Source organism: Musa acuminata, chromosome BXJ3-2 (genome assembly GCF_036884655.1).
Source record: "Musa acuminata AAA Group cultivar baxijiao chromosome BXJ3-2, Cavendish_Baxijiao_AAA, whole genome shotgun sequence".
In the NCBI taxonomy this organism is placed as follows: domain Eukaryota; kingdom Viridiplantae; phylum Streptophyta; class Magnoliopsida; order Zingiberales; family Musaceae; genus Musa; species Musa acuminata.
The window spans coordinates 20,228,458-20,340,159 of NC_088350.1; the positions used below are offsets into that span (position 1 = coordinate 20,228,458).

The 111,702-nt window shown below is 38.1% G+C and overlaps 9 protein-coding genes, 1 long non-coding RNA gene and 1 pseudogene across 15 annotated transcripts; 7 read left to right on the plus strand and 4 right to left on the minus strand.

The window, feature by feature from the left end:
• Positions 1–8,717: 8,717 nt before the first annotated feature.
• LOC103972820 (COP9 signalosome complex subunit 3-like) lies at positions 8,718–25,149 on the plus strand (annotated as a pseudogene).
• Positions 25,150–26,364: 1,215 nt separating this feature from the next.
• On the plus strand, positions 26,365–34,937 carry LOC135631132 (uncharacterized). 4 transcript variants are annotated; one of them, XM_065138561.1, is made up of 4 exons: positions 26,365–26,831; positions 32,127–32,558; positions 32,669–32,969; positions 34,358–34,937. In XM_065138561.1, exons 1-4 carry the CDS (start codon positions 26,418–26,420, stop codon positions 34,498–34,500), a joined length of 1,290 nt encoding a protein of 429 aa, XP_064994633.1. In that variant the 5' UTR covers positions 26,365–26,417; the 3' UTR covers positions 34,501–34,937. The 4 variants fall into 4 exon arrangements, with proteins under 4 accessions (XP_064994633.1, XP_064994636.1, XP_064994637.1 ...); XM_065138564.1 differs by having other exon boundaries at positions 32,508–32,558; XM_065138566.1 differs by having other exon boundaries at positions 26,692–26,831; positions 32,014–32,558.
• A 1,779-nt stretch (positions 34,938–36,716) lies between these two features.
• On the minus strand, positions 36,717–42,936 carry LOC108951857 (uncharacterized). Its single transcript, XR_010494146.1, has 2 exons — positions 42,824–42,936; positions 36,717–37,283 (listed from the first exon to the last, which is right to left on the minus strand). It is a non-coding gene; the product is annotated as an uncharacterized LOC108951857 (long non-coding RNA).
• A 2,113-nt stretch (positions 42,937–45,049) lies between these two features.
• On the plus strand, positions 45,050–46,655 carry LOC103972819 (uncharacterized). The gene has a single exon (XM_009387186.3). The coding sequence runs from the start codon at positions 45,426–45,428 to the stop codon at positions 46,350–46,352; it is 927 nt and encodes a 308-aa protein (XP_009385461.2). The 5' UTR covers positions 45,050–45,425; the 3' UTR covers positions 46,353–46,655.
• A 987-nt stretch (positions 46,656–47,642) lies between these two features.
• Positions 47,643–63,164, minus strand: LOC135630879 (uncharacterized). The gene is made up of 10 exons (XM_065138144.1): positions 62,902–63,164; positions 61,860–62,013; positions 61,597–61,780; positions 60,784–60,854; positions 59,112–59,249; positions 58,927–59,018; positions 52,511–52,782; positions 51,464–51,549; positions 51,278–51,379; positions 47,643–47,998 (listed from the first exon to the last, which is right to left on the minus strand). The coding sequence occupies exons 1-10, from the start codon at positions 62,988–62,990 to the stop codon at positions 47,837–47,839; spliced, it is 1,350 nt and encodes a 449-aa protein (XP_064994216.1). The 5' UTR covers positions 62,991–63,164; the 3' UTR covers positions 47,643–47,836.
• Positions 63,165–68,321: 5,157 nt separating this feature from the next.
• Positions 68,322–70,008, plus strand: LOC103972817 (cytochrome b561 and DOMON domain-containing protein At3g07570-like). The gene is made up of 4 exons (XM_009387184.3): positions 68,322–68,585; positions 68,665–69,079; positions 69,147–69,544; positions 69,616–70,008. The coding sequence occupies exons 1-4, from the start codon at positions 68,400–68,402 to the stop codon at positions 69,862–69,864; spliced, it is 1,248 nt and encodes a 415-aa protein (XP_009385459.2). The 5' UTR covers positions 68,322–68,399; the 3' UTR covers positions 69,865–70,008.
• A 1,930-nt stretch (positions 70,009–71,938) lies between these two features.
• On the plus strand, positions 71,939–73,502 carry LOC135630871 (cytochrome b561 and DOMON domain-containing protein At3g07570-like). The gene is made up of 4 exons (XM_065138135.1): positions 71,939–72,257; positions 72,340–72,739; positions 72,805–73,088; positions 73,157–73,502. Exons 1-4 carry the CDS (start codon positions 72,072–72,074, stop codon positions 73,394–73,396), a joined length of 1,110 nt encoding a protein of 369 aa, XP_064994207.1. The 5' UTR covers positions 71,939–72,071; the 3' UTR covers positions 73,397–73,502.
• A 1,155-nt stretch (positions 73,503–74,657) lies between these two features.
• On the plus strand, positions 74,658–76,410 carry LOC135631014 (RHOMBOID-like protein 13). The gene is made up of 2 exons (XM_065138378.1): positions 74,658–74,816; positions 75,019–76,410. Exon 2 carries the CDS (start codon positions 75,288–75,290, stop codon positions 76,101–76,103), a length of 816 nt encoding a protein of 271 aa, XP_064994450.1. The 5' UTR covers positions 74,658–74,816; positions 75,019–75,287; the 3' UTR covers positions 76,104–76,410.
• A 1,846-nt stretch (positions 76,411–78,256) lies between these two features.
• Positions 78,257–90,931, minus strand: LOC135631199 (probable transcription factor PosF21). 2 transcript variants are annotated; one of them, XM_065138673.1, is made up of 6 exons: positions 90,311–90,931; positions 88,951–89,820; positions 87,501–87,633; positions 79,528–79,612; positions 78,662–79,033; positions 78,257–78,484 (listed from the first exon to the last, which is right to left on the minus strand). In XM_065138673.1, the coding sequence occupies exons 2-5, from the start codon at positions 89,637–89,639 to the stop codon at positions 78,666–78,668; spliced, it is 1,275 nt and encodes a 424-aa protein (XP_064994745.1). In that variant the 5' UTR covers positions 89,640–89,820; positions 90,311–90,931; the 3' UTR covers positions 78,257–78,484; positions 78,662–78,665. The 2 variants fall into 2 exon arrangements, with proteins under 2 accessions (XP_064994745.1, XP_064994744.1); XM_065138672.1 differs by having other exon boundaries at positions 78,257–79,033.
• A 104-nt stretch (positions 90,932–91,035) lies between these two features.
• LOC135631198 (calreticulin-3-like) lies at positions 91,036–97,226 on the minus strand. The gene is made up of 14 exons (XM_065138671.1): positions 97,058–97,226; positions 96,225–96,332; positions 95,832–96,024; positions 93,916–94,174; positions 93,767–93,823; positions 93,648–93,695; positions 93,373–93,459; positions 93,230–93,287; positions 92,384–92,451; positions 92,157–92,252; positions 92,012–92,068; positions 91,619–91,720; positions 91,398–91,433; positions 91,036–91,306 (listed from the first exon to the last, which is right to left on the minus strand). Exons 1-14 carry the CDS (start codon positions 97,209–97,211, stop codon positions 91,295–91,297), a joined length of 1,335 nt encoding a protein of 444 aa, XP_064994743.1. The 5' UTR covers positions 97,212–97,226; the 3' UTR covers positions 91,036–91,294.
• Positions 97,227–97,972: 746 nt separating this feature from the next.
• LOC103972812 (protein NLP2) lies at positions 97,973–104,775 on the plus strand. 2 transcript variants are annotated; one of them, XM_009387172.3, is made up of 5 exons: positions 97,973–100,034; positions 100,453–100,524; positions 100,627–101,373; positions 102,852–102,975; positions 103,384–104,775. In XM_009387172.3, exons 1-5 carry the CDS (start codon positions 99,171–99,173, stop codon positions 104,418–104,420), a joined length of 2,844 nt encoding a protein of 947 aa, XP_009385447.2. In that variant the 5' UTR covers positions 97,973–99,170; the 3' UTR covers positions 104,421–104,775. The 2 variants fall into 2 exon arrangements, with proteins under 2 accessions (XP_009385447.2, XP_009385448.2); XM_009387173.3 differs by having other exon boundaries at positions 97,982–100,034; positions 100,483–100,524.
• The last annotated feature ends 6,927 nt before the right edge of the window (positions 104,776–111,702 follow it).

Sequence of the window (111,702 nt, forward strand, 5' to 3'; positions counted from 1 at the left end):
AACTTGAGAATAACCTTCCAAAGAACAGGAAGGATTTGACACTTCAAACAATAGAAGACCACTCGAACGAAAGCTCAAGTAATGATACATAGAACTTTTGACCAAAAAAATTAAAAAATTCATGAAAAAGACTAATTCTAAAAATGAACTTATAAATGACACAATAACTTGTTATAAATCAAAGAAGCTGCCAAAGAAAAAGAAAGCACACTTAAGGTGACTTGGGATGAATTGAGTGCATCTGAAGATGAGGAGCAAACCGATGAAGACGAAGTAGGGAACTTCGCTTTGATGGCTCTCGACGATGAGGTAAATGACTCAACCAAAATATTTTTACCTTACAATAAATTTCTTGATGCTTTCCATGATTTATTTGATGAATTTAAATTGGTTAGTAAAAATTATAAATTACTAAAAAAGGATCATGCTTCTCTTTCTAATAAATTTAAAAAATTAAAAAATGAGTATGATAATTGTATGTTATGCTCTTGCACTAAATGTGAAGAGTTAGATTCAGACAAAAAGAAAAATTTACTATAACAATAATTTTTTAAAAAATTAAAATTGATAGCAAATCTTTATATATGATTCTTGTCAATAAGAGTCATGTTTATAGAAAGGAAGGAATTGACTTTGTGAGTAACACTCAATAAAAGCCAACTATCTTCATTAAATGACCTACATTACATGTTTCCTTTAAAAACAAATGTAATTTTTATGGTAAACATGATTTTGCATATAAATGTCTATTCAAAAAGTATGGCTCACATAAGTTGGTTTGAGTTCCTAAAGCTAAGAATGACAGATCAAACCATGAGAGACCCAAAGCTAAATGAGTACCTAGAACAAATCCACCATTCTTGTAGACATCTCTAAAATCGAAAGCTAGGAGCAAAAATAAAATTTTGATAGTGGATGCTCAAGGCTTATGACTGAAGATCCAACATACTTCATAAAGCTCACTAGTAGAAACAAAATGATTTTAATTAAATATACTTTATGATTAATGAAATTATGCTAAATGAGTTTATATTTTGAAGTTATGCATGATGATTTTCATGATATATGGTTTATTGATCTTGATGATCTTTATTATGAAATTGGCTTTTTCGGTTTTAAACGATGATGTATGTTTTGATTTGGCATAAAAAAAACTTGGGTTTGCTTGTATGAAATCAAATCACTTAAATGGAAAAAAAAGGAGTGGAGAATGTATTTTTTTGAAAATATCTCTAAAGCTTTTCGATTTTTCAACATGTGATTCTTAGTGTGAAAATATCAAGTATTTTGATAATTTTACAAATTAAATTTGAATAAGTTTTATCCGTATCATCAACTTGATACTTGAGATTTTTTTTATAAATCAAGATCTTTGATCTCCCGAGATTTCATTTCGTTATTTACTAAAGAGAAGTATTATTTAAATGAATGATGATTTTTCTCTTGATTCATTAGAATTATAATTTGAATTTTTTTATGAATCAAGATCTCTTGCTCTTTATTTTTGTATGATTCTTGCATTTTCTTTAATAGAAGATTTTCTATATAAATCATATGATTTCTTATGCATGAATCAAGATATTTTACTGTTCTATTCTCCTATGTTTTTTTTTGCTATTTATGAAAGAAGAGATTTGTCAAAATAAATTATATCTTTTGGTATTCAAATGATCTTTGATATTACATCATTCATGTCATGATTTATTCATAAATTGTATACCTCATGATATTTATTTTAAATTTATCTTTACCAAGATGTGAAAATTGATGTAAAGGGAAAAAGAATTACAAAATTATATTATTCTATTCTTTTTGATAATGACAAAGGGGGAGATAAAATTTGCTAGCTTGCATGCTCTAAAATGACATAAAACTTGCTAAATTTGCTATCTCGTAAATTACAAGAAGAAAGATTGCTAGCTTGCACATCGCAAAGAAAAGCAAAATTGCTAGGTTATGTGTTCTAAAATGATATAAAATTTGTTAACTTGCATGTTCGAAAACGATATAAAACTTACCAAATTTGATAGCTTGCACATTGCAAAAGGAAGTAAAACTTGCTAGCTTGCATATCGTAAAGAAAAGCAAACTTGCTAGCTTACTCATCTCAAAAGAGAAGCAAAGTTGCCTAGCTTGCACATTTCAAAAAGATGCAAAAACATGCAATCTTGTACCAAATTTGATAGCTTGCACATTGCAAAAGGAAGTAAAACTTGCTAGCTTGCATATCGTAAAGAAAAGCAAACTTGCTAGCTTACTCATCTCAAAAGAGAAGCAAAGTTGCCTAGCTTGCACATTTCAAAAAGATGCAAAAACATGCAATCTTTTACATCTCAAAAGATAAAAATTTTGATAACTTTCATATTTAAAAAACTTGCTAGTTTGCATAATGATATAAGTAATGATGTTTCAAAAACTTAAAATTATGTTTATAATACAATGATTTGAAATTATATCTAAAAAATTTGCTAGTTGCATTTCTCCTTTTTGTTGATGACAAAATGAGAGAAGGTACGATGACGATACATGGTAGGATGTAATGCATTTTTATTTTTTGATTCCATGATGATTTGGAATCATGTATGTAATGATGATTTTATATTTAAAAATATATATATAATGATTTGGTATTATGTATATAATACTTTAACTTATGATAATGATGCATGCAATGATGAAATAGTCATGATTTTATGAATTTAAAGTTTCTATCAATATGACATATTGATAGGGGGAGTTTAGTTTATACTCCATCATCAATTGATTGTCATCATAAAAAATGGGAAGATTGTTGAATCTCATATTTTGATGATGAAATCAATTGATGAGTTTATGATCTAATCTGCGTTTTGAGTGATGTAGGACTAGCTTCGATCAAGGAGAGACAAATTGATTGAAGCAAGAGGAATTAGATATTGGTCGGAGTTAAACATGTTAAGAGATTGAACGTCGGGCCAAATGATCAATCGATGTGCTGGCATAAGGACTTCATGCCATAAGTTCGAGCATCAAGCCGAAGGATCGGACATTATGTCAAGGAGATCAGAAGTTATGTGAGTCAACATACTGATTGGGCAATATGCCGAAGAAAAGCACAATGTGCTCAAGGATCAGACGAAGCATTAGAAGAACCAATGATATGACAAATAATATTTGATTCATGCTTTATAATAATTTATCTAGATCAAGTTAGTTTAGGTCTAATTGAGTTGGTATTGGGGTGAAACAATGGCAACTCAATTAGGGGCCAACTAGACCTTTAATTGGGCTAAATCGAGCCGGTTAGATGGCTCATTATGTCACTTGGAGCCACATCAGGCGGTGGCACTGCCCCATCAAGTGGTGGTTAATGCTGAATTAGGCCAAATTGGACCGGTAGTTAATGCTACTAGGTGGTGGTACTGCCCTATCAAGTGGTGGTATCGCTAGAGTCCAATCTCCAAGGCTCTATCAAGCGATAGTACTGTCATATTGGGTAGTGGTATCACTAAATGTCAGTCTACAAGCGGTGATATCGTCTAATAATGGCGGTGGTACCGTTAGTACCCTTGAAACTAGGATGAGATACTTTTTGGCTCCATTTTTGAAGTCATTGGGGCCTATAAATACCCCACTCTTTCCTACATGAAAGGGCACGAAAGTGTAAATAAAAGTCTTGAGATTTTGAGATGTGAAAGTGTTGAAAAAGTGCTAAAAGTCCTCCTCCCTTTCTAGTTCCGTGATCATTCAAGAGAGGTACGAGGCTTATTAGGATTGTCTCCTAAGCCCGTAAAAAGAAAAAAAGTATTATAAAAGGGTGGTTGGTCTTTGCTCATTGAAGGAAGACTATTAGTGGATGTCGGTAGCCTCAACGAGGAGGAATCGAGAGTGGACGTAAATCATGACAATCGAACCACTAATCCAGTGTGATCTCTTCCTTATCATCTCTATTATACTTTTTTTTTTATATATTACCTACTGTCTTGGCTGCTTACTCCACTTCACACCTTTTTTATATTAAACATATTTTCGATACACTTTTAATCGAAACAAAATTTTTTGACTCAACATAATTTTTTTAAAAGTACTAATTCATCCCCCTAGGGACTTAGATCCTAACAGTAACAAATGTGGTTGATGAGACTTCCTTGATATTAATACTTCTTTGCTATAAGGTTTCCATATTGTCTTAGGAAGAAGTGGGGAGAACCCCTATGTCAATTTTAAAAGTGCATCCACCTTTCTATTTTCTTTCTATAGTACTTGCTTAATACGAGAGAATGCAAGGTCAGAGATCAATTGCTTAGCCTTAATCAGGTATTTTTGCCATAATGCAATCTCTGGCCTTGTAATCATCATTAATCTGATTCATGACTAACTAAGACTCACTATAAACCTCTAGGCTGATAACTTTAGGTGTCTGCTAAGCTATAGTCCTAATGAAGACAACCTCATATTCAACTTTAGTGTCATTATCTTTAAAACCGAATTGTAATGTATGTTTGTAGGTTTCTTCTTTCGAAATTTGTGGGACCATGGTTTGGCCTCCTTTCTCGCTATGGTTAACCCATATATATACATGAAGAATCTAGGGTTTGCGTTAGGTTTTTTAGCTTTCGGTGCATGTCATCTTAACAACCAAAGTTTGCAAATGACTAGAACCTCATGAAAGTTTAGGATTGATAAAAAAATGGTACCTGCTATAGGAGATGGTCAAACTTTACAATGGCATTATACACTTGAAAGTATAGACGAAGTTTCATAAAGGTTAGAATTAAGGCGTACATTAATTTCCTAAAGTCGGAGTAGTGTTTCGCGACATCTTTTTTAGAATGTGATTTGAAGTAATAGAGCTCGGATTACAACTCATAATTGAAGGATTTTTTTTTTCAAAAAAAGAGATTTTATTACTAAAATTGATAGGAAACAATCTCATCTATCTCAGGGAATCGAAAGATCCAAATCTGAATGATAAAAATTCCTCCAAGTACTAGAGGAGGTACTGATAAGTAGAGGTATAGTTCCTCGTTAGGTTAAGAACTTAAAACTACGTGAGGTCACCGAACATTATTCAGTCAATTGATGGACCATGAATGCGAAGAATCTTTCTGAGCCAATGCCAAAAGCTAATAGAATGGATCCAGCGAATGCTTCTTAATGATAGTGAAAGTTTTCTCTAAATCAACTTGTTAGCATAAAATCTATAATATACTATATGAAATACAGAAACAATCTTTTATGTTAGGATTGAAATTAAATAATTAGATTTGATTTAACGATACGTATCTTTTGATGTCATTTGAAAAGAGATCTCTGTTTGATCTACAAAGGCATCGTCTTTAATTCAAAATCGCTATGAATCTGTAAAAAGAACTAGATCCTTCTCTTTTCTTCTTATCCTTTCATAGAATCACTTAGATTGATAATTAAGAACTTAAAACTACGTGAGGTGGCCGAACATTATTCCGTCAATCGAAACTCTTTCGGCTACTTCAAGGTCTTAAAGAAAGGAAGACACTTTTTACCTATTTTAAGGAGGAATTGACTCATGGTTGCTATTCTGTTAGTCGATTGCTAGATTTTGTTGACTTGACTTTCTCTAGTTGATTGTTAGGCTAGGGTTTACGTCTAGAATTATCTTTGACTTTCTCTAGTTGAGGTATATTCTGGACCATGAATATGAAGAATCTTTCTGGGCCAATGATCCAGCGAATGCTTCTTAACGACAGTGAAAGTTGTCTCTAAATCAACTAAGTAGGTATTGGAGGTTTGGCTTTTCATGAGCATGTCATATATGCCTTCATGCACCTGCCTTACTTGATGTTTGAGTATTTTATTGACTATATTTTAATAGATTACACCAGCATTCTTGAGTTTAAATGATATGATTTTATATCAATATAGCCCTCACTTTTGATTCTATCTTTCTATGGTTATATCCTAAAAATATATTAATGTAGGTCAATAATTTGTGACCAGATATAGAATTGACCAACTAGTCTGATTTGGGAGTGGAAAGCTATCTTTTGGATAAACTTTGTCATGATTAATGTAATCACACACATGCTCTATTTTTTTAATTTTTTAGTAAAAACTACATTAGTGATATATTAAAGTTAATGAGCCTTGTGGATAAAATCAACATCTAACAGTTTATATGCTTCTTCTATAATTGCTTATTATTGATTGGGAGTAAAATGTTGAGGCTTTTGTCATTGTCGATCTTCTTAATTAGAGCATTGACAATTCGAAGAGACATAACCAATGCGTTGTCATACTTGGGGTCAAGATGTTTGGTTTCCTCATTTGTAAAAATGATTGTTGGATCTCTATTTAGATGATGTCATTTAGCTTAAGCCTCCCTTACATAAGTTTTGTGGCTGGTGTTACTATTTCCACTTGAGGTCGATCCACCAACTATTATGTCCACCCGATATTCAATAGTGCCTGAGAAATCTATCCAAATACTTAACATTCGATAGAGCTCCTTCATTTGTTGCTTTCAGGTCATAACAATCATCGGTAACATATTTATGATCTTGATGGCAACAATAATACTTAGATTTGTCCCTCCTTATAGGTAGAGTACTCAACAATTATGGTGGTTGCAAGAGTTCGTTAGTTCTCATTGATTTACAAGAACACATTATTGTGGGATGTTTTCAAGGGGTTGAACTCTCTATGAACAATTAGAGCGCTCATCCTTTATTAGTTTCTTCTGATGAAAATAATAGAAGATAAGAACAATTATCGAAGAAGTTTTATTGAAGAAGTGAAAATGCTTAAATACATTAACATGTCCCTCTCCTATTTATACAGATTAGAAGGAAGGATTTCCCTTTGTCACACGAAGATTCCCACTACCCCTATCTCTCTCTTCCTTCGCCTCTTCCCTCTCGTCGGTCGATGGGCAAGCCTGCTACTCCAACGTCAACGTCGAAGGCGATGCTGTCGGCAAACTTCCTCAATGTGAAATCCATCGATTCCTGTGCTGGTGACCCTCTCCCGGCCCTCTTCCCCGTTGTTGCTGTCGCTCTGCGAACTCTCAATTGGACTCTCGTCTAGGAAGTTAGATTCTCGGAGGCGATGGCCTCACACAGCTTCCCGCACGCATTGGAAGCTTTTACGATGCTCATGGGAGTGTTCTCGTTGGGGGGAATGCAACGAGAGGTTACGTGCTTGCTTGCGGGCGTTTTGGGCTTCTGTAGGGATGCAGACTACATCTTGATCGGGTTGCTGCCTACATTGGTTGAGCTCTCTCGAGGTGCCCTGAACTTGTTACAAGTGTATGGAGCTGCTGTCCAGGTTCTGGCGGAGCACTTGCTGGTCGAAGATGCATTGGAGACCTATTATGAGGCCAGGAGAATGGGACTTCAAATTGGGGTTCGCTTATCTAATCTCTTGCTCTACTCACGACTCTCGCTCGTAAACCATTCTTTGCATTGATCCAAGATTGGTATCCTTACAGGAGCACCATCTTGCGGGGGCATGATAGAAGATAAGATTTCCCCAACTATATAAGAAAATCTTATTTTCTATCATGCCCCCCCCGCAAGATGGTGCTCCTGTCAAGGATACCAATCTTGGATCAATACAAAGAATGGTTTATGAGTGAGAGTCATGAGTAGAGCAAGAACAGATCGATGCTGCGATTGCTGTTGCTGTGAGGGCACAAGCATTCCTTTCGTTCCTCTTAAGTCCGCCGACTGTTGGCAGATCAACGAAGACTATCATGGTGAGGAAGATGAGGATTGGCTATGGAGCCTCTTAGGAATTTGACTGCAGCGGTATTGGTCGCTGGCCAAAGGCAAGGGTGAAGCTTTTCTGAGCGGCGTTGGTCGCTGGCCGAAGGCAAGAGCAAAGCTTCACTTATTTCACTACTCTGATACCATAATGAACATTAATTTAGGAGGAATGATTTCTCTCAACAAAATGGAGAATTTTCCTCAACAGAATAGAGAGATTTCCTCATATAGTTGGGAAATCTTATCTTCTGACTTATTCTTTTTTGCTGTTAGGGATTTGATCATAATGTGTTTTGATCATAATGTATTGATCCCTTATTAACCCTAACACTCGAGACATTAATCTATTTCAAAAAGATGCTCATGAATCTCCAAGGAAAGTCCTATGAATGGACTCCTAATTCTCTTAGTAACTCTTTGGCCTAGTTTAAGTGTGGGCTATGAATGGACTCCTAAGTCCGATCATACTTTGTTAAGGTGAGAGTGTCCGATATGATTCTTTTGATACATTCTTCTAGCATTCAAGTTATTCGACATGAAGAGTGATTTAGATCTAACCATGATCCTTTCATAAATAGATGTAATATCGAGAATGTTAAATCACATAATAAGATCATACAATAATTATGTTAGCGGTATGTTCAACAAGATCTCTCTAATGTTCAAGTTAACGAGTGATGACCATGGGACTCGATGAAGTAGATAAATATTAGGACAGTTATGCGTATTCCTTAATCATGAATTCTTCGAATCTAAAAATCATATAACTTCAATTACGACTATTCACTTTTCCCAATAATAATTATATATTATTTTATAGAAAAAAAGGGACCAAACCAAATTTGACCGGTTTGTTAGGTCAGTTCGGTTCGCAGTTATGTTTCGAGACCGACTCTGCTTAGTCCGGTCACTAAACACGTGCTACGTTTGGTGATCTCCCCAACTCGAACCGGACCGTCTCATGAATCGGTCGCGTAAGAGTGTAACGCGCGCTCTCTCTCGCGATGGATTTTTTTGTCGATGGGGCAGGTACGGATGGAGTCGGTTGAGGCGGTGGTGGCGCACATCCAGGCGCTGTCGGGAAGCCACGAGGAGGTCGCCGACCTCCATTCCCTCCTCAAGCAATCGGAGGGCGCACTCCGCTCCCGGGCCGCCCGCCTCGGCCCGTTCCTCCATCAACTTGACCCCTCCGCCCACACTCTCGGTTACCTCTTCCTGTTGTAAGCACTGAGAGCCTCACCAATCCTCTCCATCAGTTTCTTGCCTTGCCGTTTGGTTTGGTTTGGTTGTTGCGCTACACGTCTGATTAAGATGTTTTTTGGCTCAGTTTGGTCAAGCGGAAAGCACTGTTGTGTATCTTGAAGCATTGCTGTAAATTCTTACTTGTTTATAAGGGCCTTGCCATTGCGATAATTAATGGGATTATGAGTCGATTGGGCACACAGACTGGATCGAGGAATTTCTCCTTCTATCATTATATTTCATACATGAGTTAATGCATCCTCCCACTTCAAAGAAAAAATAAAGAATGATCTTCTTTATCATAAAAAATTCTTGATTATCATAGTGTATAAGATGTGGGAAGGGCTCAAAGGATGTCAATGCCGCGAGAAAAGGCTGTGATGCGCTCAACAATATAAGTGGAAGATGAAAAAATTTAAAAGGTTGTAGTGATTTTGATGGATGGATGGATAATGCTAGATCATGATGATGTTTCAAAAGGGAGACAAGTGTTGATGGGTTACACTGTATAGTAATTTAGTTGGTTAAGTTTGCTAACTCTTTCAGTTGCTGTCGTGGTTTAGTTTTAAATTGACTAATGTACTACCTTGAGTTTTGTGTTTGAGAGTTTATAAGATGGGTGCTTCAATTTATGACAATTGAATCAAATCATTTGTATCCCATCGTTTTCAGCTTTCCTGAGTTTTCCTAGTGCTGACATCCTCTTTCACTTGATGGAAAAGTTTATATTCACTGTTTGTCATGTTTGGACAGGGAGGCATACTCATCTAGGCCAATTTCAAGGGAGCAAGATGAAAAATTTCTTCTGTTTATAGTAGGATTTATTAACTCATGCTCGGCAGAACAGATACGTTTGGCACCTGAAAAATGTATGATTTGTGATGGTCTCATTGCCAGCCAGCTGATTGTTATATTATTATTAGTTTTGGTGCTTTCTTCATTATAGATGGTTAGATATGTCTAATGCACTATTTATTTTTTGTATGCAGTTATTTCTGTTTGCAAGAGTTTTAAGGATCAGGTTATGCAACTTCAAGTTCCCATACGGGGAATAACTCCCTTGCGAACAGCTATTCGTAAACTTCAGACCTCCTCAGAGCAGTTGACAACTTTACATTCAGATTATCTTCTTCTCTGTCTGCTAGCAAAGTTTTATAAAGCTGGACTAAGTATTTTGGATGATGATATATTTGAGGTTGATCAGCCGAGGGACCACTTCCTCTATTGCTATTATGGGTCAGTGCCATATAATACTTGTGTTTATAGGCTATGTCTTTGTTTCTCAGTAAGTTCTGATAGTAAAATGAATAAAGCTTAACTACTTGTTCTGGTTACTGACAGTTAGTTACATATTGCAGTCTGGATCCATGTTTGACTTACTAATTTCATAAGGAACATGATGGCCTAAAAGTTTAATTTAGAGGAAATGACTTCAGATCTCCATGTCACAATCTAAAATTAATAGATGTTGACAGTTAGTTAGCAGCCTATCTATGGTGTAATGATACAAGTCATGCGAGGATGGTTTCATTGTATAATATATTCTCCTTTTATCATTAACTTGATTCTTCTCATGTTTGCTTTATAATTTAAACCCCAGAATTATACAGAACAACAATGATAAGCAGTAAACCAATTTTTTGGGTTTTAATCTGAGGAATTTGATGAAAAATTTGAGATGATGTCCTCATTATTTATTAATGAATTATTCAATTTTTAACCCCAAAATTAAGCTGTTTGCTATGTATTTTCTTTGTATCATATGTATGTAAATATGGATACAGAACTTAGTAGCATTTTAATATCCATATCCCAATCTGTAACCACTATTAAATGTGGATGTAAATACAGTTTTTCCAATATTTGATCTGTTTCCACTCCTACAAAAGACTGTTAGGTACTACCACAGGTTATTTGTTGACGTGTGTCAGGTTGTTCTATACTTGAAAATTAGTGGTAGATTTGGCTTCTGATTGTTCTAGATGTTTTCTGCCCTCAGATTATTTCTTCAAGTTAACAGTAGTCCATACTGAATTTTCGTTCTCATTATTCTAATTTAGGTGCATGGACATGTCATACAACAATAGTAATGAGTCATTATGTCCCCACTATTTAGGGTCAGCTTCGTAGATGTTCTTTGCCATTTGGTTGTGTAATGCAATAACTTTAGTAATTCAAAGGCCAATTATATCTCTTTTTATTATTTTAATTCTTGTTTGGGCTACACTACCTTTCATTACACTATTGATTCTAATCAACTACAACAACAAGTAGGTTCGTAATTTCGTATCGTACCGGAGTATCGAGTTCAACTCAGTACGATACAGTACGAGTATATCGAGCGGTATGTCCAAGTGTATTGCTCGGTATATATATATATATATATACACAAATATATACACACACACACAAAAAAAAAAAAAAAAAAAAAAAAAAAAAAAAAAAAAATATATATATATATATATATATATATATATACACACACACACACACATATATATATACACATATATAATAAAAAAATTCAAAAATAAAAGGAGAGGCGACGTTGCCTTGTTTCTTCTGCTCGGTTTCTTCTCTCCACGAAGCCTCGGCGGTTTCTTCTCCCCACGAGAAGTCGCCGTCGATGCTTCGGCGACATTGCCTCATTTCTTTTGCCCGCATGGGGAAAAGAAACAGTTTCTTCTACTTGGTTTCTTCTCCCCACGAAGTCTCAATGGTTTCTTCTCGGTTTCCTCTGCTCGGTCTCTTCTCCCTGTGAAGCCTCGGCGACGTCGCTGAGGTTTCTTCTCCCCATGCGGGTGAGGAAAAGTCACTGACGATGCCTCGCAGACGAGGAGGAGACGACATATCATCTGTGGCGTCCTGCAATGGAGGATGGCAACGGATCGGGATCGTCGAGGGAGAGTAGCGTCGGATCTCCAAGTTCTCCCTTTTCTTCTCCCTCTTCTTTCTTCGATCGTCACCGACCGATTTCGGGTGGTAATGGGGTGGAAACAGCCCCAATCAACGGTATCGTCCGATAGCGAGTGGTCCGCATACCGGTTTGCTTGCAAACTGGTACGTACTGCTCGGTACGAGTGGTATCATTCGAAATTAAAAACCTTGACAACAACAACAAAGTTGTAAGTCCTAATTATTTGGGGTTGGCTACATGTATCTTTTGCTACCATTAAGATATATAAAAATCCATATGTTTATTTAAGTTTAGAGTACTTAAATACGTATTTATAATTTTTATTAAAGTATTTTTATATCTTTTTCTACCTCTCCTCGTATATTGGTATTAATCATTTTACCTCTTTTGACTATCGTATTCGAAGGTCATCAAGCATATGCTTATATCTTGTTAAATGATTTTCTCTTATCATATCCTCTATCGAAGTGATACCTGGTTGTTCACGAATAAAAATATTTTTTTTTTTATATTTCCTAGTAACACCATATATTCATCTCGACATTCTCATTTCAGCAACATAAAATTTTTGTATATGTTGTTTCTTAACTTCCCAACACTCATATTCATAAAACATTATTGATTTCACAATTATCTTATTATTTTTTTAATCTCAAAGTTATTCAATGATCATATAAGACTCATGATGTCCTTTGCCATTTTAACCTTCTTGTTTTTACTCTATGAATAATATCTTCGTCGATCTCTTCATCTTGTTGAATAATTAATCCAAGACACCTAATGCTTTTACTTAAAGAGACTTCTTGTCCATCTAATTTAACTATATTCTCCTGGCTATTTCAAGAATCACTAAAATTATATTTTATATATTTTGTTTTAGTTCTACTTAATCTAAAACCTTTAGTTTCTAAGGCTTGTCTCTATAGTTTAAGTTTATAATTAATTTTATTTAGACTCTCATCAACTAAGACAATATCATTAACAAATAACATACACCAGGAAGATCTTTCATGTTAGTGACTAGATCATAATATTTGCAGCTTTTTTATAAATAACATAGCTATCATGTAAGCAAGGTTCGCAATACCATACCGTACCGGTATTTCGACCTGGGCTCGGTACCAGTACGGTACGGTATACCGAGCGGTACACCCAGGTGTGCCGAGTACAGTGCACTGCTACAGTGCTACAGTGCACTCGGACTGGTAACAGACGGTCCGCGTACCGACAACCTGTCGGACCGGTACGTACCACCCGTACCGGATGGTACAGTTCGATACGGCAGACCCTGCATGTAAGTAACATAGCTCAAGTTGTAATTATGTAAGGGAGGTCTATCATGTAAGTAATATAGCTCAAGTTTGTAATTAATTCCACATATACTCTTATCAACTAAGACAACTTTACCAGCAAATAACATACACTACTTAGGGAGGTCTATCATGTGAGTAACTAGATCACAATATTCCAAAATAAGGTTTATCATGTAACATGTACCTTTAGTTGATCCTAATTAACCAACAATGCTTAATCACAATGTTTGTAGCTTCTCTTTGAACTTGTCCTTGTCCTCTTAGATGATTTTCTATTTTACTTTTATTGAGGCAACACCTAATTGTTCTTGAATTAAAAAACAATGATCGCACAAATCCCTGATGACTCTCTCTAGGTTAACAACCCAATGTTTACTCTGGATAATGTCCTTATTAATCTATTCTTTTTTTTGGAATAATAGATAAAGAATTTCTAGTCCATTTGTCATAACGGCAACCTCATTTCTTAGTATTTATAAAAGTGATTTTTTGACTATTTTAATTAATATTGTAATAGGGGAATGATAAATATTGGATTAAAGCGTTTTCGGAAAGCTTTGGGGTGTCTTCATAATGTATGTAGATGGTACACATAACTTGATATTAAATTTTCTTTTCCACAAGTTTTGCTGAGTGATGTTCTTTTACCAGGTTGTTACTGCACCAATGGATGCTTTGAGTGTAATAGCTGTTGAAGCATATAAAAAGTACATTCTGGTTTCACTTATCCTTAATGGACAGGTGTGCTTGTAGTATTTCATGATTTTCCTGAGCCAGTGGTAGAAAGTTTCAGTGAGTTTGTCGAAATATTTTTATATTAGATTAAACATGGGATTTCTAGATGGCTTTGATCTTTAGCAGATCTTTTACGTTTATACTAGGATACTGTTGAATATGTTTTGTACATGGTGGCCATCACTTGGTTTGTCTTTCAACTGTTATAGTATCTGGAAGCAACTGAAACCACTACATGTGGTTGAAGTGAATATTAAAGCATGATGATTTTTGTTCTGCAACTGTGTACATGAAACTGATATATAAAAAGTTTTTTTTCCTGTTTCTACATCATTCTCTTTGCTTTATGTCATATAGAGTTCTCATCCGTGGAAGAACATTTCTAAAACAAATACTATCACAAATGAAAGCTAAACTTGTATAACTGGAATGAAAAGAAATTTGCTTCTATAAAAAGAAAAATTATTTTACTGATGTATGCATGGTTAAAGCAGATATACTAAGGTATTTTGGGTGTTTGCAAAATTGATCAACATAAATTAACTATGGTTTTTTTGTTCTCTTAGAGGAAGTCCTAGCTGGTTTTAGCAGATGAGATGAAAACTTTATTTTCAGTGATTTGATTCATCCATTGGAGAATTTGATTATTTTGTAAATATAGAATGCGGACATGTGATTTGTAATCGAATTTGCAGTTCTGTTACCTTTTTAATACAAGAGGTCTACTATAGCTATTTCTAAATTTATATACACAGTTGTTATGTCAGCCATGCTTTTTGAGTGTTGGGTGTTTATAACGCAACATGTATAAAGAGTTTGTATAATGTTGACGTTGATGTATGGAGTTGATAGAAAATATTAAAAATAAAATGTTTTAATTCATAAATAATTAGGCCTAGTTCATTCCGCTTTCTGATAGTTATTTTAGTGATTAAAATAATCACATCATCATGTGAGACACATAGAATTGGTTGTGTGAGGAGACTAAAAGAGGCTTAAGAGGGCTTTATTTAAAACTACAGATAGAGATTTGAATGCTTGAGTTATCCGATGACATTGCGATGTATAAAGTCTAATGACAGGAAAAGATATATATTATTCCAGATGGTTGGAGCATTATGGTTTGGTGGTCTTGTTTCCGTTTGTGTCTAAATTTACATCATTTTAGTTTTTTATTATTTTCTTCATAAAAAGGTTTTAGGTTGTAACAGTCAATATTTGTGTTACATGAAGTAATAGGAGATCTGGATTCTCTTCAATATTTATTTGTTTTAAGATTGTTATTAGGCTATGATATATCTATTTTATTTTTTCATTAGGTCAGTGCAAACTGTTACGAATATGCTACATATATGGACCATAACTTTCTGATAGAACATATACTCAACTGGTTTTTTTATCAAGATATGACAACCCATGAAGAAATATTGAGACACAGAATTCTTTAGAATTTTCATAGTTGACAAGCAACAGTGCTAGGGCCCTAAAAATTAGAAGGGATGTGAGAGGGAAGAGGCTTACTAAAGTCCTGTGAGTTCTTGTAGTCCTCATAGTCTGATTAATTGTTCATATTACAAATATCAATGTTTTGCTTCATTTTGCCTATGGTGGCAAAAGGCACTGCTGAATTTAAACTAGTCTTAAGGTTACTCTGACAATTTAGAGTCAGAACTTAATAGATGTGGCTATATATAGTTACTTTTGTATGTGATTTTGAAGCATGAAAGGCGAGGAACTGATCTTTGAAGGTTCTTTTGTTACCATCCAAGAAATCAGCTACCAGGTTGAAGGTTAAGTTATGCTGGATTTTGAAATTTTATTTGCTATATTGTAAGTTACGCAGGATTTTAAAATTTTATTTGCTATATTGTTAAATCATTCAGCATATCTGGCTTCTACCAGTATGTTATGGAAGTATTGTTTTGCGCACTATGGTTCATCTGGCTTCCAGCTGTGACAGATGTCATTGGTTTCTAGACCTTCATTGTGTTCATTATAAGATGTTTCTTTAGAAAATGATTTTCTTTTACATTGTTTTGTTTTATGTTTCTCCAAAAGATTTCTAGCTTCTATGATGCTACAGTGTCCAATAATGTTAGTGCTTCACTTAACAACAATTAGTGTGTGATGATATCTATTAATTGTTTGATGTGATTTTTTTTTTCCAGTTTTTCGACCATTTGTTTTCCTTAAGTAGTATTTTGATCAACTCACAAGTCTAAATGTTGATTCATTTATCATTTTTCTTGATGTGTCAAACTGTAACCACCCCTTTCTGAGGCCAAGATTCCTAACACTTCTACTGCAACATATTGTTTATTGCTAGTTTGTCACTTAATTTTATTTGGCTTGGTTCCTTGTACGCTTATGTTTCCCATGGCATTTTAGTTTTAGTTATTGACATTTGTCAAAATATAACTGCTTCAATTTGTAAAGAAATATATTTCATTTTTGAATGTATGCAACTTGAAATAATGAGCTGGTCAATGCAATTCAACTTGCAATTCTTATATTTATTGTGCTTGGCTTTGTGCTTGCCCACATGTAGCAACTGAATGTCTTACCAACTTGTAGCTTTGTATTCATAGTGATGTTTAATCCCTAAATATTTGTGAATTATTTTGAATTAATTACAGAGTTAGGTTTTCTACTTTTGATGTACATTAAATTGTGGAATGTTTGGACTTTGGACCTCGATATACGTAAAATTTCCTGTCATATAATCTTGGAGATACTAGGTTGTAGATCCTGTATACTTGGTTATGACTTTATGGAAACCTTCATAGTTCATACCATGAATATGACACTTTATTACTGTGTATATCAATAGTATATATTAAATTTTATGATACATGATGTGTTTCTTAACTACTAGGAGTTTTTGGAAGGGCATCCTGTACTTTTCATACTAAAAAGTAAAAATTAAAGAATGCAATTTTGGATATTGGACCCATATCAGTCCATGACTGGATCAATACAGGCTTGATCCATGCCGGTGTACTAAGGACACAGTACACTCACATGTGCCATGGTACCATTTTACTGGTGGGGGTGGAAGGGAGGGAAGAAGGATGTAGGAGAATACGAGGCAGAGGAGGAGATGGAGGAAGGGGAGGGGAGGAACAGGAAGAAAAATACTGGTCTGACGACAGTGGGCTGAGGTGGTCTGGCGATGGAGAGAGGAGCTAAGAGGGTGACGTAGGTGGTAACAGCAGGGCTGGGGGCTGCTCGTGAGCCCTAAAAGCTCCGTTGCTGCTTTGATAAAACACAAAAACTGAGCAGCTGTTGCTTAAAAGAAAAGGATTGGACCGTTCAAATGAAGGTGGACCACATCCTAGTTGATGCCCGACTGGTAAATACCTATCGGTATAGACCAGGTTAGGTGAAATTGAAGTCCTTGCTAAAAATGTCCTAGTTAAAGTTTGCTTATTGATTAGTAATTCTAGGGGTATGGTCCCACAAAATAGTCAAGTGGGTGTATAAACAACAGCGATTTAAAAAGCGTTAGGCGCTAAAAGGCGCCATGGTCCAAAAACGCTCGAGGCACTAGGCGCTCGTTCGAGCGAAGTGAGGCGCTAAAATATAAAAATATATAATATAATTAATAAATATAATTATTTAAAATTTTAAATAAAAATATGCTATTAAATTAAGAAAATCTAAGATACAAAATCATAATGTACACTTGCTATACTGTATACAGTTAACAATAATTTCAAATAAATAAAAATCAATAGTATTAAAATCAAAATAATAGTGTTATACTGTATACAGTTAACAGTATACTGTATACTATTAACAGTATATAATATAATAGTATATTGTATACTACAGTATACAGTATATTGTTAATAGTATATAGTATACTGTTAATAGTATACTTTCGATTTCAAAAAAGGAGAAGCGAAAGAGAGAAGAAGAGTGTAAGGGAAGACCGAGGGTGCTGAAAAAAGCGGGAGCGACAGCGGTAGCGGCAACAACAAGTGACGACAGTGGCAGTGGCAACGGTAGCAACGAGCAGCGGGAGCGGGAGCGGCGACAGAGGCAGCGACAGCAGCGAGCAGCGGCTGCGGGAGCGGGAGCGGGAGCGACGAGCGGCAGTGGCAGCGAGAGTGGCGAGCGGCAACAGTGGCAGCGGCAGAAGCGAGCAGCGGGAGCAGCGAGCGGCGACAGTGATAGCGAGCAGCGTGAACGGCGAGTAGGGTTATGGTTGGGAAAGTCGCGCTGATATCGGTGCTTTAGTTTGTTCGATTGAACCAACTAAAGCACTGAAGACCGAACCAGACCTAAACCGCTGGTTCGGTCGCCTGGTTTAACCCAGGCGCTCGCCCGAAGCGCTCGGTGCCTGGGCTCGGGCGAGCGCCTAGGCGATGCCTCTTTGAAGCGCGTCGCCTGGAAATGAAGCGAGGCGCTTGGGCCTCGCCTCGCCTCGCCTCGCCCGAGCGCCTTTTTAAATCACTGATAAACAAAGAGTAAGTTTACTAGCCATATGCTTCTTAAAGACAACTTTGTATCAATATATGTGCAAGGAACCTTGGAAGAACATATATAACAAAATAACTGCCTTTGGTACACATGAACTCAATGAACATAAAGAATAAGATCAATGATGTGTATAATATTTGTTTGATAAAGTCAATTTGTTTTCCATTGGCTGTAGCAATCATAAGGACACCATAAGTTGATAAATTATCTTCACTAGAAAGCAAAGTGCTCTGATTTTTGTTGTTTTTGAAGTTGTTCAAGAATACACAATATGAAGTTTTGTATCTTTCAAAAAGAGACTCTTAAAATGATAATAATTTGTGTAATTGTTTGCTCAATTTTGTAATTGTATTAAAGTATTTTTCCTCACAAATGTGCTTTTGCACTGTCAATTCTGACACATTAAAAAAGATGCTGAAATGCGTACAGATGTCATGCCTGATATCTGTTTGTTCCTAATCAAAGCTGTCAACATGTTGATCTTGAGTTGAATTCAAATTACCTTTGTCAGGTTCCACCATTCCCAAAATATACATCTTCAACTGCTCAAAGGAATTTGAAGAGACATACTCAGGTATTTATAAATTATGGTACCTAGAAAATTAAACCTTTTGTTTCACTATACTCCGACAGTTTTTTTTTTGCTTGCTTACAACTTCAATTTCTTGGATTTCATTGTCTTACATCTTTAATGTGTAAACAAATTTGGATTCTTAAAGTTACCTAGTAAGTTTCTATTGGAACCTATAACTTTCTGAGCTTGCTGATCAAGTAGGGTACTGAAAAAACAGATTATTGAGTTTGGAAAGTATGAATAAAGGTTCTAAGTGGTAGAAACTCAGAAGCTTTTTTACACAGAATATAAGTGTTTGAATGATCAGATATCATTATGTTAACTAGTAAAAGGAAAAAAGCCTTACAATTATGTCTACTTATATAGTAAAATTCTCATCTCTTATCTTGAACCAAGTAAACAAACATATGATCATAAGATGGAAACATATGAAAACATATCTCCAACTTTGTTCTTTTCCTAGTAATCATTACCCCATGCACTGTTTTATCGTTCATATCTTTTTCTGTATGTGCCATTTATATTGCCTGTAATGAAAAGTTTTACATTCATTGATATTCTTTGAATAGTTCCATCTAATCTTTTTCAGATTTCATTTTGATTAAATCATCTAATCCTATTTGTGGAGCATAAGAATTTATGACAGTCAACATTTCTTCTCCTTGCACAAATTTTAATAATAAAATTCTATCGTTCATGTATTTACCTGTACCTATTTTTAAAAATCATTACTACAATAATAGTATAATACTTAATGCTTGCCAAGCTTCATCTTTGCTTATAGTATCAACTCCCTAGATTTTTCACTCACCCACTCAGTTTCCTCTAAGCAAACTATATTAGTTCTCCTTATCCATAACTTAAACCTCTTTCTTTTAAGTCTTCCTTATTCTGTATAGTTTATCTAATCCGATGGTTCTGAACTAATTACTTCTTTTGTAGTAGCCCAAAATAGTTTGAGAACCCTTATTTCACACCAAATCTAGTTGCTGATGTAATGAGTCATTTTTAGATGGTTTTTAGTCCACACTTTGTTCTTTTGGGTGATACCAGAAATGCATTTAGCCCCATACTGAAATCAGTTTAGATCTATGTTTATTAGATCTGATAACAATTATCGCTCACAGACAGTTCAAATCTATTCAAAAATAGATATGTGGACTTAGAATTCAATTAACTGCTGCTTTCCTTTTCATCTTTGAATGTTATGTGGTAATATATGTGCATATTTGCATCGGTTGTTATAGTAGCTGATTCGCATTTGTGAAATAGTGTTGTTTAGGTACATTCCTATAGAACATGTTAGCCAACTCTTATTCAGCATTTTGTTTCGGGTGTTTTGCTGTTAGTGTAGCTGGTTATATCTCGATGGAATTGCTTGGTTGCTGCTGTTTTTGCAGCTTCACGAGGACCTTCTTGGCTGATCATCTTTATTAAGTTACGGATGTCTCCAGTTTCCATTTGTTTTGTTTCCAATTGACTACTTTCTAGCACAAAGATCATTTTCAAACTGGAATTTAGTGGTGAAATATGAAGCATAACTGCTGTTACAATCCTGTCAAGCTCTTTGGCAAAACCTGAAGTTGCTTGATTGTGATTTCCTTTTTGCAGATAATATTTATGATTATGTTCTTGCCTACTTGGATACTAGTTTCTCCATACCTTCTGCAGACCCATTAGTTACATTATATGCATCTTGGCTGTGAAGAATACTTGAAATGTTGCATGGTCAATGAACGCCACTTTAGTTTTCTTCAGAGTTGAGTACTTCACACTTCATGCTCTAAAGGGATCTTTCATTCTTGAGTCTGATTTTATTGGTTCCAATATGTTTTACTTTAAAGCAAGGATTTTAATTTCGAATGATACCACCCATATCGGGCGGTACATACCAGTCCACCAGCAGATCGCGCCTCGTTATCGTCCGAAATCGATCGATAACGGTCGATTTTGACTGTCACCACCCGCTACTAGGCGGTATTAATTGTGGGAGAATGAAGAAGAGGACGAAGAAAAGGGAGAACCTGGAGATCCGGCGTCGCTCTCCCTCGACAATCCCAATCCATCGCCGCCCTCCCTCGCGGCAGATGAGATGTCACCTCCTCCTTGTTTGAGGCGATGAGGCCTCGGTGTTGTCGGCGACTTCTCATCCGTGTAGGGATAAGAAGCCTCGATGGGGAGAAGAAACGAGATGACTCGACAACGCTGCCTCTCTTTTATATATATATATATATATATATATATATATATATATATATATATATATATATATATATATATATATATATATATATATATATATATATATATCGAGCAGTATGCTAAAGCGTACTATTTGGTATACCCGTATCGTACCGTATTGAGCTGAGATCGAATCTTTGGTATGGTACAAAATTACAATCCTTGCTTTAAAATACATGTTTGATTATTATGTCCATATGCATGCACTAATATTCTGATATTGTCTATAATTATGTTCGGCGATGCTCGTGGATGATGCTGAAATGCATTTTGTGAGCTCGTTGCTATGGCTATAGTGCATCTAAGTTCAGCAACATTTTGTAAATCCTAAGTACTTGTGGATTTTCTTTTGGCAGCCATATATTGATCTGGCTGATTGCTATGCTACTGGGACATTTTCTGAATTAGAGGCTTGCATCCAGACAAACCTAGAAAAATTTCAATCTGTAAGTATCTTATTTATTTCTATGTTGTCTACCATTAGCTAATAGAGTTAGACAATCCTTCTACCTTGACCATCTCAAGTCTCAGTATATAATTTAGTAATCTAGTTATACACTATGCTGATCATGAAGCTTTCTTGTTATAATTCAGTTTTTCTTTTGCTGTGTTTTACATATGTGATTTAAGATTTATTGGTTTTTTTTATTTTGTTACCAGCATCAACATGCACTGTTATGGGCCACTTACACTGGCAATGCTTTCATAATAAGATGAATTCTCCCATTGTGATCTCTGCTGCAATTTGACGTATATATCTTATTTTGCAGGACAGCAATGTTGGATTAGTGAAACAAGTTCTATCTTCTCTTTACAAGCACAATATTCAAAGACTGACACAGACCTACTTGACTTTGTCACTGCAAGACATAGCAAATGCTTCCCAACTGAAGACCCCAAATGATGCTGAGATGCATGTACTTCAGATGGTATGTTTGGGCATTAATTGATTCTGTAACAAATAATAAGCATATTGGTGACTGCTCAGCAATGTTGTGTTTTTTTTCAGATTCAGGATGCAGAGATATCTGCTTCAATAAACCAAAAGGATGGAATGGTCAGTTTCCATGAGGATCCTGAGCAATATAAAATTTGTGGTATGATAGAGCCTATCGATTCTTTAATCCAAAGGTATTTGATGAACTCTTGACTTTTTTGTTTGAACTCTTTCCGTTGCCATGTTTACGATCATTACTTATTTGTTCATGGCCTTCGTACGTAGCAAACATGTTCCAAGACCTTAAACTGTGATGATTATAAATCTTTGATCTGAGATACAGATGATGGTTTTCAATATGTACCTTAATTCCTCTTTTGCTCCTTTTTTACTTTGGGTCCAAATACTCTGATGCTCATCATTCCCTCTACTCTTCTCTCTATTATTTTGATTTCAATTTTGGTCTTACTTCAAGCTTACTTTTGCCATGAGAAACCAAAGAGAAATCTTTTTAGTTTCCAAGATCTACATGAACAGGGCAAAATGCCTGCATGGATTGCATATGCAAATGAATCAACTTACAGGCTCATTGTAATATAACTCACCACTTTATTGTACCTCAAGTTTTGATTGTTCCAAATAGTGTGATGCTCATCAGTCCCTCTACTCTTCTCTCTGTTATTTTGATCACAGGTTTGGTCTTACTTCAAGCTTACTTTTTCCATGAGAAACCATATTCCTAAGACCTACATGAATAGGTTAAATCATCTTAGCTCACCAGTTGGTGCCTGCATGGATTGGATATGCGGGTGAAACAACTCTGTTGACAGGCTCATTATCCATTATTACACCTCAAGTTTAAAATTTTTGGAGTTGGCTGCATCATTACTTTTGTCAGTTCTGGTTAGCCTTTGATATTCATGACATCATTTGAGAGGATTAAGCACTCACTCATCAGTGAGATTGTTGATCTATCTGGAATGCAACATGTTGGTAGCTGTTATTAGTTTCCAGTGTCTGCTTAGGACTTCAGTTCATGTTCATAGCATTTGAACTATAGCACACATCTCGCAATCAACAATTTGGTGGGAGTTTGGGTAAAATAAGCTACATTTTTCCTGCTAATGGAAAACATATTAGGAGAAATTATTATGGTATTTCTCTCATCTGCCTATGAGAAGTCAACAAATGACACATTTATCTGTTTAATCTGTAAATTGCTTTTGGTAATCCTGAAGCTTATAATATATATTGTAAGAAAATAAAATATTCTTTTATATGATGACCACTTTATGTGGTTGATATTGACACTATCAGAATGTATTTGAGTTGACATGCAGTATCTCACTGTTAAACCTAATGTAGCTATATTTGGGTAAGGTTAGGTCAAATCATTTGAAGGCTTAGGATTAAGCCATTAGCATCAGCTTGCTTGTACTTTCGTAGCTTTTCTTGTGATTTTCTTCAATTTCAGTTGAAATTGGTCTTTGGAAAAGAAATGTCCTACAAATTAATGATCACCTGACATTAGAATACGGGAGAAGAAACCACTCATCAAGTATTTAAATAAGAGTCTGACACTTGTTTCAGTAATCTGAGTGATTTTCAGACCTATATCGTTTAGTATCATTGAGTAAAATAATGGAAAAGATAAAAAATGAATGGTATTTGTACCGATACTAAGCCATATGTTGGTATTGGTGGACTTGGTCGGACTGGTTAGTACCACTCGTATTCCATGCCACTGATTACAACTATTTTGCAGCATGCAGTGGATACATCTTCCATAGCCAAAAGTGTAAATAAACATGGTCTCACAGTAATTTTTGTGCTTCCTCTGTTCCACATTCCATATATAACTGATCTGGTCTTCTGATTTTTAGTTGCCTGTATGTGTTAGAAATTCTCTCATGTGTGATTTTGTGGTAGTTCAGTATCTCATATGCTGTGAATGGAACATATGCAGAAGAATACTGTGATGACTTGATTTTATCAAACCAAATTTTTTCTTGTGACAACGGTAAGTGCTTGCTTGACCTAGCCCGTGTCTCAACTAAATTTGTAAACTCTAGCAAGTGGAGTGCTTGGCTAATGAACCAGTTTTTCTATAGTCAGTAGGAAGAAAAGGTGAAAATCCATAGCTATCCTTGTTAGGCATCAACCCTTGTGCATCTTTCTATTGAATACGACATGTAGCAGTGCTTCACAGGTTGACAATGTAAGTGAGATTTAACATGGTTGCCATGTTTTATAGTTATATATGCCTTTAACACCTTGCACAGAGCTATTTAGGAGATAGAGAGGGTCCATGATGGTATCGATTCCCTTCGGTGCTTCATAATCTGTGGTGTTGATATTTCACGAGCTGAAACTAAAACAGATTATGTTGCTGTGTTACACAATCAGCACCAACTTTTTATACCTGAAGCACACAAGTTAAATCTAGTGTTTCATTGCTCACCTTTTCCTGGATGCAGGTTGATGGAGTTGTCAAAGAAGCTGAGTTCATTAGATGAGCAAATTTCATGTGATCTTGCACATTTGACAAGGGTGAGTTTTATAATTCGATTCCCTTTTTAACTCTCTGGTTGCTGATCGGATTTTTAATGATATACAGATTGGAAAAGAACGACCAAGATTAGACTGATGAGTTTTATTCAGTTCCTCATAAATTCCTGTGAAAGGGGATTGCAGCACATCATTCTCGGGAAAACATAGTTAGCCTAGCTAACTAGCGAGCTCTCCACTGGAACAGGAAGGTCTCCTTTGCTGTATTAGCGAGTAAATCATTCTAGCTACAGGGGAAAAGAATGCTTTGAGATTGCCATCTCATCAGTCTAACCTGCATCAAATATGGGCCATTTTTTGTGTTTCTTCTCAGTCCACAAAAATCTCCTTTTTTTTTCCCACAAGTTGGAAGAACCTGCGTTACTTTGTCATGCATTTTTCTGAAAAAGAGAAAAAAATATATGTTCATTTCATACATCACCAAACAGATGCTGCTTGTTGATTCTTAATGCCCACAGGCTTTTGTATGTTAATATTTATCGTTCCAATTTTATAGGACGTCTCCCAAGAGATTGGTTTACAAATGATTAACAGAAGTACGATCTGATGCAAAGAGCTTCAAGATTTGAAAAAGGGTCAACAGAAGCTTAGCTTATGTCCTAAATAAGATATGGGCGAATTTCTGAAAGAAAAAACTTATTTTTGAAAAAAGTTTCAATTAGCATCTCAATTTTTAAAAAAATTTATAGTGTTTTTTTAAATAATAATATATTCTTTGTCGGTTATTATCTTTGCTAAGTATTGTCACCCTTGTTAGATCTCATTGGATCTATACATTTTGTCTTCACAATTCTCACTCATGGCATAGATGATCATTGGTTCTTGTTATCCTAATTCTTCTCTCCTTTACTCGTCATACTTGTCTTTTATCTTTCTGATTGTAACCTCCTCTACTTATGTTTTTATCTTTGGTCGCTTGTGTTGTAAGTAAAGATGACAAAGGTAAAACATGCAAAGATAAGTCTAATGGGATAAAGGGGAGGGGAGTTAGGGTAGCGGAGGCTAATGATCACCTGTGCCATAGGTGAGAGAAAGGTGGGTGAGATGCACAAGGGAGTGATTGCAATGACAAGATGGTGCAAGAAGGCAAGGGTGATGATGTAGGATAGAGACAAACTATGACGAGTTTGATGGAAACAAAAGTGAAATGATCTTTTCCACGCAAGAAGAGGAGTTCCGTGAGAATTTTTTTTAATTAAAAGTTTTATTTGGGGAGTTTGCCAATAAGATATCATAGTTTTATATTTTATTTGAGAAAGTTAAACTTCCTACATATCCACATTAATAAAAAAAATAGAAATAATTGATTTTTACGTCTTGCTAAGATGTCAAGGCGTCCAACTATTTCGTTACGTCAATAAGTGGATAATTTTTGCTGCTAATGTTATATATATATATATATATATATATATATATGTTATTTATTTTTATTATATAAAAATATATTCTCTATAACGACCTTTGTCTGATCACGGACAACTGTGTGCGACACCTCATCACGTTTGCCCCAGCTAGCTGTCCAATCTGGCCGGTGGCCCCGCACCGGGCCCACAGGAGGACCCACCAATTGGGTCGACACGGCGACCTCGAAACAATGGCCATAGAAGGCCACAATCCCCGCACCTCCGTTGGCGGTTTTCGCTGTTGATTAGCTTCTCCCTCACTCGCGATCCCGCCATCCATGGAGGCCGAGACCAAGGCGCCGCTGGTGGCGAACGATGAGGGCGATTCTGGCGGCGAGAAGAACCTGGACGTCGCCCTCAACCGCCTCGAGCGCTTCCTCGCCCTGCTCGGCTTCCCCGACTCCCCCTCCCTAGCCCGCCTCGCCGCCTCCTGCGCCGCCTTCCTTCTCCTCGGGGTCGCTGTCCCCTCCGCCGCCATCTGCCTCTCCCGGTGTTCTCAGTCCCGCGGCGACGAGTACGAGGTACAGCAGTTCGAGCTCTGCGTGCTCGTGTCCGAGGCGTCGCTGGCGGCCGTGTCGCTCGCTGCCGTGTCGCGGAACCTCCTCAAGTACGGGGTCCGGAGGTTCCTGTTCGTGGATCAGCACCATGGCCAAGTCGACAGGCTGCAGCAAGAGTATGTCTGCAAGATCCAGGTCTGTTGGGAGTACAAAAATATCCCGTTTGCTCTTGAATTAGTCATCTCGTCTCTTCTTTCTATTTTGGCTATGACATTTATCGATTGTGCAATGCTCATGGTCCTATATGGCTATATTTATCATCGATTGGACGGAATCTGTCACTAAATCATGCGGTTATAATTTTCTATTTGAAGGCATTAGCAGGAGTTACTCCCTTCATAATAAGTTTTATAACGTATATTAGGTTGAGAAATAAAGATCCATTAATTCTCCAGATAAAGCCAACTTCATGTGCCTGATATATCATAAAAGCTTCTATAATTTATGGAAAAGCATTCTGATGCTTCTTTCTGCATATTTCTACCGGCTTAGAAGTTTTTCTATGTACAACAAAATATTTTTACTTCAACAGATAGGATATATGTTTATTTTAACCTCCAAATAAATAACAACCTTGGAAAGACGTAATTCGAGAAGTTGTGGGCTGTACACGTATCTCTTCCTTTTGTGCTTATAAAGATGGAGTGATTTCTAAATTAGATAATCATTTGTGAGATAATGTATGTCTTCTGGAACAGAGCTCTTTCCTATTACTTGTACTCAGTGTCACGGACTTAGCTGGAATTACCTAAGTCGTGAGGCACCCTTGCGGCAAAGACGCGAACTTAGCTTGTATTGCCTAAGTCGTGAGGCACCCTTGCGGCAAAGGCGCGAACTTAGCTTGCGTTGCCTAAGTCGTGCTTCGCCCTTGTGATATGTGTTCGCAAAGATCAACCCACTTGCAACCTCTCGCAGGTCCCGAAGGACTTGTAAAAGAGAAAGTTGATTAGTTCGAAGAACGAGCGACGGACAAGTCCCGACGTCTCGCGAAAAGGGGATGCTTTACAAGAAATTTAGTGAGCACCTTGCGTGCACAAGATAAAAGAGGGAGAGGAGGAAAACAAGGACTTTAGAAGGTTGAACGAACAGCTGCAAGTCCACAAACAACTGCTCACCAGGTGTCGGGTGCGACAACAAGTTCCCATCAAGGTAACGTGCGAACTTGCGAAAGATTGTTCAACACCTGACACTATACCGAAGCCCCATCCCCCATGGTGCCACCCGGGTGGTTCCAAGGGGCTGAGATGGCTGACGTTTTGGCTGCAGCAGCGAGCTATAGAAAACAGCCTATGGCACGCGAAAACGGAGCCATTTTGCGTTGTTTTGCTCGGTTCGGTGAGTGGTCGCACTGTAGCGCTGTAACTTGTTCGAACTTACATTTTTACAAGCAAAAGAATATAAAACCAAGCCAAAACATGCTGCCAAGCAGCTATACATGTAGACGAGAGCGATGAACGGTTCGTTGAACGGAGTTGTTGTGGGTGCGCGACGACCGTTCGTGACATTCTCCCCCACTTAAATTGTCGACGTCCTCGTCGACGCTTGTTGATAGTTGTTGATAATTGTTTCTTTATGTCGTAGGGCGTCTTCGGGCTCTCAACTAGCTTCGGTTCGGGGAAGCTTTCGTCACTTCACCAAGTGCTCGGTTTGATCGACTCTAGTGGGTAGCTTTATCTTGCGATCCACTAAAATAGTTTTAACTCGCTTCTCGTAGGAGACTCTAGTGGGTGATAACCGAGTTGGAACACTTCGGGAAGCATATTGCGGATCCAAGTGGTAGGCTTTTAGGTTGCTGGCGTGAAGAACATTGTGAATTTTGAACCACGCTAGTAGTTGCAACTTGTAGGAGACGTTGCGCACCAATCCTTTGTGTACTTTGTTTATAAAGAATTGAAGTGATGTTGATTGGAGCTTTACCAACACCAAATCGCCGACCTTGAACTCTTGCGGTCGCCTTCCCAAGTCTGCCCACTTCTTCATCCTTTTTGCCGCCTTCTCCAAGTAAGCCCGCCCAATATTTGTATTTCGGTGCCACTCCTTTGTGAAGTGGTAGGCTGATGGACTACTCCCAGTATACCCGATTGCCATGGTGTGAGGAGTTGATAGTTGTTGTCCTGTAATGATCTCAAAGGGGCTCTTGTTGGACATAGAGCTCCACTGCAAGTTGTAGGAGAATTGGGTAATGTCCAACAACTTCACCTAATCTCGTTGGTTGGCACTTATGTAGTGTCGAAGATATTGCTCTAGGAGTGAGTTTATCCTTTCGGTTTGGCCATCCGTCTGGGGGTGGATGCTTGTGGAGAAGTATAACTTGGACCCCAACAATTTGAATAGCTCGGTCCAGAATCGTCTCAGGAACCGAGCGTCTCGATCATTGATGATATTGTGCGTTACTCCCCAATACTTCACCACATCATTCATCATCAGCTTGGCCGCCTCCTCTGCTGAACAGTGTAGGGGAGCAGCAATAAAAGTTGCATACTTTGAAAATCGATCAACCACCACGAGTATCGATCCGAGTCTCCCTACTGCGGGCAAGCTTGATATGAAGTCCAAGGAAATGCTCTCCCACGACCTTTCTGGTACGGGCAATGGCTCCAAAAGTCCTACAAGCTTCCGTTGCTCCACCTTGTCTTGCTGGCAAGTGATGCACGTTCGAACATATTCCTCAATATTAGTCCCCATCTTCGGCCAATAGAAGGCCCCCTCCACGAGAGCCAAGGTTTTGTGAATGCCTAGGTGTCCAGCCCAAAGGGAATCGTGACACTCTCTTAAGAGTTCACGCCTCAGATTGTCCACTCGAGAAACATAAACCCTATTCCCTTTTGTCTCGGACTTAGCTGGAATTGCCTAAGTCATGAGGCACCCTTGCGGCAAAGACGCGAACTTAGCTTGCGTTGCCTAAGTCGCGCTTCACCCTTACGATTTGCATCCGCAAAGATCAGCCCACTTGCAACCTTGCGCAAATCGTAAGGGCGAAGCGCGACTTAGGCAATGCAAGCTAAGTTCGCGTCTTTGCCGCAATGGTGCCTCGCGACTTAGGCAACACAAGCTAAGTTCGCGTCTTTGCCGCAAGGGTGCTTCACGACTTAGGCAATTCCAGCTAAGTCCGTGACACTTTGGTGTAAACGAGTCCCTCCTGAACCCAAAACCGTCGTGCCTTGCCTTCTTTAAGGAGCTGCATCAGGGTTACTGCTTGGGGATCACTGTACAGACCATCCTTGATCCTGGAAAGGAAGTTGGAGTGCAACTGACTTGCTTGGCCTCTGCCCTCCAATTGTACGACATTCACCCGCTCCACTTTCCGACTCAATACATCGGCCACGACATTTGCCTTTCCGGGCTTATACTCCACTGTCATATCAAACTCGGCCAGGAAGTCCTGCCATCGTGCTTGCTTTGGGGAGAGTTTCTTCTGAGTTTGGAAATAGCTCAAAGCGATGTTGTATGTCACTAAAACAAATCGCAATCCAAGAAAGTAGTGTCGCCAAACTCGTAGATAGTGGATCACCGCTGTCATCTCTTTCTCGTGCATCGGATACTGCCACTCGGTCTCGTTGAATTTGCGGCTCTCGTAGGCCACCGGATGACCCTCCTACACGAGCACTCCCCCAATAACGAAGTCTGAAGCATCTATATAGACTTCGAAGGGCTCCCCATAGTTCGGCAATTTGAGCACTGGTTCTTCCAACATAGTAGCCTTTAGATCTTGAAATGCAATTTACTTTATCAGACCACCTCCAAGGCTGCTCCTTCTTCAGCAACTCCGTCAATGGAGTTGCACGCTTTGAATACCCCGTTATGAAGCGTCGATAGTAGTTAATGAAGCCAAGGAAGGATCTCAACTCTAGCACCTTCTTTGGAGTTCGCCATTCCGCAACCGCTTGCACCTTCGATTTGTCCATCCGAATGGAGTCATCATCGATTCAATGCCCCAAGAATAAGATCTCCGTTTGGGCAAAGTAGCATTTCTCCCTTTTCACGAACAAAGTGTTCTCCCTAAGAACCTTGAAAATTGTCCGAAGGTGCTTGACATGCTCCTCAAGCATTTGACTATAGATGACGATATTTTTCAAGTAGACGATCACGGACTTATCCAAATACTCCTTGAATAGTTGGTTCATGAGGGTGTAGAACGTGGCCGGAGCGTTAGTTAAGCCGAAAGGCATCACCAAGAACTCAAACGTTCCATACTTGGTCACACAGGTCGTCTTCGCTTCATCGCCTTCAGTAATGCACACCTGCCAATACCTTGACCGAAGGTCGAGTTTTGAGAAAGACTTGGCTTTGCCCAACTGGTTGAATAAGTCCGCGATGAGCGGGATGGGATACTTGTTCTTCACCGTCACTTTATTGAGGGCTCGGTAATCGACACATAGTCGGAGGCCCCCATCTTGTTTCTTCTGGAAGAGAACGGGAGCTCCGAATGGTGCTTTAGAGCTACGGATGAGACCACGCTTAGCAGTTCGCCTAACTGCTTTCTGAGCTCAGGCAACTCGGGAGAGGGCATGCGGTAGGGTGGTCTCACTAGAGGCTTCACTCCTGGCTCCAGCTCGATGTGATGATCCACGCCTCTGCATGGCGGCAGAGTCTTCGGCAACTCGGGTGGCATAACATCCGTGAACTCCTTTAGGATGTTCGCCACCACAGTAGGTTCATAAGTGGCCTTCTCGTCGAGTGGCTCTAGCTTCATAGCAGCCACGAATGTTAGTTTGCCTTTTCGTACCTCTTTCTTTAGTTGTAATGTCGATATATGTTGGGGTTCCCTGGTTCCTCTTTGAGAGACGGGAACCACACAGGGGTCGTCACCTCCCATCACACATAGGGAGTTAAGGAACGACATTGGCACCAACTTCGCCGCGTGCATAAATTCCATTCTAAGAACATAAAACCAAGCCAAAACATGCTGCCAAGCAGCTATACATGTAGACGAGAGCGACGAATGGTTCGTTGAACGGAGTTATTGCGGGTGCGCGACGACCGTTTGTAACATAAGTGCCAACATTCCATTCATCTATCTGGAGACAGTGTTGATCTAATTGATATTTTAATGTTGCTTTTTGTACCTGTTTTTATTGACACAATAATTTACTTATTATAATTTTTTAAACTAAAAATAATTTAGAAGCCATTAGTAGGGAAAGTTGAAGTAAATGTTAAAAGTACATTCACCGTTTTGGATGTTACCAACAGATTCTAGTTAATTGTTTTATTTTGAGATCATTAATTATCAGATGTATCTAATATCTTTATGGCACATTGTCTCTCATGTTTCTTTGATTAGAATAAGCATTTAACTGATCGTGTTACAACTCAGGCTCGATCTTATGTTCAAGCTGTGCAGTAATACTTTATTAGGCTTACACCAGTACAGAATTTATGACCTCCCCGATGATGTACACTGAGAATTTATTGCGCATCAAATGACAGGAGTTCTTCCGTTTGCTTCTTTGGTGGATATTGCCTTGCTTTATTGTGAAGACTGCTCGTGAAATTGTTCGCTTTATATACATCTTCCATGAGTCAAGATGGAGATCCATAGTGGTTTTCTTAGCTTCAACCATGTCATGGGTTTACTTGACAATAATTCTTTTATCAGCTTGTATGTTGTTCAATCTAGTGTGTAATTTGCAAGTTATTCACTTTGAAGACTATGGTAAACTTTTGGAAAGGGATGTGGATGCTTTGATATGTTTGGAGGAACATGTACGCTTGCGTTATTATCTTTCCAAAATCAGCCATAGGTTTCGCATATTTCTCCTTTTGCTTTTCTTGTTTGTCACAGCGAGTCAGTTTGTCACCCTTTTTCAGACCACTGGATACAATGGAAAGATCAATTTCGCTAATGCTGGTGATATAGCTGTAAGTGTTGATGTGATCTCTGTCCCTTCTGTTAAATATACGAGTTCTAGATGTTTTCTGTAAAATATCTGTAGGATACAAAATTTCATTCTCATATGTCATGCATGCAGGTGTCATCGGTTGTCCAAGTTATTGCTGTAGTTCTTTGTTTAAATGCTGCTTCCAAAATTTCTCATAGGGCTCAAGGTGTTGCATCATTAGCCAGTAGACGGCATGCATATGTAGCATGCTGTCCTGCCGACCCTCAAATGCAATCTACAAATAGCTCGTGGAATTTGGAAGCTATTCCAGCAAGTTCATCGTTGATGGATTATTCAGAAAGTGATTCGGAGTCATTGGAGAATATGGCATTGCACAATAATGCTCAGTTATCTTCCTTTGTGTCCTCATATCACAAGCGGCAAGCCCTTGGTGAGTAAAGTTGACCTTTGTCGATCCTGTGCTTTATGAGGTTTCTTCTGGATTAAGTTGGTCTTGTTTCACATGTACTGGTTGGAAGCTCATGTTCTATAACTAACATATAAAGTTTAAGCAGTAATGATCTAACATAATAAGGTTTAGTTAAGAGTATAAGCATGCTTTTAGCCCTCTTTATGTTTGTTGCAGATTATTGTAAACCTTTTAAGTGAAGTAGCCAAACATGAATACGGGAAAACAACTTGGTCCTGGGTACGACATAGCTGTTTCAATGTTCAAATTGTTCATGTCAGTTGCAGATATTTCAATCTTGCAGAGATTATGTAAATGAAAATACATTAAATCATATGTACATCTGGTTTGAATAATAAAGCATTATATCTTCATCCTTTCAGTGATGAAATTGGAAGAACTCAAGTGAACTTGTTGTGTATTTGCATAAGTGTAGCATTCTCAAATAAGATTGCTGTGGATTTTACAGGATATTTTTACCACAATATACAACCTAGTTGATATCTTCCTTTGATACTTATTTAAAGATCTTATAATGCTGGAATAAGCCACCAGAATCAGTGGAAATAATTGTATGGTGCTTGAAAATTAAACCAATTTTAGGTAAGAGGGGATGCATTGCAAGAGGAAGATGCATTAGATGATTAATGCTCAGGGAATGAATTTTTCTCAAAAATGGAATTAGCTTATCTGTCAGTTATAAGAAGTGAGGCATCAAGATTTGGTCTGTGGCTGTTGACATGCATATATTAGAACTTGACAAGTGCTTCATATTCCTCAGTTTTGCTTTAGGAACACCATTGGAATTTTGTTGTACCTGCTCAAATAAGATGTATTCAGATTATGTGCACAATCTCACTGGTTAGAATTTCCAGACATATACCCTGATGTTTCCAAACATAAAAGATTTTCTTTTCTGTCTTCCGTCTCTCTGCAAGTGAGTTTTTCATATACTTCATCAGGTCTTTTGGTTTATCCATTAAGTATTTTATTTGAAAAAAACGATTTACGATCAGGGTCATCTATGGTTGGATGCTGATAAGTATTCACATCAATAATGTCTATCATATTGTTTCAACTAGCTAATGCAATTGAGATTGTTGAATATTCAGCCACAATTCAGTATGGCAAGTGAAGAATATACCAAGGAGCTCTTTTTTTATTTTTTGGCAGAACCATTTTTATCACCTTTGAGATATAATTTGTTTCCGTGTGCGTGTCTCAGCTACCTCAAAGGTCTCCCCCATGCATAGATATTTTTTTTCCCCCATAACATGTCATCATATGCCTGTTGATTATGTCACTTTTACAAATTGAATTTCCCTCTCTCTTTTGTTGCATCCTTATGTTCTTTGTTACTGTTTGTGCAGTCATGTATCTACAATCAAACCCCGGAGGCATTACAATTTTTGGATGGACAGTTGATCGAGCATTGCTCAATACACTCTTCTCCTTTGAGCTGACTCTTGTGCTTTTTGTGCTTGGTGAAACTATAGTCTTTCCTTCCGGTTGACCTTTCGTCGACAGCTTCTCCAGATTTTCCCCCTATTTATGGATACCCTGAATTAGTGCTTGAGTCATGATCTTGCATGAATAAACCTTGTGATTCATGTTAATTCATATAAACTTCCTAGATTTTGTGAGCCTACATTTCAAGGAAGTACATGCCATACCGTCGATACAAAACATCTGGAACCGTGTATTGATCCAGAGTGCATTAATTCTGCATATCGATATCTTCTTTTGGAGAGCTAAGCCCTTTGTAAGATTTCCTGCCCTTGTGTACATGCACACTGAAGTGCTCATAATACTTCTGCTACCATGTAACAAACACTTTGGTTTTGGCCTATATTTCTTTTCCATTGTATTTATTTACTTTCCCCATGTAATAACTTTACATTCTGTGCAAACTTCCTCAATAAATAACATGTTGGATTGGTTTTCTGTTCATCTATTGTTGGTGCTTGCCATTTGATGTCAGAACAGTATCAAATCCTGGTCTTGCTTGTTCTTGTCAATGCCTCGTATCTACTCTCAACCTATGGATTATATCTGTGCTGTGATGCATTTTGGTAACATCTTGGGGCCTTGATTTGCATGAGTCATGGAAACAAAACACACCACATATGCATAAACAATAATAAAAATAAATTTTATAATATAGAGAATAAGAGAAAGATAGGGAGAGAGCATGATAGATTTCCTTTCTCTTCCATATTTATAATAAGAAATACTTGAATAATTTTAGAAAAACCCAAATGTTTTGATAATAAATAAAATTTCAAGGTTATTTTAAGATTCAAATAGTCCATAATTGATTGGGTTTTCTACTCTGATCGACCGATTAATCTTAATTTAGGTGTTGAATTGGATTTGATGACCAACTAGCTTAGTTATAGTACCAAACATGATGAGTTTTCTTCTCTTATATCCTTATAAAAGAAACATGAAAAATCTGAACATCTTTGTTAATAAAGAAAAGCTTGATATTATTTCCATATTTTTAAGACTCAAACCTCTATGCATATATCGAAATGAATGATAATAGAAGGTAGCTAGCTTGAATCGCAAGCATCATGTGTTGTTGAAGCTTTTAGCTTTTTGGAAGCCAAGCCTATGAGCGAGCATGGTGGCATGGTCAACCCAAAAGGACCTTTCCGAGGGGTGGGGGTGTCATATCTTTTCTTTGATCCCATTCACCTCCTCTTCTTCTTCTTCTTCTTCCTCTTCTTTTATCTTTTCAGCACACATGACTGTGTTGTACCGCAAAGCCACGACTCTGCATGCCATGCGGAGTTAGAGAAGAGCGGAATCTCCATCGCCCACTGTGCATGCGAGTGCTTCCGACACACCCTATCAAAAAACCACACAGCAACATCGCCTGCTGCTATAAAGAGAGCTTCCGATATCTCCTATCCTCCCTAACTGGCCGCCATGGGTCCCTCTCTCTTCGCTCGAGCAGCATGTCGAGGAGGCTACTACATGGAGCTGCTGCAGCATTTCCCGGGCGCCATGGAGCCTTAGGAATCGCCTCAGCACTGAGGTGCTCTTGTGGGGAATCAAGCATCGCGGTCCGAGAGAGTCCATATGTTTTGTAGCTGTCGTCGTCTTCTTATTCGCTCTTCACTCTGTATGTCGGTGTGTGTCATGTCATGTTGGCGCAGCGTGTCATCGTGACTGCTGCTGTTTGTGAAACTGAAGCTAAAGTGTTCGCTCAAGATTCACGGAAGGAGATGCAGGAAACGGAGGGCTTTTAACTCCGCCATGAATGTGTTGCATCAACCGAATGAATCCCTCCTGTTAGAGGCCATGGAAACTAGCAAGGATGGGTGCAATCTGATGGATTCCAATTACGTGTAGATATCGGTAGGTGGATCGCGTTCCATGGGAACACGGAGTTCTTCCATTAAAACATCTGATTCCTGCAACACACGCCTTTCGGATCCATCTCCACTAACAATAACACAACCAAAAGAAGGTGAGTTTGATCCCGCTGACCACAGTGGTTTTCCACACAGAATTGTCTCCTCTCCCCTCACAATCTTCGAACCATAATTACCCTCAAAAGTCTGAGAATCTTTTTGGGTTTTGGGATTCACAGGTATTTTTATATTCATACCTGAAAAATTAGTTGGAGAATTATGAATTCAAGAGATCTATATGTATGCTCGAAGAAGAAGAAAATAAATTTGATTATAAATAATTTATATATCTCGAGACTTTTGAATATAGACAAATGGTTAACTAAATATTTTTAGATTTTGTTCTTAATACAAAGGTCCTCTTCCCCCCCTCCGCCCCACAAACACAATCCTGCATCCCCATATCTACGAATATTCCAAGCTTCGCATAGTAATAACGTTCACAGATGGAAGCATGGTGATCGGGGTAGGATTAAGCTTCTTCCACGAACACATGAATAAGAATGATAGAGATGAGTTGTGGAATGACCAACGAGAGCGGAGTCGTCATTTCAGCGACGCCCAACGCATAGGCAACTGCGATGTTTGCCGAGAAGATGGCAGGCATCGGTTGGAAAGCAAAAAAGGGCCGACCACCTGTCGACGCTGCTGCAGCGTAGTAAGTCCAGCCACTGTGAAAAGGAGCCGAAGACGAAGAAGCTACTTTTGACATGTGCAGTGGGCTCGCGTGAGCTCCTCCCCCTTTTTGCGAGTGTTGGTAGGTGGGGGACTGCATCGCTCTCTCTCTCTTTCTCTCTCTCTGTGCTTGGATCACTTTTCCTCGGTGCAATCCCACAGACTGGCGAGAGGAACAGCCATTTTCATTTGTTTGAATCTGCACGTAAAAGTCCATGATTTTTAGTGCACCACATGATTATGATGTAAGCGCAGGCATATATATATATATATATATATATATATAAAATAAGATGTCCATACCAAAAGAGTAATATAAAGATAAACAATAAGATATAAGCCTGAGAAATCAATAATCATTTCTGGGTGAAAAAAAAACTAAATTCTTAATTATATAAAATAATCAAATAAAAGAAAGATATAAATCAAAACTTTAAGGTATGTAGGATATTTTTCTTTATCTCCATCACCAAAATCTTAATACTAATATTATTTCTTATTTTCATCCAATATATTCTCAAAATATTTTTTCTTATCTCCATCATCAAGATTTTAAAGTAATCTTATCAGTAAACTATTGCTTACTCTCTTAAGGACAATTGTTTTGTAGACAAACCTTCTTGTTATCTTTACACCTCTATTTTCTTTTATCACTAAATGATCATTTAGGGGTCTTAGCCAGTGATCTAGATTATTTTCCTCTCTACGATGAAACTTAACTCCCATCGTCTCACTAACTGACCTGTATATTTATAAAACAAATAAATTCTAATTCATAGATGTCCGATCCTTTATATACTTTGAATTCATAATCATGACACAAAAAACAAAAACTTGCCATCCTAACAAACCTCAAGTTGCAAAGTACTCATAAAACCTTAATCTAATAAGAATAATTAGGATTTAATGAGATAGAAAATTTTAATCAAAGAGATTGATGAAAATATTGTGGTAAAATATGAAGAGGATGGTGTAGTGTTTTGTGTGATTATCAATTAAAATAATATAAAATAATTACTAGATCAATAGAATATATATACAACTCATGCAAGCAAATGAGCACTAACAAACCAATCTAAGATTTGTGCTTGATCGTAAAGTTATAAGATTGCAAAAACTCCACCCAAGCTGTATGCCTCTTATTTAGCTTGTGCTGGTGATTAATGAACTTTAATACCTCATGATCAGAATATAGGACAAATGACTTGACAAGAAGATATTGACTCCAATGAGATAAAGCTCGATAAATGGTATAAAACTCCTTATCATATGTAGAATATTTCTTTCTCGTATCAGTTAGTTTTTCACTAAAAAATGCAATGGGCTTTCCGTCTTGACTCAAAACTGCACAAATTCCCACATTAGAGGTGTCACATTCAACCTTGAACACATTGTCAAAATTTGGTAGAACTAAGATAGGAGCTTCGGTCACCTTTCTTTTTAAAATATCAAAAGCATCATTAGCCTCACTAGTCCATTTGAGTTTATCACATTTCAAGCATTCGGTGATTGGAGTGACAATAGAGCTGAAACCCTTGATGAATCTTCTATAAAAGGAAGTTAAGCTATGGAAACTTCACACATCATGCAATGAAAAGTGTTGGCCAGTTGAGAATAGCTTCTACCTTATTTTGATCCATCATGATTCCATTTTTGAAACAATATATCCCAAAAACATAACACTAGAAGTAAAGAAATCATACTTCTTTAGATTAGCATATAGCTTTTGCTATCTCAAAATAAGAAAGATTTCTTTCAGATGATTCATATACCCCTCTTCGCTCTTGTTGTACACTAATATATCGTCAAAGTAAACTACAATAAATATTCTAATGCATGGCTTAAGTATGTGATTTATAAATCTCGTGAAAGTGCTAGGAGCATTAGATAGCCCAAATGGCATAACCAACCATTCATACAAGTATTCTCTAGTTTTAAATATTATTTTTCACTCATCTCCGGGCATTCTTATTTGGTGAAAGCCACTCCTCAAATTAATTTTAGAGAAAATAGAAGCACCACATAATTGATCAAGTAAATCATCTAACCTTGGAATAAGGAAACGATAGTCTATCCCTTGGAACAGTAAATGATAGTGTACTGTGATTTTGTTGATGGTGCGACTATCCACACATATTTTTCAAGATCTATCCTTCTTAGGCACCAATAAGGCTGGGACTGCATAAGGACTCATACTCTCCCAAATCAATCCCTTTTTCACCAATTCATCAACTTGCCTTTGAAGTTCTTCATGCTCCTTGGGACTTATTTTGTATGATGCCTTATTAGGTAGAATAGCTCTTGGAATTGGTTTCATGATTGCTAGTGTTTCCTTATGTTGTTCATTTGTCTCTACTACTACTAGAGTCATAACGGGACCACCCTTGTCTAATTCACCCTTGAATTCACCATAAGACATAAAAGCGCTAACCTCCTTCTTTGGTGCACAAATTTCAAAAGGTTGTAAAGGAGCTAAGATCATCTTCTTTTCATTTACCTTAAAAGAATAAATATGTATGTAGCCGTTATACAACACCCTTCTATCATATTGCCAAGATCTTCCCAACAGCAAATGACAAGCGTCCATTGGAGCAACATCACACCATTCTTCGTCTTTATAATACATGCCAATAGAAAATGAAACTAAACATCTTTTAGTTACCTTAATGTCATTTCCCTTTTACAATGAACATAATTGGTATGAATGTGGATGAGGGATTGTGTCCTACTTTAGCTTCTGCACCATCTCCAAAGATACTACGTTCTCAAAGCTGCCACTGTCGATGATCACCAAGCACACCTTGCCAAGAGAAGTGCATTTAGTGTGAAACACGTTTTTTCACACCCAACTTTTATCATCGGCCACATAAGACACTTGTAAGCTATGTTGCAATACAATAGACAAACCTTGCATAAGTAACATCTTCCTCAGCATCATCATATTTTGGTTCATCGTCGTCTTCATCTTCTCCTCCATCACTATGATCTTCAACCAAAGTTACAATCCTCCTATTTGGACAATCTGAAGCAGTATACCCAAAACCATGACATTTGAAGTGTTTTCGACCACTTGGGGTAGAAGAATTAGATGTTTTTTTGCTGTCGGTAGATTCTTCACCTTTTTCTTATACTTTCGATATCACCTTGCTTTGGACAATAGGCTTGGAACTTTCTCCTTTTGTATAGCCTTCTTTTGAACCGTATCGAGAACTCTTTTCAAACTTCTGTTGCTTTTTAACTTTTAAAGCCAACTTGCTTACATCATTTCAAGACCAATATGGCTGCAGTTAAACCACTTTAGCAATCTCATATTTCAAACCTCCTAAGTATCTTGCAATGGTTTACTCTTCCGGTTCCACAAGCTCTCCTTTTAACATCAGATTATCGAATTCTACAGTGTACTCCTCCACACTGAGATCTTTTTGCTTGAAATCATGAATTTTAAGAAAGATATCTTGTCTATAATTGTAAGGCAAATATTTTTTCTTCAGCTCCCCTTTCATTTTTTCCTATGTCACGATTTTACTTTTCCCCTCACGTTCTCTTTGTTTCTTCATATTTTCCCACCAAAAAGATGTATTCCATTTGAGTTTGAGTGCCACAAATTTGACATTCTTTTGTTCCGATGGTTCATGAAAATTATTTATACTATATTAAGCCAATCGATAAAATCATCGACATTTATTTTACCTTCAAACTCTGAAATCTCTAATCTTGGGTTATATTTATTCTGCCACTCGTCTTGGACTGTATTTGCTGGAATGAGTATTTCGGATTTAAAAGTCACAATAGACAAGGAACAAACTCTCGAAGAAAAGTCACAGTACAGTTGTATTTGTTTTAATGAGTGTTTTGAATAGAAAATACATGAACTTACAATAAAACTTAAATAAGATCAAAAAATATCCCACCACCAAGTTAAAATAACAAAGGGATACAGAAAGTTCACCACCTAAAGGATTATAAACGATGATACAGAACTAAAAATAAAAGACTCACCACTCAAGGGCGCATCCAAGAGATACAGAGTTGGAGTACTCCAAAAAAGCTTCTGTCAAAATATCATCAATTTCTAAAGTCCTTTCTAAGCCCTAAACACCAAATAAGTACTAATACATAAAACAATCTTTTAAGAAATTACGAAATTAAGTGTTTACGGTTACTAACCAACTCCTTTAATGCATTCTTTAGTCATGAAAAAAAGTACCTTAAAATAGTTTTGACTTTGTGCAGAGAATATAATATGATAGTGGGTTGAGTTTAAGATTACAAGATAATATTGTTGGCTAAAAAAAATATCATATTATCAGTAAAATTTATATAAATAAATTATAGTAAATTAAACACTTACTGTGTCAAAGTCAATAAAGTTTCTACTAAAAGAAGCCAACATTACACTTTGCATCAAAATGCTCAACTCCAAGTCCCCATCAAAATACTCATATGTTTTTTGTTTATGTACTAAAAAGAAACATTCTTTGTCTGCAAGAGCACAAGTTGTTATTTAGTGAATAATATGTTACATTTGCATTTCTACTAGTTGCTAAATTCATTAGCATGGCTTCCATAAATATGGTATTCAGATATTGCTTCAAGAACTATTACATTGTATATCAATTGATCACACTTGGATTCTCATATTTAATTCAAAGTAATTCTTTCTTCAAGATTGCTTATTTTGCAATGAGTATATAAACATTTTTAGTCGACAACCTGTGTATCCAATGTTCTGTCAATGAATTTAGCCACTGTGTAAACAATCCCTTAGGTTCATCTTCATCTATATGATTAATTGAAATTCTAAATGACATTAATATCCTATAAAACTTATAATGATTGTAAGGGCTACTATATCTATTTGCCTATTTCTAAACGCAAACCACCTAATGTAACCATAGTTAATTGTAATTAACTTGAGTTTTATAAATATTTGTTAATTGAAGGATATATGTGAATGATATTCTTATATATATAACTTCAAAATTTGTAAGGAGAAAGAAGCTATTTCCAAACTTTGAGAGGATAGATATGTAAACCAAAAAAAACCTATTATATAGAATTAGCTGTATGAAAACTTAGCCTTTTATGCCAACATATGTCTTTTTTGGTGGCTTGGCTTCTCGTTTTGATAATAGTAGAATCCATACGTAATACAGTCAAAGATGAATTAAAGATCTTGTTGATATCAGTCACATTTAACTCACTCCAGAAGTCTGACTCTTCAAAGATACTGGGTTCAAAATATGCCCTGAATGAGATGGTGTGCTTCCACCATTACAAGATCATTACAAGAATTAACTTAACCTACCACCAGTTATACTCACTGGAAATAGAGAACAGCAATTAGATCCCCTCAATTTACGAAAACTTAGGGGGGTTCAAGAAACACAAAAAGGGTACAACTTTGGCAAAAGGGATTTGTCTGCCATCTCTATCGTACAGATTAAGGGCGTTACGATGTCCTACCCAACAAAAAACTAATTTTGAACCACTAACTATTGCTTGCAATCACAATATGAACGGAAGATTAGAAACAAGAAACAGAGATCCGAACAACGACAGAGGAAAAAATGCCGGAAAGAGATTACAATACCAAGACAAGATCCGACAGAACCCCCCTTCCGCCTCTCTGCCACCGTGTATCGAGAGATGCGCGGAAGAAAGAATGGGGGCGGATCACCCAGAACCAAAACAGGGAAAGACGAAGAATAGGGACGAGTGTTGGATTACAAGGATCACCTGGACGGGTCCACACGATGTAGATCTCAAACCCCAGAATCGATCCAATGGAACAGTAGCGGCTGCTCAATCTCTTCGGGGGCGGGGGGACGTCCGGAGAGAGAGTGGTAGATGTGTCAATTAAACCTGTATTTGTAAACATATTTTTTATTACCATGAATCTACCCATCGGTCAATATGACGTTAATAATAATGTTGGGGTGGGTTGACCACAGATTCAAATCAGATTAGATTTAGTCTTGATTAAGTCAAATATGATTTATTTGATTCAATTAAATCAAATAAAATAATATTAACAAATATTATTATTATTTATATTATTTAGATATATTTATATTTAAATATTATTATTTTTCTTTTTATTTATAAAATTCAGTAATTATTAATTAATTTTAATAATTTTTATTTTAAAAAATAAAATTAATTAATTAAAAATATATAAAGTCTGTTGGTTCTCTTATCCTATACACAGCTTCTTCATCTAAATTAAAAATAAAGTGAGAATTATAGTATATATATATATATATATATATAAAATTAAGATACTAACTGGAATCAAATCATCCATTTCTTGGATGAAGGAACTCTTTTACATTAAATGTAAAAAAGTAAAGTAAAGAGTAAGATAATGCATGCAAGTGCCAAAAAAATAATGTTATTTTTTTTATTGATTGATTAATTGACTATTTCTACAATAAAGAATTTTCATAATCAAGAGATTGAAGAAGCACAAAATGATGATTCATTTTTGGCAGAATCTGAAAAAAGCTGGACTTCCAGAATCGCACAGCACCCAAAAGTTGCTCTCAGATATTGCCAGAAAAAAGAAAAAAAAAAGTTTGATGGGTTAAGCTGTGCATTCCAAAAAATAAAAGAAAAAATCCCTACAAAATCTCTTTATATGGAGATAAATATGGACATAGAAAAAAAACCTCTATCTTATCCATAACTCACATGCATAGATTCCATCATCTGCTTCTCCAATGGCAATGCAGAAACCTCATCTCTCAGCAGCTGAGAGGGGGCTTTCAAGCCAGTTCATCACCCATGCCAACACAACAATGACATCTCCACTAGCCAAGTTGTCAGCTTGAATTATACATGAAACTATTAGATGACCCTACTGATCTGTGTCCTGTAGAACTCACAGTTTTCTGTCTCTGAACTGGAATTGTGACACTGTTCTATGCCATTCAAGCATGATTCTTGTTCATTGATCAGGAAAGCAGCATTTCTTTAGTTTCACGTCTAATTACATTCAACTCATAAGCTGATCAAGGATAATTTTCTTTCATGCAAAACACTTTCTCTACACCACTAGCAGCTCTGATGATAATACTCTTGATCATGAAGTAGAGAGTGATAAAAAGCTTTATACAATTTTAGTGAGTTGTTCGAAGATGCCCGGAAATCATTCTTCTCTTTGTCCTCCACTCATTACTGCTATACATTCCATCTTACAGGACCACTGTTTTGCCTACTTGTGCTTCCATTTGGAGCTCCATGTATAGAAAGAAAGGAAAGCACTGCAAATAGCCACAGTTTGAGGCAGATGGGACTGTTCTCTCGTGTGGTCTGTTCTTGTGTGGATCTGCAACCCCATGCGAAGTAGATAACATGATGTGGAATCATCTTAGTTTGGCCAGAAGCTAATTATGGAAAACAGCTTCCAGAAAAAGAGAAATTATATGCCATGCAATGCCAAAACATAGCTAGTTATAGCTCATAATTCATAGTTTTTATGAATGTCAACTATGCACCTTTATAAGTCAATTGATCCTGAATATTCAATTATTTGATAAACATGGGCCTAAGTGAAGATTAAATATTTAATTTTTGTAAGTATAGGAATACTAATAAAATTTTTAAAGTATAAAGATCGAGATGTTAAATATAGTTAACTATAGATAATAATATGTAATTAGCCCATATAATTGAGATATCTTATATTTTTCAGAAAAAGTGATTTGATATCAAATTCAATTAGATTGATATTCAAATATTTCTTCTCAGGAATATGTTGTTCCGGTTTGAAAATAAATTCTGCCTAAGGATGTTCTCTCTCTCTCTCTCTATTCTGATCTTTCTGTGAGTCTAATATGCTAAGTTGTAGGAATACCGTTCCGTTCCTCACCTACAAGTCCATCTTTTTAAGACCCACTTGCCTTTCACGTTAATCTTGCATAAGGATGTTCTTCTCACATGTCAAAGTCCAAGACTCCAAAGTCCAAGTCTTGATACTGGAAAAGAAGAGTTCATCTCTGTCTACCATGCACAAGAATCAGATTTTTTATTGAGTTCTTTGTTGGTGAGATGGAAAATAGATGTCTAGAAATCCTAAACAACATTGGGTGTGGAAAAGCATTTTCTAAAGTAGCTGGAAAAAGGCAGCTCCAATCCCAGAGGCCCCATCTGAGCCTCCTCCACTCCCCTACATGAATAGCTCACATCCATTATCATGTCTGCTTCCAGCTTCAAAGCACAGATCATTCGACTTTTTCCCACCCGGTTGAGGATTAAGCATCGGTTCTTGATGCTGAGGTCCTGTGGATGAGTAAGGATTTGTGATCTCTCTTCAGTCCAATTCAGGTTTGGGAAGAACATGCAAGACCTGTTTCCTGTTCCCTCATGCTTCTCTTCTGGCGAGAAGCTCTCTCAGGATGTACTCCCTGCTGCTACCGCTGCTGCTGCAACCAGGTCGCGGCAGAGCATGGTGGTGTCGGTGTACCGCAGCAGGGTCGCAGGTCACTGCCGCTTGGTCACCGTCACTTGGTGCAAGAATCTGCTCGCGCATGGCCTCTCGGTCTCCGTAGATGGACCGGACACCGACAGCAGCAGCAGCAGCAGCAGTCGAAGGAATAGTGCCGATGCCGCCAACAAGCAGCAGCAGCAGCAGCACAGCTGCAAGGTGCAGATCTCGCCATGGCAGCCATGGCGGAAGCAGGGCTCGAACAGGTTTCAGATCGGAGGGGAGACGGTGGAGGTGTTCTGGGACCTCCACAGCGCAAAGTTCTGCAACGAGCCCGAGCCGCAGTCGGACTACTACGTCGCCGTGGTGTCCGAAGGCGAGGTCGTCCTCCTCCTCGGCGACCTGCGGAAAGAAGCCTACCGCAGGACGAGCTCGCGGCCGTCCTTGACCGAGGCCGTCTTGGTGGCGAGGAAGGAGCACGTCTTCGGCAAGAAGAGGTTCGCCTCCAGAAGCCGGTTCCACGACAAGGGAAGCCGCCATGAGATCTCTGTGGAGTGCAGCAATGGCGGCGGCGGCGGCAACATGGATCTGGACATGGAGATAAAGATCGACGGCAATGTTGTCATCCATGTGAAGCATCTGCAGTGGAAGTTCAGAGGGAACGACTCCATCTCAATCGACAAACGCAGGGTTGAAGTGTATTGGGATGTCCATGGCTGGCTCTTCGCCTCTGGGCTGAGGCATGCGCTCTTCATATTTAAGCCAGAGTCACTCAGTAGCGCAGGAGGAGGAGGAGGTGATTCCTGTTGCTTGTTTCTCCATGCTTGGAAGCTTGATTGAAGAGCTTCCCAAGGGAGATATCTTGCGGAAGTTGTTTTGGTGGAAGATGAAGATGGTGATGGAGAATCTAATACGTTGTTAAGAACATGAGATAAAGGATTGAGGAGGCGGTCAACACAATTCTGATGAAACCAGCAATTCTGGAGTTTGATTCTACTGCTACTTGATGAAAGCTTGTGATCATTTTCATACTGACTTACATGGCATAAATAAAAAAAAAGTCTTGTAGAACAAAAATGCAACTTCACCATGACTCCTACACTCATCCTCAGTCATGAATATGCTTCATGAAATTGGTATCAACCTGGAAAACATTTTTCGACATAATCCGGTTTGGATTGACTTGAAAGATCGATATCACAAACTGAAATAACCCACAAATAAACCAGATCGTGTGGTTTCTTGAAATCTGCTGGAGATGAAGATGATGAAGGAGAATCTAATGAGTTGCTAAGAACATGAAATTAAGGAACGAGGAGGTGATCAACGCAATTCTGATGAAACCAGCAATTCTGGAGTTTGATTCTACTACTAATTGATGAAAGCTTGTGATCATTTTCATACTGACTCATATGATACATTTGGCAAAAACAATTCCTTGTAGAACAAAAATGCAAAGGAATAAGCTTCATGAAATTGGTATCAAAATCCAAAACAATTTTCGACCAGATTGGTTTGATTCAAAAGATAGAAAATTGAACCAAAATAACCCACAAATCAACCAGATTGTGTGGTTTCTTGAAAATTGTTGGACTGCAAGATATTTATGAGTTTTGAGACCGAGACAAAGGAAGATTGTTCCCTCAGAAACATGTGCTTGAACTTGTTTTGACAGTTTTATGTTGATCGAATTAACAGGCAATCTTTTAGAACTGCTTAAATCAATCTCCAAACTGAAACTGTTTAATCAAATGCAACAAACAGATTCAAGAAATGGGAATTAAGCTTTACACAACCTAACAATTTCAGCTGCTAAATATTCAGATCTCAACAGTGCCCATCAAGATAACTATCTTTCTTTGTACTTCTGATTCTAAGTAGTTATGATTGGGGCCATTGCAACAAGCAGCACCTTCAAATTGAGATTAGAATGGACTAATTCTATCCACATATTTTAATTTATTTTAGGTACTTACAGAGTGTTTTTCTATCAACAAATGGTCTTTCGTTCTACAGTCATCCCACAATTTTGCATAACCAATAAAGAGATGTTACCAGCCATAGTTAGTACATGTTATTTTCCATGGAAGAGGATAATTTGGTGACAACATAGAACCTGGTTACTTGCACTTAAGAAATCAGAATGTCATCAAATTTTACATACATATGATGGAGAATATACAACTTTAGAACATGAAAGTTACAAGCAACGATGCGATTAAAACTCTGGCCTTCAACAATCACTCGAAACATAAAACAGATGGAAAGATTAAAAAGAAATAAATGGAGCGGAACTTACATGGTTGGCAAAGGAACAAAAAATTCTAGCTGGCTAGATGATTTGGAGAGCTGCTGAACATGGTGTGCCACATGAATGCTCTGGAAAGGACCATCTCAAGCTCATGGTGAGTCCAGTCCAGTGTGGGAAGGTGTTGAAGGAACATTACCATCTCTTGGAAATCAAGCTTTAGGAGTTTATCAGACCACTGAAACATGTAAAACTGTGAATTTAGAAATTTGCAACTTTCTGTGCTAATCAAAAGAGGTAAAAAAAAAAAAACAACTGATGCAGGCTAATAATGTAATGTGTATATTGATTAAAATTGCAGTGATGCTTCTAAGAATGAGCAACCATTTGCATTAACCATAAATTTGGAAAGCAAACACATGCATATGTTGACTAAATCAGAGCATAAATTTTCTTATTTGAATAACATGCTAAGTTCTAAGGAAAGCTTTGTTATTGTAGATTTCCACCATGCCACATTTTTATATTTCTTGTATCCTGATCAGACATGATTATCAGTAGGCAATCAACTGGAATGACTTAAAAAGAGGCAGCCAGAGGATCATATTGATCTCAGATCAAAAGAATAAGTTAGTTTGCATAGAAGTCAAGACAGAAGGTCGCTTCATCACAGGATACAAGTCCCTTGGTCAACTATTAACATCAATATAACAACCTTATAGATTCCTAGAACCTTGGCCAAAATTAAACGACACATTAACTGTTGCTTCCACAAGAATTGATAAATCTCACAGTGGATATTTGTTGGATCATACTCAAACAGAAGGATAGGTATACCTCTGCTGAAACTATTATAAAACTCCTGCCTTGTGTTAGCAACTTCAACGACAACAGAAAGCAAACAACAAACGGAACTAAAAGGTGACAGTATCCAGAAGTCAATGGTAATCCGCCAGTTTTGTTAAAGTTTTAATCTAATAGTTCTAATGGTATCATTAAAACCTAAAAGCCCAAAAGAATGGTCTTATTTTTCAACCAATAATAACAAAGCTGACAAATTGGTATCCAAAAAGGGAAAATTTTCGCTTAGCTTATCAAGTCATATATTAATGAATTTCATTTTCATCAAAGAAGTAAATAATGATTCTGACATGGTTCCAGCAAGATATTATGATTCTGACAGCAAGGTGATACAACATAGCAGCAAAGCAACATGACTGAATAAGTAACGGTAACCTCCCCCATCAAAGAGACTCTGACAATTCAGCGACATCTGCCTCAGAGTTTTTTTATCATAAGCTCAGTGTCAACTTATTGGAAATAGGAGCCTTCTGTTCCCTGCATGTGACACTTAGGTGATTGTTGAGCCTGTTCCATCAAATGCATTGATAACAAGCACCACATCAATGATAGCTTCCATGAAGCTTATGTAGTTGTTTGGCTTACTCTCCAACAAAATAGCATCAATAATGGCATCCCAGCAATCTCTGTGGTTGTCTGAGGCAACAACAATGATATCATTTCTGGCAACTTGTGATTGCTAATTTATTTCAAATTTACTCAATGTTTATTTTCATCATCTCCACTGCTCTCGTTAATTTTGATGGCACCTTTCGTGCACCCTTTATGTCACAGGCAATTTAATGTGTTTGAAAAAATTTGATTGATGTTCCTGAATAAACTTTAGAATAGTGGTCTTAACCATCAAAAGGCTCTTCAATGAAGTGACAGCAGAGACACATCCCACTATAGCTCATGAAACCAATTTCCAGGCATACTGATTCCGGCTTTATTCATCTAGAGAATCACTCAGTCTTTTTGAATGAATTTCTATCTCAAAGGAGTTTTCCAATTGCAGGCATTGATCATATCCCCTTCCAACATAAAAGAAAAAAAGGGTATTTGGCTGTTACATTAATTTGATTAGTTCAAAAAGTATCTTTCTAAAAACACACACGAAATCAAAGTGTAAAAAGATAAAAACTATACATAGTATAACAAGAAAAACGATAAAGAATGATTCATTCTTGTACATTTTATTATAAAAAGTAATTGTTATACATACATATATACATAAATATATATATATATATATATATATGTGTGTGTGTGTATATATGTATATACATATATATACAAATATATATATATATATATAAATATATATACATACATACATATATAGATACTGATGAACCTACTACAACTTTGATGGTTAACTAATCACCATGATGGTGAAGTGTTAATGAAAAGATAAAAAAGGAAAGACTTTACTCAAGAAGAGTGCTCATAAAATTTGAAATTAATTGCTAATCCCATGATATCTTCCAGAACTATTATGAAATATCTAGTTCCTTAAATTTTCCAGGGCTACTCTCTTCCTCATTCCATGGCTACTCTCATCTGTTTTACATTTATAGTCATATGTTTATTTTTTGCCTTTTACCACCTTGAATTCCCTCATCCTTCTCCACTCCTCTCTTCTTTTTCTTCTTTTAAAGACTATTGAGGTGTAGACTTAGCCAAACAGTATGAAAAACCAATTTTAAGTGAGCTTGATTGATTCCATATAATTGTGATTCATATCATGTTATTAAGGTTGAAAAATCAAACAAACAGAATCAGCCTTAGACCATATCGAGACCAATCACTTAGATCATATTGAAATTGGCTGATACCACTACAATGTTGCTCGCCAGTGTACTATTTTGAAACTGATGCCTGAAATATCATTTGTAGGTAGAAACTAGTCTGGTCTTATTAACTAATGGATCCCAATTGATCAACTTGAAGAAATTCAAAGTTCTTTAGAACCTATCTTATGGTTGTTTCAAATCGTGAGCACTTATGTTGAAATTGGCAAAACACAAATATAGGATCTTCTTGTCTTGATGAAACACAAATATAGAACCTATCTCAATTGTCCAAAAAGGGTTTAAGGTAGGATCTCATATTGAATTACCAAAAGAAAAAAAAAGAGAAAAATACTGTTTATCAGTAGTTTATTATACTTTGTATTATTGAAAAATCAATGAAATCATTTTATTCTCACTCAAAAATTTGTTGATTGATTCTTTATTTGTTTTTTGACCAACTTAATCAGAAGTGACTTTGTATGAGTCTAATTGACTAGGCTGCTAAATGATGTCTAGGACACAGCTTACTCATGTTCATTCATTTAGACTGATCCCAACGGTCTACAGCTAGCTGTCAACTTTGTTGATGATCATAAAAGTTAGAAAGGAAAAAGATTCTTGCACACAGATCATAATCAAAGCAAGAATAGAATCATTGTCATAGGCAATTTTCAAAGGATTATGCTGTCAGTTTTGTGGATGATCATAAAAGTTAAGCAAGGAAACAGGGGTTCTCCCACATATATCATAATAAAAGCAAGAATAGAATCATCGCCATAGGTGATTTTCAAAGGATTATGCAAGACACATTACATCTAGTAATCAAATGTAGATAATATTCAGATGAACACAACATAATTAACTGACAAACTACAACTTACTGTTAATAGCAAACTCGCAGATATATACACAAGAAAATCTGGCAATGAATCTCCTTCAGCAAGATAAGTATCCCACAAACGGGTAACCAAATGGAACGGGATCTAGAAAGTTATAAACCATAAATTAGCAACTTAAATGGCAATCACATAATCTCCAAGGAAACATTCTTTAAGTATCAAAACAACCTCACGTATTAGAAGGCAATTGAACCATCTAAAAGCAAATTGAAGAAACTCCAGGCCGTGCTTCTCCATGTGTCTTGATACAGGTTCTTATGTCAAAACATGAAAGATTAATCAGAATGAAAGTATCTCGAACTCAAAAGATATTATGAAAGAAATACATAAGAAGTGAAGGGCAGAATATTCTCACAGAGATAGATTGAAGCAAGCAACTATAGGTACTACTTGAAAGATCATGTTTACTGTTTATAAGGTTATATGTTAAAGGGTTAAAAATCAAAGATTTAAACTTGTCATGTAAAGGGAGTTGCTTATTGCTTTATCACAAAGCTGTGATATCAAATTTCTATCTTATTACTTGATTGAGAGAATGTCTTTTAGTTGTCATATCTAATATGAATGATGACATCAAACAATTGACATATGTGTCTTAAAATGGAGAGGTGCATGCATGTTTTTGTGTCAAGAATTTTGATCATTGGTTAACCCAATAGCTAGGTGGGTTTTCATAAATTGGCTAACAAGAAAACATAATGATTTGAGAATCAGATTCGATGCAGAGGATACAACACATCCAAAATGTTAGAGGGAACCAGGACTGCATTTTTTTTCACATCACAAGGCACATCAGTTCTGTACTGGCTGAAAAAGCAACCCTTGAGTTGAGCCATAGATAAATTTATCATAAGTCAGTGGTAGCACCATTTTAGGATAAGGAAAACCAGTTATAGTAATTCAAACATGTCCAGAGGGGGAGGTGAGCAATTAAAATTAGAGGGACCAAGAGAAGTCCAAAGAAAACTTTAACCAGAAAGAACAAAATGTGCATGATGGCCCAAGAAATACAGGAGGATGATTCTCTCAATGGAAAAATGGTGACGAGAAAGAACTTATCTATAACTGTTCCTATATAGCCAACTGTAGATTGTTAGGACTACAGGCGTAATACTTGGGTAAAAGAACATCATTTTTGCAAACTTAATACTTGGATTAAAGCTGTGTTACAGGTACATTAAAAAGTAAAGGAATAATGACAAAAACTGAAGGTACCATCTATGCGGCGAACCAGCTCTCGCAGTCTGAAAACAAGGCGCTGAATTCCTGGTTGAGCAAATGTGTAATGATCTTGCATGCCATCAAGCAGCTTTGAGAGACACCAATAGCAATCAGCTTCAATATTAGAGATCATCTGTGGAGAAAGATCTGAAATTGACCAGTTCTCCATGCTGCCATTTAGATGTTCAGATAAGAACACCATCAGAAATGGTGTGACAAGATCATTTATTCCTTGAACATATCCACTTGCTGGATGACGAATAGCCCTGAGGATAGGAAAGATTATTTACATTCATTTTCCAGGCAGCTTATATTTTCAAAATAGAGAAACATAATAAAAAGAAAATCATGGAACAAAAAAAATTATGTGCAACATTTTTCTTTTGCTCCTAGAATTAGAAGAACAATGACAAAGGAATACAGAAAGAAATTTTATGTGATAAGTTCTAGGATTTGCAAAATGTACATCTAGGTGAAAGCTGGATCAACTAAGTCTCACCAGTGTTCCATGTAAATGGTCTCAAAACCAAGGCTTTTAATTTCAAATAATATCATCCGTACCGGGCGGTACATATCAGTCCGCCAGTAGACCGATACACAGATCACCCACTACTGGGCGGTACCATCAATTAGGGCTATTTCCGCCCCATTACCGTCCTAAATCGATCGTCACCGCCCGCTACCGGGTGGTATTAACCGAGGGAAAAGAAAAAAGAGGAGAACTTGGAGATCAGCGCTGCTCTCTCTCCTCGTCTATTGGCGACTTCTCCTCATCTGCGCGTGGAGAAAAATCCTCGGCATCGCGGGGAGAAGAAACCAAGCGTCGAGGAGGCGTTTCTTCTCCTCACGCAAGTAGAAGAAACGAGGCGACGAGGGGGCCACGCCGCCTCGTCGCCCTTTTTGCGTGGGGAGAAGAAACGGTTTCTTCTCCCTACCTTCTTTTCGTGGCCACCTCGTTGCCCTTTTTGCGCGGGGAGAAGAAACAGTTTCTTCTCCCCACCTTCTTTTCCACGCGAGTAGAAAAGAGACGATGTCGCAAAAAACAATTTTTTTTACTTATATATATATATATATATATATATATTATATATATATATAAAAAGAGCCTTGTTTTTCTGCCCGCGTGGTTTCTTCTCCCCATGCTATCACGGTCTTTCTGGTACGGGCAACGGCTCCAAAAGTCCTACCGGCTTCTGTTGCTCCACCTTGTCTTGTTGGCAAGTGAGGCATGTTCAAATATATTCCTCCACATCAGTCTCATCTTAGACCAATATAAGGCCCTCTCCACGAGAGCCAAGGTTCTATGAATGCCTGGATGTCCAGCCCAAAGGGAATCGTGACACTCTCTTAAGAGTTCACGTCTCAGATTGTTCACTCGAGGAACATAGACCTTATTCCCTTTAGTGTAAACGAGTCCCTCCTGGACCCAAAACCGTCGTGTCTTGCCTTCTTTAATGAGCTGTATTAGGGCTTCTGCCTGGGGATCACTGTACAGTCCATCCCTGATCCTGGAAAGGAAGTTGGAATGCAACTGACTTGCTTGGCCTTTGCCCTCCAATTGTACGGCATTCACACGCTCTACTTTCCGACTCAATGCATCGACCACGACATTCGCCTTTCCGGGCTTATACTCCATTGCCATATCAAACTCAACCAGGAAGTCCTGCCATCGTGCCTGCTTTAGGGAGAGTTTCTTTTAAGTTTGGAAATAGCACAAAGCGATGTTGTCTATCCTTAGTACAAAATCACGATCCAAGAAGGTAGTATCGCTAAACTCGTAGACAGTGGATCACCGTTGTCATCTCCTTTTCATGCACCGGATACTGCCGCTCGGTCTCGTTGAGTTTGCGGCTCTCGTAGACCACCGGATGACCCTCCTGCATGAGTACTCCCCTAATAGTGAAGTCTGAAGCATCTGTATGGACTTCGAAGGGCTCCCCATAGTCTGGCAATTTGAGCACTGGTTCTTCCAACACAGCAGTCTTCAGATCTTGGAAGGCAATTTCACATTTATCAGACCACCTCCAAGGCTGCTCCTTCAGCAACTCCGTCAGTGGAGTTGCACACTTCGAATACCCCGCTATGAAGCGTCAATAGTAGTTGACAAAGCCAAGGAAGGATCTCAACTCTGGCACCTTCTTTGGAGTTCGCCATTCCGCAACCGCTTGCACCTTCAATTTGTCCATCCGAATGGAGCCATTACCGATTCGATGCCCCAAGAATAAGATCTCTGTTTGAGCAAAGTAGCATTTCTCCCTTTTCACGAACAAAGTGTTCTCCCTAAGAACCTTGAAGATTGTCCGAAGGTGCTTGACATGCTCCTCGAGCGTTTGACTGTAGACGACGATATCGTCTAAGTAGACGACCACGAACTTATCCAAATACTCCTTGAATAGTAGGTTCATGAGAGTGCAGAACGTGGCCAGAGCGTTGGTTAAGCCGAAAGGCATCACCAAGAACTCAAACGCTCCATACGTGGTCACGCAGGTAGTCTTCGCTTCGTCGCCTTCAGCAATGTGCACCTGCCAATACCCCGACCGAAGGTCGAGTTTTGAGAAATACTTGGCTTTGCCCAATTGGTCGAACAAGTCCGCGATGAGTGGGATGGGATACTTGTTCTTCACCGTCACTTTGTTGAGGGCTCGATAATCGACGCATAATCGAAGGCACCCATCTTGTTTCTTCTGGAAGAGAACTGGAGCTCCGAATGGTGCTTTAGAGTTGCGAATGAGACCACCACTTAGCAGTTCACCTAACTGCTTTCTGAGTTCTGCCAACTCTGGCGGGGGCATGCGGTAGGGTGGTCTCGCTGGAGGCTTCACTCCTGGCTCCAGCTCGATGTTGTGATCCACGCCTCTGCGTGGCGGAAGAGTCTTCGGCAACTCGGGTGGCATAATGTCATTGAACTCTTTCAGGACGTTCGCCTCCACAGCAGGTTCATGAGTCGCCTTCTCATCGAGTGGCTCTAGCTTCATAGCAGCCACGAATGTCAGTTCGCCTTTTCGTACCCCTTTCGTCAGTTGTAATGCCGATATATGTAGGGGTTCCTTGGTTCCCCTCTGAGAGACAGGAACCACACAGGGGTCATCACCTCCCATCACACATAGGGAGTTAAGGAACGATATTGGCACCAACTTCGCCGCGTGCATAAACTCCATTCCAAGAATCACTTGGAAGTCATCTAGTGGCACCGCCATCATGTTTGTACTCCCGCTCCATGTTCCGATCTTGATGGGAACTCCCTTTGCCAACTCGGAGATTCGCCTAGCCTCCGAGTTCACCGCCTTCATTCGACTCGAGCTCTTCTCCAAGATCAGCCCAAGTCGTTTTGCTTCTCGGTCGGCAATAAAATTATGGGTAGCGCCCGTGTCCACCATTGCACGGGTCATTTGGTCATTGAGCTTAATGTCTCGTACATCAGCTAGCCACTTCATGCTTTTTGTAGCCTTGTCTTCGTGTTCTCCCCCACTTGACCCCGCATGACGTTCAACAAACGCATTGCTCCCATCCGGGGTCCTTGCGACTCCTCATCGTCACTGCTAGATTCAGAACTACTCAAACTAAGAGCGACAGCTTTGCCCTTGTCCGATTTGGGGGGATGGATGGAAGCTGTTAAAGCATTGAGTGCTTGTTTTTTTAGGTACTCCCTCACCATGTGCGACCCTCCGCACAAGAAGCATCCGTCAGGTTTCGGGGCCTTGCCTTTCGGGCTTGGCTCTTTGTGGGAACTTTTCTTCTTTTATTCACCCCCGAGCTCCTTCCCTCAAGAATATTTTGGAGGGCGATTGTTTGAAGGTTGTTTCCTTCTTCCCGAGTCTTCAGAGGAAACAAAGTCGGTGAGCCTTTCTGCGGCAGCAATTGCCTCGATCAAATCGGCGACACTCCTTCGATGTAGTTCTTGTTGCGCCCATGGCTTTAAACCATCGAGAAAGCTGAACAGCTTATCCTTCTCGGACATGTCCTGGATGTCCAGCATTAGCGCAGAAAATTACTTCACGTAATCTCGGATGGAAGCATTTTGGCGGAGTTGTCTCAATTTCCTTCTTGCGACGAACTTGGTGTTCTCCGGTAGGAACTGAGTTCTCAACTCTCGCTTCAAGTCCTCCCATATGTCAACTCAACACCGACCTTGTTGGATCTCCTCCCAACGGGTTCGCCACCAAAGTTTTGCATCTCCGTTCAGATACATGGTCGCTATAAAAACTTTGGTTTCTTCAGAATCAAGCCTCGTAGCTCGGAAGTATTGTTCCATATCGAACAAGAAATTCTCGAGCTCTTTGGCATCTCTGGCCCCTCCATAACCATAAGGCTCGGGTGCCCTCAAGTTCTGTGGCTGCACAACGTGGGTGTTGCTTCCTCCCGCATTTAGTGCTCTTGTGAGCATAGTCACCCTCGAAGTGAGTTCTGCCACAACTTCCTGCAGGTGTTGCACAGAGTCTTTGGTGTCATCTGACAGTCGATCGACTAGGGCTTCGACCTTGTCGATCCTGGACTCTGCTTCTTCTTGCGAGCTCTCTACCCCAACAAGTCTTCGTTGGCCATGGTAGAGTTCGTCCAAGCTCGCTTCAAGAACATCTAAGCGGGTTTCCGCCATTGTGAGTCTCTCCTTATGACTCTTTTTCCCGGTCGACGCTCCAGATTGCGCCTCCTCCGCTCGTGGAGAATAGCCAATTTCTCGATCATCATGTTCGCTGCCGTGCTCCTCATGAGCGGCTCCAACAGCATGAGAGCAAGTGTGCACTTGCAGCCCACCTACGGCTGCTTGGAGCAAGGGTCCAGCTTGCCCCGTCTTGTTTGATTCGCCACGATGCTTTGCCATGGCGAAATTGCGAAGTTCCTTTGCTGCTCACTCGAAGTGCTTGCCCGCTCTGATACCACACTGTCACGGCCTTAGGTGGAATTGCCTAAGGCGTGAGGCACCCTTGTGGCAAAGACGCGAACTTAGCTTACGTTGCCTAAGTCGCGAGGCACCCTTGCAGCAAAGACATGAACTTAGCTTGCGTTGCCTAAGTCGCGCTTCGCCCTTGCAATTTGCGTCCGCAAAGATCAGCCCACTTGCAACCTCTTGCAGGTCCCGAAGGACCTATAAAAAGAGAAAGTTGATTAGTTCGAATTACGAGCGACAGACAAGTCCCGACGTCTGGCGAAAAGGGGAAGCTTTACAAGCAATTCAGCGAGCACCTTGCGTGCACAAGAGAAAAGAGAGAGGGGGAAAACAAGGATTTTAGAAGGTTGAACGAATAGCTGCAAGTCCACAAACAACTGCTCACTGGGTGCCGGGCGCAACAACAAATTCCCGTCAAGGTAACGTGCGAACTTGCAAAAGGTTGTTCAATGCCCGACACTATACCGAAACCTCATCCAGCCCTGTGCCACCTGGGGGTTTCTAGGGTGCTGAGATGGCTGACGTTTTGCGTGCAGCAGCGGGCTGCAGAAATCAGCACATGGCATGCGAAAACGGAGCTGTTTTGGGGCTGTTTTGCTCGGTTCGGTGATCGATCGCATTGTAGCGCTGCAACTTGTTCGAACTTACATTTTTACAAGTAAAAAGACTTAAAACCAAGCCAAAACATGCTGCCAAGCAACTGTACATGTAAATTAGAGCGACGAACGGTTCGTTGAACAGAGTTGTTGCAGGTGCGCGACAACCGTTCGTGACAATGCACCAAAAAGGGTGACGAGGCAGTTGCCATTTTTTTTTTTACTTATATATATATATAGTAGCATATTGTACCGAGCGAATCTCGAAACTCCAGTACGGTACGAAATTTCAATCCTTGCTCAAAACATACAGCTAAGCTATTGATCTATTAGAAAGGATGAAAACAAAATTATCTTTTCAAGGAAATTAAATCTGATATAGCATAATAAGTATATGTCTTGGTCATGTTTACAACAATAGAAAGGTAAGGCATGTTTACCAATGACAACGGCCACAAAACTGATCTTTTAAAGAGAAATAAACTAGAATAAAGCTAACATGGTTGACATGATTAAAACTATCAAATAAAAGATATAGAATGACATTACCACTACTTCAGTGAGTTCAATTGGATAACCGATAATGATTACTCATGCCTAACATAAGGATAGCTTAATACGAAGATTGGACCCAACAGATTTTACGTTTGCCAGAAAACTAAAAATTGAAAATGATCCTTTTTGCAAATATACTTATAATAATTGCTTTTTTGGAGTTACTACTGAAGTAAAATTAAAAAATGACAATTATATTGAATTAATATATCATTTTGCAAAAATATGCCCCTTAATAGGTAACTTAATCTGTTTAAAGCAATATTTACATCAAGACAATAAAGAAAGTCCAAATGATTAATACTGGTAATTCAACTAATAAGGTAAGAAATCTTTTCCTTTTCTAGATGACAGAATTTGCCATGAAATCTAACCATGTATAGAGAATGCGTTCCAATGATTTCTGAATTTGAGCATGCTGGAAGAAAGTGACATCAGGTACTGTTCTTGGGCAGTCAACAGCAATCTGACACAAAAAAGAATAAGGCAGAAATAAAACATACACCCAGCATTTTAAGTCCATATTTTAAAAGCATCAGGCCTAGGTGAATGAATAAACCTGGCGAAGCATGTTAATCTCATCATCTGAACGTTCAGAGTCAGGAATGTCATAATACTGAGAGACACAATCAACATACTCGAGTCGTTTTCTAGCCAAAATTCCCTCACGTCTATCTGTATTAGGTGATGCATATCCCTGTTTTCACTAATACTTAAATTATGAATGTGTAATAGAACAATATGTACAAGATAAGTGCAACAACAGAGAAATTTCACAGAAAAAAAGGATTCCAGGACTATTAAGTGCGACCACTTTCAGTTAAGACATAATTATATCACCTTCAAATGCATTCTAGTATATGCTAAATGGAACCAAATCTATTGTCAGAACAGAGAATTAAATTAAGGTAAACAATTATGAAAAAGAGTGAATCTAGATTATGAGACAGTTCACAAAAGAGTGTTAGTTCAAGATAAGAATGATAGTTCATCAGTTTCAACTAGTTTTATAAAATGCAAAAAAATAAAATTGCACTTAAGTTTATTCTCTGCAGCCTAGTGTTGATTAATCTTTTTGTGGCATCAATATTGCCACTCCTTTTGACAAATGAAAAATCCTTTCATAATGCACCAGAAAAAGACAACAATGTATCATGCGTTTAAGTAACTTTTCCTTTCCCAATAAGGAATACGACTCTATACTGAAGATGAAAAGTGATAGCAATAGAGGAAGCCATATATTGAATTGGCTCATGCACATCAATATGAACTATAGATACCTTTTACTTCTTTTCACAGAAATGTGCTATGCATTTATATCACAAATGCATTAAACCTTGTTGACAGTCTTATGTCGATAATGTTCAACATAATTGATGACTTTAAAGTTTAAACTAATGTGTTCATCAAGATGTTAACAATAGGGTCCAAGATGAATGGTGATCATGTACAGACCATCTTAACAAATAACTGAATCACCTAATGCAGGGCAGAGGAACAAAAATCTTCCACAATAAATCAAAAAATCAAGATAAGTAAGAGCTCAACCTGGATCAATGGTGAATTTGGGGCTGTCATGACCAAGATCGATTGAGCCGGCTTGGAGAGTTAATTTTTTTCTTGTTTATGTTGACTTATATAATTGTTTCCAAATGTTACATTGTCATAAAAAAATACAATGTGTATGTTTTAATAAAATATATTAAAATAAACAAATTATATAAGACTGAAAATATATTTAAAAAGATATATTCAATTCCTGATAATAGGTCTATTGGAGAAAGCGGAGGCCCTGCCAGGAGCTTTACTTGAGCTTTTGGTCTCTAACAGAGGCACCATAAAGTTCAGTGGTTGTTCTATCAGAAAGTTGTATCTCAAGGACTTCAAATATACTAATGCAAGAATAATTGGCCTTTGATGGAGGCCCTGCTAGCTTCTTTTGGAGAGTCAGAAAACAGAAAATGCATGGAATATGCAGGGAACCATAGCTGCTTTCCCTTTTCTTTCAACAGTTTAATCAACAAAAAATGTCTGACCTGCCTATGTCCCACATCTTTTTCAATGAGATGCATGTACAGTAGCATCATTTTATGGATATGCAGACATTGTGCAAACTCCAGAAAACAAATTGGGAAATAGCAACTATAAAATTCACGTTAGTGAACAATGGTTTATATTTTGATCTATTAAGCCAAAGCTACCACCGAACTTACAAAAATTTAAATAGTTACCAGAAGAAGCCTCCATATATTAGGCCGCATATATGGGGGTATGCCACTCCAAGATAATTCACGCAGTTTCTCTGCATGAATGCAAACACGTTTATTGACTTTTACAGTTACTATATATGACACAGGAGTAATGATAAACAAATAGACCAGAGAAAAGCTTTAATAATATTAGTAACTAATACTTAGAATTTTCAGAAGTGATAAGAGAAAATAGAGAAAACCAACTAAAAATGTAAATGTTTAAGGCAAACTGCAGTTGAAAGAAAATGCTCTTTTGCAACAAAGACATGAGAGTTGAGATTATCTAAGATAATTGATTCCTAAGTAGAGCAAGCATGTACATATGCTAAACTGTAAGCGTACAAGAATTTCCAACTTAGCTACGAGGTGAAAAATCCCTGGAAAAGACTAAGAGTCCTGAATTGTATATAACTAGAGGAAAAAATGAGTTCAAACTTCTCGAAGGAAAATATAGAGAATGAAAGATGCTATAGAGTCTTCAACCTTTACCAAGAAAATCAACAGTTCAAAACTTTGTATCATGCCACTAGAAAGTTACTATCTTTCCATCTGAAATGATATTATATATAAACACTTGGCTACATACATCATAACTCTAAACCAACGTCAAGAAAACCAAAACAGGGTCAAACTGAACAAGCAAAAAGGAAGCCTGAGCAAGGAGGGAAGCGAGACACAATAATTTTTATACACAAAAAAAAGCACTAAAAACATAGCAGTTTCTTAATTCTTAAAAGATTGAAAAAAGAAAGTTAAAAGAAACACATAGAAGTATGATGAAACTTTATGTACCTAATATAACAGCTGGTCTAGAAAGCTCCTTTGTAAATTTTTCAACTCTTGCAGAATCTGTGGCTCTAGCTCCAGAAACAGAACCCTTAGCATCTGGAGGTGTATTTGCATTGTTTGAGGTTGATATATTTGTCTTCTGAAGGATCATGTTGCTTGCTGTTCTTCCAGAACTTTGAACTTCTGCCTGTGGAGAAAAAGACATTTTTAGTAGATAAGTTCATTGTAAAAGTACTGAAACAGTCATAGGCAATGTTCATCATTACCTCATGGGAACTGCATGCGTGTTGATCTCCACGATCATTTTCAGAGTAGCTTCTTGTAATTTCTTTAGAGCGTACAGGAGAATCATGAACATTTAGAGGCTCAGATTTGCGAGTCAGCAGAACTTTGCCAGGAAAGCTGCGACCTCGTAGTAACCTGGATGAAGTGTAGGTTAGAAGACATGCTTATATTTATTTAGGAACCCTGTCCATCAAACATGGATAGAAGAAGAATTTGATCATAAGATTAGAAAAATGGAATTTTCATGATGGAGGTAGGTTTTCCATCTTAAGAAATGTCTGAACCTTTCCTCTATCATCTCTGATTCTCTTTGACTTAACCTTCTTAAAGAAGCTAAAGCTATTTTGTTTTCCACTTCAAAGTTTTAGCTCAAAGAAAGCCCATGCTTCATCCCTATGCCTTTTCAAAGTGAATAACTTAAACACCAGTATTAAATGATGAAGCAGCAGTAGCACAAGAACGTGCAATGTTATGTTGGACTATCTTGATTAAGCATACAGAATGCACCATTTAAATAATACAAGAAAATGAACAAAACATCCTGATCAAACACATTAGGTGAACAAACCCAGCAAACAATAATAACTGAAAAAAAAAAAATTTTGGCTGAATTAGGCAACCTAGAGTTACATACGAATTCGTACATCCATTTAGGACGTGAAACAATCCTGTGACTCACTCTGGTAACCCCTGGGTCACTAAATGAACAGATCCGAAAGCCAATCATATTGGTATTTCACTTTCTAGCAATGAAGAATCCATTTTTCCACGAACCCAGATCAATTCTCCCATTACCCCATCAAAATCGAGAGACAAACCCACAGTAAACCATCAAGACCCAAACTTTTCATGCAATTCCTCTCGTACAAAGACTAACCTACCAAAATTCCGCTCTTTTCCCCCCGATCCTACACTAACATTGGCACCAAAGATCTAGATTTGGTTTCACGGAAGCAACTAAGCATCCGACACAAAGCCAAAAGGATCCAATAAATCGGGATCAGGAGGAATGATCACACTAACCCTTGAACATTTCGGAGGGTTTGGTTGAACCTCCATTCAAGATTGGGACTGGGGTTCCCACGGCCAGTGCCGCCTTCGCCGCCGCTCATCTCCTACCTCGCGCGGTCGTCTCCTCGGCCGCTCTTCGTGGCTTCGTGCCTCTCGTTCTACTCCTCCCCGTATATAGAGGCTATCGCGCAGCCTTCCCCTTCGATTTCCTTGCAGCTATTCAATCCCCCTTCGGCGGACATCCAAAAGTAACGAAGACGGGGGTGGTTGCGGTTGGCGATCTTGAGGTGAGCCCAACGCACGATCACATGAAGCTTGTGAACACGAAATTTGATGCTCGATCTGAACCGACTGATCAAAATTGGACGGCTGTCGATAACCAACTAATGGAATGTCGATCAAGCCATCTGAAATGTCCAGGGGGTGCTCCCCGTAAATCTAAGTTGCGTGGATGAAACACCCCTTGGAAAGTTCATGGGTGATTGTGCTCTCACACACTTGCTGGACCCACAAATTTGTAGGCCCGTACCCCTGAAATATTTCAAGGGTGACCTGGGTGGATATATATAGCAGTACTTATACGACAATGATATAATATATTTGTGCTATTCCTCTCTAATGGACACCAAATACATATGAAACCAAAATGAACATATAGTATTGAAGTTTTATAAATAATTAATAATATGTAAATCTATTATTTATATTTTCCATGAGTGTTATGCTCAAAATATGTAAATGTCATAATTTAAAAAGCTGTGCATTCCAAATAACATAAACATAAGAAACATATGTAGGTTAGCATAAACATTTTAATGTAAAAAGCAGTATTAAGCCTAAACAAAAGTTTTTATTCCTAAAAGAATTAAATATTTTTGAAGAATTTGACTCTTTTTGGCATATTTTAATGCAAATAGCACTAGAATTTTTAAAGATAAGATTATATTCTAAAAGTACTATTACATATTTAATTAATTTTAAAGTAAGTTATTTTTGTAAAGATGGAATCAGCCAAATTCAAGATCGATTAAAACACTAAATTGACCAAATTCAAAAGCACAATAAACAAAAATGAGAATATTGCCATCTGAGGGATGGTAGTGCAATAAAACATCTTGATCCACCTTGATAGGCTCAATTCCATCCACCATGATATGAAGTCTAAATCTAAGTAGCTTTGTGCAATTTGGCTTTGAAATTGTTGGAACACATAAAAATCCAAAGATAATTAATATTTCAAGCCATCTGGTAAAAACATGGTTTGAACCATTTGATAATTTTTAGCAATGATGTAGGATAAGTAATAGCAAATTCATTTGATAATAGAAAATTAAAATAATAATAATAATAATAATAGAAAAAAATAAAAGTATAACTATCATATTTGCAATGACTATGGATAATACTTCCATGAAGGTGTGCACATTCGCATGTCTTACACACAAAAGATGAAATTATTTTATGACCTTGTACCACTCACATACAAGGTGAGAAAAAAAACTCAAGCTTGATTGTTCTGATTGATCTAAATTATAATGTTTTTATCTCTTTCTATAGATCCAAATATAAGAATAAAAAATATAGAAATAAGAAAAATCATAATTATATCGAACCAAATATATGATCTCAATATTCCTGATTTGAAGATAATCTTCCTTATTGATGATATTTTTGATAGATTGACTTTGTTTTCCATAGAACTAAATCTTTAAGATCTTCAATTAAGATTTATAATATTTGATCAAGATCGAATCTGATTTTCTTCTTTTTTTCTACACTTGTTTTCTTTTTCTGTTATTGAATAGATATTGTAATGTGACAAATCTCTAAATCAATTAAATGTATTTTAATAAAAGATAATTAAATTCCTCCTGCATCTCTATGTATATCTTTAAATTCCTACTTATATTTCCTATGCTACACTTATTGCAATAGTATATGCATATACCTATTAGTGCATGATACAAATTTTCAATAATCTTTCGATTTGGATAATCAAAGAAAATTATAAATTTAAGAAATTTTTATATAATGTCCCGATTTTAAAAAATTCTCAAATGGCACTCCTAGCCACATGAAATGATTATTTTATCTTTAGCTTCATAAGAATCACTGTTGTCTCCTTCTCCTTACGTTACCTTTGCTAGGGGCATCACGAGCATGGAGAGGGGTGATTAGCAAGATTAACATGTGCGCATATATATGAGTCCAAGGGATAAGAGGGGAGTGGCTCGCAAGGCTAAACCACAAGCAAAGGAGAGAGGTGATTAGTGGGGCCAACTTGCATGTGGAGACATAAGTGGCCAAGGGAGGGGAAGGGGTTGTAAGTGAGGCTAAACCCTACGCACACAGAGGGAGTTGATCAATGGGCCAACATGCGTACAAAGGTACAAGCGACTAGGGGAGGACAATCGACGGGATGGAGGGAGGCGATCGGTGAGCGAAAGACGATGATCGATAAGGGTATGATAACTATATTAAAAAAATAAGGACAGCATTGAGAAATTTTTAAGTGTATGGTACTTTATGAAATATTCCTAAACTTAGAGGTTTTTTCTTAGAATTGACCTTTTTTTTCTTTTATTATTATCTATAAAAAATTTATATGAATATGCTTTAGGACTAAAAACATAAGATTTGTGTATACTTGAATCGATCATTATTATGTTCAATTGTAAAAGAAGATTTGAAGTTGCATATCTTGATTCTGCCCTTGATTTTTGATCATTTGTCTTTGGTGGATTATTTATCTTTGATAAAAAGATTTAAAGTTGCATAAGGTCACTTTTCACTCATCCCCTACCAAAGCAAGCCTACAAGGCTCCTCCATTTCAAGTATTCGTCCTTTATCAATGTGGCATCCCTAAGCTCTTCCCTTCTACTTTTGATGTCTCCTTCTCCATAACTCCTTTCTATCAATTGTTTGTATCCTCCACACCACCCATAGTCCTACAGGATGATCAATCTTCCCAAACTTTATCTTTATAATACCTTCTTGCAAAACCCTCCTAGCCTTTTCTAGGGAACACATGGTGTTTAAGCCTGGAAGCTGGACTCTTCACTATAGGCTAAGTTATAAAAGACCCAATCACGATCTTCCTTATGCATTGAGCTTAACCTGAGAAACTTCTCCTTGACTATTGTAGAATCGAAGAACACACTCTATAGTAAGTTCCTTAGTAAAACCCCTCTTCTTGAATACCTTAGATTATTCCTCCATAGGCTTGGTAAATCCCTTTAAGTGTCAGATCATCGATTAGCCACCGGTTATTTTTGTTTTCAATTTAACTCTGAAACTAAAATGCTTCACACTAACCCTAATTCCTTAAAAGCCAAACTTTCAACCTTTTCTTTAAAATTATATTTGATTCCACCTAAGCTTCTAAGGGTAATGTTGAGGTGTTAGATGAAGGTCCAAGGATTCAAGTAAGATATGACTTATATGTAGACTTGGATGGCTCATTTGTGGCATTTGAATAACCCATAAGTATGAGATTCATTATTAAGATTGCAATAAATACTTTTTTATGAGAGAAGAAGATAATGTCAAACTTTCAATTTTATTATAGCTGAAGCCTTAGCTTTGTTTGAAGGCCTCGAAACCATAACTACTCTATAGAAAGTTTTTGGATCAAATCAAACCCCTTCAACTTCTAGTCTTTGTCGAGGGATTGTTCATCATTCTTTAAGTCTATATTTTATAATTATTTTTATTTTTTCGATAATTTTAGTTCAGTAAAGTTTATTCACTTACCCAAAATCTCTTAACAATGTAAGCCATTTGTTAGCTTTTTTTTTTTTTTTGTCAAATCTCTTGATTTTCAATTTTTCACTTTGTGGATGACCAACAAGCTTTATGTTTCTATACTTAGCTTCTCAATAATATAATTTTTATTTTTCTTAAAAAATAAAGTGAAGCCTGATATGTTATAAATAAGTATTTATCTTGAATATATCAATCATATATTTTTTTTCATTAGACAAGATCAAATATTTAATAATTCCATCGTGCATGATTTGAGTTATGAAAATTTTATTTTATATAGATTTTGTTTTACTTCAGTTTCAATAATTTTTCCATCAATTTTATAAAATCAAGTTTAAATATATGGAATATCAAAATATCCTCCCAGTGGCTATATAACATTTATTTATAAATATTTTCATTTGAGACATCTAAGATATAAGATAGAAAAAAAAGATGTTCAGATAATTTTTTATCCTACATCTAAGTCTGTGGCAAACTAAAATATCATCTTTAAATTTCAAGATATTGATTGTGTTTGTTGCAATCTAATTAAATTCTACATATTTAATCAAATTTTCAAAAAGAAGATCCCAATGCAATTAAAATTTTCCACATTTATACATATTGTTCCTAATAACCTTTACCTAAATCTTTTAATTTTTTGTGTCAAAACAATCAAACATGAGCTTAATTCTTTGAAATAGATCAGTTATTCAATAACTTAATGGATATCTGATGAAAGAAAAGATTACTACAAGAGTGGATTTTCCCTTTTATGTTATACTCACAAAAGAGGAACTTGTAGCTTCTCTGTGTTCATTCTCTGGACAATTACAAGTTGTGATGCATTAAAGCTTAGTAACCAAATGATGGAAATTGCAAGATATTATAGTAGTCAAAGTCTCCACAAATTTGAAGAGAAATGAAGTAGAAGAAAAAGAAGAAGAAGGAGAAGAAACAGCCTCTAGTGTGCACTTGGTCTTTTCATAGTACTGAAGATTGTATACTTGGTGTTAAAGCTATCTAATGGCTTAAATATATTATAAAGGTTGAGAGATTCATGCATGAAGCTAGCTAACCTTCCACTTATTGTATTCTGGCTTCAGTTCTACAAGTCTAAGGACCTACAGAGATATATAGATTAGTATACTTATCTAAAGTGAAACATTGACTAATTGATAGCTACTGTTAGTCCTCTATCATTTATCTTTTTCTTTCTCTAAAACAATTGACAAATATTCTTTGTCATTCATCATAAAATAGACTTCAACACCATTAATGTTTCTTTGTCCAATTCCTGATATTTCAGACATCTTTGTTCATGATGGACATGTAGAATTGAACCTTGACCATCTACATCTGTCTACCAGATATAGATTGGTCCATCATAAGAAGATCATGCACCTACAGAATGCAAGAAATCTACGTCTATCCATTTAATTCTTTTGCACTGCTGTCTGTCTTATGGATGAATCATTGCTTGGCTACAGGTCAGTTTTCATTAGTATAAGTTAGATGAAGTGGAAATCCACTTTCCTTTGTGTATCCATTTAATCCAAAAGAAATCACCCACTTCAGCTTTAATAACTTGTGCAAATCCTTGAAGGAAGAACAATGAATAATTTATTTCTTCCTCCAACTGCTCTCATCTACTGTGCTGTTCCATCTTGAAAGATCATTCTCTCTTTCCCTCTGAAAAGAAAACTACCCTTACGCATATATATAGCAGATAAGTATCAGCCAAGATCAGAACCAGGAAGTGATGGAGATGAAGAAGGTCTCTTCTTGCTTCTCCACCTTCATCCTCCTACTCTTGAGCTTCACTTCCGTTGTCAGCTCTCAGTCAGACTCTTGCTCCTCTAAGCTAACTGTTAGCAACCTCATTCCTTTCAACACCTCTTCCCTCACCTGCATGTCTGCATGGAGCTCCGAAGGATTCATCCTAAGGGTACACGACATGGTCATGGTAAACCCTTACTTATTTGTCATATAGAATCTAACGCTGCAAGGATTGCATGCATATTCAGTATGAGAACGCAGGGCCAAGTCTGTGGAACTTTGTGCTCTCAGCACCTGATAAAGGGGCGTACATCGCAATTGGCTTCTCTGGCAACGGCAGGATGGTCGGGAGCAGCGCCGTGGTCGGGTGGAAGTCTAGCAGCGGCGTGGGCATCGTGAGGCAGTACTATCTCGGTGGGTATAGCTCGAACCAGTGCCCGCCGGACAAAGGGAGCCTTTCATTAGTGCAGGGGAGCTCGTTGATAGTGTCGCAGAGTTCACGGTTGTACCTCGCCTTCCAGCTCAGTACTGCGCAGCCTCAGTCGAGTCTGGTCTATGCCGTCGGGCCGTCGAACAGTTTGCCGTCGTCCGGTGGCTATTTGTCTACGCACAGAGACATGGCTTCCGGCACCTTGAGTTCTCCTGCTGGCGGCGGAGGTGGCGGTGAGTGTTTCGTGGTTCATCCATTAGACCAGAAAAGGATATCGAAACTTGAGCTTGTGATGTGCAGGGGATGATGATGGTGATGACGATGAGCATGGACGAAAAGGAGACGGGGAAGGAGAATCGTCGAGCGGACGAAAGAGGGGCGGCGACGACGACAGCGACGGAGAAGACGCAGTGGCAAGGAGATCAGGCGGAGGCTTGAGCTTAGCCAAGAAACATGCGCTGCTGACCATCTTGGGGTGGGGGATTCTGTTGCCCATCGGAGCAGCCACGGCTCGATTCCTGAAGCACCACGACCCGCTCTGGTTCTACTCACACGTTCTCGTTCAGGGGGTCGCTTTCGTCGTCGGGGTCAGCGGCGTGCTCGCCGGCTTCAAACTTGAGCACAACCTGGGAGACGGCCGCGACGTCGACGCACACAAGACCCTTGGCATCTTCGTCTTAGCGTTCGGCGGCCTGCAAGTAAGATCGTCATGGCACAAACACTCACCAAATACACAAACAAGATACTCGATGCTACCCAAAATTTGCAGGTCATGGCGGTTCTCATGAGGCCAAAGAAGGAAGCCAAGGCGAGGAAGTACTGGAACTGGTACCACCACAACGTGGGACGGGCGGCGATCGTTTGTGCAGTGGCTAACATCTTCTATGGATTGTGGTTGGCGAAGGAGGCCCGAGACTGGAGCTACGGCTACGGCATCTTCGTGGGGGTTTGGGTGGTCGGCTGCTTCGTTCTGGAGGAGTGGAGGAGGAAGCATGTAGCGGAGTGTGCCTTGTGTTAGGATTGCGTTGCATGGCTCTGCATGCATTACTTTGATTCTTGTGGCTGTGCGTAGAATCTTATTTTGACTGTTCCTCTTTCTTCTTCTCGAGGGTGTATACTTGTTCTTTGATGGTGAAATCATTGTTGGTGTTTTTATCCTTCATGCATCCATGTCTTAGGCAACGTGATGTGCATCAAACTGTGCACGAAGGATCATCCAGTGCTCACATTCATCCAAACTTGGATCTTCTACTGCTGATGCATGAGAAAGATCAGTCCATGAGTTCTTCAAACTAAACTAATGCCTATCGGAAGAAGATTTAGATCTGGAATGCATATAGTGCAGGTGACATGGATCGAATTGATTACTAGCAGCAGGCACAAAACAGGCGGCGCTGCACATCCACAGCACACTGTTTCAGGAGATTATTAATCTGATTCTTGGTCATGGTGACATACACTTGGATTATACAATGTTTCTCAGATAAAATAGCTTCATTTGTTCTCTCTCTCTCTCTCTCTCTCTCTCTCTCTCTCTCTTACTGTTGTTCTTCTCCTTTATGAGTGCAAGAAAAAGACAGTCCTTCTGTAATGTTGACTACGCTTGTGGTGGACACAGACAGCTCTTCAATACAAAATCTGCAGCAACATTATCAATCGTCAACCACCCTTTGACAACCGACAAATGAAGACGTATCGACGTGACATTAGGTAGCCAAAGAGAATCGATTACAAGGAGGTTGAAGACGAACAAACGCGTGGAAGTCGGCGTAAATGGCGTGTGCCAAGCACACGGAAACGGACCAGAAATAGCACCAGAATCCAACCAAGGGAATCCAACAAGTCAACGGTGAGAAACGGTGGGCGCATATATACTGCTTGTGTGTGGATTGGGTAGACTGAGAAGACCAACACACCAAACCTTGAATTATATGAGGTGTTGAATTTTTAAGACCTAACGTAGAAGAATTTAACAAAATAAAAACAAGAATATGATGCGGTAAATTTGGTTATCAAACCCAACGTAACAAAATTGATCCAATATAATCTATTTTTCTAGAACAGATGAAAAGGAGTTCATTTTACTTGATGACAAAGAATGTTAATATCAGATAAAATCCCTTTGACAATCGAGTTAATTTAAATTTATTGTAAGTGAAAAGAAACTCTTGAAAAGTTTCAACATTTGAATTTTATTTAATTAGTATGGAACAAAAATATGCTTTGTATAAGGTTTGCTTGTAATATTGTTGGTAATATAATTTTAAATGACTGACTTTGTGAAAGAATATTCTCTTTACATATCATTTTGATAATATTTTATCATTTTCAAGAAATATGATATCTTATTATTCGGGATGAACTCTACATGTTGAGTCATTATCGACAAAAAATAATTGTTATATTAGAATCCTAAATTAATTTATCATAAAATTTTCTATTTACATATTTGATTCATCATTATGGTTATCATATTTTTCTTTAGTACCCTCTTAACTTATATATCAAATACATAGTTTGATGTCACAATGGTGTTCCATTCTAAAGATTCTGGTTCTCTCTCTCTCTCTCTCTCTCTCTCTCTCTCTCTGTAAATTCTTCTCTTCCCTCTGAAAACATCTTCATCTTTCATCTGACAGATGAACCAAGACACAATTAAATTCCATTAGTTCAAGGTCATCCTTAAGACTTGAAAGCAGACAAACCATTACCTGGCCAGGTTGCACAACACTGCTACTCCACCTAATGCTAACCCACCTTTAGATCAAATTGGTAGTGTTCTGCAGCATGACCATGGCGTGTGGAATCCACACTCGATGAGGATTATATTAATCCAAACAAAGGTATAGATGTTCTATGCCCATGTGATGTGGAGAAGGTTCAGGCAACCTTTCCCCGTCCTCCACCTTAAGCCATCGTAAACAAATGCCCACTTGAGGATTCCTCCACATCCATGACGGCAGCAGTGACAACGAATGCCTCTCAGGGAAGCAAAAGGAAGCAGCCATGTCTTTTCCTTAGACAAAGATGGATCCTTCTTGTCTACTCATCAAGCATTTGTAGATTGCCAAATGACTTGGTTTCAGAAATGCACGTCAAAGCCATAAGAGCTGCTTGATGACACCTTTCTATAAGAACATGAAAGCAAGAGCTTCTGCCTTCACCTCCTCCGTCTTCTTCATCTAAGAACACCTCACCAAGGAAGGCCACAGTAAAAGAGAGGAGATGGAGAGGAATAACACCACCATCTGGCTTGCCATCTTCCTTCTTTCGCTCGTTGACTTCTCCTCCCCTGCCAACTCCCAGTCAGACTCCTGCTCCTCACAGCTCAGTGTCAGCAACCTCATCCCTTTCGACACCGCTTCTTTCCACTGCTTCTCTGCCTGGAACTCCGAAGGCTTCATCCTCAGGGTACTCTTTTGATTCCTTCACCTTCATGCATCAGTATGTTCTGTAGCAGAACGCAGATCTAACATGCAGCATCGCCTCACAGTACGCACAGAGTGGACAAAACCTTTGGAACTTCGTCCTCTCCGCTCCCGACGCCGGCTCGTACATCTCGATCGGCTTCTCGAGCGATGGGAGGATGGACGGGAGCAGCGCGGTGGCGGGGTGGATCACCTCCAACGGTCCTGGGATCGTGAAGCGGTATTACCTTGGGGGGAAGAGCTCGAGGCAGTGCCCGCCCGACCAAGGCAGCCTGCAGCTGGTGGCCAACAACTCGCTGATCGTGTCGCAGTCGTCCCGCCTCTACCTCGCCTTCCAGCTGAGCACCTCGCAGCCCGCGCCATACCTCATCTACGCCGTCGGTCCATCGAACAGCATCCCTTCGTCGGATTACTACCTTTCTACTCACCAAAACCAAGCATCTGCTTCCATCAATTACGCCACAGGTGAGCGAGCACCAGCGATACCTTCCTAACCGGATGAGTGATTCTCACAGTGCTGCATGGATCAGGGGTGGCGTCTGATGGTGGAAGCAGGGGATTCCCAGCCAGAAGATGGCATGGGCTGCTCACCATGTTGGGGTGGGGAGTTCTGATGCCTGTAGGAGTGATCATGGCGCGATACTTCAAGCATCTGGATCCTCTCTGGTTCTACTCCCACATCTCCATCCAAGGCATCGGATTCGTGCTCGGTCTGGTCGGCATCATCGCTGGGTTCAACCTTGACGATAACCTGCCTAATGCTGACACCCACCAGGCCATTGGAATCTGCATCTTGATCTGCGGCAGCCTTCAGGTACCACCAGTTCATCATCTGCTGTCCTCAGGAACCAAAGGAATGCCATTAACATTCTTGTTCTGCAGGTCATGGCATTCCTCATACGACCTGACAAATCATCCAAGATCCGAAGATACTGGAACTGGTACCACCATTATGTGGGCAGGGCTGCGATCGCCTTGGCGGTGGCAAACATCTTCCTGGGGTTGTCCGTAGCACATGAGGACCGTTCATGGACTGTTGGGTATGTCATCTTCCTTGTCGTCTGGGTGATTGCCAGTCTTCTCCTCGAGTTGAAGAGGCGCATGAAGAAGGATGATCTGTAGCACGAGTTTTGATTCCCTGTCCTCGTTTTTTGTTCATCCCGATGTTGCAGAGAGTTGATTTCTCGCTACCGTCTTACCATTGTATTCATTTTACACCTAGTTATATATATTATTCTTCTTGGTAAGAGTTGATGAATTGCCATGAGCAAGAGGAGGTTAAAGCAGCAAACATACTGAACATTGAAACATTATCCTTCACATAACATGGCATGGCCACTCCGAAACAATGTTAGTCATTTGTGTGAACAAAGTTTGGCTATTTTGGACTGGCTTTTCTGAAGTCAAGTTCTGAAACTTTGTATTTGGATTAGAGCTTCCTTTGGATCCTTAATTCTAATGATAGAAGAAACATTGAGACAAGAAAGGAAATTAGAGGTCCAGCTTGCAGTAATTGAACAGATTAATGATGATGGGAGGTGAAGAAACACAATCAAACATCTTTTGATTGCAAATGGTCAGATGGTGGAGAATGGATCAGATTAAACAGGAATGGTAGGAATACTACAGCTAAAAATGAATATAATATTTATGGATTTTTTAAAAGTATTATTATCTTAAATGATAGATGTAATCTTAACAAAGATAATATTTCTATCTATTATTGCCAGGTTTTATCTCTCTTAAGCAAGCCCTATATCTTATATATTTTTTATCAAAATTATTAATTACACTAAAAACAAGAAAAATCAATCTCGTGTAAATTAAAAAAAACACATTTTCTATGAATTTTTTTTTTCACATATTCATAGTATATGTGAGAAGTGATTTTGGTCTAAAAATTATATATATATATATATATATATATATATATATATATATATATGGAAAATGGTAAACCTCTTGGAAGCAAGATTATATTATTTTGTGGCAACATATTGGAATCTCAAAATATTTCAAAAAATTATTTGAGCTATTATTATCACTTTAGGTTTTAGAAATATAAAACTTCTAAAAAAAATACTATATTTAAACAAATTGATAAAAATAAAAAAATATATATATATTCATTTCATTAAATTAATACATAACATTAGACCAAGATGTATCAAGAAAGGAAGATGTATTTTCCAAACAAATTGCTCAAAATATTGTTTTCCTACAAAAATTATCCTACCCACTTAACATTCACAACAGGATGCGTTCAAGAGGGCTCGAACTCTGACTTCTCGATCGCGTACGGAGCGCCTTAATAAACGTGCCCGCACTGATCCTTGATGGATGATATCCCAATCTTAGACCGGCCGGTTCATCTGAAGCCGCAGCCACGGCCCAATTCCGACGGCATCGACCACAGGCGCCTAGAAATCCCTAGAATATAAGAGATCGACCATGTTAATTGAAGCCTCCCCAAAACGATCCCGAGATCGGACTGCGCGCATCGTGTGGATCTCCAGCGGCAATCCCCCTTCCCGACCAGTAGGTGCGAACAATCGTTAATCTCCCTCCTTGCTTTTTCCCCGGAAACAAAACCCTTCTCTTCATTTGTCGTGTGATTCTCACTACTTATCGACTGCTAGATCTGTTAATTTTTTGATTGGCTATTTAACAGCGGGATATAAATTGAAATTGACAGATGGTTGGTGTGACTCTTGATCATTAATTTTTTTGTTTTTGGGGCACAGGGTTTGGCACTGTGAATCCAATTTCTTGTTTGGGGTCAGAATAAAAGATCCGTGGATGATATTGGGCACCGTGATCATTGTCTCGGGCTACTTTTAAGTATACAGACACTATCTCTTGCATTTCAAGTGTAGATATTGGGCACCGTGATCATTGTCTCAGGCTACTTTTGAGTATACAGATACTATCTCTTGCATTTCAAGTGTAGGCTCTGAGCTGTTTAGGGATTGTTTTAACCGTGATTCGTTGATCTTAAGCTGGTTGTAGAGAGATGGGGAAGCCACTGATCTATGAAATATGGGAAAAACCTGCGAGTAGTTGTGTCATAGGGATATGCTCTGCGATTTGGTTCTACATTCAGAAGAAAAACATTGGCTACTCGAATGTGGGATTGAGTTACGAGACGGCGATCGCAGGACAGTATTGGAGAATCATTACATCTGCGTTCTCCCATATCAGTGTCGTGCATTTGGTTTTTAACATGAGTGCGCTTTGGAGCCTTGGAGTCGTAGAGCAGCTGGGCCACCTGGGCCTCGGGATCGAGTTCTATCTCCAGTATACTCTTGTTCTGGTAGTCTTATCGGGAGTGTTAGTTCTATTAGCATATCATATTCTGATTCAGAAATTTAAGCTGGAATACTTTAGAAGAGTGACGGCCGTGGGCTACTCATGTGTGGTCTTCGGGTGGATGACGATTCTTGCAGTGAAGCAGCCATCTTCGAAGCTGAATCTGTTTGGGGTTCTCTCTTTGCCAATCAGCTTTGCGCCCTTTGAATCGTTAATCTTCACTTCCATAATTGTACCCCAAGCAAGTTTCATCGGCCACTTGTCTGGTATTATTGTTGGCTATTCAATAGCCTGGGGTTTGATTCATGGCATGAGCAATTACTGGGCAATTTCAATGCTTGGATGGCTTATACTCATGTTTATACTAAGCCTGAAGCGCACTGGGGCAGTTGACCTCCCCTTCATCGAGATTGAGCCTGTTACAGATCCTTCACTTCCTGCTGTCGGCTTTATTCCTTCTGGTAATGGACGAACTTTGCAGATGAATATTTTACATGGCAGAGGTGCGGAACTTGTGTAACTTTTGGAGCAAAATACATCGCCAATAGCGGGCACATAACATTGCTTGCTTGGAACACCCAAGAGGAAATATAATATTGTTTTTTATTATTATTCTCATGGTAAAAGATTGTGCTGTTTCTAGATGTCAGAGAATTCCAATTGTAAGCATTCTCATGGTCATGACACAAAATTGTTATGCAAAGTGTTGTATATGTTTCAGTCAATTCATGTCTTTGAAAAAATCAGTTTTGGAGCTTTACATAACTGAATATGTGGACTGTAGATGTCATATTTTAATGGTTTCAGTCTCAGATCTTGGAACTTGAGTTTTATGTGTCATATGTTCTAGTCAAAATAGAAACATCTGGTTTTGTATTTTCTATTCTTCACTGCCACTAGCCAAAACTGGTTTTGTACTTTCTTTCATCGTGAGATATTTTACAGTTATCTACAGTTGAGGAGGATCTCTTGTGGGCTAACTTGTTAAGGCATGCATTTACAAGCCAATGAATTGTGATTATTTGGCATATTGTGCAATACATGATGAATGACTTTTCGCATCTTTTTAAGTGAATTTTCGAGAGTTGTTGAAAGTTATTTTTAACTGCTTCAAGTAATCAGAACCAGATTTCATAGATAGTGAATCATCATTGCATTTTATTTTACGTGATATATCATTTGTTGATGTGAAATTTCCTTTTGTTGTATTTGTAAAAGTGAATTGGTCATTCATTCCTTTATCTATGTAGTTTACCTCTGCTTATGGATTTTGATGATGGAAGTTGACAGGATGTTCCTCCGCATTCTCTTCTCTTCCCCCTGTAGTTGTGTGATGATTAATCATGGAGCCCATCTTGATTTCATATGGAATTGGTTTGCTTTGCATTCAAAGGAGACAATGATTCAACTGTGATAGTCATGTATGTATTTGTTCTGTTTCAACCTTCCTGCAATACAGAAATCAGCTCACTGGTAAATTAAGATTTGATCTGCAATGATATCTCCTCATGTGGGAAAATTTGTGTTGCCGTCGATCATTTGATTACAGAGGTGTAAAACAGTTATAGATCATCCAACTCTTCGACTGTGTGCCAACAGACATGCAGGTTATTTGTTGTCGATAAAGAATCTCTAATCAATACATATGTACAAATGATACTAATGTTTTCATGAATAATCTTAATTTTCTATCCATTCTTAATCTGTGTTTTATGTTGTGAATTTAAGATTTTAAATTATGTATTGAAAGAATTATTTAGTGCTTATTAGTGAAAAAGAAAGCCTATGCTACTTTGTATTAATGTTAAGTGGAATTTTGAAAAATGTAATACATTATAAAATAGGTTAATTTTTTTTCCAAAGAATTTGACTTTAATTTTGGCACATTTTATTAAGCATATATAGACCAAAGACTTTGAAAATAATATTATAAGTTAAAACTCTGTTAAATATTCATAAGAACATTAGTGGAAGCTATGTATCTCTTGCTAACATCTAGAGACTAATGAAAAATATTAACACTATCCAAATATGTTATAATTTTAAGACTAATTAATTAATAAATTACAAGATTTAAATATCTTTCAGCACAGTATTGTGCATTTGTGCACATTTTACAGTAAGTTATATGTATTGTTAATGTAAGCATTAGTACAAATTAGTAAGTTATATATATTGGTAATGTAAGTATTATACCATTTTCAGGAATTCCTTCAACATTATGTAAAAATAATACAACTACTATAAGAAAGAATCAATTCACAAAATTTCTAGTCCAAATTACCTATGAATGATATACATTATATTTTGTATACCTTAAAAAACGACAATTACTTGTAAAGGATTTAAGTCCCTTCAGTATGTTTTTATATTAGAAATATCGACTAAAAATTAAACACGATGTAATATTTTTTAATTAAAAACTCATGAGAACGTTATGGTAAATCCATTGCTATGTAAGAATCTAATATATATCAGCCATAAAAACACAAACCTTGAAGCTTTTCCTAACCATGCCAAGGTTGGCAATAGCATCATCTTGTGGATCATCTGGTTCGCATGTAACCTTGAATGTGAGTGCATGAGCTGCATTGAGATCACAACCTGCATTTTTCTCAAGGAACAAATCAACCAGAAGAACACAAGCAGGCATGGAATTTGTATAAACCTAAACCTCTTTTATATTGGTACCGTCAGAACAATGATAGAGGGAGGGGCTTAAAAATGATGCAACATCATCAACTTGTTTCGACCCAAATGTATCCCGACACACCAAAGATCCAATATGTGAAATGGAATAGCTGAGGCTCCAAGCTCCAATCTGCAAGTTACCCGGTTGTACCACCATGGGAAATAGCTCAGCAAGAGCATTAATTTTCATTCAGATGCCAAGCATGAATTCTGCAAGTTACCAACCATGATAGCTTACATACTAACCAAGAGGACCGACTACAAATAGATAATCACATTCATCGTCGGCAAATCTGAGTTGCTTTGGATGGTTCAGATACTATAACCAACGAGAAACAAGCAGGCGATACTTCATGGATAGGATTTAGATAGCTATGGAGCACAAACCATTTTACTCTTGAGCACTGTTGTTGTCCGATGTGGCCTCCCCACGTTGGTTCTGAGAAGTCGATGATCCCTTCATTCTTAGGTCTGCGGGTGGTTGCTGCTGTGGCTGCAGGGTGTGTAAATGCTGCAGCGATGACGGCGGCTGAATCTGATGTGATGGCTGCAGCTGTTGTGGATGCTGAGAATGGATCTGGAGTTGCTGAAATTGGTGGGCTGCCAGGAGAGAGTGCATCGCTTGATTCTGATGGTAAAATTGATGATTTGCCCCAAGGGAAGGTGGAATGGTGTTTGTTGACTGTCCACCATTTGGTAGCATCTGGCCTGTAGCCAGCTTCAGGTGCTGAACCTCTTCTCTTAGAGCCTCATTCAGTGCTACACCAATCAATAAGAGATTCAAAGTACATAATTGAGTTGTTGAACAGAATAAGAAAGCCCCTTGATAAGTAAAAAATTAGTATTGCATAAAAATGAGGAGATTTCATTTTAAATTCCAACTAGACAAAGGCATTATTTATAACGGTCACAATTGGCTTAGGATGTTCAATGGAATACTAATATCAAACCAAACAACCAGCTACACGAAGGTACATATATATCAGCAGATCTTGTAACAAACACCATCAGAGAACCTTATGTTGTGCCCATGAATCAAGAACCAACTAATCAGGCCACTAGCACCATTAATTTCATTACTCTTGAATGAGGAAGTTCATAAGTTAACATGGTTAAAAGATGAATGACCGAAAGATGTCTGAACCTGAACAAATCTTGTAAAGGAACAAATGCAAATGCCAGAAAATCATTCTTACATAAACGAATTTTAGCTATGAAATTAACAGATGCACAATACACGATGAGAACCATACCATCCTGTAAGTGAACCTGCTGTTCCATGGTCTGCAATCGCAGTTTTAACTCGTTATTTTCAGCCGTTAGGCCATTGGTGTCTCTCTGTGAATGACAAAATTATTTTTGGTGAATCTTTTGCACATCTCACAGAATTTGTCATATTCATATGTCAACTAGGAAAAGATATACAGGAGTACAAGATGATGAACTATACCACAATTGGCCAAAAAATTTAAAACATTGTCCTAATCATTTGATTTGTTATATATTTGAAAAATGGCAACAGAAAATTAAGTTATCGTTCTATGCATCATCGCATAAACATGGTATTGTTTAATAAAACTTACATCCATCAATAAAAAGAATCCAAGAGAGCTTTACAAGGATCCAATATGGTCCACTGTCTGTGTTTCATCACGTAGATAACAAGAGTCTTTGATTTTTCAGGCATTCACAAAAACCTCAAATACAAAATAAATGGAGATGGCATGCCTTAACATGTTTACATATATGAGCATGAGCAAAAATGTTTATAGCAAAATTCTGGATGAGGCTACAGCCCTCTTGGCTTTTGTGGGTAGGAATTTTTGTCAGGGTGGATATGGATCTATCCATTCAAGAACTAATTCCATATCCATTAAGTGGTTACAGAATAAAAAAATGAATCTGAAACTGATAATAAGAGCATACAAAATCAATAACCAAATCCATACCCGGTACTGTTTGGATATCAGCTTCGATTTAAGTTCTAAGTTGGCTTACAAGCAAAATGCATATCAGCTGTAGATATTGATACTATCACTATCATTAATTTACAATTAATTACAATATACCCACATGTAACTTAGCATGATTTCGACTTTTCTACCCATGATTTCATGAGTATCACTCAATCCAAGGTTTCATCTTTTAAACAATTAATCCTTGTCATCACCAATATCAAATTAAAAGTTAGTAATGTGGAATTGACATCATGGCATAGCTAACATTGTGGTAATATTCATGTGAACCCCACAGAATTTTATATACGTTGTGCTTTAATGGCATTAAGATGGTGTGTGTACCATCCATGAGAACCAATGGAAATCTTACATCAGTTGTGCTCACATGTTACCAGCATGGCTCCTATGTGATCTAACATTAAACCACACAGTTCATGTGCATCCCAAAAGCATATGTGGATTAGGCATTGCATAAATATAGAGCACATATATGCCTACTCGGACAATATTGTATCCTTGACCATGCATGTCATGTCAACACCATATTAACATTATTTTAAAGTTACAAAAGTGCTAATGCATAAATAATTCTTAATTTTGTCTACTAATATGTCAAGCTTTTGGTATTAGCTTTAAATTTAAAATTAGCCTACTCACAATACAACCAAACACAAAGGATAAATGTTACAATCATATCTTTAAGTGTCTGATGAATAATGTCAAAGAATAACTTTCTGATGAAGTACAACATATAACAAAATGTGTCTGGTTCCCAACTATTTTAGGGTCGATCTTTTGTTGCCATTGTGGTCCCAGTGGAACCATATCCTTAATTAAGAATATTTAAATCTTCATTATAGTTTTTATTAAAACCATTTTAAATATTCATTTACCTTTCCTCGGACCACTAGCAGTAATCATTACTCCTATTTACTGCATCTGTAGATCAACTTAACATATGCTTATACTATCTTATTTTATCCTCTACCGAAGTGACACTAGTTCCTATTTCCTATCAACTCCATTTATCCATCTCAATATTCTCATCTTGATCAATACAAACATTTTATATATGTTACCTATTAACTGTCCAACATCTAAAAACTTTCTTATAATTTTTTTCTTTTAATCTCAGAGGTACCTGATGATTACATAAAATTCTTGACATCCTTCATCATTTTAATAATCTTTTTTTTCTATGAATAATATTCTTATCAATCTCTTCATCTTATTGAATAACTAATTCATGATATCTAAAATTTTTATTTAATAGATATTTTTACCCATCCAACTTAACTATATGGTTTGTTCCTAATATTACTAAAACAATAGCTGACATACTCAATCTTAATCCTACTCAATATAAAATGTTTATTTTCTAGGTATTGTCCCCATAACTCAAGTTTAATATTATTCTATTTAGACTCTCATCAACTAAAAACGATATCCAAGGGATATTGTAAAACATAAGTGGAGATAATTATAAGCCAAGGGTGTAAACTAGACAAAACTTTGAGTAAATAACAATATACCCTCAAATTTTGGTATGACGGAATATTAAATACACATCCTATACTATATCAAACAATAGAACCAAACAATTACCAATTAACATGTTTTGAATATAAGCATATAAGATATATGGATACACTTATCATACAAGCATTAAGTATATAGAATTGACAATATGTATGTAAAATTGACAATGTGTCTTATTGGATATTTTAATGAATCACATAGTATTGTGAAAAATCACATAGTACTTGAAAAATCAGATTGGATTTGAATCTGATGCTATGTTTATTGGGGGTTGGAATCAAATGAACATGTTTAAAAAATCTATGGATTGTCACGAACTTGGCTGGATTTGCCTAAGTCATACGGCACATTTGTGTGTCCGTTTGCAAAAGGTCAACCTCTCGTAACCTCTTAGGGTCCCATAAGGACCTAGCAAAGAGAAGACATGTTAGAAGAAGCATTATACTTAAGATCACACAGATAGATATTTCAGCAAACACTTGATAGACAATGCAAATTACAAACATATACTTCACAAGATCCGAATGGTCGAACGACAAAGGGTCTAAAAAGGTTCGTCACGGCCAAAAGATCCCATGAGTGCCCACATCACACTATTGTGAAACAAGATAACGAACCAGCTCAACACAATACCCCAAAGGCCCATCCAACTATGTGCCACCTAGGGAGCTCCATGGTGTTGTACTGGCTAACACTTCGCGCCACTCTGCGCAGCCAGAAAACACCCAAAATGGTTGCCTAGATGGTATATTTTTAGGCAATTTTGCCTCTGGGTGATGACTGCACACAACCTTCATGTACATAACTGAAACGACCACAAAAACCAACTAAAATTGGGCTATCAAGCCAATTATAAGCCCTCTATATATTGTGTAAAGCATGAACAAAACTGAACAACACGAACATACAGAAACATTACATTAAACACCTTGCCAACAAGGATGTCTGTGATATTCTCCCCCACTTATTCTTTCGATGTCCTCATCAAAGCCTTTATAAACGCTACAACGTCTCACCTTCGTTGAATCTTCAATCTTTTACTTTAGCTGCAATGCACCTCCCTGGGCTTTCAACTACTCTATGTCGTTGTTGTTGAGTAGTTGAACTTTGATCTGCCAAAATTATTTTAACTCGCCACTAACTCTAACTCTGGTGTGGGGTTGGTCGAGTTGTGCTGATCTTCGCTGGTCCCTACAAATCCTTTGGATGAAGGAAAAGACCTTTCCTATTGTACACTAGTCTCTCAAACATCTCGCGTCGCTTAAATTGGATGGATGGTTGTTGGAGCTTTAATATCACCTTGTAAATTTTGAAGTTTTTGAGATCTTTCCTTCGTAAAATTTGCCCATTGATTTCTCTTTTGCTCGGTTGTCACCTCCAAGTAAGTTTGCATCATCTCTGTTTTCGATTGGTATTTTGTTGGGAAATAAAACAGATAATCTACTCTCGATAGAACCAATAGCCATTTGTGAGGATTTGACAAATATTATTTGTTATTACATCTCTTCGAAGGGTCTTTGAACAATTGCAAAGCTCGTCTGCCAAATAACTAAGAGAACTAGGGTACTTCGTTTCGCCCATTCTCTTAAGAGTTGAGAAGGCTCCACCTCGAGAGTTGTACTTCATACATTAAGCTGGTTACTAGCCTTAACCTACTCTTTACTCACACTTATGAAGCACCTTAAGTGTTTGCACTCCTTGCGCTGAGTTAACTATTGTGATTCACCTTCTCATTGCCATCAAACTTCTGGAATGCCAGAAGTTTTGCTTGGAAAGAGCAAAATTTTGCCGTAACTAGAGCAAGTCTCTATTGGTTTTGGTGATGAGAAGTTTGTCAACACTAATCTTACATAGTTTCCTGGTCTCTACCCTTCTGCCTTATCATGATACTTGGAGTTTGCCTTTACATTCTCCACCTCCTCGACCTCTTTTACAACCATACGCTCTCCCTCCATGAGAGCAAAGAATCGATAACTCCACGGAAGTCCCACCTCTACAGTACTATAGCGCTTTTAAGCCCATGGCCCTACTATTTGTTATCTCGTATCTACGTTCCCTTTCGAGATTAGTAGATTTGCATCAATGGCACTATGGTACTATTTTGAATCTACCTCCATGTCGATTGATACTTGGCTTTGGGAAGCTAAGTCTCTCTAGACTCATCGTCGCTTCTTTGCCCCTTTCAACCACCTGCTTCAACACCTTTGTGTTCTCCAAGTAGTTCACCTTAGTCGATAGAAACATAAACTACAACTCTTATGCATGGCCTCCATTATCATGTTGCAAACTCATATCGATTTTGTTCTCCTTTGCATTCTTAACAGTAATGTTCGCTCGCTCGACCTTGTCCTTTGACTTGTTGGGATCCCTCGAGTGAATATGAGCTTTAGAATAGGCTAACTCTCTAGTCACTCCGAGATTATACCTTTGTATGATCAAGATTCCCTATAGGACTCAATGATACTTGCATTCGGAATTCCTCCTCGGTGGTACGTAACCCCCATATGCTGATGACCAAAACTTTCATCCAATGCAAAATTTGATACACGCACCAAAGCCTCACCTCTGTGGTACCATGACATTCACTCCTTAATTTCATAGCTCTTCTTGTTATCATGTTGCCCATCGAAGTGGGGCTCCTAATAGCTCATGATCATACCTTTGTATGACCAAGTCCCTCACTGGACTTCTATATGTGTCACATTGCCTTAAATTGTTCCACCATGATTCGCTACACCATGTCGCCTCTTGGTGACATCTCTTTATTGTATTTTGATCTTTTTGCGTGATGAACTCGGACTATGATCTCTCCATATGTGGCCTCCGTCAGCTCATCGTAGGGTCTTCACTACCTCCGATTGTGTTTTCTCCTTCGACAATAGACCTTCGTCCACCCACTCTTGGGTCACACACGGATGAAGTGTAGCTTTCGGACAGCCTATCGCCCAACAACTCTCAAGATCCACCGACTTAACTAGTGGTTTGATGCATCATTGTCTGGATCCTACGCCTCTACCCCCAACACAGTCTCCGCTGCACCCAACTCTCATTGTGGTAACTCGAATGGTAGCACTATGACATATTCTTCAAAGGTGCCCGCCTTCGTGCCCTCTTACCCTATGCCAATGCCTTCTGACTCCAGCTTCACTTCTGTAAGTTGAGTCACCTTAGCCCCTCTGTCAATTGTTTCACTGAGACAAGATACATGTGTCTCGAAGCTAACTTTAGCACCATACAAGATGAGTCGGCTCCATCATAATGAAGAACCAACATGATCTCACTCTTGCCTCTATAAGAGTTCATGTCCTTAACCTCTGTCTAAGAAAAGCTCTTATGCCTCTACTTTATGTTCCGTCTTCTATATCGACTCTCTTCATGCAACTTACGCACTTCACCAAATTCCACCCAAGTTGCTCCACTTCTCGATTCATATTGAGATTATGGTGGCTCTTGTATCCACCATTCCATGGGTCAACCCTTTGTTGAGCCCGATCTTCACTTTGACTCTAAGTGTTTCTTCGTTTGGTGTTGCTTGGAGTCGCTCCCCAACTTGATCTCACAATGCATCAACCAATACATTACCTCATGCGAGATCATGTGATGCCTCCTTGTCACAAGCTCGGTTCGTTGAGCTTTATAGAGCTTTTATCTTGAGGTACCTCCCTCAACATATGTGATCTGCTATACATGAATCTCCCTTTGGCCATCCCAAGACTTTCCTCTTTGCATCCTTCCCTTTGGAAGTTACGGAAATCATCATCTCCTTGACTACTCCGCCTTGTTGAGTCAACTATGCAATGTTTCGCCACCACAAACGTACTTTCTAGATTGCGACTCTTCACCAATACAGTCTCCATTGCAGCTTGCAAGGCCTAGTAATATGTTGAACCTGCTGCATAATTTAAACTTTTACAGATATATCATTCTCATGCCAAAAAGAAAGTTTATATGCTTCATGGCGCTAAATTTCAATTGCCTTAGGATAGCCACGGATAGTCCGTCGTCCATATACAATCCCTTACATGAGTACAAAACTCTTCGAGTCAACAATTTCCCTCGCCTCTGCGAGCTTTGCACAAACTCTTTCGGTTATCAAGCAACCCCTCCCTCCTTACACGATCTCATCCGTTGCCAAGTGACCCCACTTGCATAGAGCACCGTCAAGTTTGTTTGAGTTGCCTTTTGATAGCCATGGACAATTCACTTGGGATGGCCACATATAGTCCATCGTTTGCATACAAGCCCTTACATGAGAAACAAATTCTTCGAATCAACAATTCCCCCTCACCTCTGCGAGCTTTGCAAAAACTCTTTTGGTCGCCGAGCAACCCCTCCCTCCTTGCATGGTCTCATCCGTCACTAAGCGAGCCTACTTGCATAGAGCACTATCAAGTTTGGTTGCCTACATTGAGTTATAGCTTAAACTTGACCATCTCAACCTTTGTGCACTATGCGTTCTTCCCAACTCATTTATCTTTGTGGTGTCTCTTGCGCGAAGGGTTAGCCACTCCTCTGAATGCCAAACTCGGATACCCGCTCCTCTAAGCAACTCCTTTCCCCACATCTCTATGCATGTTTCCCTCAAGCACATGCATGTTAGTTGCCCTCAACACATTCCAACTAGGTTCCTCATGTTTGCATGTCAAGTGTTTCTAAGTGTGTTCGTCCTACTCTGATACCATTTATCACAGACTCTAATACACGATAACATGTTTAAAAAAAATCTATGGATTGTCACGAACTTAACTGGATTTGCCTAAGTCATGCGACACATTTGCGGGTCTATCCATAAAGGATCAATAGCCCCATAACCTATTAGGGTCCCCTAAGGACCTACAAAAGAAAAGAAGTGTTAGAATATACATTATACTCCGGATCGCAGAAGCAGACATTTCAGAAAAATACTTAATAGACAATGCAAATTACAAACATAGACTTTGCAAGCTCTGAATAGTCGCACGACAAAGAATCCAAAGGCATCTACTATAACCAAAAGTCCTCACAAGTGCCCACATGGCACAGTTGCAAAACAAAGCAGTGAACCAACCCTAGGCAATACTCTAAAGGTCCATCCAACCATGTGCCACCCAGGTAGCTCCAAGTTATTGTATTGGATAACACTTCACACTAATCTATGTAGCCAGAAAACACACAAGATGATTTCTTGGATGACTTATTTTTACGCAATTTTGCCTCTACATGACGATCGTACATAACTTGCATGTACAGAATTGAAATGGTCACAAAAGCCAACCAAAATAAGGATGTCAAGCCTACCATAAGTCTTCTACATGATGTGCAAAGTATGAACAAAACTGAACGACATAGACATATAAAAACATTACATCGAATACCTTGCCTACAAGGCTATCCATGATAGGATGTTGAAATAGACAATGCGAGTCTATTGGCATCAGTAGTGTGAGGAAAGGGGGAGAGAGAGAGATCTAAGAAACTATACTAATTATTATAAAAATCGAATTGAATTCTCTTAATTTAACTGCAAATATTACCTTATACAAAACTCTATGGTAAGATAAGAATCAAGTAGTCAAATCTCAAATAGTTGAAAGCCATGTTAGCGCAACTAAATGGAATCGTAAGATGATTAAGATATTAGTTAGATGTGATGTTAGTTACTACCTTATCTTAACCTAATTATTCCATCTAATAATTTTCTGCCCATGTTTAAGAGTATGATCTATGGAATGATAAAAAAGATGAAATACCTGTAGCATTGTCAGTTGAGCCGACAATGTTGTTGCTTCAGTTTGTAGAGTCTGCACCTTCCGCTCAAGCTCAGCAATGTATCGCATCTTCCTTTCTTTTGATCTTGCAGCTGACTGTCTGTTGGCCAAGATCCTATAACAAATACCAACTCTAATCAAGAAAGAAAATCCTGCATAGGGTGTCAAGGGTAAAACTTATAGCAAAAGAATATCTTCTAGCAAGAAAAGTCAGTTTAGATATAGAAATTAATTACTGGAGTCGTGAACTTATGAGCTTGTGCATAAATACCTCATTGAAATAAGTACATCCATAGTCAGGAGGCATAGCAAGACATGCAAGTGAAGAACTTATTGCATAAGAATGCCTAATATCTAGTTAACCTAAGGAATGGAGAGTGTTCAACAACAAATGAGCATAAAAAATTATCTCAATGGCTGATTGGCATGCTCTTATAAAGCTGAAATAATCTTAAAGGATATTACCCTCAAGTGAATCTGACAACTGAAGTAAATAACACATAACTATCTCAAAGACAGGCATCTAATTTATGTTTTATTATGGAAACAAGTCCTGCAGGTACCATCACAAATTCATTTTGTTAATTAAAAACAAGCCACAACAACATTACAGATTTAACATTCATGGTAAAGTTGACTGAAAGTTAACCCATTAGTAAATTAAAATATGCATATGAGCTACTATAAGGAGAGAACAATCATGGAAATCACAATTGTGGCACAACACATCACCTGATGGCTATAAACAACAAATTGAAGTAGCTGCCACCGTATGTAACTTTGTCCTTAGTTACATCAGAAGGAACTGGATTTTAAAACAAGATGAATGAAAATTTCTATGACAAATAACATGGAACTTTTCAACCATTATCACCAATAAATATAGGTGCCGAGAAAATTTGATGATGACCACATCAGCAGGTGTTTATCATGGCAGATGCATCTTGAAGATGCTAATATGGAATCCCACATTAAAGAGGAGGAGCCATAACTTGGTTCATTCTCATAGTTATCTGAATGTTTAATCTGGATGAGCTAAATGGTTCTCTAATTAGTTGACATAAATTAACTGGGAATGATGTGACAAGCAACATCATTTTTATGTTAAAATAATGATAAACAACAAAAAAAATTGACAGTATAAAAGATCATAAATGACAATAATAACAAATGTTAGCTGACAGCAGTCTTTCAAGTTATATGTATGGACTAGGGTGATATTCTTTTATCACTCAAGAATTAGTAATAACCAAACAAGGACCTGGTGTGTCTCAATATGAGATGATGAACCTATAACGCATCAGTAAAAGCCTTATATAGCATGCATTTGGTTTCGGTGTCAATAAATACTTCCAAACTAACAATTAATTTGACAAATAGTTCTACTGAATAACTTAAAGGAAAATAAATAACTTTATTTGGTAAGGAAGACCTCTTTGTGCGCTTTGGATCAACAAGAGCCAGTTCTGCAAGTTTTGCAGCTGACATGGCTTTCTTCGCCTCTGCAGATAATGGTCCTTCCCCACCAGACAGCAGGAACTCTGACTTGATTGCAGTAGATCCATCCAAAGATTGGCTATGCTGATGCCTTATCCTTGGCTTCTCACTCGAACTCGATGCCACATTCTCACCCTGAAGAGGAGCCTGAACGGGAGGCAAAGCAGACTGTGAAACCTCACCAATCGACAGAGCAGCAGAGGTAGCACCAGAGCTGAACTTTTCCACATCGATGTACATGGAAACGAGGTCCTCCTCAGTCTCATCAGACAGCGATGGTCCACCATGCGACCCCACCACACCAAGGTCACTATCAAAGCTGATATCATCTGGGAGGCCGAGTATTTCTGAGTGTGCTCTACGGTGACCAGCATTCCTTTGCGGGAAATCAGGCATCCGGCTGACATCATAGCTGAACCGCCGAGCATCAGATGGTGTCTCGTAAGCAAAATGACCAGAATTCGAAGATGGCTGAGAAGAAGAAGAGGCTGAGAGATCACCCATAAAGCTGAAACTGCTCGAAGGGGAACCAAAGGGGGAGTATCGTGGCAAATGGGGCGGCAAACCACGACCACTACCTCCACCTCCGCCTCCGCCAGGTGCTGGCGACTTATCCTTGTCCATGACTATGGATGGATCCACAGAACTCAACAATCACAAAGGTACCACCTTTCTTAGAGAAACCAGTACGGAATCCAGAAACAAACTTAGAGACGAGGTCACAGATGGAACCCCAACGATCAAAGATCCGTAACTCTTCAGGATCAACGAAATGTCCTTACTTTTTGGACAATCGCCTAAACATCTGGTGGACGTGAAGGAAACACAAAGTCAAACACAAAACATCTATAGATTATGTTTATGTCAGCAAACGATAGAGCTTTCTTAAGATCTCAAACCCAACAAAATCAACTACGAAAAGAGAAGCGATCGAACCAAAAATAGAAACGTTTTTCCGCTAATACGAGTCCTAGAAACGGGTCGCAGCGACAGGGCCCTGAACCCTAGAAATGCCGAGATCTGGGTTTCCAAAAGCGAGAAAAGATGGCCGCTTTTTAGGAAGCGAACTATCTGGACCCAAAAAACACTCGAACGCAGCAAAGAACAGATATTCTGAGCCGGCAGACACTGACTTCCATCTACTAATCAGATGACATTGACGGAGGGGCGTAGGAATGCTTTACGGGGCCGGGAGGATTGAGGAGATAAGCATCACACGGTTTCAGATAGGAAACCCGTAGGATAAAGAGATTGCTAAATAAACATTTCGTACCACGTTGCAACGGATTACAAACCTTCGCTGCGAACTCTCCCCTGCAAGTAATCGATCGATGAGTCGGAAGAACTCGTTGAGGCAGAGCGACGCTGAACCCTCAACCCCCGTCGCTGAATGCATTCCCAAAAGAACAGCGACACTTCCGGTGAGACCCGGTCGACAAGAAACAGCGGCCGGCTCGTCGTACGGTAGTCCGACGGCTGGTAGGTAAGTGGGCGCCACGATCTTCGTGCGCGACCGCGAAACGAAAGATCCGACGGCCATCTTGAGACCGTGTTGACGGCGTGTGATGGTCACGTGCGTTCGAGTCCGTGGATTGGGCTGGCCCACAACCTCATTTGGTTCGGGAGACAGGAAACAGCCTCCTGCTCGTAAGGCAGTTCGACACTTGGCATTTGATGAGCGAGAGCAGCAGAATTCATGCATGATCGTCGAACGGAAGATCTAACGGCCGCCTCTAGACACTGATGACGGCGTGGTCACGTGGGTTTGAGTCAGTGGATTGGGCTGGCCCAGTACTCAATAGGCTGCTTCGATCCCGCCATGTCGCGACAGAAAACAGCTCCCTATACCTATGAGAATCCGAGACCTGGCCGGCAAGGGAGAGGGGATTCCTTCGAGATTCGCGCATGATCGTGGAACGTTCAACGGTTGCCTTGAGCCCTTGATGATGGCATGCTATTGTCACGTGAGTACGAGTCGGCCCACTGGGAAGGCAGTTGGTCCAAATTAACACAGACAATATCTAATAAGTATGTAGTTGATGAACTCAGTGTTTGCCATCCATAACATTGACATCGATCTGACATAGATAAAATGACATAAACATAGGTCCAAATTAACTCCCATCACTTTCACGGACAATAAGTTATTTGAGTAGAAAACTGCCAACAAAGTTTTATATAGAGAACATTCATCATCATTTGAAGCATTCCCCTCTGCCCAGTAACAATGCCAGAAGTCAATGGTCAGTCAACTCCTTGACATGAATTCATGCTAGGTTTTATAGTTCATCCTGCAATTAAGACAGTGCAGTATTATTAGGTGAATCATCAAGATAGCGCTAGTGAGTATGAAAGTAATGACAGAAGGAGCTCAGTACTTACATGGTAATCATCATCTAGGTAATCCCTATGATGGCGCTGCACACAAGATGTTTCTAGTTAGGAAACCATTTTAATTGAGCTACAAACTACAAAAGTATTTAACTCGGATAACAAATCTCGGCAAGGCAACATGGGGTAAAAGGAATAAACTGAACAATCTCCATTATGAATGTTCTAATGAATTCTGGGTTAATCAGAAAAAAGAGGAAATATGGACATACTTTTTTGTATCTATCCCTGTATCTCTCCCTGTCACGGTGACGTCGATCATGTCCCCGTTCTCTTCTTCTACGCTCACCTTCCTCTCTTGCCCTTTGAGCTTCCTGTACAAAAAACAATAACAGAATGAATTGTTAGCGTGTTAGCGGAGTAAGCATTTAATGAAGCCCTAAACAGAGCTCAATCTCGGAAAAAAAAATAAAAGAAAAAGGATCCATGTAGCCACCCTGGGGCATTTAATGGAGAAGTTTCAAACAGAGCCATACGTAAGAAAAGATCCATATAGCCACCCCATAGATAGGACACCATGGCTAGTCACCATCATTGGTGATTTGTTTAATGGAGAAGGCATTTATAGTGACGAGAATGTATTCAGAAGAGAAGAAATGTCACACCTCTTCTTCTTTAGCTTTCCTTACTTTCTCTGCTTCCTCGAAGGCCTCCTTTTCGACCTGACAGTGGAAAAAAACACCAATTGTATTCAGTAGATGAAGTACATTGAAAGTTATCAACTATGAACCAGAAAAAAGGCAAATGCACCTCTCTATTCTTAAGAACAGTCTCCTGGACAACCTCTTTTGCATAATCTGGATCATCACATATCAGGATGTTGTCATAGACTGAACCAGCCTTTACCTGCAGTGTCATTTGCCTTGCAAGTTATGCATCATTCAACTTCACATCAAGCAGAAGCCACATATATATAGATGAAAGTGATCAATCAAACACAAACTTCATCAAAAGTAATGCCAAGCATGCAACATTACCTGCCAAACTTCAATACCAACGTATTGCAAAGGCTTCAGCACATAGAGATCAGGGTCATCTTCAAACTCTGATAAAAGGTAAAGGATTAGTCTAGCCATATAAAATTAAAATATTTTCCAAAAGAATTTAATTTACTGAGATGATCTTCAAAAAGAATTTAATTTAATTATTTTGAAGAGTGAAGAGAAGAGAAAGATGAATGAAACAAAGAGAAAAAATTGACTAAATGTTTAATTCTTGGCACTCAAAAGATATCTGGTACAACAAAACATTACAAAATTTCTAGTGGATTTCTAGAAACTGAACTTGTTTATTCTCTTTTAGAACTTTATGGTGCAGTTGGAGAATCTATAACTCGAATTATAGCTTCTGAGGCTTTGAGAAATGTTCAATTGCTTCATTGGGATTTCCAAAGCATTATACAGACATTTTTGCAATGTAGAGAATGTAGAAGTAGTGGTTGAAGTTTTTCATATTGCTCTTACAACCCAAAAAACATGAAATTGAACCCAAGAAAAAAATTAGACAAATTAATGTTTCCTTACAGTTCACAATACTGCAAGAAGATATAAATGGAAATGTTTAGACATTAAAACTCTTTTGTCGTCAAAAAATATTTACCTTCAAATTTTGAAAGGCTTAGACCATCCATGGTTGGTTGTAGTCCATTAAATGTTAAAGATATTATATTTCATGCAATTAAGACAGTCTTTGTCCAGTAGTACCACTTTCAAATTATTCACAATATCAAGAAGATAGAACATACTAGTATACTACTACTCTAAAACTGTGTTTCTCCATTGGACTATAAATAAGTTGGTAATTTGATATGATGCTTATCTTACCAGGATTATCAATCCATGGGGTCTTCCATTTTCCTTTGTAGTTGGGGTTCTTGATCTTCTGTAAACTCACAATAAAGGATGAAGAACAGTATTTGTGCAGTCTACATGACACTAAAATCACAAATTCTTCTGAAATAACAAACCTTGCGTTTCCATGGTCCCTTGTAAGCTGGATTTGGTATCTTTGGTGGTTTCCATAGTCCATCTTCATCATCATCCCATGTGTCAGGCTGATAACAAAAGAGTCAAGATAATTGAACCCCATAACGAAAAGCAAACAAATACTTTGGCCAGAAGAACATGTCACCAATTAAGCTACAATCTCCTGATATATCACAATCAATGCATGAAGAACATGATGATTCCAAGAGTGCAACTTGTGCATTATAACAGGAGTTCCAAACTTCCAGAGGCATACCTTTTTTGCCTTTGGATCAGGAATTTCCTTTGGAATTGAATCATATCCCTGAAACATGCAGAAAAAAGTTAGAAACTCACATACACTCAAAGAGTGTTACTATGCAGGATGTGGCAAACCTCTGGTTTAACATCATCAGGATCTTCAATGTATTCCCTGTCATCCCAATCTTTGGGCTGAAACAGTGAAGAGCACGTCTTAGAAGATTTCCAATGGAGAGAATCAAATTACAAGTTTCTTTTATCATGATCGTTGATCAAGGTCCAACCTTTTTAGCATTGGTATCTTTAATTTTTCGAGGTGGAAGTATATCCCAGTCGGTATACATGCTCCCAGATTCTCTTTCTCGGTTGTCAACGAGAAGACTATAAGAGGCATCGGACCTAAGAATAAATGTGTATACATGTGCTAGCTTGTCAGTCTCGCATTGTAGATCCTTTTTGATAGGATAATTCTGTCCCTGGTAGGAAAGGATCAGATGGAGCTTCTTCGTTTGTGTGCCACATAAATCAGGCCCAAACATTAAACTGCATAAAAAAGGCAAAAGATTATTGGGCAGATTATATTTCCAAGTGACTACTTTAACCAGCAAATGTCATCCCAAGAAATATCACCGAGGAACAAGCTATAATATTTTAGTGAATTTAAGAGCAAGGTTGGGCAAAAAAAAGTAAATCTCATCTTGATGCAAGGAAAATTTCATTACCACAAGGCATTAATACAAACCTACAGGAGTCCTCATTCCTACATGACTAAAAATCATAATAAATGCAAAGAAAAAGAGTTTGCATAGAAAATGACCAAGGAGATTAGGCTGATATTAACCTTCCCCATTAGGTATGAACTTTATCAAAATTTTGACAGATCACCAACATATGATTTATGTTGCATGAACATAACAACAAGATCCAAAATACCATAGCCCAAGTTATTAATAATAGGCTAGTATTTGAGTACCAATCAGGTACCAATGTCCATAATGTGTTGTTCCGGTATTTCTACTGAATGGTACACCGAGTTGTACTGCACAGAATCACTAAAAGGTAATTAAAATACAAGTGATATACTGAGAGGTACCAAGTTGTACGATCCACCACCAGTTCTTGGTCACCAATATATGCCATCAAGTATCAGTCCATATGGTATTATAAATCATGATGTTATTAACCCTTAAATCATGTACATTGGTCCATCCTTCAGTATCTCTGAGAGTCGGGGCATAGGATGTCACAAACTCACCTACTCAAGTATATGCCCTTGTCATGGGGGACCCAGAGTCTGATATATCTGTGGCCATGAGGTAACTTATGTAGATCTATAGACATGATGATAATATTAGGTCTACAGACAATATTATCTCACAAATCTAGTAGCCTAGTGGCTGAATAAGTTGCAATGAATGGGCCTAACATGAATAACCATGTGACCCAATAGGACTAAAACCAAGTTAACAATAAAAATCATCTGAGAAATACATACTAATTCATCCTGTATTATCTGCCAATGTAAAGCCATAGAGTTGCCAAAACCAAGGAGTCCCCCTACCAATGGTAAACCTATATCAGTTCCTTGCTGAACTAATACGGTACATGACAGGATGATATTCATGCCAGTACTAACATATTGTCCTGCCCCTGCCACAGACTTAGACTCTCTTCGAGAAGTGTCAAGTAATCAGGAAGTTTAGAAGAATCACAGACCAAGATTTGCTAATTAGATGACAAATTGTCAGAATCAGTTGGTTTTAACCAAAACAGATTTGCTTTTGCAATCTTTAAACAAGTGCATGAAACTGGATTCTACAAACATGGTCATCAGTAGGACCGATAAATACCACCCCAAGAATTGCTGTACCATGATGCAGTGTCAACTAGTTTGCATGTATGACACAACATGTTGCTGCAAGTTAGTTGTCAAAAGACATTTCCTAATAGATTCCTGATATAGAAGTTCCTGAACTAGAAGAAATCATATCCCACCATCCCATTCTTATACAAAGCAATGTGTTTGTTATTACCACAGCCAATCAATCAAAGAAAAGTACTGCAAAAGTCCAGTTATGAGTCCTCCAGAAAATTCTTGACAATGGTAGAAAGGTCTACTTTTTGTTGGATTAAGGTTATCTATATTTGTACAACAAGATAAGTCAACAAATAAATTTGTTGATGAAAAAAAATACCATACCTGTATGGAGTATCACCACCAAATTTCTTCTGATTGACATATCCAGAAAGAAGTTTGATGTAACCGCCACCACACTCGATGTCCTGCTCAAACCTAATAGAATATTGGACCACTAGTGTCCTGTTCTTGTTACTAAATTCTGGAAATTTTGCCGATATTGCAAAATGCCTGGCATCCGTGTGTGTTTGTATTCCTGAATAGGTCAGTGTTGTCACATAAACAACGAAAGTGCATTTGGATTAACATTTCAGTAATGAAAGCTACTGAACATCATATCCCATGCAGTTAACAAGGTTTACCAAATATGAAGCAATAACTGTCTTTTCTTTCAAAAGCAATTAGACTTACATTAGAACTCTACTTGTGAAGCTAGAAATAAGTTATTATTCAGACCTTTGTCATCTGGATCGCCCGGCCATTTCCCTGATGTATGTTTGAAGTAACCAGCTTTTCCTTCACTCCTTTTCCAATCTGATTTTACCCAACGGCTCTCCCAATCATCTTTTCAGAAATATACAAAAAAAATTGCATATATCAAAGTTAGTCAAACACAAAGAAACGATATAATATTTGTGAATTATTAATCAAAGGTTAAGAAAAGTCAAAAACCTTCAGGGTTGCAAGAAACCAAAAAAGATAAACTTCTAGATCATTCGAAGCCTCAGCACATAAGCTCACTCAGAGGCAGAAGCATGAAACAACAAGTTGTAGAAGCCACAGTTCAAGTAATATAACAGCTTTCATATGTCTTCTCAAAAGTATTTGTACAATCTTGGAATGCACATATGATTTAGAAATTTCAGAGTTATAACATACCAATCCACCAACTCTTCCAAATTTTTTATCATCATTCTCAAGATTTGGACTTCTCTAGAACTCTGATCAGATCAAAACCAACGATCTGCTCTGCTAGCAGGCATCCGATGTCTTATCATTTGACATAAACAGCATAGTTGAGCTACCAAACACAGAAAAAAGATGCTAGTTTTCTACTATTGGTACTGATCTGGTTCTCCTGTGGCCCCTTCCTAACTCAAAACTCATCGATCCCAGGTTTAGAAACGAAAAAGGGGCAACTAACTACGTGATTTCAGAAGAGGCAACTCAAAGAAAATGTATCTTTTATATTGCGCAGAAATGAAAAGATCAATCTCTACACCAAAAAAGAACAACTCGAGAAAAGGGAGAAAAGGGGGAAAAGGGGGAACATGGGAAGACGCGTATACCGTCAAATCGCTCCTCAAAGAAGATCTCCGACGCGGAGAGCTGAAGAAAGAGTGCGAAGGAGAGCAGCAGCAGCTTAAACTTTGGGAGTAGATTATGAGCTAAGAACGGTGGTTGCGCCATAGCCGGCCGCCGCCGTGAAACTAGCGGAGCCATGAGTGCGCTAATTATAGAAGGAGGTCTCTGATAAAAGTCCCTGTCGAAGCACCCAAATTGCAGCTATACCCCTCCCAAATAAAACAAAAAATATAGAAAAACATAATAAATAAACCCTTAAAACTATAAAAAAAGATAATTAAACCAGAATTCGGATTTGAATGTGACTTAATTTTTCTACACGTTATCTTTTTCCTCCTTACATATCGCTTTCGTGTTATTAAAGAAAATGATTTGAAAAAAATATATCCCGGTAAGTGGCATTCCTGTGATTTCTAGAATCTGAATGGGCATTTTCGTGATCTTGAAGCAGAAGTGCTGACCAACTGACCGCGTGCGGGAACTCGCAAGTCTCCGTGCTCGGAGACCTCAAATGACATCAAAGCTTTACTTCCGTCGATCACCACCTTCGGAAAACATAAACGGGAGTGTGGTATTGCACCTATAAGCTAACGGGTATTCGATTGGGTATGCCACGAGATGTGCCTATTATTACCTATTATTTGTAAACAGTATGTCGTTGTACTCGTTGGCGTTCCAAATGGTTTTAAGGCTGTTCGAACCTCTTACAAGCTAATGGGAAGGTAACACGTGTAATATCGACGTGTTCGCCGCCGTTTAATTCTTATTATATGAGAAAAAAGAGGTCAACGGTCTTCGTGTGAGACGACCGAGTCGGATCCGTTACAACTATTGTGACTGACACGTTGTACGTGTAACGGGTCCTCGTTCCTGTGTCTCAGGGTAGCGGCTTGCCAGCTGCTACAAAGTAATATAGAAGGTGTTCGTGCGCAATAAGACATCGACACGTATACCATGAAATCCCCAAAACTTGGTCCCGCGCTCGCCTGCTTTGCAATTCGTGCAAAAGCGGCGGTGGGGAACAGATTCGCCGGCCCTTCCGATCAGACCGCCCTACTCTCGCCTGCGATGGCACCGCCACCGAGATCGACGGCGGTGGAGTCGTCGAGAGTGAGGAGGTACCATTGATCTTTTTTCCTCAGCGGTTCGACGGTCTTCGCCGGCACGCGGCCTCCCGCTTCTGCCTCCCCTTCCCTCCGTCGGCGGCCGATGGGCCTCCACCCAGTCTTCGCCTTTATTCAGCTGCGACAGCATCGCAGATGCCTGCTTACGATTCGGACGGACGGCCCCCAAGCAGCCGCGTTGGCCCCGGGCGCTCCATGGCTTGCGGTCGGTCGTCGGCCACGCGATCAGGGCCAATGGCAGATGGTCACCGTAGTTCTGGTATGAGGTTGTACGCCGTAATTTGATGCCTAATCCTTGGCCAAACTCCAGAATGCGTTGCCGAGTTGCCGCTTCCCCTGTCCGCTTCATTTCGGTTCAAGAAAAGCCACACTCGAGCAAATTCGTGCAAGGGGCCCCTTTGCTTTATGACGTAAGGGCCCTGTGTAACGCGTCCCTTGAGCTCCCTTGGGGGCCAAAAGTTTCGGAGAGGAATCTCCAACCTAGGTTATTCGATTTAGTATCCGTCCCTGGGAATCTCGAGTCCATCCATTGCTTTCTGTGCCAATCCGTGGAGTTTGTGAAGTCACAGGACTTGTACGACCGATGAGGCTCGATCCTCATCTTTTCAGCCTGGAGGCCTGCGATCTTGAAGCAGGGAATTATCTGAAAATTCGGGTTTGTTTCGATGTCCCAGGGGTCAACCAAGCTCCAGGTGTGCTAATTGGTATCTAATGTTCTAAGGTTTGATTCAGGTTTTATGGGTCATTCTTGGTCTTTGTTGTTTGAAACTCGGTTGAAAGTTTGGATCTTTGCCGGTCAAATGGGCAGGAGAGAATGGATCTTTGCTATTCAAGCTGATCTCATATAGACATTTGGAGGATGGTATTTGTGGCTCAAGGGACTGGACCGTGTGGTTAGAGATTCGATCTCAAGATGCACTTTTAGATTACAAGGAGATTTTGAAACATTGACAGACAGCCTGGTTGAACCAACATGGATGGATTTACACCATTCCAGGGTGGAGACAAGAGTCCAGAGTCAGACGATCTCATTGGCCACTCGGCCTTGATGAATATTGATACTTTTACTGAGTTGTGCAACCCTTCAATCGCTGATCAGTTATTTGTGCAATTCAGTTACTCCAGTCGGTCAAATTCTCAACCACAAACCATGGAAGTGGCAGTTGGAATGAGCAAAGCTTCAAATAGCACGGTCGGTGTTCATTCTAGCATTGGAGGCAATTCAGCAGCCCAAAGGAATATTTTGCAGTCCCAGGTTATCTCAGATCCTCTGCACGTTGACATGACTGGAAAAATTGCATCCAGCAGCTCTTTCCCTCCATGTGATGTCCCTGAGGCTGATGAGACTGAGAATGTGATCCCTAGACCAACTGTAGGTGCTTCTCTTGCTGAAAAGTTACTGAAGGCGCTGTCCTTGTTTAAGGAATCTGCTGGAGGTGGTATACTTGCCCAAGCATGGTTGCCTCTCAAACAAGGCAATGAATATGTACTAAGCACCTCTTATCAGCCCTATCTACTTGACCAAGTTCTTGCAGGATATCGGGAAGCCTCAAGGCTGTTCACTTTCTCTGTAAGAGAAGCACCTGGGTCAGTCCTTGGGCTTCCTGGTCGTGTATTCCTATCTAAGATGCCAGAGTGGACATCAAACATTTTATACTATAATCGGCTAGAGTACTTGCGAGTGGATCATGCACTCAACTATAAAGTCCAAGGAACCCTTGCATTGCCAATTTTTTGTCCCAATGAGCATTCATGTTGTGCAGTCCTTGAGCTTGTCACAAAGAAGGAGAAGCCCGATTTTGACATAGAAGTTGCCAGTGTTTGCAATGCCTTGCAGGTCAGTAATGGTTGATATATCCTCATATCTAGTGCTTTCTTCATGTGTCCTCAATACTTGAATGCATGGTCTCAAAAGATCTGCCAATCATGATATGAGTTCACTTCTATGGACCAATTTTAGCATCTTACTGAACAGTCTCAAAAGATCTGCTTTCTGTCTTCTTGTCTATAGCATCATGATTCATTGAATCAAAGTGTCAAGGAATGCCTTGTAGTATACTCAAATGTCCTAGTTTCTGAGTGCTCATACTGAAGAATCCTGAAATTAAGTTTGAGGATCACACTGCTTCACACATTGTGCAATAGAAGTATAGATTGTTGAGGAATTATTTCCCACAAAAATATGACTGCATTTGTAGGTTTATAAGTCAAAATCTTATAATATATCACATACTTTGAGTAGATGATGTTCACAGGTAAAAGTTCTACTTATTGTTAATCTGCAGGCTGTGAATCTGAAGACCATCAAAGCACATCCTACACAACAGGTCTTGGTAACATCTTTGTCATCATTTGCTATTTTTGTGTTGGGTTCACTGCTTTACGATTGATGGTGCTGTTACTAAGTATTCCATAATGTGAATTTGCAGTCTCTTCAAACTAGTCAGGAGTCTGCCTTCACAGAAATTTTAAATGTCTTGAGAGCTGTCTGTCATGCACACATGTTGCCTTTGGCACTTACATGGATACCTTTTAGCTATTTTGATCAGGTTATGGATGAAAATACAAAAAATGGTAATAAGGAGGAAAGTTTTATTTTAAAGAAGGAAACCATGCTCTGTATCCGCGAGTCAGCTTGTTATGTCAATGATCAACAAATGCTGGGCTTTTTACATGCTTGTTCAGAGAACTACCTTCAAAAAGAGCAGGGTATTGTAGGAAAAGCAATTCTATCATATCAACCTATTTTCTTTTCTGACATAAAAGCATTTGATGTCCACCATTATCCACTCGCACATCATGCCCGCAAGTTTGGGCTGCATGCTGCTGTTGCAATCAGGCTGAGGAGTACTTACACTGGAAATGATGATTACATACTAGAGTTCTTTCTTCCAGTCAATTGCAGAGGTAGTGACGAACAACAGCTTTTGTTAAACAACCTCTCAGTTACATTGCAGAGGATCTGTAGAAGCTTGAGAACCATTTCAGACGCTGACGTAGCTGGCTATGATGCCTCTGGAATCAGGATAGATAGATCAGGAATAGATCTCAGTTCAACAAATTCCTCTGAGAAAAATAGTCAAGCAAGACATGGTGAACAAAATTCTGCCAGCTCACTCTCTGATGTCCAAAATATGGGGCCTGATAACCAAAGAGAGGGTTGTCATCTTGGTCAGGTTATATTTGTTATTGTCATCGCTTTACACTTTGAAAACCTTATGTTATGCACAAACATTTACCAACACAAATGGGTTCTCACTTCCAGCCCGAAGAATTGACAACAGAAACATATTGAATAGCTGAACTTGTTTCATGCTTTTGATTCGCTTTTTATTGTTAATGTTGGTAAAGAGGTAAAATGTTTGGTCCATGAGTACCAACATTCCAATAAGGCAATAACCACAATTTACTTTGAGTGTTAAGCTCTTACAAAAGTTCATGGAGTTATCCATCTTGTTTCTTTGATCAAGTGTTGTCATCAAATTGGGGCTACAAAGATGAATCTTTTGATAACACTGCTCTTTAAGAGATATCAGACCTTCCTTCTAGTTATTTGTGGTCAGATAAGATGCAACCACCTCATTATTTTCTCTGTTGGACTTCACCAAACTTGGCGCTAAGCACTCTTTACATTTTTTTGACTTCTACATGTGACTGCATTTGGTGATGCAGGAGAGCCTCTTAACTTGCATTACACCTATTGATGCTCCTAGAAGAAAATGGAAATCACTAAAGTATTTGAGATAAAGATTGGCATGAATCAATCATGGTCAATTAGTAACCAAAATATACTTCACCTACTGATACTCCTAGATGAAAATGGCAACCATTACAAAAGCATTTGGAATAAAGATTGATATCGATTAGCAAACATAACATACTTTGTGAATGTTTGCATGTTACGGAGCACGTTGCCTTGTTCTTTTTCTTTTCTTGATAATCTTTTTTTCTGTTTACAAGTTAATTTTTCTAACTTTATTGTGCTTTGTTGGATTTACCCCTTTTGCTGTTTCATTCACTTAGAATGCGTCCATAATGTAATTTTCACTTGTGTTATCCTCATGGGCTGGCCACATGCCAATTGTATTCCACATGTTGAGAAAATTGAATATCAACCTTATGTTGTTACTAGAAAGGCATATTGGTAACTATGGAATTGTTGTAGCGGTGTGTTTGGGATGTGGTATTGATAGTATGTTTAATATATTATTGGCATAGATAACGTTTACCATTTGTGAGGCAGCCTTTGTTGCTACTTAGAGGCTTCCAATATCTCATGTAATAGGTAACAAGAATAAGTTCTTAGAGATCAGAGTACAGCCTGTTGTTCTGACTTTGTCTTTTGACTAACAACCAGAAATGCAACTGATTGGCTTAAAACGTAAAACTACTTGACTTAGTTGCTAAATTATTTATTTTATGTACTATAGAATGACTTGTTGACTCTTGGTAGCTCATTGGATTCTCCCATTTAAGCTCTACTTTGATTTGATGCTGAAGTTGTTGATTTATCTAGGAACTATATAAACTTCCAGCTAGGAAATGCATGGCGAAGATTTAGTTAATCATTCATCGGTTAAGATATAAATGACAGTTTTTGAAAGTTAAAAATACTGGAATAGTGTGCTTACACCATTTTAGTTCTATGATGCAGATAAATTGTGGTTCAAAAAGGCAGCCAAGGAAATCAAGCAGGAAACTGCAAAAGAATGTTAGCTTGAGTGATCTTCAGCAATACTATTCTGGAACACTAAAGGATGCTGCAAAAAGCATTGGTGGTGTGTTTCATTTCTTTGATGACCTGTTTCTTGTTCTACCATTGTGTTGAAGTACTTGAATCATAAAGAAATAATCATAACATCAGAAATAATTAGCTAATGATTTCATCATTGGACTGATGAGGCTTTTGCCCATAAAAGAAACTAACATAGAGATCATATGATATTTCATGAAAACATTTTGAATGAAGATGGTCAAAAGTTGAAAACAATTATAGACCCCCTTCCACATTATTTATCTGAGAAAATCACTATCTATATTGCCAACCTTCATAGATTCAGTGGCAACTCGAACACGTTACTATTATCTTATGTAGCACGTGTCGTAGTAGACTTGATACTTGATACTTATTAATCATTTCATGCATTTTGTCCAACAACACTAAAAAGGATAATCATTCCATGCAGTTTGTCCAACAACACTGAAAAGGATATGCAGGGAGAATGGAATTTCAAGGTGGCCATCTCGTAAGATAAAGAAAGTCAATCATTCAGTGCAGAAGATCCAGAGTGTGATAAATTCTGCACCAGGATTACTGGAAAAGTTAAGGTATGATCCCACCACCGGGAGTCTTGTTACAGAAGTCTCCTCACCAGAAATAGAAATATCTTCAGCATCAGCAGGTCAGGGAGTATTGCCCATGTATTCCATTAAAAGATTTGAAAACAAGCAGTTTGAAGGGACATCAGAAGTGGCGAAATGCTTGATTGGTGATAGCCAGCATATGGAGAGTTCAGGTCAACTGAAATTTCTTCGTGGTGAACAAGAGAAAGCCCATGTTGCTTCACTTGATCGCTACAATGAATATAAGCATACTTTGGTTGGAGGAGTGTCCGATCTTGCTGAAGCGAGATGTCATCGAGATGGTTCTATCAAAGGTGATATACATTCAGAGAGTCTTGAGTGTCACATGGTGTCAAGGTGCCTATTCTCAAAACTAGCAATGGAAGAGATGCAGACAGAAACTGGTGCATGTGATCAGAACGCAAAAGATAATAGTAGCTTCGGATATAGAAATCCTTGTTCCAACAGGCCAGTCTCATCCAGTGGTAGCTCATCCAGTGAACAAACTGCCAAAAAGAGTGTAGAAACTGATTTGATGCCTGTTGAGACCAGTAAGTTGCCGGTTAATGGTGGCTCTGCCATTTGTGTGAAGGCTACATATAAAGAGGATTTGGTGCGGTTCAAGTTCTATCCGTTCATGGGTTGCAATCAATTGTTTGAGGAAATAGGAAAGCGATTCAACTTGTCAATTGGGACATTCCAGCTCAAGTACAAAGATGACGAAGAAGAGTGGGTCATGTTGGTGACCGACTCTGATCTGCAAGAGTGCATTGAAATGCTGGAGTCATTAGAATCCCAAAGTGTGAGGCTTCTAGTTCAAGATATTCCTAGTGCTGTTGGCAGCTCAGGCAGTAGCAACAGTTTGTTTCTGAAGTCTTGAAAGATGCCACTGGCATTTGATAAAACCATCTGCAATAGCCAATTGCAAATGCCCATACTAGTCTTTAGAGCAAAAGAAATCTGGTGTCTTATGGGCAGTGGTCAAAATTGTCGTTCCCAATTATCGAGGAAGTCTCTCGATTCCCTCTGCACTTTTGATTAATCTTTACATAGCTCTCTCTCTCTCTCTCTCTCTCTCTCTCTCGCAATTGGTTGTTTTCACAAAGAACTTCCTAGCCGCCTTGTACTTCAGCATTATCTTCTAATATGTTATTTAAGATGTGCCTTCTACTTCAGATACATTTAATGTCAATGTTGTTATTGGATATACAGGACTACCAATATCCATTGTTTTCCTTCAGATGTTTGGTGATTGCTGCATTCCTAATCTACTAAAATGTTGGTTTCAGCTCAAGCTGGTGGATCATGGATGCATTAAATGTTCACTGAAAACCACAAGGTTTGGATTGATATATTTCAGAGCCATCTGAATCACTTGACATGAGTAAACAAAAGCGCGTTCTCATCATTCCATCATTGAAGCATAGCATTACTGCATCAGATTTTGCTCTATTTCTCCTCATATCACAATAATTAATCATGATGTCTCACTTAACCATTTATTCTTTAATGTATGTTCACATCATTCAATGATTATTTCTTATTGAAACCACACCTAATCATTCATAAACATATATTATTATTTCTTATTTTGCTAGTCATATCTCAATTATGCAAATTTTTTTATATGTTATTTTTTAGCCATCTAACACCTAAGATTCTTGACTTTATTTACAATTATTATATAAAAAATTCTTTTAATCTAAGAGGCACCCAATTGTTACACAAAACTCCTGATCTTCTCTATGTTTAATCAAATAATATATTCAGCTTAAAGCTACATTAAATTAGAACTACACCTGATAGCACATTAGATTAAAGGGTTTTGTCACAAACAAATTGGAAGAAGAACAAGAGTGCATTATCAACATATTCTAGAGCATAGTCATTGTTTACTTCATCTTTACCAGCTGCCATCATTGAATCCTGAAGATAAAGTGACACAAAGCTTGGTTCAACTCTGTTCTTCACCTCCAATCCTCCATCTCTTCACTTAATCCAATCCATGACCATCATGGACCTCTACCATTCAGATCATTTTACACCTGACTATGGAAGTTCCTTTTGGTTTGGGTGATAGATCAATTCAAAGCATTAAATGTAATATAATTTTAGTGGAAATAGAAGTCACATAGACAAGACATCCTCAACAACATCTCCACATGGAGCAAAACAAGAAAAGAGAAAAGGATTTATATTATGTCACAATCTACTTGAGAAAAATTCTTAGTGATAGCAATCTAATCCAATGAAAATGTGATTGTACTGATTGTAAATAAAAAAAATTATAATATAATATAGTACTATTATGCGAAAAAATTTTAATGTTAGGATTGAGATTAAATAACAATCAATCATATTTATGATACATACTTTTAATGTCATATGAAAATATCTTTATTTGATCTACAACAGCATCATCCTTAGATATGAAAATCACAATGATATCGATTTGTAAGAAAAACTAGATTCACATTTTCCTCTTTTTTATAAGACGTATGATCAATGAATTAATGACAAAGGAAAATAAGAGAAAAACTATAATTTATCAATAACTATCATGTATAATATCTTATGGTCTAGTGTTTTTATGTTTGATCCATAGGAGGTCTTGCTTATTTATAGATAGAGCAGAGAGTATAAAATAAATAATTATATGAGTTCCTTTCATTAATATCATCTCTTAAGAAATTTTATGAAATTTCATTTCTATTCACCGATAACTATAATAAAATCACCTCTTTTAAATTATCAATCACCACTTTTAACATTGATCGCCTCTTTTAAATGATCAATCACTACGATCACTAAACATATTTTTTATAAAAATAATTTTAAAAATATCACATAATAAATTAAATATTAAAAAAGTTATGTAAACTAATTCTGCTTAGATGATTTTATAGTATTATCAATCTATATAAGATGCTTGATAAGAAATTACATTCTTATGACATATTACGTCGTTGAACAATTAAAGAAAAAAAATCTATTAACCACAAATATGTTTCAAAATATTAAGAATATTTTATAAATTTTGAAAAGACATCTTGATGGTTAGTTAATTATTTGTGTGAGTTAAGAGTCCCACGATTAGCATCCATAAAACTCAAGTTAATCAATGGTTTTAAATTACTAGTTTATACATAAAGTATATTAAAAATAACGATATAAAATACACATAATTTTTCTGACTCTTGATATATATATATATATATATATATTTATTTATGTGTGTGTGCGAATAAATGAAAAAACCCCGGTCCAGATATAATCAGGTCAAACCGGCCTTTATTGCGGTCGGGTTCGACTTAACTCGAACCGGAAGGTCTGAACCGCCACCTAGTTCGCTCGGAGCAGTAACAATACCGGTATCGTTATGGGGTATAAAATTGAAGCAAAACCCTAACCTCTCTTTCCCTTCGCTCGGCCTCCCTTCGCCTCCTCTCTCGTCAGCAGAGTGAGAAATACGGGTGAGAAAGGGTGCGATAACAGCCCTCCCCCCCCCCCGCCCCTTCCCCCTCCTCCTCGTCTCTCGTTCTCGCTGCGACGAACCCTAAATCCCTTCCCTCTTCCAACTCTGCTCCTCGATCGAGGAAGAGTCGATCGCAGAAGACCAGGAACGCTTGCCCCTTCGCGCTCTTTTGCTCTGATCCGAGGTTCTGTTTCTTCGCTCCCCCTTTTTCCACGGCTTTTAGGCTTCGGAATTCGATTTTGACGCATGATCTTGTTAGCTGGCGCAATTCTCCAGTATTTAGTCTCGATCTCTCACCTGTTCCTTGAATTTTAGGTGATAAAAATAATTTCTTGTGTTATTTTCTGTAAGCAGAGATGTTCTAGGGTTAGCTTGAGACCAAATGCCACGGCTTTGGTATTTGTGGTAATTATATAGTCGTAAGCGATTTCCTTGTTTAAGCAAAGATTGTAACCAATATATTGGGTTTGGGTCTTTTTGCTGCGTTAGTGGTAGATGCCAACAGCATGGTCATTATGATTGAGAGGAGGCTACTTTCATGAAAAGTTGTAGTTCATTGCCTTCTTCATATTCAACATAAATATAACTAAAGATATAGATACAGCTCCAAACTAAATCTTCAGGTTATTCAGTTATAAAATGTTCATATAATTGTGAGGTGGTTCTTCCTTTTTTTGATTGCTAAGAAGTTTTAAATTATTTTTTTTCAAATGATGGCAATGATGATGATGATGGTATTACTCAAACCTATCTTGCAAATATTGTCGTGGTACCATCGAGTTTGATGTAAAACTTATCCGTCCTTTTCCCTTTCTTCATGCTGCTTCATGGTTAATGTATTTGATGTTTTAGCTGCTTCATTTAAGATAGCTTAAGTAAGGCCGAGCGAAGGAAAGAGAGGTTAGGGTTTTGCTTCACGTTTTATACCCCATAACGATACCGGTATCGTTATTTGTCCAGATATAATCAGGTCAAACCGGCCTTTCTTGCGGTCGGGTTCGACTTAACTCGAACCGGACGGTCTGAACCGCCACCGAGTTCCTTCGGAGCAGTAACAATACCGGTATCGTTATGGGGTATAAAACGTGAAGCAAAACCCTAACCTCTCGTTCCTTCGCTCGGCCTCCCTTCGCCTCCTCTCTCGTCAGCAGAGTGGTGAAACACCAACAAAGGTAATCGTCCTTCTCCTCCTCCTGATATTGATCAATCTCGTTTTCAGACGTATCGAAGCTCCTCGATCTATAGCATTTGTTTGATTTCCTCTCTTCTTCCTGTAATATTCGGTATGTTTTTGGTTTGAGATGCTTGTTCCTTTGTATCCTTTACATTTACTCGTGCGAAGTATCAGCCCCGTTTTCAAGCGAATCGAGGCTTCTCAATCTCTAGTTTTTGTTAGATTTCCTCTGTTGCTCTCGTAAGAACCTGTAATTTTTAGCTTTAGATAGTTGTTTCTTTGTTTCATTGGTTTCTTCTTTAGTAATTCTTCCAGTTGTATGTGGTTCTTTTTTTTTCTTTTGTGGTAGTCCGTTATCATCCGCCTGTGCTTGCTTAAATATGTGCGCTTTTTCTTCAAAACCACTCATGGATTTATTTGCTTTAGTGTCTCCGGCGATCTCTGAATTCGTTGGTGGGGCTTTGTCTTTATTTATGTAACAGTATTTAGGTTCACTTCATTCCCTTCTTTTGGGTTTTCACTTAATATTCCGCTTTTTGTAATCCATAGTGGTGCTTATAGTGTTCTCTTCCTTGGTTTGCTTGACATGTTGCAACGTCAAATGCATAGGGGGAGTTGTTCTCAGGATAGGCTGTCATGGCTGACGACGAGCCGCAGCCCCTTAACTATGTCCAAGAGACAGTGTTGAAGAAAAGAAAAAACAATGAGGAATGGGTTATCAAGAAAAGGGAGCGATTAGCAGAGCGAAAGAAAAGTAAAGAAAGCTTGAAGCCTGCCATTAAAAGGCCTGAAGAGTTTGTCAAAGAATATCGTGACAAAGTAAGTCTTCGTACTTGGAAAGCTAAACTACAATGGTTTTACATCTTTGTCTTGTCAGTTTTAGTTTACCAACTTGATTGTCTCATTTAAGAACTGCTCTATTATCGTGGACTCTTCTTATATGCATGACATAATTCCTTTTCTGAAACGTTAAAACTGCCTAACTGCAAATTAACAAAACTCTGTTGGATTACCTACCTCTATGATCTTCAGGACAATGGCCCATAAAATATTTCACCATCCTCAAGTGCTAAAAATTTTTAAGCTAGCAGGAACTGGCTTGTTCTAATCCATTATCTTGTATTCTTTATGATGTCATATACATAGTTGAAGCACACAGAGAGAGAGAGAGAGAGAGAGAGAGAGAGAGAGAGAGAGAGAGAGAGAGGAGCAGCAGCATCAAACAGGAGGAAAGGCGAGGTGATGTATTGAGGCATTGTTATGCCAACAAATCAAATCAGCTTAGGTTTGTCCAATGCAGAAACATTGGGCTGGGTGGGCCAAATTGTCATTGGCTGAGTTTGGAAAGAAGTTATTCGATGAATATAGGATCAGAACTTTTAAAAAGGACAAACTTTTCTCCAATATTACTTTTGCTGCAACTTATCATCATTTAGAAATTGAGAATCTGTTTCAGCTGTTCTCTAAAAGGCAGTCAAAAGGGCTAAAATGATGGTACATGGCCATGTAAGAATGCCAAAATTGGATTGTAATTTAGATTGAGTAGAAGCCATACTCCTTTTACACATTTCCAGTACGCTTACCCTTAATTTACGTTTAGATGGGAGCTAGACTTAATTGAATTGTGTACCTAACCAATATTGGTTTGGCTTAACCCTAGCCCATACACATAAATTGCATCTGCTGCACTCAATCATGCCTTTAGACATCAAATGCTGTATATATCTTGCAATTACCCACTGGAAATTACGATTCAGTAGTGAACTTTATTGCATTGTTCAACATGAATTTCAAGTCAAATGATGGTATGTTCCAATTTGTTCTTTTGGCATGTGGAAATGTTGGTTTAGATGCTTCATCATCTATTAGAATGTGCTAACATAGGGGATCTTTAGTTAATCCTGCTAATGGATTCTCATTTGATGCAATTTATACAATGCACATGATCCCACGTTTAACAATTAAAATTTCAAAGTAGGAGCATATTCTTGATGTAGGTCAAGCACATGACGAGCAAAGAAACGATATGTATATATTTAAATTTGGGAATAGAGCAAGAGAGACAGTGAGAGTCAGGAATTGATACTAATTCAGATAAAAAAAAAGAAACTCACTCTAGTTTAAGGAAAAATACGATGAAGGTCTCATACCTCACATTAATTACATATAATGTGGTAAAAGAATGGCGGTTTATTCAATCATTCTATTGTCCTTAGTTACGAGCACTTTCACTTTTTTTATATTTCTCAAGTAAAGAACACATACAAAAAACGAGGAAAGATTACAAATCCATCAAAGTGAATCAATCATATACTCTTTCTCATGGTTGTTTTTTGAGAAAGATGGAATTTCAGATGTGATTTGAAGAATAACCATTCTTTTTTATGATTTATCTGATTGATTGACTTCTGATGATCAATTTCTTCCATCATTTTGTGTTGACTTTTTTTATTCTTCTTGGATAATCTAGAACACTAAAGTAGAGAGATGTTGTCATGTGGCAACTCATGACATTGTAAAGTATCCCTAAACTAACCAAATTTATTCAAATGAGATATAAATTTAAATGGCTCCTCATTTCTTAAGATATCAGAAGGTATATCATATGAAATGAATTGGTTTATGCCAATGTTGAAGTATCATTTCAGATCATTCATTTTTTCCCTATTTATGTTGTATGATAACCCTTGCATGCAATAGGTCGCTCCTCTTGACATGGGTAACAAAGGTTCAAGTCACAGAAATATTTTCCATACTTGCAACAGTCAGACTGCATATGTTGACATTCTCTAGTCTCCACATTGGTGACAGCATCATGCACTGAGCCAATCCTAGACTTTCTTTAATTTTGAATTTCTTTCTGTTACAAAATTAAAGAAGAAATCTGTTTCTTTTACAATGTGTCACTAGTCTTAAGTAATCAAAATTTCCAGCTGAACACAAACTTTTATGATGAGGGATATGAACCAACCATTAGGTTGGTTCTCTAGTCATGTATTGGTTCTCTAGTCATAGCTGAACAGGGTCTTGAGCAGGCCACCTGACCTCTTAAAAGTAACTCCAATAGGTTGCTACTTTGTCTAAAATTGGTAAACTCCTTAAGCACCTGAGACAACTCGAACTCAACCAAAATCCTGACCTAAGTGACCTGTTAAACATTGATCAACATTACAACTGAGACTTTGTTGAGATGACCAAAAAATGACCGTGTGTTCTAACTAAGACTTGGAATAATCTAAAATAAACTTGACATAGTGAAAAGCAAACTCATGGGAATTGGAGATGTAGATAGTACATATAAGGTAGTTCTGTTTGTGATGCCTTCTGTTCAAATATTTTATGTTTGTCTCAGTCTCTTGCTTTCACTGGAAAAACTATTGTGCTCTCTATTTTCTTGAGGAAAATTTGATGCTAGTGTGTTATGTTTGAGTTTGTGGGCAGATAAAGAAATTCACAAAAGTTTGGATTTGTGTGTAAATTGCAAAATATGGATATGTATTTAGTCCCGAATTC

Coding starts and splice junctions, on each gene's coding strand:
- LOC135631014 (XM_065138378.1), top strand. CDS start 75,288: ATGGGGAAGCCACTGATCTATGAAATATGGGAAAAACCTGCGAGTAGT.
- LOC135631199 (XM_065138673.1), bottom strand. CDS start 89,639: ATGGACAAGGATAAGTCGCCAGCACCTGGCGGAGGCGGAGGTGGAGGT. Junction 79,613..87,500: donor CTCAACTGACAATGCTACAG/GTATTTCATCTT, acceptor TGTCATTCACAG/AGAGACACCAATGGCCTAAC. Junction 79,034..79,527: donor GCAGGTTCACTTACAGGATG/GTATGGTTCTCA, acceptor TGATTGGTGTAG/CACTGAATGAGGCTCTAAGA.
- LOC103972812 (XM_009387172.3), top strand. CDS start 99,171: ATGGATGGATTTACACCATTCCAGGGTGGAGACAAGAGTCCAGAGTCA. Junction 100,035..100,452: donor GTGTTTGCAATGCCTTGCAG/GTCAGTAATGGT, acceptor TGATGTTCACAG/GTAAAAGTTCTACTTATTGT. Junction 100,525..100,626: donor AAGCACATCCTACACAACAG/GTCTTGGTAACA, acceptor GTGAATTTGCAG/TCTCTTCAAACTAGTCAGGA.
- LOC135630879 (XM_065138144.1), bottom strand. CDS start 62,990: ATGAGCGGCGGCGAAGGCGGCACTGGCCGTGGGAACCCCAGTCCCAAT. Junction 52,783..58,926: donor GAACGCATTCTCTATACATG/GTTAGATTTCAT, acceptor TCCTATCCTCAG/GGCTATTCGTCATCCAGCAA. Junction 51,380..51,463: donor ATTGCCTTCTAATACGTGAG/GTTGTTTTGATA, acceptor ATAACTTTCTAG/ATCCCGTTCCATTTGGTTAC.
- LOC135630871 (XM_065138135.1), top strand. CDS start 72,072: ATGGAGAGGAATAACACCACCATCTGGCTTGCCATCTTCCTTCTTTCG. Junction 72,258..72,339: donor CCGAAGGCTTCATCCTCAGG/GTACTCTTTTGA, acceptor ATCGCCTCACAG/TACGCACAGAGTGGACAAAA. Junction 72,740..72,804: donor TTCCATCAATTACGCCACAG/GTGAGCGAGCAC, acceptor TGCATGGATCAG/GGGTGGCGTCTGATGGTGGA.
- LOC103972819 (XM_009387186.3), top strand. CDS start 45,426: ATGCAAGACCTGTTTCCTGTTCCCTCATGCTTCTCTTCTGGCGAGAAG.
- LOC135631198 (XM_065138671.1), bottom strand. CDS start 97,211: ATGGCTCCGCTAGTTTCACGGCGGCGGCCGGCTATGGCGCAACCACCG. Junction 94,175..95,831: donor GGTGGTGATACTCCATACAG/GTATGGTATTTT, acceptor TTTTTTATGCAG/TTTAATGTTTGGGCCTGATT. Junction 91,721..92,011: donor GGAAAGCTAAAGAAGAAGAG/GTGTGACATTTC, acceptor TTTTTTGTACAG/GAAGCTCAAAGGGCAAGAGA.
- LOC135631132 (XM_065138561.1), top strand. CDS start 26,418: ATGGAGGCCGAGACCAAGGCGCCGCTGGTGGCGAACGATGAGGGCGAT. Junction 26,832..32,126: donor AGTATGTCTGCAAGATCCAG/GTCTGTTGGGAG, acceptor ATCAAATGACAG/GAGTTCTTCCGTTTGCTTCT. Junction 32,559..32,668: donor CTAATGCTGGTGATATAGCT/GTAAGTGTTGAT, acceptor TCATGCATGCAG/GTGTCATCGGTTGTCCAAGT.
- LOC103972817 (XM_009387184.3), top strand. CDS start 68,400: ATGGAGATGAAGAAGGTCTCTTCTTGCTTCTCCACCTTCATCCTCCTA. Junction 68,586..68,664: donor CCGAAGGATTCATCCTAAGG/GTACACGACATG, acceptor ATGCATATTCAG/TATGAGAACGCAGGGCCAAG. Junction 69,080..69,146: donor TGCTGGCGGCGGAGGTGGCG/GTGAGTGTTTCG, acceptor TGTGATGTGCAG/GGGATGATGATGGTGATGAC.